At 38.8% G+C, this 144,179-nt stretch overlaps 1 long non-coding RNA gene across 1 annotated transcript; it reads right to left on the bottom strand.

Moving 5' to 3' along the window:
* Positions 1 to 45,889: 45,889 nt before the first annotated feature.
* Positions 45,890 to 78,071, bottom strand: LOC115852540 (uncharacterized). Its single transcript, XR_009565474.1, has 4 exons — positions 77,984 to 78,071; positions 70,785 to 70,875; positions 66,943 to 67,087; positions 45,890 to 46,028 (listed from the first exon to the last, which is right to left on the bottom strand). It is a non-coding gene; the product is annotated as an uncharacterized lncRNA (long non-coding RNA).
* Positions 78,072 to 144,179: the final 66,108 nt, after the last annotated feature.

Here is a 144,179-nt window from a genome sequence, read left to right as displayed (position 1 = left end):
ATGGCCTTGGACTAGCTACACAAATTTTTGGAGTGTCATTCTTCCTTGCTTTTAAATTGGATAATGGTAGTATATTCATCATAGAGTGCCTATGAGGATTAAGCAATATGAATTATAACAAGAATTTAGCATAGTTTCTGGCATAGAATAAGCACTCATTAAAGGTTAATTATACTGCAAGATTCATTTCAGGTCTAAAGTTTGAGATTTTATTTTTCTTATATTTGTTATTGGCTAGTCAGCCTATAGCCATTGTCATCAGAGAAGGAAAATGTTTCAGAGTTGGCAAACATTTGACATCTGTGTCACCACTCTCCTCTCCCATTAACATTTTATCCATTGCTAATTGACAGCCACATTTTCCCCCTTTACGTTTAACAAGTCCGCAGAGTCCTTATAAACTCGGCATTAGAGTCGGCATGCATGATGCAACATATCTGCCACTGTGAATTTAAATTTTATCCTAATAAGAAGTGAGATCAAAAGCTCTGGGACTGGGCTTCCCTGTTGGTGCAGTGGTTGAGAATCCGCCTGCTGATACAGGGGACACGGGTTCGTGCCCCGGTCCGGGAAGATCCCACATGCCGCGGAACGGCTGGGTCCGTGAGCCATGGCCGCTGGGCCTGCGCATCCGGAGCCTGTGCTCCGCAATGGGAGAGGCCACAACAGTGAGAGGTCCGCGTACCACAAAAAAAAAAAAAAAAAAAAAAAGCTCTGGGACTAGTTGCACCATACAGGTAACAGGTTTGGATACAAGAAAGATCTTGATTTCAAAATTGAATTTAGCATTACTCAGAGAGGAGAAGAATGTAAAGTAATATCCAGTTGTATGAAGTCTAGCTGGGGAGCACGTGAGCCATAATAAAGAAAAGAGAATAAGGATAACTGAAGCTGATAAAGAATTTTAATGGCCATGTATCCCCAAATCAGAAGCTAAATTCAATAAAATCAGAGCTGATGAAAACCTATTTGATTTGAGTGGTAAGACATTTTCAGGCAGATCTCTGGATGCTATTTGTGTGCTGTGATGAGTTCAGGAATCCAGGTGGGAGAGGTGCTGCAATTGTCTGCATCTGCAGAAAAGGCAGGTTGAGTTCCATTCTCAAGGAACATATCCAAAAATACAAGGGAAGAAATTGGTTCATGCTTAGGCAGGAGTTGATCAAGGAAAGATTTTTTTTAATAATATGGAAAGAACCCCAGAGACGAAAGTCTCTTTCATAATAGCAGCAGAAAAAGATGGAAAAATCCCAAAGAGAAAACCTGCAGGGGCATAGCCGAGTGACAAGAAGTCAGAGGAAATTAATAAGAGGCCAGACGCAGCCCTCACAAACCAAAGATTCCAAGTGGCAGGAGGAAAAATGGCAAACTTTCTGCAAGTTCAGAATGGTGCAGAGAACCCGTGAAAATTAGGGCAAATGGATCTAAAATGAAAGTTTCAAAGTGAGGAAAATAAATTCCATTTTAGATTAGGACAGGGCTGCAACTGAGGAGTCTGTGAGTCATGGGGAGAGGCTGCCCACATATAGTGGTTTTGCCAGGCCATGCTTTTATCTCTAGTTCCTCTTTTAACCCTCAAATCGTCTTTCCTCTCTGACAATCCCTCATGGATGGCCACCCTGTCCTTCCACGCAACTCACACGGGGGAAAGAAACACAGTGGAACAAAACAGTGGAGCAATAAAACAGCCCACAGTTTGACTCCTAACTCTAGTACTTAATGCTTACACCCACTATTTCCTCACGTGTTTCTCAATAATGACTATCATTATTGAAAAGCAAAATAATTCCACTTTATTGTTCTCATTAGTGAAAAGCAAAGGAATTCCACTCTGCAGTTCTTCTATAGATTGGTGCCCTAAATATTTTATTTGATTGCTTTGTACAGCATTGAAAAAATAAATTGGACAACTTTTATTCCTGGTCATGACAGACTAACAGGATCCAGACTCATCTTCCACCATAAATAACTAGAAAACTGGACAAAATATGTAAACAGCTGCTTTTGGACATTGGACCATAGGCAACAGAGGACTGTGGTCCTTGATAAATAAAGGAAAAAAACCCAGAGGTTAGCCCTAGCTTTTTTCCCAGAGGCAATTTCTGGATCAAAATGCAGAAAGGAAGAACCCAAATAAAGCCCTGCACTCTCTCAGAGTTGAGGAAATGGAGACTGTACATTGGGAAGGCTGAGGGAGCTAAAAATTTCAGGGGAGAGTATCAGAAACAATGGAGACATAAGCAAAAGTGCTTATGAAATCTACATAGGGCTCACTTTGAGCCTTTGGCTGAATACCAATAAGTATTTAGTATGGCTGAATGCCGTAAGTAATGAAATCATGAAATTTGCTTCATGAAATCAAGCAAAGGATAATTTTCAAGGAAAGAACAATTCTGGGGACTTATAAGCTAATGTCCCCAGAGCTCACACAGGACTAGAACTCTTTATGTTTCCGGAAGCCAGAGTGAAAAGACTATATTGAATACATGGGGCTTTCAGTAGAGACTTCAGAACACTCACAACTTACTAGTGGAACTAAAGTAACCCTACACTTACAATAAATAAAACTTAAAATCAAGTCTCAAAAAGATCAAAGTGATCCACAAGTAACTTCACTGCCACCAACAATTTTTAAAGGAAGAGCAAAAAAAGCAGCACTTAACCTTGTAAAGTTCATAAAATTCATTCAATTAAAATTGCAGCTAGACATGCAAGGAAGATAGAAAATGAGTCCTATAAACAGGAAAAAGAATCAATCAATATAAACAGATCTGTCATGACAGAGACGATAGAATTGGCAGAGAAGGATGTCAAACATGCTCAGTGTGCTCAAACATTCAAAGGAAAATATAATGTAACAAGGGTAGAAATAGAAGGTATAAAAAAGAACAAAATGAAATTTGAAATAAAAAATAAAATACATGAAATAAAAATTTTACTGGACAGGATTTATAGCAATTAGACACTATAAAAAATTCAACAAACTTGAAAAAGTAATAATAGAAACCACCCCAAAATTAAGCACATAAAGAAAAAAAAATTTTTTAAAAACCCAAGAAGAACCTCAAAGAAAATATCAAGTGGTCTAACATACATATTATGAGTCCAAGAAAAGGGTGTGTGGGCAGAACAGGAAATATACTTAAAAGAAATAATGGGAGACTTCTCTGGCAGTCTACTGGTTAAGACTCTGTATTCCCAGTGAAGGGGACATGGGTTGGATCCCTGGTTGGGGAGCTAAGATCCCACATGCCATGCTGTGGGGCCAAATAAAATAAAATTTAAAAAAAAGAAAAAGAAATAATGGCCAGAAATTTTCAAAATTTGACAAAAATTGTAAATCTAAAGATCCAAAAAAGAAACAGAATGCAAGAAAAAGAAAAAAACCCAAGATTCATTACAATCGAATTGTTGAAAAACAGAGATAAAGAGAAAATCTTAAAATTGGTCAAAGGAAAAAAGTCAAATAGGTATAGAAGAATAATAAGAAACACCTCAGACTTCATGAAAATTATGTAAACCAGAAGCAACAGCATGATGAATTTAAAGTGTTGAAAGAGGGGGTTTCCCTGGTGGCTCAGTGGTTGAGAATCCGCCTGCCAATGCAGGGGACACAGGTTCGAGCCCTGGTCCGAGAAGATCCCACATGCTGCGGAGCAACTAAGCCTGTGTGCCACAACTACTGGGCCTGTGCTCTAGAGCCCACAAGCCACAACTAATGAGCCTACACACGGCAACTACTGAAGCCCGCGTGCCTAGAGCCTGTGCTCCACAATGAAGAGAAGCCACTGTGATGAGAAGCCCACGCACTGCAAAAAAGAATAGCCCCCGCTTGCCACAACTAGAGAAAGCCTGCGCACAGCAACAAAGACCCAATACAGCCAACAATTAATTAATTAATTTAAAAAAGAAAGAAGCTTCATATGTTTCTGCCATCGCCATAAAAAGAACTTCCCATGGGCAGCTGCTGCCTCATCAAGCTGGACTCCAGAATGAACCCACTTGGATCAGAGCCACCCCAACTGCCCACAGACCATCAGGGAAAATCAAAGCTACTGTGGATGCCACAGCTTGAAGCAGAGTCCTCCAGCCAAGCCCAGCATAGAATAACAGAACTGCCCCATCCTGCCTGTAGAGCCAAAGGGGGCGGGTGGGGAAAGATAAAAATAAAAGTGTTAAAAGAAAAATAACACTGTCATTCTAGAATTTTACACTCAGTGAAAATATCTTCCAAAATTAAAGTGAAAATAAAAACTTTTTTAGACACACAAAAGCTAGCAATTTATTGCTAGCAGGCCTGAACTGTAAGAAATACTAAAGGAGGGTCTTCAGGAAAAGGGAACAGAATACCATATGAAAAATCTGAATTTACAAAAAGGAATGAAGAGAACAGTAAGTGGTAAATATGTTGGAAATATAAAAAATATTTTGTCACTTTAAAAATTCTTTAGGGGATACTAGTTTAAAGTAAAAAAAATAACATGTCATAGGGTTTGTAACGTGTAGAAATAAAATGCATGGCAAAAATAGCACAACTTATGGAAGGGGACAAATAGAAGGTTTTTACATTACATGTGAAGTGGTATAATATTATTTTATATAGACTGTGCTTAGTAAAGATGTAGACTGTAAACCCTAGAGAAACCAGTGAAAAATAAAACAGATTATGGCTAATGAATAAGTCTTGGAGATAAAATGTAGTTATAAAAATGTTCAATAAATCCAAAAGAAAGCAGGAAAAGCAGAGAAATGAACAGAAACAAGTAGGACAAATAGCAACCCAATGACAAGATAATAGATGTAAAATAAACATATTGACAATTACATTAAATAGTTGGTCTTTTCAGACTGGATAAGAAAGCTTTTATGGTCTGAATGTTTGTATCCACCCCAAATTTATATGTTGAAATCCTAATGTCCAATGTGACAGTATTGGTGGGTTGGGCCTTTGGGAGGTGCCTAGGGCATGAGGGTGGAGCCTTCATGAGAGGGATTAGTGCTCTTATAAGAGAGATCCCACAAAATTCCCTAGTCCCTTTCACAATGTGAGGACGCAGAGAGAAGTCTATGACCTGGAAAAGGGCCTTCACCTCACCATGGCAGCACCATGATATTGAAATTCCGAACCTCCAGAACTGTAAGAAATAAATTTCTTTTGTTTATAAGCCACCTAGTCCATAGTATTTTGTTATAGCAGCCTGAACAGACTAAGACAAAAGCAAACCCCAAATATATGCTGTCTAAAAGAAACTGGCTTTAAATATAAAGATACAGATAGTTTAAAAGTGAAAGGAAGGGAAAGATATACAACACAAACACTAATCATGGGATAGAGTGACTAAATTAATATCAACGAAAGTGGACCAAGAAATGTTACCAATGACAAAAGAGACATAACCTAGTAATAAAACACCAATTCATCAAGAAGAAATAACAAACTTAAATGTGTGTGCACTGAAAAACAGAGTTTTAAAATACATGAAACAAAAACTGATAGAAGAAAGGAGGAAATAAAAAATTCACAATTATGGTTCAAATTTCAAAATTCCTTTTACAACTGATAGAACAAACAAACAAAAAAATCAAGAATATAGAAGACTCGAACAACACTATCAATTAACTTGACCAAATTTATAATTAGAACACTCTATCCAATAAAAGCAGAATATATATTCTTTTAAAATACACACATATATTTACTAAGATATTCTATTCTGGGCCATAAAAAATCAGTAAATTTCCAAAGATTGAAATCTTAGAACGTGTATTTTATGACCACACAAAATTAAATTAGATATCAAAAATATATCTTCAAAGTCTTCAAAAATTTGGAAATGAAGTGATATATTTCTAAATAACTTATTGGTAGAGAAGAAATCACAAGAAATATTGAAAATATTTTGAACTGGAGAAAAATTAAATCAAATTTTGTGGTTGCAACTGAAGCAGTGATTAAAGGAAAATGTATATCTTTAAATGCTTACATTTTAAAAGAATTAAATTCTAAAATAAATTATCTAAACTTCTATTTTAAGAAGAAAATAGAAGAAAAATAAGAACAATATAAGTGAAAGGAAGGAAATAATAAAGATAAGATGGAAATCAATAAAATAGAAAATGGATAAATTATAGAGAAAAACCAATAAAATCAAAACTTGGTTCTTTGAAAAGGTTAGTAAAATTAATAAATCTCTAGTTAGGCTGATATTTAATGAGGAGTGGGGGTAATGAGGAATGAAATGGGAGATATCACTACAGAAACTACAGATATGAAAATAATAATCCAGAAATATTTTAAACAATTTTATACCACTAAAAGTTGACATCCTAAATGAAATGGATACATTCTTTGAAAGATACAAATTATAAAGCAAACTTAAGAATAGAAAATTTCAAAAACCCTATATCAATGTAAAAAACTGAATTTAAACTTTAAAACTTTTCTCAAAAGAAAACCCCGACCCCAGCGGATTCACTGGAGAATTCTACGAAACATTTAATGAAAACATAAAACCAATCCTGGGACATTACAAAAGAGAAAAATCTGTAGAACAATATTCTTCATAAACATAGAATCAAAAATTCCTCAGTAAAGTATTAAAATCAAATCTAGATATATCAAAGTAATACACAATAATCAAGTGGGAATGTAAGTTTGGTTTAACATTTGAAAATCAATTAATTCACCGCCATTGTAATTCACCAATGTAATTTCTTTAGGAAAATAAAGAATTTTTGGTTACCTCAATAAATGCAAGAAAAGTATGTGAAAAATTCAGCATCCATTAATAATAAAAAATGATGGAATTAGATACAGAAAGAAACTTCTTTAATTGGAGAGAGAGCATCTACAAAAAACTTTCAGGAGATACTTTACTTAAAGATAAAAGACTGATTGCTTTCTTACTAAGACTGGGAACAAGGCAAGGATATTCACTCTTACAACTTCTATTCAACATGTCCTGGAGGTTCTAGCCAGTGCAATTAGGAAAGGACAAGGAATTACAGGCATACACATTCAAAGAAAGCAGTAAACTTCTATTTTTTCTCAGATACAGAGAAGATCCAAAAGAATTTATTAAAACATTAGTAGAACTAAGTCATTTTAGCAAAATTGCTAAAACACACAAGTCAAAATACTAAAATCAAGTGTTGCTCCATGCTAGAAATAAACAATTAGAATATTAAATTTCAAAATACCATACCATTTGGAATCTCACTGTGAGTATTCATAGCAGTTTTATTTATAATAGTAAAAACAAAGTGAAATAATCCCTATGTCCATGAACAGGTGAATAGACCTTTTAAAATGTGGTATATTCATACAATGGAAAACTACTCAGGAGAAAAAAAATTACAAAACATGTATGAATCTCAAATACACTTATGCTAAAATAAAGAAGCTAGAGACATAACAGTCCTTAGTATTCAATTCAATTATTATGAAACTCTAGAGAAGAAAAATCTAATATATAGTGAACAAAAGTGCATCAGCTGTTTCCTGGGGTTTGGGGGTGAGAAGGATATTGGATGAAAAAGGGAATGATTAAATCTTTTGTCTTGGTAAAATATTCATCTCGATTTTATTAGTGTTACAACATATTTATCAAAACTTATTGAACTGTATACTTTAAATTGTTGTATTTTATCTTATGTAAATGATGTCACAATAAAGTAAGTTAAAAAATAAGTTGAATTTGTCATTCTCTCTCCATTAGGACCTGTCCCTATGACTCCCTACTGCCTCATGCCAAGCCCACTTGCTTCTATGAGAGGGCCAGGAGCAGAGTGGGGCAAAAGGTAAAGTACTGATAGAAGACAAAGTCTAAGGAGGCTCTCACTCTCAGTGTCATGCACAACCCTGTTCTTTTACATAACCCGCCTTGCCCTACAGCCTGGCTTCCATTCTCACTATTCTCTTAAAGATCACCAAAAACAACAGACTTTCTGTGCTTCTACTTAGCATCCATACAGCTTTGAGCAATGTTGACAATCCTAATAACCTTGGGGTCTTTTATGCTTATTAGCTCCCAATTACAGGTATGCTTTGGTTTTCTACATACTCCTCCTTAGCCTGTCCCTCCACTGCTGTGGTGGTAATTATTCTGCTCTTCAAAGGGCTTCTATATCTTCCTTTGAGCTTTGCTTTCTATTCTGAGCTCCAGATCTAAATTTTCTCCAGTCACTGTAGAGTAACACAGGAAGTCTCATATTTACTTTACACTTTTCACCAGATAAATATAAAATCATCAGCTTTGCTCCAAATTACCTTCTGACTTCCCTCCTCAGATGTTCTCCTAGTTACACTACTCCCTTCCATCACCCCATTCAGTCAACTCTGTCTCTTATAAATGTTGCCTCTTTCATTTTTGCTGCTACCATCCACCTCCCCTCAAACTTGCAGTATAACTCAATACCTTTTACAAGTGTTGCCTGAAGACTCCCAGCCGCTCTATGCCTCCCAGTCTCTGTTATTCTAATCCACCCCACCCACTGGTGTCATCTTCCTGTAAATCTAATAATTCATCCTCCTCTCAAAATTCTTAAACGACTCTCCTTCAAGTACTGAGTAACAGATTCCTAGTTTATGTTCAAGGTCCTCCATTCTTCACACCAAACCCCACTTTTTGCTCTTATCTCCCATTACTCCTCTACTCAAATCATCTAAGGGGAAAATTGCACTTTCCCTGAATATACCATCTACTACATGTCTAACCTTTGTTGCTGATGATTGTATTGGTTTGCTAGGGCTGCCATAGCAAAGCACCACAGACTGACTGACTTAAAAAACAGATATTTATTTCCTCACAATTCTGGAGGCTGGAAGTCTGAAATCAAGATTTCAGCAGGATTGGTTTCTTCGAAGATCTTTCTCCTTAGCTTATATATGGCCATCTTCTCCCTGTGTCTTCATATGGTCTTCCCTCTGTGTATGTCTGGGTTCTAACTTTCTCTTATTACAAGGACATTAGTCATATTGGAATAAGGCCCACCCAAGTGACCTTATTTTAACTTAATTAAAGACCCTATCTCCAAATACATTCTGAGGTACTTGGGGTTAGGACTTTAATATACAAATTTTGAGGGAGACACAATTAGCCCAAAACAATGGCTATTGGTTTAGTATGTCTTTGTTCTACATTACAACCCATCCAGTCTCTACCCAGCCTCAAAAACCAGATCAGATATTACCTCTGTCTTGAAGTTTTTCCATATGGGCAAACCAGATAGGCCCACGTACTCTGCTGAGCCCCGGTAACATTCGGTTTGTACATCTGTCAGTATATGAATCATAGTCACTATGCATTAAAGCTACTAGTGAATTTTTCTTCTTCTATAACGTAAGTTCTCTGTAGCAGAGAAGGTGTTATTTTCATTGTGGTAACTCCCTTGACCGCTAGCATTGTTCTGGCACAAATAAACTTTTGTAATTGAATGGGGTACTTCTAGCTAGGTCAGCCTTCACGATAGGAGTTCAGGAGCCCAGAAAGGTTTTTTTCTGGTCTCCCATCTCCTCATGTCCTGATGTACTTCATTGGTTCACTTACGGCATTGATTCTAGATGAAGTACAATATCTTGAGAAGTGTGGTGATATTTTAGGTTTTTAGAGTAGATGTTAATTTTGAGAAAGCATGAAGAATATTGACAGTTGGGGCAGGGAAGAAAGCGACAAAGGAGTATAAACATTTATTAAGGATTTACTGCAGGATAGGTCTTTCAGAAACTTTTTATTCTTTTAATCCTCATGGCAATGCTATGGAGACAGGCTGTAGTTTTTCCACATCTTACAAAAGAGAAATCTGAGGCTCAGAGAAGATAAGTGACATGTAGTTATTGGTAGTTAGTGGCACAACCAGAATTCCAATGCAGGCCCAGCATGTTTCCAATACTTGGCCTCAAACTCTTTCTAAGAAGTCCCACTCAACTGTAGTTTGGGTAAATCTGAGAGTAACATAATACAGTGGTCCCCTACCCCTGGGCCATGGACCGGTGCCAGTCTGTGGCCTGTTAGGAACTGGGCCACACAGCAGGAGGTGAGTGGGAGGCAAGCGAGCAAAGTTTCATCTGTATTTACAGCCGCTCCCCATCGCTCACATTACCGCCTGAACTCCGCCTCCTGTCAGATCAGCAGCGCCATTAGATTCTCATAGGAGTGCAAACCCTACTGTGAACTGTACATGCGAGGGATCTAGGTTGCACGCTCCTTACAAGAATCTAATGCCTGATGATCTGAGGTGGAGCTGAGGCAGTGATGCTAGCGCTGGGGAGTGGCTGCAAATACAGATTATCATTAGCAGAGAGGTTTGACTGCACAGGGACGGTAATAAATCAATTGCTTGCAGACTCATATCAAAACCCTATCAGGGGAAGGGTAAGCTGGGATGAAGTGACAGAGTGGCGTGGACATATATACACTACCAAACGTAAAATAGATAGCTAGTGGGAAGCAGCCTCATAGCACAGGGAGATCAGCTCGGTGCTTTGTGACCACCTACAGGGGTGGGATAGGGAGGGTGGGAGGGAGACGCAAGAGGGAGGGGATATGGGTATATATGTATAGCTGATTCATTTTGTTATACAGCAGAAACTAACACACCATTGTAAAGCAATTATACTCCAATAAAGATGTTAAAAAAAATCAAAACCCTGTCGGTGAGTGGCAAGTGACAATTCAGCAGCATCTGGTGGCAGGCCTTGTAGTGGCAGTGAGTTGATGTATTTCACTTGTACAGCCGCATCTGGTGGCAGCCTTTAAGTCAGAATCCGACAATTATTTTAGTCTGCACGTGGCCTGCCCATTATTTTATTTATCACTTCTGTCCGCACCTCTTTCCCACACTGTGCACTGGTGTCAGTCACAGTTTTGGTAAGCCCATAAGCTAACCCTAGCGAAAATGAGTAAAAAACAAATGTCACTGGAGAGCTTCTTTGAAAAGGGGGAAAGACCCAATGATGAGACAGCAGAAGACTCTAAGACTGCCAACAAAATGAAAGCTGCAGTTAAAAGAAAATATGAAGAGTGCTACTTAAATGATGGGTTTATTGCAACAGGTGATTCACATTCTCCAAGCCTGCTTTGTATAATATGTGGCGACTGGCTACCCATGAAACCTTCAAAACTGCTTCGCCATATGGAGACCAAGCACCCGGCATTAAAAGACAAGGCTTTAGAGTTTTTCAAAAGAAAAAAATGTGAAGATGAAGAACAGAAGCAATTTTTGAAGGCCACCACTTCATCAAATGTGTCTGCACTGAGAGCATCATTCTTAGTGGCTAATCACATTGCTACAGCTAAGAAGTCCTTTACTGTTGGTGAAGAGTTGATCCTGCCTGCTGCTAAGGACATTTGTCGTGAACTTTCAGGAGAGGCTGCAGTTCAAAAGGTGGCACGTGTTCCTCTTTTGGCTAGCACCATAACTGGACAAATTGATGAAATAGCAGAGGATACTGAGGCACAGATTTTAGAGAGGATTAATGAGTCACTGTGGTACGCAATCCAGGTTGAAAAGTCTACTGACGTTGACAGCAAGGCAACAATGCTTGTTTTTGTGCAATATGTTTTTCAGGAGGATGTGCATGAGAATATGTTATGTACACTTTTGTTGCCAACCACCACCACAGCGGAAGAACTATTCAAGTCTTTGAATGATTACGTATCAGGAAAACTGAACTGGTCATTTTGTGTCGGTATATGCACGGACAGAGCAGCTGCCGTGACTGGACGGCTTTCTGGTTTCACTACTCAGGTCAAAGAGGTCGCTTCTGAATGTGAGTCTACACACTGTGTCATCCATAGAGAAACGATGGCTAGTCAAAAGCTGTCAACTGAGCTTAACGTTTTTCAGGATGGGATTAACATTATCAACCACATTAAAGTACATGCCCTTAACTCACGTCTGTTTGTGCAGCTCTCTGAGGAGATGCACGCAGAGCACACGTCTTCTCTTATATGCAGAAGTGAGATGGTTTTCTAAAGGTAGATCACTGGCCAGAGTTTTTGAGTTACAAGAGCTGCTCCAGAGATTTCTTTTAGAAAAACAGTCATCACTGGCAGCACATTTCAGTGACACAGAATGTGTCGCAAAACTTGCTTACTTGCGTGACATATTCAACCTACTCAACGAACTCAATCTATCACTTCAGGGGAGAACGACAACCATGTTCAAGTCATCAGATAATGTGGCTGCATTCAAAGCCAAACTGGAATTATGGGGGTGACGAGTGAACACTGGGATTTTTTGACATGTTTCAAACATTAGCAGAGATTTTGAAAGAGACTGATCTAGGGCCTTCTTTCTCCCAGCTGGTGCATGTTCACCTACCTCAGCTTTCAGAAGAGTTTGAGCATTACTTCCCAACCACACAAGACCCCCGAACTGGGAAGGAATGGATCCATGACCCATTTGTGAGTAATCCAGGTGAATCGACTTTGTCCATGCTAGAAGAGGATCAACTGCTTGAGACCTCAAATGACGGTGGCCTTAAAGGTATGTTTGAGACAATGTCAAATCTCCATACGTTCTGGATTAAAGTCAAGGCGGAATATCCTGAGATTGCTACAAAAGCACTGAGAAGCCTGCTTCCATTTCCAACAGCCTATCTTTGTGAAGCAGGGTTTTCTGCAGTGACAGCAATAAAAACGAGACTACAGAGTAGACTGATCATAAGCAACACACTTTGGGTGTCACTGTCTCCCATCACCCCCAGATGGGACCATCTAGTTGCAGGAAAACAAGCTCAGGGCTCCCACTGATTCTACATTATGGTGAGTTGTATAATTATTTCATTATATATTACAATGTAATAATAATAGAAATAAAGCGAACAATAAATGTAACGTGCTTGAATCATCCCGAAACCATCCCCCTGCCCCGGTCCGTGGAAAAATTGTCTTGCACGAAACCGGTCCCTGGTGCCAAAAAGGGTGGGGACTGCTGACATAGTATATGGTATTTCTAAAGTGACAGGCACTGATCCAAGTGCCTTAGATACAGTCATTCATTTCATTTTTAAAACTTAGGAGGTAGACCCTATATCATCACCATTGTACCTAGGAGAAAACTGAGGCACAAAGATGTTAAGTAACTTGCCCCGGATTAAAGTAATAAAAAGTAGAAGGTCCAGGATTCGGCCTAAGCTGACTAATTCCAGAGCCGCAGCCCTAAACTACTCTGCTGTACCGCGTCTCTTCACAAGTGACCATCTTCCCTTGTATCCCAGGCACCCCTAGATTCACATTCCCACTTGGAATCTCTGCTCATCAGCTGTCTGACGAACAGCCGTCTGGAAGCCAGTCAGACACAGACACACGAGACAGGTCAACCTTTCCCAGTTTATTTCTTTCTCCAACTTTTCATAGTTCAGTAACTACTGAAATAATAGGTACTAGACATTCACTTTTCACCCTTTGGGAAACACGTTTCCCAGTCCACATGCCAGCACACATACCATCCAGGCCAAGCTGGGATGAGAATTAGGGTTTTTTTTCTCTTATGGAAAGTGCGTTTCACACATCTAGTTGCTCTCCATGGGTTGCTTTTTGGTTTTGGCTTTATTTTTACTTTTTGAAAGAGGAACTTGTAAATTGGGAAGTTGTCCAAAAGTGTATCAATTATTTACACATATAGTTGTACGTGCAAATACTGTATTTCTGCAGACATTGTCCCCAGCTGCTGCTAAAATGCAAAAAGACATTTTACTAAATATTTTACCTGTGGCAACTTGCTTCTGTTTGTTGCCTTTGAAGAAGAAAATGGAATTTCACCACGGAGCACTGTGAGGTGTGTTCTGATCATCACATCTCCCCTTCTGATTCTCATGGTAGGCGGAGGACTTTTTCAGACTCCTTAACTCACTTGGCCCCTATGGAGATGGAATAATTGATCTCATGGGTAAATGTGGGAAGAGTGGCTGGCTCAGATGCTGTTCCTCTTTTATGCTGTCTTGAACTGCTTCATGACTAAGAGAGGGAGTTCACCTTAGATGTGTGTGGCCGCTTCATACCGCAGAAGACACTTTCCCCACAAGACTTCAAACTAACTTTGGATTTAATCATTACGTAAGAAGCAGAAGGCTTCTTGGGACGAATGTCTCTCAGGCCTAAGCTATTCCATGAGGGGAATCAGTGTCAGTGGATAGAGCAGCATAAAATAAAAATGCTCACAAGATTTTGTGGAGGCCAAAATACCAAATAGAGTTCACAGAGTGTGTCGAGCTGCCACCATCCAAATTTCTAAACCTTGCTAGAATGTAGGAAGACCTCAAGGGCCCTTCTGTGAGAATGAAGCCAATATGGAGACGAATGCTTTGTCTCTTGTACGTGGTAAACACAGATGCCAAAATTAAGCTCTCGTGGGAACATTTCTGTCAATAGTGTTTAAGTTCATAGACTGTGATTCTGGAACAACTGGCGTCTACTAGGTAATATCCTGGTGAGGCTAAAACTTCTCAGAATCCATTAAGTTCCTGGAGCGTCTTTGCCGATACTAATTGAGGCGATGCAGAGGACCCGTTGTATGTGGATTGCTTTTTTGTTCAAATTTGGAACACAACCATTTGAGAAAATAAAAGAGATAGAGAATGAAAATACAGAAAAAGACTAAATTGGAGTGAGTAGCCAGTTCTAGAAGCCAAGCAGATTTATGACTACTGAATTTCAGAATCCCACAGACCTACCTACTGGGTCTCCCTGATGCTGAGGCCAGCAGTGTCCTCTCTTCCCTCCACTGCAGCCAAGGCAAAAGCATGTTCCTTGCAGGAAGCTCCCCTCGAAGACAGGACAGTGAGCTAGGATACGCATGCTCTGTTATTACTCTTCTCCAGTGTAAAGGTGGAGAAGCCAGAGAAAAATTCCCCTCCTCATGGAAACCAAGAGTGGGAAAATGGTGTTTCCATCTAGCAAAGCCAAAGTCCAATATAGCTCAATTTTCCTATTTCGCATTTTGGATCAATCTGTAAAGCATTCTACTGTAACTTATGCCAAGGAGATCAGTTCTCACACTAGTATTTTGTACTTTTGCAACTGCTGTGGTTGTGCAGTATAGCCATCTAGAATAGCATTAGCCCTTTACAAGTTTGCACCAGGACTGTAGTAAGATAAGGTCTTGCTTTTCCATGGCGGACTTCAACAATACCTACATCATTTTCTATTGTTAATATTTCAGTGTAGACCATTCCAGATTCTCATGTCAGAAAAGGAGAAAAGTACTTCCTCTTATTCTTGGGTTGGGCAACCATCATTTTTAAAATAACCTTCAAATACTGGGATAAGAGGAAGGAATCAAGCACATCTCTTTTGCCTTTTGTCACATGGGGCTCAATCATCTTGTTCTCTTTCTTACTCATATATATCTCCCAGGTTTTTCATGTATATATATATATATCCTTCATTAATCATACATTATTCTACCCTCTCAACTCCACAAAGTCCCTTCTACAACAAGTAGATTTATTCCAGTTTTACATCTTTTTACAACGCTTTATTGGTGAGTAGATAAGATAAAAATAAGCTATATCTTTTTTAAAAATGCAATTGGTATGGCAGGTTTAAAATCAGTGGAGTGTGTCTGTAGAGCTGTAAAACAATGACTCTCATTCCTCTCCATTGGAGTGACGGGTCAGTGACAGATATGACCATTAGTTGATGTCCCATCTGGACACCTCGACCATCACACATGACACCTGCCATAGGCTTTGCTAAGCTGATTTGCCAACATTGAAAAGGTTACCAATCTGATTGCTTAAATTTTATTCCTAAGTCAGTTCTTTTCAGGTATGCCACATCACTGGGGCTTGGGGAGGATTAATGCATGAGAGTTTGAATTTCAGAAAGCATGTCAATTTTTCTCCAGTTATGAAAGACTCTGAAAGGTTTTCTTTTTAAAAAAAAAAAAAAACACTTTTTTTTGCAAAGCATTAACTCTCAGTAAGTGTTTACCTTCAATTTTAACCTGAAACTAAGTTTGAGAAATTCCAGTCCACATGGATTTTGTTTTTACACAACTCATCAAGAAGGCGTACAGAAGACTGTCTCTGATAAAAAATGATGAAATTGCTACTTCAACTCCAAAAAATCCAAAGTGTTTTACTTATTATGACACCGTTAACTGAAAAAGCTCCAATTGGCTGGAAATCCAGTTTAAATATCAGAAATTTCTATACTTTCCAAACCAAGAAAAAAAGAAATAAAAAAAGGAAGGAGGAGAAGAAAGGAAGGAGAGGGAAAAGAAGGGAGGGAGAAGGAGAGGGGAGACAGATTGAGAGAGGTCGGGGAGAAAGAAGGAAAGAAAAAAAGAATGTTGCAGGAGCTTGGGATGGACACGTGCACTACTATGTATAAGACAAATGACCAATGGGGACCTACTGGATAGCACAGGGAACTCTACCCAATATTTTGTGATAACCTATATGAGAAAAGAATCTTAAAAAGATTGAGTATATGCATAACTGAATCACTTTGCTGTACACCTGAAACTAACACAACATTGTAAATCAACTATACTCCAATAACATTAAAATATTAAAAAAAAAAAAAGAGTGTCGCAGAAGCTGCACTGACTTTCTGAACAGCATCCACAAGAAGCAATTAGAATAGGGTAGGAAGGGCACTGAGCTGGAATCCTTGATAAACACCTAGAAGAAATCTCCCAATAAGGGCTCACTCAGGACATCACTGCCAACCATCTCCATGCTTTCCTCTCTACATCACCTCATTCTGTTCTGAACCTGAACTTCTGCCCTGCTTCACCCTGGAAGAAAATGATCCCTGCAGATGAGAACAAATATAAATGATGCTTTCCAGCCTCCACCTGCCTCTTCGTTGCTCTCCAGCCTTTGTTTTTCTTTCAGTGACGCCCTAACACATTCCACAATTCCTTCAAGCCAGACCTGGAGGTCAGACTGGAGAGAAAAGACTCAGTTTTCAATGAGACTTTGGGCTTATCTCGCTTGGCCAGGCTCCTTCCTGCTAGTGTGCTTCACCTGCAGGGGTCCGCCTAGTGTGATGGGAGCAGCTCACTCCTTTTAGCTCCAGAGAGGCCTGAGCTCAAAGCCTAGCTCTTGATTTCATTAGCTGTATGGCCCATACCATGGCCAGTTTTTTTTTCCAAAATGCAATTCTGACTGGGTGCCTGCCCTCCTCAGAGCACCTCAGGGGGTCACTATTGATTTTGTGCACAAAAGCCAAACCTTGCATTGTGTCTTATAGGCTCTGCAGATTCTGGACTCTAACAGCCCCCTTGAGTTTCTCCCCACACCACTCTCCCACTCACACTGAAAACTACAGCCCTCTGACATCTTCCTCAGTATTGTGAGCTCTTTTACTCGACTCTAGAATAGGGGACAACATACTTTTCCTGTAAAGACACAGATTGTCAATATTTTTTCAGGATTTGCAGGCCAAATGGTCTTTGTCACAACTACTCACCTCTGCCATGGTGGTGCCAGTGCAGCCACAGACAATAAATGGACGAACGGGCATGTCTGCGCCAAGAAAACTAGCCTATGGGAGGTTGGGAGCAGTTGGTGCGGATGCAGATTTGACCCATGGGCTGTAGTTGGCTGACCCCAGCTCTATATCTTCATCCGTGTTCTTTATTCCTTCTGCCTGGGACACCTTCCACCTGCCTCGCACATGAGCAACATGTTTTTAACTGGGGCTGCTTCTTCCAAGAATCTTTCCTGATGCCCCACTCTGGGTCACCTGCCCTGTCCCCAAAAGATTCCAGGACAGAAGGAGAAAAACAAATATCGTTTATTAACGCATATATGTGGAACCTAGAAAAATGGTACAGATGAACCTGTTTGCAGGGCAGAAATAGAGACACAGATGTAGAGAACAAACGTATGGACACCAAGGGGGGAAAGTGGCGGGGTGGGGGGTGGTGGTGGGATGAATTGGGTGACTGGGATTGACATATATACACTAATATGTATAAAATAGATAAGTAATAAGAACCTGCTGTATAAAAAATAAATTAAATAAAATTCAAAAACAAAAAAAAAGATTCCAAGACAGCCTGCACTTATCCCACCACTGGCTCACCACTTTATATTATAATCGCTTATTTACATATTTACATCACTCCCTGGACTGTAAGTTCCACAGGGCGGGGATGAAGTTTGCCTTGTTTATTTTATACCCAGTACCCTCACCTAGTAGGTACTCAAAAAATACTAGCTCTTATTGTCATGATCATCACAGTAGGATTAGGTAAAGTGGGTCATTTTGGGTGAGCCTGAAAACCTACAACTCTTCTATCAGAAAAATCAAACCGACAGACTCACCAAGGCAAAGTTTTCCCAAATCAGGGTTGCCTCAGGGTCTGCATGGAAGTGATTTTTGCCAGTTAGTAGGTGCAACGTCCCGAGCCCAAAGTCAGTGGTTCTCAGCCTTCACGTGCATTGGCATCACCTGGGAGAGCTTTAAAAGTTACTGTTTGTTAGATCCTACCTGTGGAGATTCTTCTTTAATTGTTCTGGGGTGCAGTCTAGCATGAGAATCTTTACAATCTCCTCAGGTATATTAGTTCCCTTGGGCTACCATAACAAATTACCGCAAATTGGGTGGCTTAGAGAAACAGAAATTTATTCTCTCAGAATTCTGGAGCCCAGAAGTCTGAAATTAAGTTATTGGAGGCTCTAGGGGAGAATCCTTCCTCGCCTCTTCCAGCTTCCGGTGCCTGTCCACATTCCTTGGCATCTTGGCTTGTCCGCATCCATCCAGTCTCCTCCTCCATCTTCACATCTTCTCCTCTGTGTTTCTGTTCTCCTCTGTATGTCTCTTATAAGGACACTTGACATTGGATTTAGGGTCCCTTGGGTAATCCAACACGATCTCCTCTCAAGACCTCAACTTAATTACATCCGCAAAGATCTTTTTTCCAAATAAGGTCAAATGCACAGGTTCCGGGAATCAAAACATGCACCTATCTTTTGGGGAGCCGATGTTCAACCCCAAACACCAGGGAATTCTGATTTACAGCCTCCCTCTAAGTAACATGCACACGTTTGTAGGTGGGATGTCACGTCTGTGCCGGGGCTTGTGTGGGGATTGATCCCTTCTCCAGCCAAGTGAGAATTATTTTGGAGCATTCCTCACCCTGATGAAAGAGGAACAGAGGGTTAAGGATGGAGGGTGAGGAAATGCCGGACAAGTGAGACAAAGGAGATGCAAAGCATGGATTTCAGAACCAATTTCCCTGTTCTCTGTTCTTCCCCACTCTCTCCATCAGAATTATCTTTCCCTCTTTAGAGGAATCTGTACTATCCAGACTTTTCTCTCTTTTATTTTCTTTCCCTTCCTTGTTTGAAGCATTCCGTCTTAGACTGATTATCTACAATCCTATCATCTCATATTATTTCAAAGACAACCATGCCATGCCCTTCATTTGGTCAGACTTATAGACAAAATTGTGGACAGGTTTTTGTATGTTTCTTTGGGTAACAGAGACATTCATAGCTATGATACAGGAAATTCTGCTCTTCTTTCAGATTAGTTGAGGATAGGAAGTCAGATGTGCCCCTATATTTCAGTGAAACCAGAGCTGTCTCACATTGAGGCTGAATCCTTTAAAAACTAAAAAAGGGAAAGAAGTGAAATGTGTAATCCTCAAGAAATTAGGTTCATGCTCCTTTGTTTGCTGTTTAATTTTCAAGTCATTTTACTTTAGCTCTTATCAGAAATAACTTTGAATATCTAGCAGTGATGATTATATTCTGGAAGGAGGTCATGAGATTGGGGATAGAATGCTCAGTTACCTTTTGATTTTTCCTCTCTGCTATCTTTTGGAAATCAGATATCAGAAGCTCCAATAATTGGCAGTACAAACAGTACATTCATGGCAATCCCCCAGCAACCTCTTTGAAGGGAAATGTCTAGTCCTTATTTATAATAAGATAATAATGTGATTTTGAAAGAGGCAGCATGAGTGTGGATTTTGTTTTGGTTGAAAAAAATAGAAGCTGCATTTTATTTATTTGTTTATTTATTTATTTATTTTTAGGCTGCACTGTGTGGCATGTGGGATCTTAGTTCCCCGACCAGGGATTGAACCCATGCCACCTGCATTGGGAGCTCAGAGTCTTAACCACTGGACCACCAGGGAAGTCCCTGCATTTTTTTTTTTTTTTTAATGGAGGAACGGAAGGCTGTTGGATGCTGTTTAGATAAGAAGTAGCAGGAAGCTTATACTCACTGATGAGCTCTGCTGTCTGGCATGTGAGCTAATTCTCCCTGACTGCTAGCACCAACTCGCCTCTGCCATTTTGTTAGAGAGAAAAGAAAAAAAAAGAAGAAAATACCCATTCTGCCTGTTTTCACTTTATTGTCTCGTTCTTATTCTAATCCTCCAATAAAAAGGGCAAAGTCCTTTATGCTGATTCAAGACTTTTTGCAATTTGGAGAAAAATCCTATTTTTTTCCTCCCAATTTTGATGAGATGTTGAGCAATCCTGGTAGACTAATTTAGGTAACTTTTCAGGTGTTCTTAACTGAAATGAGAATTGCCAAAGAAATGCAAAACATGCCAGCACTTATCGGAAATGCAAATGTGGCATTTGTTCAGCTTAATGTGAATAGCCTGGCCCAGGCAACAACAGAAGAGACAATTAGAATGCAGTCGTGGTTCCCAAAATTCACCCTTTCTTCCTGCTAATATGACATTCTTTCAAAAAGAAAAGAAAGAGAAAGAAAAAGAGGAAATGTTTGTGGCTTTTCTTCAGTACCGGCACAAAAAATGCCAATTTGGTACGGGTTTTATTTAAACTCAGAAAATCTGTTATTGCGCAAGTACTGTCAGAACAAAGTAGCAATAAAGGAATTTTATGTCTGTACTGCCTTCATTATGGCTGGGTTTTAAGAGCAATGGAACTCAGGTCAACCAGCGTTAGGAGCAACTGTGGGTATTATTCGCCACTGAGGACTGTGGCGGAATAACCATGTTTACCGCCCATCAATTTTCAATGATTTTATGCCATCATTTGGGAGATGAATAAAATAACTCTGTAGCAGGCATGCATGTAAATAAATTAAGCATTAAGAACGAGCGAGTTGTAATCATCTTTCTTTGAGAATGTACTAAATAGTTGCAATCAGTGAAATGGACAAGGAATTGCATTAAATTGCAGTTCCAGTTACACAGCATAGCAGCTAAAACAAGACTGGTTTGAGAGGATGTCTGCAGGCAGGGCAGAATGCAGTTGTCTCCTGGGTGTGTTTTAGACTACAAAACCACACTGGGCAAATAAGGCATGGGTCACTTAACCTTCCTAAGTGAAAGTATCTATTATTGATGAACAAACAGCAATGAATGAATTCTTTAGCCATATATTACCATTTCCCTCATTTAAGCATTCAAGCCTTCAAGGCCTGAGAACCATGGCAAATATAAAACCAATTGTCCCCTTGTATCATAATGCCTCTTCCACAATGACCACTTTAATTATTCAGAGGATCCTTTTAAACATTAAGATTGATTAGGAATGAGAGGAGAGGGTTTGATGCAGACATGTGGATTTTATTTTCCTTTTTCTTTTAGAAGGAAAATGGGAACTGTGTATAGGGAAGCATTTTCTTCACTTCTACTGAGGTAATGGTTGGACCTCAAGGATGCAGATTTTCCAACATCTTCTCCAAAGTAAAGAGTAATGGTGCCCTCCAACTTCTCCTGATTTTCAGTTGAATAGAGGTACATTTGGCATCCCTGGATATGTGCTTTAGTCAAGAGATATCTTTAGCCTAACATCTTGATTTGTGATGCACATGAGCCAGTTTTTTTGAGGAAAATCTCAATGCAGAAGAAAAAGTATAGGTTTCAATGGTCACCAGACACTGGTTCAAATCCTGATTCTGCCACTTACAAACTGTTCTTAGGTTAAGTTTCTGACAAACTGTTTGTCTTTAGGTTGAGTTTCTTTGCCTGTCTGAGCCTTTTTTTTTTCTCATGGATAAAATGGACATCTTATGCTCACATCATATTAACCTCCTGGTACTAAGTCTAGTGTAGTGTTTGCACAATTGGTGGAGGCTGAAGCTGTTAGTCTCACAGTTCAGAAGAGTCAAGATTGTTCTTGGAACAGTACAGACGACAGGCAGCTAATGTTTACTGAGCTCCTACCATGGGCCAGGTAATCTGATAGATGCTTTCACATATGTCATCTCATTCATTTCTTATGACACTCAAGGTACTTTGCATAATCTCCATTTTGCTGTGGGACAGAATGAAGCTCAGGGAGTGTGTGGCTTGCTTGAAGACTACTTAACTACTAGAAGCTGGGGTTGGAAATTAGATCCAAGTCTTTTAATTCCAGGTTAAGACCTCTCTCTCCCCATTGTTCCCCCAACCACGTGTGCCAGCAGAGTTAGGAGGTCTAAACTTAAGGTCTAAAAAATAAAGCCTTTATCTATGACTACGTTATTACTATGGTTGACTTGGCAATTTTTTACATTCGTCAGAATTCTTTGTCACAAATAAGTGAAATTTAAATAGTACCAGATTATGAATAAAGGAGAATTTATTGACTCAAGTAATGGAAAGCTTCAGGAGAAGCTGGTTTTAGGCACAGGTGAATTCAGGGACCCAAGCAAGTCCAATGGCCCTTGGTTGTCTTCATTCCTCCTGACTGTTGGCTGCATCTCAGTGGACTCTCCCCTTCCTCTAATAGGTGACAATATGGCTGCCAACATTTCCTTGCAAATAGCTTCACAGTGGAAATAAAGATCCTCTCTTCCCCACAGGAAGAGTTTCCAAAATGAAGTCTTTCCTTGGCAACTTGGGTCACATGCCCACCCCTGAATCCATCAGTCTAAACCAGGACAGCTGGCCAGAACAGGGTCATATATATAAACTTCTGGAATCAGGAGTAAAATTCCGTCAGCCAAAACAGCATAAACAGAGACATGAGAGAGATGTCCCAAGGGAGGTGTCTAGAATTAATGTGAGTGAACCAAGTTATAGTTGCTGTTATGGAAAGAAAACTTAGAACCAAGCCTCTTGTCTATACACTATGTGACTTTGAGCCTATAAGAGTTCAGCCTTTGGTGCAAGACACACCAGATGAATTCTGGCTCTACCATTTTTCAGCTGTGTGACTTTGGGCAGGATACATCATCTCTGTTCCTCGGTTTCCTCATCTATAAAATGGTGCAACTCATAGAGTTTTGGAGGAAGACTAAACAGTTTAAAATATACATATCTATATCTATATATCTATCTACAGCTATAAAATGCTTGGCTATAGTAAGTGCTCATTCATAGCTGCTAGCAATCGTTTTAAAATTATTATGCCTCAGTTTCCTCGAATTTAACACAGGACTTTGCCTTCCTTGATTAACACTCAGGACGAAAGTGAGAACAAACACGTGATGGCACACTGAAAGAATAAGAGACATTCTAAAACAGTTTTGTGTTTATGGCATTGTTAATGAACTTACAGGAGTCAGATGCCCTTCCCTCACGGTACCTCTTTTAAGTAAAAATTGTCTGACCAGACCTTTGCAGTGATGTTGCTGGGATCCTACCATATTTGCCACTTTCCAGTAAGCTCCTCCAGCACGACTTTGCAGATGAGTGCTTGGCTTTTACCCTGAGTGAAAAAAGGGGAACCATTGCCTGTGTTCGGCAGATCAGCTCTCTCCTCTGCTCAAACCTTCCAGTGGCTTCCTATCTTAGAATAAAATGCAAGGTGCTCACCATGGTCAAAGGACCCTATAGAATCTGCCCTCCTAACTTCTTCCTCTCTCATCTCAGTGTTTCACATTCCCCTCTTCTCTCACTGGCTTCATTCACACTGGCCACCTTGATCTTTCTAAAATGTGAACATGGTAGGTATGGTACAGCCTCAGGGCCTTTGCATATACTTTTAACTATTCCTTACCCTCCTTCTCACTTCAGTTAAATATCTGGGCAAATGTCAACCTTGTCTGTGAAGCCTTTTCTAATCCACTTGACACAAAATATACCCCTCAGCCTACCTTACCCTGACACGTTTTCTTTTTTTTAATAAGGTTTTTTTTTTAATTTTTTAAAATTAATTAATTTGGCTGTGTGGAGTCTTAGTTGCGACATGCAGGATCTTCATTGCGGCATGCAGGATCTTTTGCTGTGGCGTGCACAAGCTCAGCAGTTGCAGCACGCGGGCTCTCTACGTGTGCTTCACGGGCTCAGTAGTTGCGGTGCACAGGCTTAGTTGCCCTGCGGCATGTGGGATCTTAGTTCTCCGACCAGGGATCAAACCCGCGTCCCCTGCATTGGAAGGCAGATTCTTAACCACCAGACCACCAGGGAAGTCCCTACCCTGTCATACTTTTTATAAACACTCAGCTTTACTTGCCATTTTAGATATTTATTTATTCATTCATTTATAATGTTTTCCTTAACTGGAAAAAAAACTCCTTAAAGGAAGGATCATTGTTACTGTTGTTCATGGCTCCATCCCCAGTGCCTAGAAGAGTCTGCACATAGTGCTAGAGATTCAATAAATATTTGCAGAATGAATGAATAAATGAGGGATGTAAAAGTATCTGTGCAAAACTTGGAACATAATCAATATTCAATAAATGTTGGTTTAAAAATATATTTTCAGAGAGACCTTCAAGATGGCAGAGGAGTTAGACGTGGAGATCACCTTCCTCCCCACAAGTACATCAGAAACACATCTACATGTGGAACAACCCCTACAGAACACCTACTGAACGCTGGCAGAAGACCTCAGACTTCCCAAAAGGCAAGAAACTCCCCGCATAACTGGGTAGGGAAAAAGAAAAAAGAAAAACAGAGACAAAAGAATAGGGACGGGACCTGCACTTCTGGCAGGGAGTTGGGAAGGAGAAGAAGTTTCCTTACACTAGGAAACCCCTTCACTGGTGGAGATGTGGGGGGGCAGTGGTGGGCGGGGGGGAAGCTTCAGAGCTACAGAGGCAAGCACAGCATCAGGGGTGCGGAGGGCAAAGTGGAGAGATTCCCGCACAGAGGATCGGTGCCGACCAGCACACACCAGCCCGAGAGGCTTGCCTGTTCACCTGCGGGGGCGGGCAGGGGCTGGGAGCTGAGGCTTGGGCTTCGGAGGTCAGATCCCAGGGAGAGGACTGGGGTTGGCTGCGTGAACACAGCCTGCAGGGGGCTAGTGCGCCACAGCTAGCCAGGAGGGAGTCCGGGAAAAAGTCTGGAGCTGCTGAAGAGGCAAGAGACCATTGTTTCGGGGTGTGTGAGGAGAGGGGATTCAGAGCACCGCCTAAACGAGCTCCAGAGACGGATGCGAGCCACGGTTATCAGCGCGGACCCCAGAGACGGGCATGAGACGCTAAGGCTGCTGCTGCCGCCACCAAGAAGCCTGTGTGCGAGCACAGGTCACTATCCACACCTTCCCTCCTGGGAGCCTGTGCAGCCCGCCACTGCCAGGGTCCCGTGATCCAGGGACAAATTCCCCAGGAGAGCGCGCAGCGCACCTCAGGTTGTTGCAACGTCACACCGGCCTCTGCCACCGCAGGCTTGCCCCGCATTCCGTACCCCTCCCTCCCCTGGCCTGAGTGAGCCAGAGCCCCCGAATCAGCTGCTCCTTTAACACGCTCCTGTGTGGGTGGGGAACAGACGTCCTCCGAGGACCTACAGGCAGAGGTGGGGCCAAATCCAAAGCTGAACCCCAGGAGCTGTGCGAACAAAGAAGAGAAAAGGAAATCTCTCCCAGCAGCCTCAGGAGCAGCGGATTAAATCTCCACAATCAACTTGATGTACCCTGCACCTGTGGAATACCTGAATAGACAACAAATCATTCCAAATTGAGGAGGTGGACTTTGGGAGCAACTGTAGACTTGGGGTTTGCTTTCTGTATCTAATTTGTTTCAGGTTTTATATTTATCTTAGTTTAGTATTTAGAGCTTATTAGATTTGTTTATTGATTTGGTTGCTCTCTTCCTTTTTTTTATACAGATATATATATGTTTTTTCTTTTTCTCTTTTTGTGAGTGTGTATGTGTATGCTTCTTTCTGTGATTTTGCCTATATAGCTTTGTTTTACCATTTGTCCCAAGGTTCTGTCTGTCCATTTTTGTTTGTTTGTTTTTTTGTTTTTTTGTTTTTTTGTCTTTAGTATAGTTTTTAGCACTTGCTATCGTTGGTGGATTTGTTTTTTGGTTTGGTTTCTCTCTTTTTTCTTTCTTTTCTTTTTTTTTTTTACTGGTATGCAGGCCTCTCACTGCTGTGGCCTCTCCCACTGCAGAGCACAGGCTCTGGACATGCAGGCCCAACAGCCACAGCCCACGGGCCCAGCCACTCCGCGGCATGCGGGATCCTCCTGGACCAGGGCAAGAACCCACGTCCCCTGCATCGGCAGGTGGACTCTCAACCACTGTGCCATCAGGGGAGCCCCTTTCTTTCTTTTTTAATTACTTTTTATGTTTTTTATTTTTAATAATTTTTTTGAAATTTTTTATTTTAATAAAATTTTTCTTTTATTTTATTATTTTATTTTTTTCTTTCTTTCTTCCTGCTTTCCTCCCTTTTCTTCTGAGCCATGTGGCTGACAGTGTCTTTGTGCTTTGGCTGTGTGTCAAGCCTGTGCCTTGGTGGTGGACATTTGTCCACCAGAGACCTCCTTGCTCTATGTAATATCAAACAGCGAAAGCTCTCCCAGAGATCTCCATCTCAACACTAACACCCACCTCCATTCAACGACCAGCAAGCTACAGTGCTGGACACCCTATGCCAAAAAACTAGCAAGACAAGACCACAACCCCACACATTAGCAGACAGGCTGCCTAAAATCATAATATGGTCACAAACACCACAAAACACACCACTGGATGTGGTCCTGCCCACCAGAAGACAAGATCCAGCCTCATCCACCAGAACACAGGCACCAATCCCCTCCACCAGGAAGCCTACACAACCCACTGAAACAACTTTAGCCACTGGGGGCTGACACCAAAAACAACGGGAACTACAAACCTGCAGTCTGCGAAAAGGAGTAAGTTAAGCTAAATGAGAAGACAGAGGAACACACAGCAGATGAAGGAGCAAGGTAAAAACCCAACAGACCAAACAAATGAAGAGGAAATAGGCAGTGGACCTGAAAAAGGATTCAGAGTAATGATAGTAAAGATGATCCAAAATCTTGGAAATAGAATGGAGAAAATACAAAAAATGTTTAACAAGGACCTAGAAGAACTAAAGAGCAAACAAACAATGATGAACAACACAATAACTGAAATTAAAAATTCTCTAGAAGGAATCAATAGCAGAATACTGAGGCAGAAGAACAGATGAGTGACCTGGAAGATAAAATAGTGGAAATAACTACCAAAGAGCAGAATAAAGAAAAGAGAATGAAAAGAATTGAGGACAGCCTCAGAGACCTCTGGGACAACATTAAAGGCATGAACATTTGAACTATAGGGGTCCCAGAAGAAGAAGAGTAAAAGAAAGGGACTGAGAAAATATTTGAAAAAAATATAGTTGAAAACTTCCCTATCATGGGAAAAGAAATAGTCAATCAAGTCCAGGAAGCACAGGGAGTCCCATACAGGATAAATCCAAGGAGAAACATGCCAAGACACATATTAATCAAACTATCACAAATTAAATACAAAGAAAAAATATTGAAAGCAGCAAGGGAAAAGCAACAAATAACATAAAAGGGAATCCACATAAGGTTAACAGCTGATCATTCAGCAGAAACTCTGCAAGCCAGAAGGGAGTGGCAGGACATATTTAAAGTCATGAAAGGGAAAAACCTACAATGAAAGTTACTCTACCCGGCAAGGATCTCATTCAGATTCGACAGACAAATTGAAAACTTTACAAACAAGCAAAAGCTAAGAGAATTCAGCTCCACCAAGCCAGCTCTACAACAAATGCTAAAGGAACTTCTCTAAGCAGGAAACACAGGAGAAGGAAAAGACCTCCAATAACAAATCTAAAACAATTAAGAAAATGGTAATAGGAATATACATGTCGATAATTACCTTAAATGTAAATGGGTTAAATGCTCAAACCAAAAGACATAGGCTGGCTGAATGGATACAAAAACAAGACCTGTTCATATGCTGTCTACAAGAGACCCACTTCAGACCTAGGGACAAGTGCAGACTGAAAGTGAGGGGATGGAAAAAGATATTCCATGCAAATGCAAATCAAAAGAAAGCTGGAGTAGTAAATATCATATCAGACAAAATAGACTTTAAAATAAAGACTATTACAAAAGACAAAGAAGGACACTACATAATGATCAAGGGATCAACCCAAGAAGAAAATATAACAATTGTAAATATTTATGCACTCAACATAGGAGCACCTCAATACGTAAGGCAAATGCTAACAGCCATAAAAGGGGAAATCAACAGTAACACAATTCTAGTAGGGGACTTTAACACCCTATTTTCACCAATGGACAGATCATCCAAAATGAAAATCAATAAGGAAACACAAGCTTTAAATGATACATTAAACAAGATGGACTTAATTGATATTTATAGGACATTTCCTCCCAAAACAACAGAATACACTTTCTTAAGTGCTCATGGAACATTTTGTAGGATAGATCATATCATGGGTCACAAATCAAGTCTTGGTAAATTTAAGAAAATTGAAATCGTATCAAGTATCTTTTCCGAGTACAATGCTATGAGACTAGATGTCAATTACAGAAAAAAACTGTAAAAAATACAAACACATGGAGGTCAAACAATACACTACTAAATAGCCAAGAGATCACTGAAGAAATCAAAAAATACCTAGCAACAAATGCCAATGGAAACACGATAACCCAAAACCTATGGGATGCAGCAAAAGCAGTTCTAAGAGGGAAGATCCTAGAAATAGAATCCTACCTCAAGAAACAAGAAACATCTCAAATAAACAACCTAGACTTACACCTAAAGCAATTAGACAATGAAGAACAAAAAAAACCCCAAAGTTATCATAAGGAAAGAAATCATAGGACTTCCCTTTTGGCGCAGTGGTTGAGAATCGGCCTGCTAATGCAGGGGACACAGGCTCGAGCCCTGGTCTGGGAGGATCCCACATGTCGTGGAGCAACTAGACCCATGAGCCACAGCTACTGAGCCTGCATGTCTAGAGCCTATGCTCCACAACAAGAGAGGCCGTGATAGTGAGAGGCCTGCACACCACGATGAAGAGTGGCCCATGCTTGCCACAACTAGAGAAAGCCCTCACACAGAAACGAAGACCCAACACAGCAAAAATAAATTAATTAATTAATAAACTCCTATCTCCAACATCTTCTAAAAATAAAAAGAAATCATAAAGATCAGACCAGAAATAAACGAAAAAGAAATGAAGGAAATGATAGCAAAGATCAATAAAACAAAAAGTTCTTTCTTTGAGAAGATAAACAAAATTGATAAACCATTAGCCAGACGCATCAAGAAAAAAGGGAGAAGACTCAAATCAATAGAATTAGAAATGAAAAAGGAAAAGTAACAACTGACACTGCAGAAATAAAAAGGCTCATGAGAGATTACTACAAGCAACGATATGCCAATAAAATGGACAACCTGAAAGAAATGGACAAATTGTTAGAAAAGCACAACCTGCCGAGACTGAACCAGGAAGAAATAGAAAATATAAACAGAACAATCACAAGCACTGAAATTGAGACTGTGATTAAAAATCTTCCAACAGGGCTTCCCTGGTGGCACAGTGGTTGAGGGTCTGCATGCCAATGCAAGGGACACGGGTCCGTGCCCCGGTCTGGGAAGATCCCGCATGCTGCGGAGCGGCTAGGCCCGTGAGCCATGGCCGCTGAGCCTGCTCTTCCAGAGCCTGTGCTCTGCAACGGGAGAGGCCACAACAGTGAGGCCCGCGTACCACAAAAAAAAAACAAAAATAATCTTTCAACAAAAAAAAGCCCAGGACCAGATGGCTCATAGGTGAATTCTATCAAACATTTAGAGAAGAGATAACACCTATCCTTCTCAAACTCTTCCAAAATATAGCAGAGGGAGGAACAGTCTAAAATCATTCTATGAGGCCACCATCTTCCTAATACTAAAGCCAGACAAAGATGTCATAAAAAAGGAAACTACAGGCCAATATCACTGATGAACATAGATGCAAAAATCTTCAACAAAATACTAGCAAACAGAATCCAACAGCACATTAAAAAATCATACTCCAAGATCAAGTGGGGTTTATCCCAAGAATGCAAGGATTCTTCAATATATGCAAATCACTCAACGTCATAAACCATATTAACAAATTGAAGGAGAAAAACCATATGATCATCACAATAGATGCAGAAAAAGCTTTTGACAAAATTCAACACCGATTTATGATAATAAACCCTCCAGAAAGTAGGCATAGAGGGAACTTACCTCAACATAATAAAGGCCATACATGACAAACCCACAGCCAACATCGTTCTCAATGGTGAAAAACTAAAACCATTTCCACCAAGATCAGGAACAGGACAAGGATGTCCACTCTCACCACTATTATTCAGCATAGTTTTGTAAGTTTTAGCCACAGCACTCAGAGAAGAAAAAGAAATAAAAGGAATCCAAATCAGAAAAGAAGAAGTAAAGCTGTCACTGATTGCAGATGACATGATACTATTCATAGAGAATCCTACAGATACTACCAGAAAACTAGGAGAGCTAATCAATGAATTTGGTAAAGTAGCAGGATACAAAATTAATACACAGAAATCTCTTGCATTCCTATACACTAATGATGAGAAATCTGAAAGAGAAATTAAGGAAACACTCCCACTTACCATTGCAACAAGAAGAATAAAATATCTAGGAATAAACCTACCTAAGGAGACAAAAGACCTGTATGCAGAAAACTATAAGACACTGATGAAAAAAATTAAAGATGGTACAAACAGATGGAGAGATATGCCATGTTCTTGGATTGGAAGAATCAACATTGTGGAAATGACTATAGTACCCAAAGCAATCTACAGATTCAATGCAATCCCTATCAAAGTACCAATGGCATTTTTCACAGAACGAGAACAAGAAACTTCACAATTTGTATGGAAATACAAAAGACCCCAAATAGCCAAAGCAATCTTGAGAAAGCAAAATGGAGCTGGAGATATCAGACTCCCTGACTTCAGGCCATACTACAAAGCTACAGTAATCAAGACAGTATGGTACTGGCACAAAAACAGAATTATAGCTCAATGGAACAGTATAGAAAGCCCAGAAAAGACAGCCTCTTCAATAAGTGGTGCTGGGAAAACTGGACAGCTACAAGTAAAAGAAAGAAATTAGAACATTTCCTAAGGCCATACACAAAAGTAAATTCAAAATGGAATAAAGACCTAAATATAAGGCCAGACGCTATAAAACTCTTAGAGGAAAACATCAGCAGAACACTCTGTGACATAAATCACAGGAAGATCCTTTTTGACCCACCTCCTAGAGAAATGGAAATTAAACAAAAATAAAGAAACGGGACCTAATGAAACTTAAAAGCTTTTGCACAGCAAAGGAAAACCTAAACAAGACAAAATGACAACCCTCTAAATGGGAGAAAATATTTGCAAACGAATCGACTGACAAAGGATTAATCTCCAAAATTTACAAGCAGCTCATGCAGCTCAATATCACAAAAACACACAACCCAATCCAAAAATGGGCAGAAGACCTTAATAGACATTTCTCCAAAGACGATATACAGACTGCCAACAAACACATGAAAGGATGCTCAACATCACTAATTATTAGAGAAATGCAAATCAAAACTACAATGAGGGCTTCCCTGGTGGCACAGTGGTTGGAAGTCTGCCTGCCGATGCAGGGGACATGGGTTCGTGCCCCGGTCCGGGAAGATCCCACATGCCGCAGAGCTGCTGGGCCTGTGAGCCATGGCCACTAAGCCTGAGCCTGTGCTCCGCAGCGGGAGAGGCCACAGCAGTGAGAGACCCATGTACCGCAAAAAAACAAACAAACAAAAAAAAACAACTACTATGAGGTATCACCTCACACCAGTCAGAATGGCCATCATCAAAAAATCTACAAACAGTAAATGCTGGAGAGGGTGTGGAGAAAAGGGAACCCTCTTGCACTGTTGGTGGGAATGTAACTTGATACAGCCATTCTGGAGAACAGTATGGAGGTTCCTTAAAAAACTAAAAATAGAACTACCATATGACCCAGCAATCCCACTACTGGGCATATACCCTGAGAAAACCATAAATCAAATAGAGTCATGTACCACAAGTTTCATTGCAGCTCTAGTTACAATAACCAGGACATGGAAGCAACCTAAGTGTCCATCAACAGATGAATGGATAAAGAAGATGTTGCACATATATACAATGGAATATTACTCAGCCATAAAAAGAAATGAAATTGAGTTATTTGTAGTGAGGTGGATGGACCTAGAGTCTGTCAAACAGAGTGAATTAAGTCAGAAACAGGAAAACAAATACCATATGCTAACACATATATATGGAATCTAAAAAAAAAAAAAAGGTTCTTAAGAACGTAGGGGTAGGACAGGAATAGAGACTCAGATGTAGAGAATTGACTTGAGGACATGAGGAGTGGGAAGGGTAAGCTGGGACGAAGTGAGAGTGGCATGGACATATATATACTACCAAATGTAAAATATATTGCTAGTGGGAAGCAGCCACATAGCCCAGGGAGATCAGCTCCGTGCTTTGTGACCACCTAGATGGGTGGGATAGGGAGGGTGGGAGGGAGATGCAAGAGGGAGGAGATATGGGGATATATGTATATGTATAGCTGATTCACTTGTTATAAAGCAGAAACTGCAGAAACTAATACACCATTATAAAGCAATTATACTCCAATAATGATGTTAAAAATATATATATATTTTCAGTTAAAGCTTCAGTGAGATTTTGCTGGTAGTTTTTGAGTTACTGGAGATAGTATCCAGCAATTGCACTCCTAGGTATTTATTCAAGTGATTTGAAAATTATGTCTGTATAAAAATCTGCAAGTGAATAATTTATAGCAACTTTATTCATAACCACCAAAAGTTGGAAGCAACCAGAATGTCTTTCATTAAATAAGTGAATGGATAAACAACCTGTGGCACATCTATACAATAGAATATTAAGCAGAAATAAAAAGAAATGAGCTCTCAATCCACAAAAAGATGTGGATGAAGATCAAATTCATATAGCTAAGTGAAAGAAGCCATTTAAAGGAAGCTATATGTTATATGATTCCAATTATATGGCATCTGGAAAAGGCAAAAATCTAGTAATGGTAAAAAAAAAATCAGTGATTGCCAAGGATTTGGGGGAAAGGGGAGGGAAAGTTAAATAGGTGAAGCATGGGAAATGTTTTAGGGTAGTGAAACTATTCTGTGTGATACTGCAATTGTGGATACATGACATTATGCATTTATCAAAGCCCACTGAATTTTACAGCACAAAAAGTGAGCCTTAATTTTTGTAAATTATTTAAAAAATCATTTTTGGAGATCTAGTAGTCACAGAACGTAAAGCTTACTGTCTTAAAACAATCTGTGTTGCAAATGTTTAAGACAACCTCAATGGAAGGGGTGGGAGAAAAAAGTGGTGCTGACCAAAGTAACTTTGGAAATGAGTGGAATATAAAACTAAAGGCAAAAGAAGTTGTAGATAAACACCATATTCTAGTTGATAAAGTCATATCCCACAAGAATATCAGTTAACAATCCTGATATTTCTCTATGTGTGGACTGGAATTGAACAATTAAGTAAATGGATGGTGGATGGTAGAAGCCAAGTTTATCACTGCTGGAGCGGAAGTTTACAGATATACACAGGGAAGAGGCTAGAGTGATCCATGTTGCAATGAATCAGAATTAGAAACATCAGTATGAACTCATGTTTGGCTTAACATAGATACAGATGGTTCCATATAAAAATAGGTATAGATATGCATGTATTTGCAAATGAATACCACAATACCTTGCTGCATCAGCTGAGTTGTTCTAGAAGCAACAATACCCCCAGTAGCAGTGAGCACACCTAGTAGGCAGATCTTGGTTTCTAAGACCATTCCCCAACAAAAGGAAGAAAAGTACCTTGAAGAAATAGCTGAAATTGCTGAGTCCTGGAATGGGACAGGAACTATACAAGACGAGTCTGGAGTATCTTATAGTGTCAGAAAGTAAGGACCAAAAAATCAAAAACAAACAAACAAGACCCCTCAATGACGAGGGTATGTCCAAGAGACACAGGAACAAACGGAAAGAGCTCCCAGTGGCCAGAGCTGGAACAATGTGAGCAACAGAATAAATAAAGTAGTATTGGGTTATAACCTAATATATGAAATAAATATCCACGAGCCATACTTATGTAAAGTATTGAATAAATAAATAAATGAGGGAGAATAGGCAAGTTTCCCATACAGAAGAATTTCAAATAATTTTAGATATTTCACCTTCTGGAATATGCGGTATAAGTCCCAGATCCCTTAAGTATAGCTGCACACAGTGGAGAAAACTAACAAACACAACCTCAGCCAGGTGATCAAGGTCAACAATCTCAGTGATTAAGTCATGTTGATAAACGTACCCTTGACGTGATGTGATGAAAATAACACTTCTCCTCTGTGGTATTCCTCCCTCAAATACATAACCCTAGTCTAATTATGAGAAAAGCTTCAGACCAATCCCAACAGAAGAATAGTCTACAAAATACCTGACTAGTACTCCTCAAACTGTCAAGGTCATAGAAAAAAGAAAAAAAAAAGCACAGACTGAGAAACTGTCACAGCCAGAAGAGCCTAAGGATACGTGGTAATTAAATGTGCTGTGTCATCCTGGATGGGACCCTGGAACAGAAAAAGAACATTACATAAAAACTAAGGAGATCTGGACTTTAGTTAACAATAATATATATCACTATTGGTTCATTAATTGTAAGAAACACTAATATAAAATGTTAATAATAGGAAAAATTGGGTTCAGGGTATGTGGGAACTCTCTGTACTATATTTGCAATTTTTCTATAAATATAAAACAGTTCTAAAAATGAAGTGGAAAATGTTACTGAAGACAGTCCCTGGGTAAAGAGCACATTGAATAAGGATGTGGAGAACAGAATAAAGAGGTGACAAGGGGGACTACCATCAGTGTCCCAGACTTTAACTGAACTAATTAACAGTTTTATCTACCTTCATTAATACATTTATCCAACACAGATCCATGCACGTCTGCATTTACCAGACCTACGCCAGGAGATGGGGATGCAATGGTGAACCAAGAAGGGGGCATGTCTGCTGTCCTCAGGGATCCAATGCCTAGGGAACCCAAACATTACTAAAACAATCATGAGTAAATGTAAAATTCCAGCTGTAGTTAGTGTAACAAAGGAGAAATACACAGAACAATGAGAACACAAAAAGGGGCATCTGAGTCCATCAGAGAAGCTAAGAAATGTGTCCCTGTCTCAATGTTAAAATCACAGTGGTATTATATGTACCCCTGTGAGAGAGTAGGGAAATACTTGAGCTGTTTGCTGCACAAAATATAACTATTTGAGATGTCTTAGCTTCGTTTCGTTTGTTGCAGTCAGCCTGAACAGATTGACTGCTGTGCAAACAACTTCCATTTTGTTTAGGTTTTGATAATTGTCATTTTGTTATAAGCAACTGCTTCTTGTTTGAAGTGGGAAACTCTGTAAGGAAGAATTCAAAAGATTTTAAGACTACCTGACAGGATTGCTTCGTAATAACAAACAGAGCCATGAGAAATGTTTGAAGTGTGAAAGATTACTTCCTCAGCGTTTTTGTATTTTTGTTGTTTTTTTTTTCCTGGGTGCCCCGCCCTGCAATGATTTCCCCAGATAGATAAGAAATAATTGCTTGTTTCTTGAGGAATAAAAAGAAGGAATATCCTCAGGCTGCTTTCCTCATATTTGGTATGAATATGACTAGTGTCTATTCTAATCCTTGAGGCATTCTTAAGAGCCAGTAGATGAATAAAAAAAAGGCTTTAACCTTTTTCCTTTGCTCATTATGTAAATTCTATTTTTCAGCTTCCTTTTTTTCCCCCTCAAGTCTCAGTGCCAACTCCCCTCCCCTTAATTTTTCTGAATGAGTATTCTTCTCTTTTGTCGTTTTCCAGGATGCAAATTCTTTTGGGGTGGATGGGTATCTATTAAGACTATTAATGTGTTTACAGGTATACCAATTTAGAATGTGGTAAAAGACAAGGAAAAAAAATAAGTAAGCGGTGCCCTCTGGGTAACGCCGTGGAGCTGACGGTCATGGCAAAGTTTTTTCCGAGCATTACGTGGTAATCTGTCTGCACTGTTAGAGTCGGTAGGGTATTCAGCATTCTAATCTCTTATGGGTAACAACTACCCAAGTAAATTAATTACAACTCGAGAAACGAACGTGCGCATCTGACACACAGGCGCCATTTTCCTCCAGGCAGGATGAAACAGCATGAGCATGGACATAAAATAATCATCAGACTCACTGCCAACCTTTGTCCTCATTTTCATTCTTGGTTTATACAGGAGTAACTAAGCAGGTTAGTGTCACAGAACTGGCTGTGGTTATTTTTAGTTTAAACAACAGTGTCTGCCTAAGATGAATGCATGTGCAAGATAGACTTCGCCCCAGAGAGCAGTTCATCTTTCCTTTGGTGTGCCATTTTCCCTTTACTGCCCCTCAAATGGATTCTGAACGTATAGATTACATTATCGCATTAAATAAGGATGCATAAACTTCAAAGCGTTCAGAGTTAAGATGCACCTGGACTTTTAGATTCGGACTTGAAAGCAAGCTCACATTAACTGATGTATGAAGCGGTAATGGAGACACCTAATGTCATTGTCAAATTCCTATGAATAGTTTTTAAATGAGGCAAACCGAATGTAGGACTTAGGGGCTTTTGAATTATCCTCTCGAAACTGATGCTGCAAAGGAAGGGAAAAGAAAGATTTAATATTTTTCTAAAATCATATATTATGTAAGTTCATTAATATCAGTACCCAGAGCTAACCTTATATCTAGCTGTGTCCATTAAGTCATTTAACAAGAAAAATGTGTAACTCAGTTCTTGGCACATAGAAACAATGCTTTACATAAATTGTTATTTTTGTTTATTGCTTTATTCCTTCAACAAACATTCACTGGACTTCCTGTATATCCAGGCACCATGCAATTAGGTGAGTTCGCGAGGATACCTCTAGCCACCAGGCTGTGAGCTGAAATGACATGTCTTATTTCTGAGCCAAAGGTTGTAATTGCTGGTGCAAGACTCCCCAGAGCTCTCTTCCTCTGCTGGGGTTACTGAGAGAAACACATGTCTCAAATGGGTGAGATACAATATGGGGGAGAGTGCCAGCCTGGGTTCCTGAGTGTGGCCCTCTAACCCATAGTGGACATGTAGTATGAGTGGAAAACCAACTTTTGTTGTATTAAGCCACAGGGTTTGGGGATTGATTTGTTATTGTAGCATAACCTAGTTGATCCTGACTAATAGCGTAGTTCACTACTTAACTAGTAATCATGATGATAAGTGTTGCCATTATTAAGTTTATAACAAAAATCCTATGCGGTAGCTATTATTGTTCGTACTTGAGGAGACTGAAGCTCAGAAGGTCAAATAACTTACTCAAAGTCACATAGTTTATAAGAAGCAGAGAAAGACACTGAGCCAAAAGCCCATGTCCATGAATATGTCTCCCACACTCTATCATAATTAGGGGCTACCCATAAGAATAAAGATCTTTTACAATATGAGGAAGATATTTACTGATTCATTCATGTAGTTCAAACCAGAGTAGAAGGAACTATGGTAAGACTTCCCTTGATACTCAGTGCCCTTTGGTTGCCCACCTCTATAGCTCTCATCATAGTCACTATTCCTTGTTGACCTCAATACAGAACTAATCTAAGTGAATATGAAAAGCCAGTTTATGGTGTTGAATAAAGTTAATGCGTCACCTTCACGAAGTAACAGTTCGTTCTTAGTAAAGGCCTTTAGAAGTATAATGTAAATGAACAGGTGGTGGTGGGATTTCCACTACAGCAACAAAATAGCAAAGGAGAAATTTCTGAGCCAGTTTCTTGCATTAGAGTCATCAACTTTGCCTAAGGATGAACAATCTGTCATCGGTATTAGTGCCTCCCAAGAATATGCTCATTCTTCCCAATAGGCAGGGTCTTATCAGGGGCACGCTGAGAACTCTTGAGATATGGGAGGATACAGCAGGACTAAAGTGTTTGGTGGAGGAAGGAAGGGTAGGTACGCTACTACCAGCATTTCCAGAACCATTGTTCCTCACAGTTGTTTTTCTGGGAAGTAAGCCTTACCCAAAACATGACAGTAATTCTGTAAATAAAGTGGTGAATCCCCCTAAGATGATCCAGACGTGAATCTGTACTACGTACTGTAGCACAGTACTACTTACTCAGTAGATTAACTCTGGGGAAATAGTTAAACCTAAGTTCTCTCATCTGCACATTGGTTTTAATAAATAATATCATATATAATATTATTATTATATATATTATATCATCATATAATAGCATATGTCATCAAGTTATCATAAATTTTAATAAGATCATGGTTCTCCCATTTTTTGTATGATCTTGGGCAAGTAACTTTAAATTGTCTGAGTCCTATTTTCTCCGTGTCAACTCTATGTTAGAGGCCTTGTTCAAATAATCACCAAGATCCTTCTAGCTCTGGTGTTATAGATCTATGCATATGAAAGCGTTAATTGGGAAGTGTTAGAGAAAAGTAAATTTGATTACCTTATGATTGATAACGTTTGTACTGTACTATTTTGAATGCAGCAGTTCTCGGGAACAAGGCTTCTCTAAGACATGAAAAAGCATGGTCCTTGATAGCTTCCATATGGGACTATTGTCAGTGGCAGAGATTTGTCTCTGTAAAGGCCATTGGTCAGAAGCATAGAGCCCTCTGCTCCTCCTGCTTGAAATTGATGACCTTCTGCTCTAACCACCAGCAGGGAGACATCATATGTTTCCTGTTCTGATTTACACACAGGAGCTTCTAGCAGCACGTTTGAAATTAATGAACCCACACCCTCCAGAAGTCAGAAGCAGCAGAATCATCAATTTCTCATTGATTTCAAGGTTGAGGAATGAAGGCTCTGCCCTCTCACCTCCTCTCCTCTCCTCTCCTTGGAGGATGCATGGAGTACTACAAAGAAAACATGGTTTCCAAAGGGTCAAAAAATGCTTCTGGAAGTCACTTCATGTTATCATCCCTTTACAATGATGATAAACCACTTATTAAGAGTTGACTGTATACTTAACCCTGAGCTCTGTTGCTTGCCTATATTTTCTTATTTAATCCTCACAACAACTCCACGATGTAAATGTTACTCTTATGCCCAGGACACTGAGGCTAGGAAAATAACTGGGAAGTCAGTTATAACTTATATCTGTTTGACTCCAAAGCTAGTAACTCTCAATTTTTTGGTATCAGGACTGCTTTACATTCTTAAAAATTATTAAGGGCTCCCAAAAGCTTTTGCTTGTGTGTGTCCTATCTATTAATATTTACTGCTTTAGAAATTCAAGCTGTGAAAAACTTAAAACAATAGAAAACACAAGCAAACATTTCATTAGTCACTAGGGCAATGATGTGATCACCTTATTTAACCTCTGGAAAACTCCATTATACACCCAAAAGAAGAAGACTGGAGGAGGCAGATAACATTGCAGTATAATGTGAGAATAATTTTAACCTGTGAACTCCCTGAAAAACTTTTGAGGTCAGTAGAGGTCCCAAAACCATCCTCAGAGAGCTGCTGTTATAACTTTCACATTCTACATTCTGTGCTAACATGACTTATATGTCTAACATAATGGTAAAACTGACATAAATGTCTCCTACAAATCAGACAGAGGTCTACAATTCTCAAATGCCTCATCTCCATAGTTAGGAATTCATACCCTCTGTCCCTTTTGAATATGAGGGTTAGTCTTTTTTTGACTCTTCAAATGGTTATTGTGAAAGGTCTATACAAATGAAAGGTGATATTATTATTACTCATTATTCATAATTCTCCCCTGCTCCTGCTTTACTCATAACCTGAAATCAAAATGTTATCTGATAACATTTCATCATCTCACCCCATGAAAGAGATATTGTTGGAAGTAGTTCATTTTTACCTTCAAGAAATATTTATCCAATGCCTACTATGCGCCAGTCACTAAGGCAGATTTACAACAACGAATGTAACTCAGTCCCTGTGTCCAAGAAGCTTAGAGTCTGACATGATAGGAAAGAATATACAAATCAAAATGTAATTTACAGTACATAGAAATATCAGGGATAACTGGAAAAATCACCAGAGAAAAGTTCTGTGAAAATCAAGCTCTTCGGCTCAAAATGTCTCAGGGCTGAAACACACCCTCTATTCATCCAGGCAACAATGCCTCTTGCTTCTTATCAGGGATGCAATTGGTCAAGGACACTAAATGGCTTCACAAAGTAACTTTTCAAGCTTTCCTTTTGGGCCAAGGTCTGGGCCTAGGAGCATCAGGCAGCCCCGCGCGAGGGCTGGGAACAGCATGTCCCAAAGGTTCCAGGTTCTGGCCCTTCCTTCCAGGACACAATGTCAAACACACAAAAGCTCCTGTCATGTTACATTTTACATTTTGAAATATGCAAGCATGTTTTAAATACTCTTAAGGCATTTATTTCTGTGTTTTGTTGTTGTTGTTGTTGTTGTTGTTGTTTTTGAAATGAGGTGTGTCCAGTTTTTAAATCTAACAACTACTTTTGGGGACTTGCCCACATCTCTGGGATGTGAATGGGGGTTATGTTCCGTTTTACTGTCTTTTAAGTTTACATTTAACGTGTTTCTCTTCTCTGCTCCCCTTGCCCACTGGGGCCTCTCCTTTGGCTCCTTAAAGTTTGCTGCTTAGAGTGGAAGTTCAGCAGGCAGGTGATCATGCTGCAAGTTCTTTCTGGACCTCTGGCAAAGGGAGTGATCAGTGAAGGAAGGCCACTGCTATCTTGGGATCTGCAAGGCTGGGTGTTTTCGGTACCTGCTGTCCACAGCCCTCCACTGTTATCGGAATACTTTGCCAGTGCACTAATCTCTTTGGAGATAAAAATGTTAACGTGTTACTAAATGTTAATTTTCTTTTGCAGAAAATACAGTACCATGTCTGAGTTAATTATTAATATTTAAAATATTTCATCCCTTAACTCCCTCATTTGCTTTGCCCACGGTCTATTCAGTTCCTTTGTTCTGCAGAATTCTGCAAAATGTGTGTTATCCACTACTGAGATTGTTCTGCCCTGATGTATTTATTTGTTTCTGGGGGTAGCTTGTCCTAAAATGTGTGTAGCAAGCAGGTGTTTTAGGATAAAATTGTTGTCTGGTGCATGCTTTGTGTGGAATTCAGAGGAAAACCCAGATTCAGTGATGAACGATGCCAAAAAATGCAAGTAAGTAGCCATTGTTCAAATAACAGTGGTGCCGTTTCTCCTTTGTGGCCTTTTAGACTTTGTGGCCCTAAAATTCCATTTTATTGAGAACCCATTTTCTACCTGGTCTGTCCTGACAGGGTTTTTTGCTACTTTAAACGGTCTCTAAATAAAATTCTGTATTTCAAGAAAAAAAAAAAAAAGGTAATTTACAAAAACAATATGATAAGTTCGGAATAGGGGACCACATGGTAACAGCACCTCATTCATCTCTCAAAGACCAGAGGTGATTAAGAAATACACTAGTAATTTTACTGCTGTATTTCAAAGGGCCCGTTTTTAAATTTAACTCCATTATCCAACTCCATGTCACTTTCAACATTGACTTCTAGTTTTCTCTCCTCTATTTAAATGTTGAAGGTTTCTTTTTTTATATTCAGACTCATTGCTTTGCATTTTCAAAGTCAAGTCTCACTGTTATTCCTTCTCTAGGTCCTATTGTATCATTTCCCTGATATCCTTGGTATTCATAATATCTCCCAAATGATTACCATCTGTGAATTTCATCAGTGTGCTGTCTGTTCCCTATTCTGCCTTATGAATGAAGATGTTAAATAAGAACAGACATTGTAGGGCAGCTGCTTCCTACAGCACCCCACCAGAGTGCTCTCAGCGTTTAGGACACCATCTCACTGGCATTCATTATATTTTGTTTATAGTTTTTCAGGTAGCTTTGACTCCCAAGTGGTAAGGATGATGTTCAAATGAATTCAGTTTTGTGAATAAAATTTGAGGTAAGATGTGGCATACTTTCTGTTGAGTTCTGGGTTCTCGAAAGCAGTTACCTGACTTCCTCCCCTCCTGACCTCTGGCCCAAAATGACTCTAGTATTTGCTGATAGACTTAAAAATCTGCATGTGGAGAGTACTTTATCTCAGTGTACAGGATGATGAAATGGAAGTAGGTGTCATATTTTGATGTGAGGTGAGAAACCATGATGTGGGATTTGCAAGAGAAGTAATTAAAAATCAGTTAAGAGATTCTTAACCCAGTACCACAACAGGTTAGATTATTGGAGATTACAGTGTGACTTTTGGAGTCATTTGGTCCCATCCATTTACTAAGGTATAGGAGGGGTATTTCCCTCTTCACCTCAAGCCAGCAGAGAGAGAATTTAAAATAACTCAGAGAGTTCGATAACTATGCTCTGAAGTTTGGGGGATATTATATATTGATATTTTTCACCAACACAGAAACATCTAATGGTAAGAAGGAGTCACTGTCCTCGGCAAACTGCTTTCCTAGAATTATCTGAATTAATCTGAGCAAAAACTATGGAACCATGTATGGGATATGCACAAGAGAAACCCACTTGGGATCATTGTTATCTTGTCCAAAACTCATAAAAAGGAATTTTGCAGAGAGAAGCTAAAGGCATCACTCAGTTTTTATTGATGACTAGTGAGATATAAGTGTTCATCCAGAATAGAAATGAATTCATCTAGGTCAATGAGCTAGTACTGGATATGGGGTAGGAATAGTGCAGCTTGGAAGAGCCCATGTGTATCAGTTAGCTTTTGCTGCATAAGAAAATACCCTCAAACTTAGTGTCTCCTAACCATTTGTTTAGCTTGTGATTCCTTAGGTCACCAGTGTAAGTGGGGAGTCAGCAAAGCATGCTTTGCAATTTTAGGCTGGCTCACTCATGTGTCTATGGTTAGTAATGGGTCTGTTGGGGGCTCACTGATTTACTGTAGCCTCAACTGAGATAGCTAGTCTCTGCTCCACACCGTCTCAACCTCCAACAGGCTGTTTCAGTGGCATCATCGGTGGTTTCCAAAAGAGAGTGAAGAAATGCAGGACTTCTGGAGGCCTAGACTTATAACTGAAATATCTTCAATTCCTTCACATTCTGTTGTTCATGGCAAGTGACAAGGCCAACCCAGACTTGGTGGGTAGGGAACCAGATTCCACCTCTTATTGAAAGGACTTGAGTCCTTTCCTGAATCTTTCTTTGTGTAACATGAACATAAGCTCAGAGGTGCAGCAGTCAACTCCTGACCATGAGGTTACAAGCATATTGAGAAAGATCTCATTCTAAGGATAGCAGAGGGGGAGAAAAAAAAAGGATCCTTCATGCTTAATGACATCATTGAGTCACCAACCTGCCCCGCACTGCCTACTCCTGTTGTCTTATTGCATGAGACAAACTAACCCCTTTCCTGTTTAAGCTACTGTTTGTTGAGGTTTTTGTTACTTGCAGGCAAACACATTCCTAACTGATACAATAGCAAATTTTTATATAAGATGAGCTAAACTGAGCTGCACGAATAAAGAGGGATAAAATTAAGAGAAGAGTCATAAAAAAATGGATTGAGTTATATGAGAAATCATCAAAGCAGGTCGACTTTTTCTGGTCAGAAAAGAAAATACAGAACTTGGAGAGTGAGTTTAGCAAAATTGTGTGAATCGTTAGTGTGCAAAGGATTATGAGTAAGCTTTGTTTTTTATAGAAGGAAAGAAGCAAGACCCAAGATTATACTGTAAGATTGTTAGATGGATAAATTCATCTCTGAAGAGAACAGTGTAAACACTGGGATTCTGTTTGAGCAGAATTGGCTCTGAATCTCCATTTCTAGAAATTTTTAAGAAGGTAACGTATATTTCCTATCTAAACTTAGATATATTTTTGTCCCAAAGAAAAATAAATTAAGTAACCCCTTTTCAGTATTTTTCAGCCTTATATTTCTTCAAAAAAAGTCTTAGTTATACATAGAAGAAATAGATAAATATGTGAGGCAAAACCTGGTACCTTCAATAACTGGAGGTAAGGCATTCTAAGGATATGCCTTAGAATGCTGTCCTGGTGACCTATGCTTCTATTTTCTACATTCATAGTCAGAATCTTGACTTCTTGACTCTCCATGCCTCACATTTAGTTTTATTCAATAAAAGAATCTCATTTTCTTGCAGAGATTCTTGGTGTCTCTATACAACTCCTTCATGATAGAAAAGTGATTTATTTTACAACAAATAGTCATGGACCTTATAATTGTCTTTTTAAATCTTGTTTAACTTTATCATACAGCACATCTATCAGTTGCTTGAATCTATTGCCATCATTTTCTTCATTTGCTCCACTTTCTATGTATCACCTGAGGAGCCACCATCCTTTAGAGTTTAAGCTTTTAGCCCAAGATACCCAGGTTTAGTTATTGCAAATAGTGTATTCATAATATAGGTGACTGTTTCAGTCCTTGGAATGTTTCCTTTGGTTGTAACTTGTGGCATGCCAAAAACAAAACAAACAAAAGCCTTATTAAGATAGAATTCTATGTGGAGGTTATTTATTCTGGTTTATCCCGACTTTGACACCAAAATCAGGACTATAACAGTTATGTAGTGCCCATACAGATCAGGTACCTGCCTGGAAGGTTTACAAAAACAAAGCAGAGTGACTTCCCTGGTAGTTAAGAATCCGCCTGCCAATGCAGGGGACACGGGTTTGATCCCTGGTCCAGGAAGATCCCACATGCTGCAGAGCATGTAAGCCCGTGCACCACAACTACTGAACCTGTGCTCTAGAGCCCGCGAGCCACAACTACTGAGCCTGCGTGCCACAACTACTGAAGCCCACGCGCCTAGAGCCCGTACTCTGCAACAAGAGAAGCCACCACAATGAGAAGCCTGCGCACCACAACGAAGAGTAGCCCCCGCTGACTACAACTAGAGAAAGCCCATGCACAGCAACGAAGACCAAACACAGCCAAAAATAAATAAATTTATTTAAAAAAAAACAAAGCAGAATTTGAGAATGACTGGAATCTAGACTATAGGATAAAAAAATATATGTCTTAAAACACATTCTTATATTTAAAAATTATGAATAAGATACTTTGAATTCTGACAGAAAAATCAAATTTCTCCTCAGTTAGGAACTTCAAGATCCATGGGGATACTTCAACACCCTTTTGGATTTTTCTTGCAATCTGTTCCATGCCATTCCCACCAGTTGGCATTTTCAGAGAAGTGTCTATACCTTGCTTTAGGACCCTAATTATTAAATATGACTTACCTCTAGTCTTTGATAACGCCTTTTCTCAAAGGATAATCTCCAAATACTGTCATCATCAATTAACTTTTATGGAGGGCTTAGCTTTCCATATTTCCTAAGCACTCAGGAAAATGTTGGCTGGTGCCAGAGGTGGATTTACTATGAAGCTAATGAGGTCAAACTTTGGAACCCTTCAATTGCACAGGCCCCTTCCAAGGCTCTGGGAGAGGACCCTATAAATGTGTAAAATTTGTACGAATAAGATAATCTAACCACAATTACTTAAGGCTACTGTTTCTTTCCATTCCCATCTCCACTCTGTCCTACTTCCCTTCAAGTCAGATAGCGATGTGGCTGTAGGTATTTGGGGATCCAGCTAAGGGGAGATTGAACTGCTCATACCTTAATTTGCATGGCATATACTTACGAGGCTCACAGCCCCTTCAGAGTATAGTTGAGATACTGCTAACCTTCCTGGTGATGACATGTCTCCCAGGCACTCTCCTGCTCTTCACTAGCTGCCTCACTCGGCTTCATGGCACCAGGGTGCAGGGGCAGAGGTCAGAGCATCATGTGAGCGTGTCCGATGGCAGGTAGCATGGAACATGTGTGGGTCCTGGAGGAGAAACATGGTTTGAAACATGTGGAGAAGGAAGCAGGCCTGTGGAAAATCTTCCAAAATTATATTTCCAAATTATTGTCAATTGAAGAAGCAATCAGAGAATATGTAGCCCAAAGTATCATAGAGATATAATAGGCAGTTAAATAAAAACTTTGTTAGTTTTTGTAATGTTCGTGGTATTTGACAGCTTTTAAAAATGTATCATTTGTTGTGATTTCTATTCTTATTCTAAATAAATATTTATTCTAGTAATTAAGTTGTCCTTTATAATTTTGTATTCTTTTTCTTAAAGTGGGCTTCATAAATTGTAAAAGCTTCAGGCTCCCATAAACTTAAATCCATCTCTGACTGAAGTCCCGCTCTCTCTCTCTCTCTCTCTCTCTCTCTATATATATATATATATATATTTATATATATATATGTGTGAGTGTATATATATATGTGTGTATATATATGTGTGAGACAGATCTCTCTCACACACCCACACACATACACACGCACAAAAACACATAGAGTTTAGCGCACTTGACTTGAATTTTTGTTCTTTACAACATTGCTTTTTGTTCGTTTGTTAAATCAGACTTCTTGGTAGTGTGATGGAGAAGGATATTTTAAATCTCTTTCTTTCTGGGGGAATAGTCCCTTATCCAGGATTGGTGGAGGTCTGAGCTGATAAGATGCTTTCCCATTAGGCTTCTCTGTGAGGTTCCTTTTCTAGCAAGAGGTTAGAATGTTTAACCACTTCGCCTGCATGATCAAGTTCGTGACCTTCCCAGTGATGGCTGTCTGTGTGTCACCATGGTCATCTTCTTCTTCCTCCTGCTCCTCCTTTAATAAACCCTATAATTTACCTTTTATTTTGTCCAAGAGAAAGAGATAAGGAAAATAAATGCACCAGGAAGAGTACTTTCAGCCCACAAGAAGTCAAGCTGCATTCCAGGTAGGGCTGCTCTTCCTGAGGTACCAGAGGATGGCACAGGGCAAAGCAGTTGTGGACCCTCTGAATAGGATTAGGAGGATGTTGAGGCCAAACTGCAAGTGGTTGGTTCGGTGGGAGGAGGAGGTTCTAGTACTGGGGAAGAATCCACATAGATATAAAGTTTCAGGAAGTCTAAGAACAGAACCAGGAAGTTCAGAGACTCATCTAAAGTCTAAATGAGAGATTGAAAGAGTCAAGTGACCAGGGGATGGAGAATGAGTCCATTGGAAACACTCAGAGATGTGGGCTCAGTTTATGCCCTAGATCAGAACCAAAATGGAGGTGGTATCAGGGATGCAAAACTACAGTCAGAGGTATGTGGGCCGTGAATGACATCCAGGGCCAGGTTGGCAGCCAGTGCCCCAGCTGCTCCAAACCCTGTGCTCCTTACTTTGAAGGACTGGACCTGGCTGTTGGCTGGAAATCACAGTGATAAGAGTCTTCTTTCCCTGGAGAACAGTGTGGACTCCAAGAGACAAAATTCGCTGTGGAGTTCATGACATCACCTTCAAGCAATGATTCCAATTACAAATATGCACAGATATGACTCACTTCATACTTTAATGGCAGGTGTCATTTTTAGAAGAAGATGAAGGATTCCAGGGTTCAGAGTACAGTCCCTCCCATAGCAAAGTCCTTCAACCCAATGATTCTCTCCATTAATGAATAGCAACATCTTCTCTTTACCTCGAAAGTACTTATTAAAATCATTTATTGTTATTAGTGAGGTGAATTTTTACAAAATAATTCATTGTATTAACACTGTTAGTCTGCTTTAGAGGTTTTTACATTCTTCTTTTTCATTTAATGAACATAGCATACATCCTAGATGTTAGAGTTGCTATTATTAGGAAGAAAAGTAGCATCATTTAATTTTACTTACATATTTTATTTGTCCAACTGAGTGCTATTATGTCCCAGAATAATGAAGGATATTCATAACTTTCTCCATTCTCAAAATAAACCAAGGACTTAAAGTTTTCCCCAGGTACCTCTAGCCTTGAATTTTCAAGTATTATTCCTCCTTACACATTCCTCCATTTTTTTGTCAGACCTTCCAACTTTAAATATTGCTTCAAACCCCTGAGGGTTTTATAAGCTTAACCACAGGCAGCATTTAAATGGACTTCACTTATAATTAATTAGTTGAATGTGTTTAACTATTACTCATTGTCCAAATAAATGTAAAATAAAGTGCCTCTACTTAAATGTACAAAATAGCCGTCTATAAAATCATAAGCAATAAAGTCACAGAGTTGGATTTGTTCTATTTCTTTGGCTGAAATAAAAATAGAACGTCAGCTGCTTAATAACATTTTCTTATACTAAAGGAAGATATAGCACTTTTGATTGCCTATCAACTTTAATATTTGCTGATATGGAAAAGCGCTAGTCTCTGCTAAATATGGAGAAGGCTTGACCTACTTTATTTGATTTTAACATCTTGCATTTTAAAATGTAGGATCAAGGACTGTAGATTTTTATCATCTTTCCTTAGCTTTCTCTAAAATAAAGGCAATACAGGGAAATTTTGGAAGGTAAAAAGATGCGGGACTCTTGAGGCCAATTTAATAGAAAGGATTATTTTAAATAAATTTAAAAGTGACATGTTGAGACTTGTGCAAGGAGGCACAGAATTTTCTTCAAATAGTATAAAAAATCAGTTATATTCACAATGAATGCTTGGCTTAGAAAGACTTTATAAGCCTGTCCCTCTCATTTGCTTGTCTCTCACAAATCTGTCAGATACCGAGGGGCATGAGATATTGGGAATTGTTCTTTGGGTTTAATGGGAGAGAGGGCTGTGTTTGTCTGGAGGGAAAAGCCTACTGTTATGTGTCAAGTTTGGGGCCTGCTGATAGAGCACTCAACAGACACGATTTACTGTGCAAATCAACCAAATCTAGAACAGAGAAGAGAAAGGCAGTGATATTACCTTCAACAGACACAGTTGGATGACAACACAAGGCAGGAAAGGTTTGCAGCTATCAGTAACCTGGGCAAGAAGTTACCTGAGAAACTTCGACAGCAGATAAGAGATGGCAAGAGCTGTAGAGGGAAAGAGGTGTCTGGGGCAAGCGTTGAGCCTACATGATCCCCAGAGTACTTACATAAATAGATATCTGGGGGTGGGAGTTGATTAAGAAGGGAGTTGGTGTTTTTGCAATCATAGAGGGCTGAAGGGTCAGAGAAATATGGTTTAATAGCTGATGTTACCTATTTCTACTGTCCATTATAACATGAACTGGGATAACATGGTTCCAAACAGAATTTTCGAAGAAATGATGGAATTCCAAACACTGTTTCCCTATAATTTACAGTGTCTGGACTACTGGGCTCTAATCTGTTAATCAACTACTAAAGAGTCTTTAAAATTTTCTGATTTGTGCCTGAATGGTTATGGCATTCATATAAAAATATATTATGCCCACTTGTTTGGGTTTGAGTGCCCCCCAGAACAGATCCTGACATAAGGATTTTGGAGCATGACCTCTTCAACCCCCTCCACTTTTGATAATTACTGCAAATGGATTGCTGGAGAGGTATCACAGTGTAAGAGTTACAGGCAAAATCTCTCAAGCCAAACTACTGGGTTTATGGTCTGACGCTGCCACTTACTAACCATATGGCCTTTCAGTAGTCCCTCCTGTCTGTGACTTGACATTCTTTTCAAAAAATGTTGATGCTACTAGGAGTCAACTCTTAGCGTTGTTGCAAGTATAAAGTAAATTAAAACAAATATTGTGCTTAGAATGGGGCCAGGTGCATGACAATTACCCACTAAATATTAGTTCCTTTTATCATGGATTTTTTTCACACAGCTTCAAAAATCCTTCTCAAAACAGTTCCAGGAAGCCACTGTCAATGAATAAGGGTTCACATAAGAGATGAAATCAATTTGTCTAGTCTCCATCCTCTATAAAGTGAGAAGACAATGATACAAGTAGAGACCTGTGTTTCTGTGTCCATATAGCTTTAAAGACTTGTGAAATCACAGAATCTCAGGGGAGAAAAGGACCATAATAGTCAGCCACTGTAGCCTCTGTGCTGCTCTGGAAATGTCTTCTGTAGTATGCCCTAGCGCACATGCATGTGGGCCTCTGCTTGCTACTCAATGCTCATCAAATTATTTAATTTTAACTTTAGACATTGTCTTAGTTCCAGCTGCTATAACAAAATAACATGACTGGGTGGCTTAAACAACAGAAATTTATTTCTCACAGTTCTGGAGGCTGGGAAGTCCAAGATCAAGGTTCTGGCTCATTCAGTTTCTGGTGAGGGTTCTCTTCCTGGCTTACAGATAGCTGCTTTCCTGCTGTGATCTCACATGGTCCTTCCTTGGTGTGTGCACATGAAGAGAGAGAGATTTCTTTCTCTTTTTTTAAAAGGTCTCTAACTCAATAGGATTACCCTAATGATCTCATTTAACCTGAATTACCTCTTAAAAGCCCTATATTCAAATACAGTCGCATTGGGAGTTAGGACTTCAACATATAGATTTTGGGGGAACACCATTTAGTCCATAGCAAACATTTTTAGTCTTACTGAACTGAATTTAGCCTCACTATAAGTCACAATTTTGTTACCAAGGGCAACAAAGGAAATGAGACGTCCTCCACATGACATACGTATAAGAATTCAAAACACTTAAAGTGTCCTCTCTAGTTTGTCTTGTCTTCAAGTTAAATGTCCCCAGTTCTTTCAATAATTTTTCACCTAGACTTCTCACCATCCCATGAACACTATATCCTTTGTTAATTTCTATTGCTTAAAAATGGCATCTACAATTGAAAACAATGTTTCCAATGTGATCTGATCAATATAAAATGCAAAGGAGGGCTTCCCTGGTGGCGCAGTGGTTAAGAATCCACCTGCCAATGCAGGGGACATGGGTTCAAGCCCTGGTCCGGGAAGATCCCACACGCCACGGAGTGGCTAAGCCCGTGCACCACAGCTACTGAGCCTGCGCTCTAGAGCCCGCGAGCCACAACTACTGATCCCGCGTGCCACGGCTACTGGGCCCATGCTCTGCAACAGGAGAGGCCACCGCAATGAGAAGCCCGCGCACAGCAACGAAGACCTGACACAGCCAATAAATAAATAAGTAAAATAAATTTATTTTTAAAAATGCAAAGGAATTAGTATCTTCTCTGTTGTTATAACTATTCTTGCTTTGTCACAGGCTGACGTTGCATTCAATATGTTAGTCATTGGATGACAGTTTATAGGCAATTAGCTTATTCTAGCATTTTAGGTACTTAGTAAGCACTGGTTGAATTGAACTGAAGTCCACTCTGAAGGGGTTTTTTGTTATCTTAAATTTTATTTTTTCTGAATCATCTCCTGTCTAAAGGGTTCACACAAGACTAGAAACTGGGCCATTTTGGCGTTCTCTTGATATTTTTGAATTTACATTAAGAACAGTAAAAAAGGTCTGGACCAGTATGGAGAAAAGTTGCAATGGATCAATATAGAAAGTGCCTGCACAGAAGAAAAACTGATAATATTTTTTTCATCTCTTTCCAGAACAAGAGAGAGAGTGAACAAAGGACTAAGCTTCTGTTGCGTGTCTTCAATAATTGCTTTAACATGTGACTTACATTTAAGCAATAAAGGACATTAACTAAGGGTTTAATATATGTCAGCTACTGTGCCAGACACTTCCGTATTATCTCGTTAATCCCCTCTACAGACCTGTGAGGTAGGTCTTATTAACCTCACTTTACAGAAAAGTTATGGAGCTTGCCTAACTTTACATGCTAAAGATAGTCCTTGTATAGGAGGCCAAATCCCACGTACTTTCCACCACACCTGAGCTAGTGAAACTGGGGTGTGCTGTGGATACTGGTACCACAGCTAATATATGGCATATCATCCTGGGACATTAATATTCCTGCTGGCAGGTATATTAGTATATATTAGGGTTGCCATAACAAATACCACAGACTGGGTGGCATAAACAACAGAAATTTATTGAGTCCTGGAAGCTAGAAGTCCAAGATCAAGAGATGGGCAGAGTTGGTTTCTTCTGAAGCTTCTCTCCTTGGCTTGTAGATAGCCATCTTCTTCAAATATCTTCATATGTACTTCCTTCTGTTTGTAACTGGGTCTTAATCGCCTCTTCTCATAAGGACATCAGTCATATTGGATTAGAACTTGCCCCAATTACCTCACTTAAACTTATTTACCTCTTTAAAGACCTTTTCTCCTAATACAGTCACATTCTGAGGTACTGGGGGGTTAGAACTTCAACGTGAATTTCGAGGGAACTCAATTCAGCTCATAATAGCAAGTAATCAAAAGCATATTAAAAAGTAGGTGAAATATAATGCACAGTGGCCTGGACTCGAAAGTTTGATTGCTTTGGTTGGATCCTGATTCTTTCATTAACCATCTGAATGACCTTGGGCAAGTTATTTACCTGTCTGTATCTCAGTCTCCTAATCTTTAAGATGGAGATTTAATAGTATGTTTATAGGTTTTTATAAGGATTAATTGAATATATATATTTATATATTGCATTAAGTCCTGAATATTTATTAACTCTTATTAAATTATTGAATAAAGTAAAATGCAAAATTCTTTTAAAGTTAAAACATATTGTAGAATTTTTTCACTTACAGAATGCTGATTCAATCACATATATCCATTCATTGTCCTCTTCTAATGGGGTCGAGTGGAGAAAAAGTCTGAGAAACAGTTTCTGCTACCATGGATTTACCCTTCATGCTAGGCAGACTTCTAAGATGCTTCATGCTAGGCAGACTTCTAAGATGCTTCTTGATGCTTTCCACCAGTGGTATTCAGGCCTGATAAAAGCCCTCCCTGTAAGTGTAGGCTGGACCTAATTAATCACTTATAATGAATAAAATACAGCAGAAGTGTTGGAATGGCACTTCCAAAGTTAGGTTATAGAAATCTGTGACTTCCATCTTGCTTGCTTGTCCTCTTTTCTGGATCTTTTTGCCTGCTTTCTTTGATGGGGCAAGTCGTAGTGTTCGGCGTTACCCTATGCATAGGCCCACATGGCAAGGAACTTAGCATAGCTTCTGGCCCACAGACTTTGAGGAACTGAGGCCCCTCAGTTCAAGACCATATAAAAAACTGAATCCTGTCAACAACAACATGATTAAGTTTGGAACTGAATTCTTCCCCAAGCAAACTCTTTCCTTTAAAGGCTTGGATGACTGAAGCCCCAATTGGCACCTGGATTACAACTTGTGAGAGACCCTGCGGCAGAAGACCCAGCTAAGCTGTGCCCAGGTCCCCAACCTACAGAAACTATGAGGAAAATAAATACTGTTGATCCAAGCCACTAAATTTTGGGATAATTTGTTATGCAGCAATAGGTAACTAATACACTCTTCTGAAAGTGAAGAATGTTGTGAAAGAAGATGGAGCCATCAAGATTCAAGTGGAAAACAAGATGCACGCAAACACAGCAGAAGGACATAAAGAGGGCTAGAAAGGAGCTGTCCTCCGAAGATCACAACTGTTTTCTAACACTCACTCTGCTCAAGTGGTTTTTCCCCATCAGCATCTCTAGAATCAACCCTCAATTGGATAGCTTGCAAATACCCTTGCTTTGCACCAGTTGCATTTCAAAGCACTTAAATTGCTCAACCTGCTCCAATACATTTACTCCTACTGTTTTCATCATTCACGATGCCCTCAGCTTTTATAATCTAGGAGATGACCTAAAGATCAGAGTTAATTTAATTTAAAATCAATGAACTAGAGAAGAAAGCCCCTGCCTCCAGCATCGACATTGAACTGCAGGCTTCTGCAAACTCAGGGGCAAAGACACATAACAGCATATGCCATGTTGTTATTTCTAGCCAGGTGCCTACAGTCACACAATCACAAAATTCTACCTAAAAAGATTTTGAAAATTGGTCCCCACCTGATTTAATACTACTTATAGGAGACTTTTGTTTGATCAAATGAATTGCAAACCACTTCCTGGATTCATTTTTGAGTCTTAAATCCCAGTGAGTAACTAAAACCAATATTAATGAATCCTACATCCTTGATATATTGGACAAAGTCGCTCATGACTGAGATAATCAAAGGGCTTAGATTTCTGAGCAATGGTTATTATAAAATATTTGTGTTTTTAACTGAGTTCTATTTGCAAAGTTACTAACTCCTACTGCAAGAAGAAGGCTCTGTGATGCAAAGCCTGGGGGTATCTAGTTCACATGTAATTGTTTTATCCTCAAAGTCTGATTTCTGGTTTTCAGGGGTCTGCAGTGAGATGGCTTCATAGCTAATTGTTTTCTATTCGTCCACTCCTTCATTTGTTTATCCATTCAGCAAACACTTACTGCATATCTCTTCTATGCCAAGCACAATGCTAGATCTTAGGGATTAAAAATGAATAACACAGTCCCTCAGTCAAATAAACTAAGTTTTGCTATTGTAATAAACAAGCTCAAAATCATCTCTATGGCTTATCCCAACAAGTTTATTTCTTGCTTACACCAAGCCTACAAAGCCCACCTGATACCTCCATGGCAGCCTGGGTTTCTGTGTTTGCTGAGACAAGGGACAACCAGAATGGAAATCCTGGTAGCAGTAATTAAATGCTTCCATCAGAAAGAGACAAGAGCTCTTCTGTTTGCATGGTCAGGTCTGCCCCCAAGTAGAAGTGCAACCGCCAGAACAGTTTCATTAAGAGGAGAAAGAGAAATAGAAAATAAGATAGTTTTCCACACACTGACTTTGATCCCTGACACTCTCCATCCAGTTCAGTTTTGTTAGCCTGTACAGACATGTCATGGGCACTTGTATGACTTTTTTTAAAACATTTTTATTGGAGTATAATTGCTTTACATTGTTGTATTAGTTGCTGCTGTATAACAAAGTGAATCAGCTATATGTATACATATACCCCACATCCCCTCCCTCTTGTGTCTCCCTCCCACCCTCCCTATCCCACCCCTCTAGGTGGTCACAAAGCACCGAGCTGATCTCCCTGTGCTATGCAGCTGCTTCCCACTAGCTATCTGTTGTACATTTGGTAGTGTATATATGTCCATGCCACTCTCTCGCTTCATCCCAGCTTACCCTTCCCCCTCCCCAGGTCCTCAAGTCTATTCTCTACGTCTGTGTCCTTATTCCTGTTCTGCTCCTAGGTTGATCAGAACCTTTTTTTTTTTTTAATTACATATATATGTTAGCATTCGGTATTTGTTTTTCTCTTTCTTACTTCACTCTGTATGACAGACTATAAGTCCACCCACCTCATTACAAATAACTCAATTTCATTCCTTTTTATGGCTGAGTAATATTCCATTGTATATATGTGCCACATCTTCTTTATCCATTCATCTGTCGATGGACACTTAGGTTGTTTCCATGTCCTGGCTATTGTAAATAGTGCTGCAATGAACCTTGTGGTACATGATTCTTTTTGAATGGTATATGCCCAGTAGTGGGATTGCTGGGTCGTATGGTAGTTCTATTTTTAGTTTTTTACGGAACCTCCATACTGTTCTCTATATTGGCTGTATCAATTTACATACCCACCAACAGTGCAAGAGGGTTCCCTTTTCTCCACACCCTCTCCAGCATTTGTTGTTTGTAGATTTTTTGATAATGGCCATTCTGACCAGTATGAGGTGATACCTCATTGTAGTTTTGATTTGCATTTCTCTAATGATTAGTGATGTTGAGCATCCTTTCATGTGTTTGTTGGCAATCTGTATATCTTCTTTGGAGAAATATCTATTTAGAACTTCTGCCCATTTTTGTATTGAGTTGTTTGTTTTTTTTGATATGAGCTACATGGGCTGCTTGTATATTTTAGAGATTAATCCTTTGTCAGTTGTTTCATTTGCAAATATTTTCTCCCATTCTGAGAGTTGTCTTTTCATCTTCTTTAAGGTTTCTTTTGCTATGCGAAAGCTTTTAAGTTTCATTAGGTCCCATTTGTTTATTTTTGTTTTTATTTCAACTTTTGTAGGAGGTGGGTCAAAGGATCTTGCTGTGATTGATGTCACAGAGTGTTCTGCCTGTGATTTCCTCTAAGAGTTTTACAGGGTTTGGCCTTACATTTAGGTCTTTAATCCATTTTGAGTTTATTTTTGTGTATGGTGTTAGGGAGTGTTCTAATTTCATTCTTTTACATGTAGCTGTCCAGTTTTCGCAGCACCACTTACTGAAGGGACTGTCTTTTCTCCATTGTATATTTTTGCTTCCTTTATCAAATATAAGGTGACCATATGTGTGTGGGTTTATCTCTGGGCTTTCTATCCTGTTCCATTGATCTATATTTCTATTTTTGTGCCAGTACTATACTGTCTTCATTATTGTAGCTTTGTAGTATAGGCTGAAGCCTGGGAGCCTGATTTCTCCAGCTCTGTTTTTCTGTCTCAAGATTGCTTTGGCTATTCAGGATCTTTTGTGTTTCCATATAAATTGTGAAATGTTTTGTTCTCATTCTGTGAAAAATGCCATTGGTAGTTTGATAGGGATTGCATTGAATCTGTAGATTGCTTTGGGTAGTAGAGTCATTTTCACAATGTTGATTCTTCCAATCCAAGAACATGGTATATCTCTCCATCTGTTTGTATAGTTTTTAATTTCTTTCATCAGTGTCTTATAGTTTTCTGCATACAGGTCTTTTGTCTCCATAGGCAGTTTTATTCTTAGGTATTTTATTCTTTTTGTTGCAATGGTAAATGGGAGAGTTTCCTTAATTTCTCTTTCAGATTTTTCATCAGTAGTGTAGAGGAATGCAAAAGATTTCTGGACATTACTTTTTTATCCTGTTACTTCACCAAATTCATTAATTAGCTCTAGTACTTTTCTGGTAGCATCTTTAGTATTTTATATGTATAGTATAATGTCATCTGCAAGCAGTGACAGCTTTACTTCTTCTTTTCTGATTTGGATTCGTTTTATTTCTGTTTCCTCTCTGATTGCCACAGCTAAAGCTTCCAAAACTATGTTGAATAATAGTGGTGAGAGTGGGCAACCTTGTGTTCTTCCTGATCTTAGTGAAAATGGTTTCAGTTTTTCACCATTGAGAATGATGCTGGCTGTGGGTTTTTCATACATGGCCTATATTATGTTGAGGTAGTTTCCCTCTATGCCTCCTTTTGGAGAGTTTTTATCATACATGGGTGTTGAATTTTGTTGAAAGATTTTTCTGCATCTGTTGAGATTATCATATGGTTTTTATCCTTCAGATTGTTACTATGGATTCTGTTTGCTAGTATTTTGTTAAGGATTTTTGCATCTATGTTCATCTTTGATATTGACCTGTAGTTTTTTTTTTTTTTTTTTTAACACCTTTGTCTGGGTTTCCATCTGGTCCTGGACTTTTGTTTTTTGGAAGATTTCTAATCACAGTTTCAATTTCAGGGCTTGTGATTGGTTTGTTCATATTTTCTATTTCTTCCTGGTTCAGTCTTGCAAGGTTGTGCTTTTCTAAAAATTGGTCCATTTCTTCCAGGTGGTCCATTTTATTGGCATATAGCTGCTTGTAGTAATCGCTCATGATCCTTTGTATTTTTCAGTGTCAGTTGTTACTTCTTTTTCATTTCTAATTCTGTTGATTTGAGTCTTCTCCCTTTTTTTCTTGATGAGTCTGGCTAATGGTTTATCCACTTTGTTTATCTTCTCAAAGAACCAGCTTTTTGTTTAATTGATATTTGCTATCATTTCCTACATTTCTTTTTCATTGATTTCTGATCTGATCTTTATGATTTCTTTCCTTCTGCTAATTTTGGGTTTTTTTGTTCTTCTATCTCTAATTGCTTTAGGTGTACGTTTAGGTTATTTATTTGAGATTTTTCCTGTTTCTTGAGGTAGGATAGTATTGCTGTAAACTTCCCTCTTAGAAATCTTTTGCTGCATCCCATAGGTTTTTGGACCAAAGTGTTTTCATTGTCGTTTGTTTGTAGGTATTTTTTGATTTCCTCTTTGATTCCTTCAGTGATCTCTTGGTTATTTAGTAGCATATTGCTTAGCTTCCATGTGTTTGTATTTTTTACAGTTTTTCTTTTCCTGTAATTGGTATCTAATCTCATAGCATTGTGGTTGGAAAAGATACTTGATATGATTTCTGTATCTTCTCATTTTGCTTAACTTAGTGTGTTTGGGGTCTCCTTTTCTCAGGCTGCAGGTTCGTAGGTCCCGTTGTTTTTGGTGTCTGCCTCCAGTGGCTAAGGTTGTTTCAGTGCATTGTGTAGGCTTCCTGGTAGAGGAGACTGGTGCTTTTGTTCTGGTGGATTCGGCTGGATCTTGTCCTGGTGGGCAGGAGCACGTACGGTGGTGTGTTTTCGGGTGTCTGTGACCTTATTATGATTTTAGGCAGCCTCTCTGCTAATGGGTGGGGCTGTTTTCCTGTCTTCCTAGTTGTCCGGCATGGGGTGTCCAGCACTGGAGCTTGCTGGTCGTTGAGTGGACCTGGGTCTTAGTGTTGAGACAGAGATCTCTGGGAGAGCTCTGGCCGATTGTTATTATGTGTGGTCAGCAAGTCTCTGGTGGTCAAGTGTCCTGAACTCAGCTCTCCCACCTCAGAGCCTCAGGCCTGACCCCTTGCCAGAGCACCAAGGCCCTGTCTGTCATGTGGCTCAGAAGAAAAGAGAGAAAAAAGAGAAAGAAAGAAAAATAAAATAAAGTCATTAGAATAAAAAATTTTTAAATATTATTAAAATTTAAAAAGTAATAAAAAAAAAGAAGAGAGCAACCAAATCAATAAATAAATGCACCAATGATAACAAGTGCTAAAAATTAAGGTATGATAACCAAAATAAATCAGAAACTAGTCAGTCACACACAGCAAACCTCAAGTCTACAGTTGCTTCCAAAGTCCACTGTCTCAATTTTGGGATGATTCATTGTCTATTCAGGTATTTCACAGATGCAGGGTACATCCTAGTGTGGGTTTCCTAGTGTGTGGAGATTTAATCTGCTACTCCTGAGGCTGCACGGAAAAATTTCCCTTTCTCTTCTTTGTTTGCACAGCTTCTGGGGTTCAGCTCTTATTTGGCCTCACCTCTGCATGCAGGTTCCCCTCTGAGTCTGTTCTTTGCCCAGACAGGAGGGGGTTAAAGGAGTGGCTGATTAGGGGCTCTGGCTCACTCAGGCTGGGGGGATGGAGGGGTATGGAATGTGGCGTGAGCCTGTGGCGTCAGAGGCCAGTGTGATGTTGTAACAGCCTGAGACATGCCACATGTTCTCCCAGAGAAGTTGTCCCTGGATCATGGGTAGTGGTGAGCTGCACAGCCTCCTGGGAGGGAAGGTGTGGATAGTGACCTGTGCTTGCACACAGGCTTCTTGGTGGCTGCAGCAGCAGCCTTAGTGTTTCATGCCTGTCTCTGGTGTCCGCGCTGATAGCCACAGCTCGCGCCCATCTCTGGAGCTCATTTAGGTGGTGCTCTGAGTCCCCTCTCCTCGTGCACCCTGAAACAATAGTCTCTTGACTCTCAGGCAGTACCAGACTTTTTCCTGGACTCCCTCCTGGCTAGCTGTGACACACCAGCCCACTTCAGGCTGTGTTAATGCAGTCAACCCCAGTCCTCTCCCTGGGATCTGACGTCTGAAGCCCGAGCCTCAGCTCCCAGCCCCCACCCACTCCGGTGGGTGAGCAGAGAAGCCTCTTAGGCTGGTGAGTTCTGGCTGGCACCAATCCTCTGTGCAGGAATCTCTCCACTTTTCCCTCTGTACCCCTGTTGCTGCGCTCTCCTCCGTGGCTTCGAAGCTTCCCGCTCCCGCCTCTCCCTGTCTCTACCAGTGAAGGGGGCTTCCTAGTGTGTGGAAACTTTTCCTCCTTCACAGCTCCCTCCCAGACATGCAGGTCCCATCCCTATTCCTTTGTGTCTGTTTTTTCTTTTTTCTTTTGCCCTACCCAGGTACATGGGGAGTTTCTTGCATTTTGGGAAGTCTGAGGTCTTCTGCTAGCATTCAGTAGGTGTTCTGTAGGAGTTGTTCCACATGTAGATGTATTTCTGGGGAGGAAGGTGATTGTGTCTTACTCCTCTGCCATCTTGAAGGTCTCCTCTCTGAGACTTCCAAGTTCTCAGTTCAGCAGCATGGACTGGCGCTCTGTGAACTGTAGTTCCATGGGATGTACTCCTTTTATGATTTTTGTCAGGCCTTCAAAATATTAAACATATCTTGGAGACCCCCCCATTATAGTTCTCATGGACAATTAAAGGAACAGGGACTCCCCTTTAGAAATGACTCATCTCCCTTCCTCTGAAAATATTGTGGTTCTTCCCTCTCTTCCCCTCTGTCCCAGGTAGGAAAGCCTGGTCACTCCTTGAAAGTGGAGAAATGAACAAGAGGACATAGTTCAGACCAAGCTAGACTTTGAGAATTACATTAAATTCTCCATCATTTATTTATCTATGTAATCATTTGACCAAACTATGTAATAAGCATCTGTACTATATGCTGTGTGCTAGGAATTAGATAGTTATCAAAATAGACATGATTCAAACAATATATTGATGGAGATTGTCAAGAAATGAGCAACTACAATGCAGTGTAGTAAAAGCTTTGCTAGAAAAGTGCAGAGACCTCTGGGGACACAATGGGGCACCCAATGGATAAGGGTAGGCCCTTGGAGGAAATAATGCCCAAGCAAATGTCTAAGATCGGCAGAGGAATAAGTTAGGTGAAAAGAGCGGTGGGGGGAATGAGTGATTGTTCCACAAGAACAAATGCCAGGAGGAGAGAGAGAGGGAGAAGAAGAGGAAGACAGAAAACAGAGAGGAGAAAGCAGATGAAGTTTTTGACATAATCAGGGAACTATCCAGAGCATAGATTCAAGGTGGGGGAGTTTTGAGAGACAAGACTAGAGCCATGAGAAGGAGTCAGGTTTCACAGGACTTTGTAAGCCATGAATAAGAGTTTGGACTTTTTCCTAAGAGCAATGGGATACCACTGAAAGGTTTCAAATAGAAGAAAGTGATATGACAGGTACTTCATATTTGAAGTAACAACTGCCTACTTTACAAAAAGCCTAGCAGTTTTTATGCTGGCAAAAGACCCAACACAATCCAATGCTTGTTTACAGCAGTCCTGGTCTTCGGCTGGTTTCCTTAGTAGGGAGATTTATGTAGAGTGAATTGGGGATTTGTGTCTTTGGTATGATTAGGAACACCAGGAGAGCCTCTAACACAAAACTATACTTTCCACTCTCTGCCATCAACACCGAAACCCCACTCTATTCACTTTTGTTTTTTTCATTTACCTGTTCATCAAATATGCACCAAGCCCCTGCTATGGGAATGGAATAGAGCTTGTGCAGTAAAGAAAAGAAGACAAGGACGGGGCTCTTGCTTTCAAAAGGCTAAAAGGTCTAGCAGGGGAGATAAGACAAACTGAATAGTATTGAAACAGAGCAGGACCCTATGGTCTTTACCTCCCCATATCCTCAGCCTGCCTTTTGTCTGTGAAAAAATTTTAGCCAAACAATAAATTTAATCAGAGAAGTGAGAAAATGCAGAAACAAAGGAAACCAGTCAACAGAGACCAAATAATAAGAGTTTAGTCATTAAGCAAAGTCAAGGGCCTTTAGTTCCTCCTCAAGGGCTATAGATAATATTCTGAGCCATATCCTGTGAGCTGTCTTATAGATACTAAAACCCCCAAAAGGTGGAAGAAGTTAACTACATGATGACCAGCCTGTAGCCATGACATAAGCTGCCACAGTTTCGAGAACTGGCCTCATGGAAATGGGAACAAACTGATCCTGGAACTGAAGATTAACTGTACTTAAAATAATCAAAATGACGCTGGTCAGACCACAGTATGATCCATTTCAAGATGACTGGCAGAGCTGACTGTGCTGTTTCTACATGTAGCCCCCTCCCTCCGTCTATAAAAGCTTTTGTCCACTGGTTGGGGAGGGGGGAGTCGGCCTTTGGACAGGAGTCTGCCCTCTCCCCCACCCCCAACCACTGCCCCCAGTTGCCAGCATCTGAAATAAAGCAAAGTTTCCTTTCCACCAACTTACCTCTTTATTGGCTTTTGAGTGGCGAGCAGCCAGACCCCCATTTTTGGTAACAGTATCATGTGTGGGAGGAGAACAGAGCTATAAGAATCCAGAGGAAGAAATGAGCCTTTCAGACTGGGGACCCCAGGGAAGGCTTTGTGTAAAAAATACCACCATGGCTGGGCCTTCAAAGATGAATATGAAAAGCTTTTGCACAGCAAAGGAAACCATTAACAAAAGGAAAAGACAATCTACCGAATGGGAGAAAATATTTGCAAGGGATACAACTGATAAGGGATTAATATCCAACATGTAAAAATAGCTCATACAACTCAGCATCAAAAAACAAAAAACCCAATTAAAAAATGGGCAGAAGAACAAAACAGACATTTTTCCAAAGAGGAAATGCAGATGGCCAACAGGCATAAGAAAAGATGCTCAACATCACTAATCACCAGAAAAATGCAAATCAAAACCACAATGAGATATCACCTCACACCTCATAGTCAGAACGGCTATCATCAAAAAGAACACAAATAACTAATGTTGGCAAGGATATGGAGAAAAGGGGAGACTTGTACAGTGTTGGTGGGAATATAAATTGGTGCAGCCACTGAGGAAAACAGTATGGTGATTTTTCAAAAATCTAAAAATAGAACTACCATATGACACAGCAATTCCACTCCTGGGTATACATCCGAAAAAAACAAAAAAACAAATTCAAAAAGATACATGCACTCCAATGTTCATAGCAGCAGTATTTACAAATGCCAAGATATGGAAGCAACCTAAGTGTCCATCAACAGATGAATGGATAAAGAAGATGTGGTGTATACATACAATGGAATACTACTCAGCCATAAAAAAGAACAAAATTTTGTCATTTGCAGCAACATGGATGGACTTGGAGGGCATTATACTAAGTGAAATAAGTCAGTGAGAGAAATACAAATACTGCATGATATCACTTATATGTGGAATCTAAAAAATACAACAAAGTAGTGAATATAACAAAAAAGCAGACTCACAGATATAGAGAACAAACTAGTGGTTACCAGTGGAGAGGGGGGAAAGGGGTAAAATAGGGATGGGGAGGTGGGAGATACAAACTATTGGGTGTAAGAGAGGCTCAAGGATGTGTTGTACAACATGGGCAATATAGCCAACATTTTAAAATAACTGTAAATGGAAAGTAACCTTTCAAAATTCTATAAAAACTTTTTAAAAGTTGCATGATTTCCTCAGTGCTGAGCCACGTTTTCATCAGAAGTCTTTCAGCTCTCCAAGAGAAAAATTTAATGCAAATGAGCATAAACAAAAAGAGAGCATTATAGGCTCCCACACTGGGAAGTCCAGAGGTGCTGCTGACTTCAAGCCTAGCTGGATCTAGGGACTCAAGGTTATAATCAGAGCTCAACCTTTCTTTCTCCATTCTTATGACGGGTCCTCTCTGGCAGGCAAGATGGCTCTCAGCAAACCCAGTATATTCATTCCACAGGGCTGCTCTAACAAATCACCACAAACTGTGTCTTAAAACAACAGAAATTTGTTTTCTCACAGTTCAGGTCTGAAGTCTGAAATCAAGGTGTCAGCAGGGTTGATTCCTTCTAGGGGCACTAAGGAAAAATCCATTCCATGCCTGTCTCCTATCTTCTTGCATTTGCCAGAAATCCTTGGCACTTTTTTTTTTTTTTTTTTTTGCTTTTAGATGCATTCTACAAATCTCTGTCTCCACCTCACATCCCTGTCCTCTCTGTGTTTCTCCTCTGTGCCTCTTTATTTAAAATCTTCCTCTTCTTTCTCTTGTAAGGACACCAGTCACTGGATTTAGCACCCACGCTAAATCTAGAATGATCTTTCTTGAGATCCTAAACTCAATTATATCTACAAAGAGTTCATTCCAAACAAGTCATAGTTTGAGTTTCCAGGTGGACATAAATTTTAAGGGGACACTGTTAAACTCACTACACCCAGCAAAGTCATCTTTCCCACTATCTATGGTACAAAGTCCCCCTCCAGTGGACCCAGATGGGATCATGTGCCTGATCTGTGGTGAAGGAATTGGCTGTTGAGTTTAGTCCCACCAGAGCCACATGGAGTGAGTTCTCAAGGGAAAAAAAATGTTCTGCTCTCAGAACAGGAGAAGACACATCAATGACAGGATCCTGGAACAAGCTCCTGGCAGAGCTTTCTGAGGGAGGATATGGAAAGGTCTTTGGAATCATTATGCTTCAGAAGTGAATGGACTGCAGAGGTTAGTGTAGTGGCTTCCATTCCCTATTACAGATGAGGAACCAGAAGCACAGGACAAGAATGATTGAAGACCCCTGGACCTAACAGTCAGTGAGGGACATTCTGTTTGAGGACATTCTGTTTGAGGACACCTGCATTTCGGGAGCAAGAGGCACCCGGAGAATGGGACAAATCAGATGGGGAGAGGCCAGTACAGGAGACATGGATGGATCTTCAAAACACATTTTACAATAATTCCTACAGCTATCCCTGCCTTAGTCTACTTAAGCACTTTACCTATGGAGCTCAAAATTAGACCACTGGTTTTCAGAGGCAACTCTGAAGTCCTGTGTTGATGTCATGTTTCCATCCATCTTCAGTGAAATTAGAAAATTAAGATAATGTGGAAATTTTTAAGCTAAATTAATTCAATTTTTTTTTAAATCATTTATTTATTTATTTACTACGTGTTTGGCCGCACCGGGTCGGATCTTAGTTGCGGCACATGGGATCTTTAGTTGCAGTATGTGAACTCATAGTTGTAGCATGTGGGATCTAGTCTCCTGACCAGGGATTGAACCTGGGCCCCCTGCATTGGGAGCATTGAGCCCTAGCCACTGGACCATCAGGGAAGTCCCGTAAATTAATTCAATTTAAATGGCTACATGATGGTCCCAAAATTCTATCCTTTCTACTTTTTTGGTATTTGTTAAGCTGTTTTTAAAAATTAAACCATGGTCAGAGTAGAAAGTAATTATTATTTTGTGTCATTTAGTCTTGTGCCTGTATTTGGCAAATGAAAACGTTGGCAACCCCAGGGTAGGTTTCCATATTTCTGGACAGGGAGGGGATTTTACCGGCTCATGAAATCCAAAGGTCTTGGATACCTAATCTTGGCCAACTGCTTCATCTCATTAGGTAGCTCCAGAGCTGAGAAACCCCAGGGAAAAATCACAGAGGACTTCCCTGAACATTCATTTTCTAAAAAGGAAGGTAGCCTGGATTTTGAATTGATTTTTATTGTGTTTGGAATGTTTTAAGAAAGCTCTCTTTCGCTCAGGATGAGATGGAGTTTGTTAGCAGCATTTTTAGTTGCTAAGGGATGTGCCGGGCATCCCTTAGTGAAGCAGGCATGTGGTACTTCCTAAAATCCTGTAGCTTAGAGACCGTACCACCATCACTGCAAGTGTTCAAAAACTATAAGACCCACTTGTTGGTCAAAGCAGCTGAGCTGGTTGAAAGCCTCTGATTTATATGAAAACATTTACCCGTGCTTTTTCAAACAGGAAAATTAGCAGGGCATTCTTCAGAGTAATTGACCTGTGAATTTGAATTTGATTTGTTTATCCACAACAGCCATCACACCAAGTTAGCAATAAGCATGTTTCAGTCGAACTTCACGGTTGGTGACCCCTGAGTTGTACATTATCCATCATGCTACAGGCACTCCTGGCCCACTTTATCCAAGCCACTCTTGTTAGAATAACTGTTTGGAAGTAGGAGGGCCATTGTGAAAGCTTATTTAAGGAGCTAGTTAGACATAAAACAATTCTTTCCTGGAATTTAGAAGGGTGAGTTATCTTTGCCTAACCAGGAGGCAAAGAGATACTCAAGAGTGGCATATTGGTCATCCACTGGGGTAACCAGAGAGATCTGAATTTTCATTAGGTGGTCCTATTGTATCTACTCTCCACCTCTCCCAGCTTCCTTTAGGTTTGTTCAGTTCCTGAAGGATGAAGGAGATAAATAATGCTAAAAAGCCAGCAAAGAAAAGAAATAAGAGTAATCTAGTACGTGATCAATGCCTCACCGTCCAGACCCTAAAATAGAGAAAATAGTAAACATCCCTTACCCACTTCTTTTTTTTTTTTGGTCAACATCTTTATTGGAGTATAATTGCTCTACAACGGTGCATTAGCTTCTGCTGTATAAGAAAGTAAATCAGCCGTGCATATACACATACCCCCATACCCCCACCCTCTTGCGTCTCCCTCCCACCCTCCCTATCCCACCCCTCTAGGTGGTCACAAAGCACCAAGCTGATCTCCCTGTGTTATGCAGCTGCTTCCCACCATCCATCCATTCTACATTTCCTTACCCACTTTTTATTCACTCACTGGTGTGTTCATTGTTTGGTTGGTACATTCATTCATCAATCCATTAAAAATCAAAATTTTATTAGTAACTATTACATGCAAGATATTCTTGTCTTAGGACATTGGATAGAGAGGTAATTAGAATGGACTTAAAGTAAAGGAGCTTTTAGTAAACTCATTTTAGCCTAGTGTTGAGGAGATTGTTGGTGTCCTGAGGGTCCTTGGGTATCCTGTTGGCCTCAAAAGTGCCGACCAGGTTTCAGGCTTCTATTTCAGAAGAAGTGAAGCAGTCCAACTGACTGATTAGGGCTTTCTCCAGGTCTAATATTTTAAGGGAGAGAAACACATCATTGATGAGTTCTTCCCAGGGAAGGAAAGCAGACAAGGACTCAAGGCATAAGCCTGTCCAGGAAGAATGCATGTGTGTCTCCTGGAACTTAAACCCAAGGGAAATCTTGCTGGGAAAGAAGGGAAAAGAGACAAGTCACTAACCACCCTGAGTTGCCATTAATAAAATTTGTACTTATTGATATTAAGAATCATTATTGATTATTGGATATTAATAAACAATCCTAGCACAGGTTTAGTGCCTACTCATGACCATCACTGGGCTGGAGCCACAGACAGACAAAACATAGTTCTTACCCTACAGGAGCGTCTTATATAGTCATGGATGCATATTGGTGAAGAAAAAGGAGACAGTCTTGGTTTCAATTGAGCTTTGCGAAACACAAGAGGGAAGATAAAATCTTTTCATCCTTCTGGCATCTCATTGGAGGGATGGTTCTATCTGTAATTGAAAACAATAATAGCAACATATATTGCATATGTACTGTGTGCCAGGTACTATTCTAAGTGCTTTGAATACAAAGTGGGCAATCTGCAACCCAGAAAAGGGTCCTCACCAGAACCTGACCGTGCTGGCACCCTGACCTCGGAATTCAGCCTCCAAAACTATGAGAAACAAATTTGTTATATATAAGCCACCTATGGTACTTTGTTATAGCAGCTTAAACAGACTAAGACAGTGATCAAGGAAGGTCTCACCAAGGAAGTGACATCTGAGCAGCTAAATGAAGTAAAGGTGTGAACCACGTGGACACGTAGAGGAAGAGTGATCCAGGAGGGGGAAGGGCAAACACAAACCTGTGTCTGTTCACTTCGAGAACACAGGCTTTATATGTCATGTTGAGCATAAAAAGACGAGTCAGATTTGGACCCTGAACTCAAGGAGTTAATAGTCAAATAGGGGGAAATGGGTAAGTTTAAAAATGTAAACGATTAGATTGATTGACCTCACAATGCACCTGACAATGAGGCTTAGGGCACTGTGAGGGATGAAGACAGGACAGGGATGATCAGGGACGACCTCAGTTTGGAATCAAACCTTTACTTCCTAGGGTTAAAAATATAGCAGTCTGATCATCACATGCAGTAAACAAAATCATGGTTGTGATTGTTTCCTTTTACCTTTTCCACAATAAAACTTGCCAAGAGTAGCGGGTTATACCTAGATCTGCATGTTTGTGTGATGACCTGTAGCATCTTCTCATTGATACGGTGATAAATCTGAAATCCATCAAGAAACAATGGACAAAGAAGCTTTGCTTCACAAATGTTAACCTTAAAATCTAACGTCCCGTTGCTGCAAATAAAGGGATATTTGCTAAGAATTTCCAGCTAAAGCCACCAGTCAAACTCACTTGCCCTTCCTGGCTTTCTCCTTTTCTCTCTCATGCACTGAAGAATGATTTATCTTTTAACTTAGCCTTAATTCACAATTTCACAATTAATTAAACATCAGCCTAATCATTATACCCACAAAACATTTAAACTGATGTTGGGAGAATAATGGGGAAATGAATAATGCTTTGAAGGTCCATTTCAAATTAGTTATTTGATTAATGAATATTCCACAAGGGCATTTGGGAGATGACCTCTGTTGATGACTTAAAAAAAGACATGTCTGTTTAGATAATGAGAAGACAAAGCGAGCTTGAGTTATCTCTGAGTGTACGTTGTGTAGAATTACAAGGATTAATCCATATAAAATGTTACTTTTCCTGTGGCTTGCTGGAGATAACATAGAGTTGTAAGATCAATAAATAAAGTTTGGCATTTCAAAGATGCTGCTTGATGATAAACTGTGCAGTGCGCACCTCAGACTGCCAGCCGTGGTGGCTCTGAGCACGAGACGCCCACCGGAGGTTTATGAAAGAAAGCTGGGCTTGTTCCTGATAAGGCTTGCAGTGGGGCAGGCTGTTTGCCTCATAAGCTCTCCATAATCTCTCCTAACACCTGACCTTTCGATTTCTTAGATGTAGAAGAAGAAAATTGGTTGTCACCTGCTTCCTGTATATTCAAACAAATAAGAAACAGCTTACCTTGTTTTGTAGTTTAGAAGGAACCTTTTCCCAGCAGTTTCGTGATCAAAAGCGCATATTGCAAAAGGGAATCAAATATAGGTCAAAGACGCTGACTGCAGCGCATGATAAGAGTAAGACTGAGAAGGAGGTGTTTCAATCACAACCAGACTGCCTTCTTTATGGAGAAATACATATCACAGACTTGACGTTGTAATCTCAGACAGTTAGGTTACTTTTCCTCCTTAATTATGCTAAATCTTAGAACAGTCCAAGCTGAATCAAAAATGGGGGTCATCAGAGTCCCCAAAGGATTGGAGTTGTTTGAACATGAAGCAAATGCTAGAGAAGGTTTAATTGCTATGGCCAACAACATAGTACTTCCTTCCCTCCTGAGCTGTTTTTTACTTTAAAGCGTGGAAGTAACCCTCTAAAAGCAGGATTTACATTCATTCAATAGGTAACTAATAATCCAGTGCTAAATAATTTCTTGGGAGCAAGTTGAGAACTTGAACTCTTGTGGACCCCAGGGGACCTTTGGATGCCCGTCAGAGGGAGTATAAGGCAGGGCCTCTAACTGCTACACACAAGAAGTTGGTAGGAGACCAGCTGTTGGTGCCCACCTCCTTCCCAACGTATAATGGATGAGTTAACATTTTCTAAAACCATCTGTTGAGCAACTCTGAATGAGTTTAACTCTAAGGTAAGAAAGATGGACTACTCTTTTAGAAACAGGAGACAGGATATGGTTCAGTCTTCAAGGCTCTAGACTGAAATAATAGAAATTTTAGAAACTAGATCCTGGATCTAGTGGTGGCATTGACACTGATTAACTGTTCAGCTTCATGCAAGTCACTTCATTTCCTTCCTCTAAAAATGGAAGAGCACAAGGTCCTACTGCATAGCACAGAGAACTATATTCAGTATCCTGTGATAAACCATAAAGAATGTATATATATATATATATATATATACACAACTGAATCACATTGCTGTACAGCAGAAATTAACACAACACTGTAAATCAACTATACTTCAATTTTAAAAGATAATAATAATTTAAAAAATTAAAATGGAAGCGCTTTGATCAGCTTAAAGTTTCCATTCAGCTCAAAATCTCTCTTCTTCTATTCCTTTGCATGGGTGAAAAAAATCAAGAAGTGTGGCAGTGAGATTTTTTGTAGTTGTTGTCACATGACCATGAGGGAGAAGAATTTATTAGCCTTTTGGGCAGTTGTTCTTTAGAACTGAGTCTTCAATTTTTGCTTTGCAGATGTCCTTTAACATAAATCACCCAGCAGGAAGTTATTTATTACACTCTGCATTTATCTGCACTCATTTCCAAAAAGTACTTGAGAGCCAGGTTTCTCATATCACTTGTAGTATTGCATGATGATTTTGGCATCTTTTGGCATACAATCCTTTTGGATTTGAGATATTCTAGCTCAGGTAGTATTTCTAAAGGTAATTGTCAAGGGAAAATCCTTGCTTTAATTTGGTCTTGAAAAGATTTCCTTATGCTGACTATTTTCAAGATAACCTTCCTCCAGGAGATCATTTAAAAGTCAAATGACAAGACTGGCTTGAATTTTCCCTTTTCAAGTCCAGAAAGATTTTCTTGAAATATTTGGCATCTTACTCTTTGACAAAGCAGCATTTGGGGACTGCCCGGGATGTCAAGCACTTTTTGGTTTCTTATCCTTTGCTCTCTATTCTCACAAATGGAGACATCCTTGCCATTGGGATCAGTTCATACCTAGGGCAGGGGGGATTTGAGTAAATCTTTTACCTTTCCCTGAGCCTTGTATTGTGTTTTCCTCAATACTCCTTTAGCTTGACCTTTGAGCTCCACTCCAATGACTGATTTTCTACTATTGTGCCTTCATCTTTGTATCTCCTCTAGAGCCTCAATACCTGAGAGCAATGGTCACCTAGTCTTTGAACTGGTGCTCAGTGACTGGCTCTGTGATATTCCCTGAAATTTTTCCCTGATGCCACCCACTTGCCTAGCTTTATCAGTCAATATTAGACCTTGTTCTGGTTCATTAAGAGGCTACAACTCTTTAAGAGTGCTCTCAGGGACATCCACCCACAGGGTTCCAGGGACCAAGGTTTTGTACTTACGACATTGGCTGTTCCTTGAATTCATTTCTTGATCCTAGTCCAACCAGAAGTGATAACGCAGCTTTAACATCCTATGTGATTCCATCTTCACCTGTATGCATTACAATTTTAACAATGTACAACACTATCTTTAGTCAACTAACATAAAAATGTTCCTTATTAATAATTGATCAATGTGCAAATTCCTTTAGTTATTTTTGTTAATAACAAATCCCATCCTCCAGAGTCTACACAGGGACCTGGATTTCACAATACCAGATGTGCCTGGACTGTGACAATCCCAGATTGGACTCATAAATACAATTGCTTTACTGATGAGTTAACCATCATGATATCCTGGTCCTTCTGCTTCCCTCCATCAGCAAGCTCGTTCTGTTATAGATGTCTGATTTCCTGTTTTAAATCCTCCTCTTTCCAGCCCCAGGACAGCCAACTATACTCTGCTTATCCACATGCAAATAAAGACAAGAAACCTGACTGAATAACAGATTGACATAGGACAGCTCTGTTAACAGAAAATGTCCTATTATTCAGAACCTGTAATGCCACCAGTGTCTTTCCAGTTTTCCATTTGCTCCTATTCTTTGCCATCTTTCCCCTTTCATTGTGGGTGCCACCTTCTCATTAGTATCCCAGCAGGAAAGAGTCTTCACAGAGAAAGTTGCTGAAGCTGTCCTTGGTGGAAACCTGTTCCCCTGCTTGCATTTTCATGGCTGAAACCCATGGTTATATTTGCTACCTACCCTTTATCACCTGGGCTTTCATGAAAGAAAAGGAATTTGAGGAGCAAGTGTAGTAAGAATCTAAAAAGACCAGAAAGTGTACTTAAGGACTGGATCTCCAGCAGAGCAGAGGTGTCTGGGAGAGTAGGTGCAGTCTTTATTCAGAAAGGGACCCAATTCAGAGGGCTTGTAAGTGCAGAGAAATCACACAGCTGATAATCATCAGACATGATTTTTCCATTGAACTGCCATTGTGGAGTCACATTTTAAGACACTAAACTTATTTTCCCCACTCCGTGAAAGTTCAAAATCAGGGCTATTGTGAGTATACCATACCTTTAAAGTTGGTAGGAGGGAGAGAATTTCCCCTCTTTCCTAAAGCAAAAGACGTTTTTACACATACAGATAGAATACATGGATAGGATCCTGGCATATGGCAGATGTTAAATTTGGCCTTAAGAGTAACACCTCACAAGAAAAAGAGAAGTGAGGGAAGCCTTGCTGTACAGTGTCTTCAGTGCAAACTTGCAAGTCAAATGCTATGGCTGACTATGGGGCAGAAATCTGAGTTAGTATTATTTTGGACTCATTTCTCCTGGACAATCAGGACTCTTGTACCCCTTGGGGCTTGGATGTAGAGAGGATGAGACAGTCTCTAGCATTTCCCTAGGATCCTTGATTGCTGGTATTGTGATGTAAGAGGGCGCTACTGAGCCATTCTTAGCAAGAATTTTTTCCCCGGACAAATTCTAGGATTTGAAGGCATAAGTGGCAGTGGAGATGGAGCCAGAGGTGCACAGATACAGTGATCTATACTCTATCTTTGTGAGTTATCTTTAAGACACCATTTATGGTTTTTTGCTTTGTTTTGTTTTTTGTTTTTGAGGAACTGTGGCTCTCCCATACCAGGAAGGGAATGTAGGTAACTTTTTCCATTATGGTGCCACTGGAAGGACTGATTGGGGCAAATTTCATCACAAAGAACAAAAACTTTGCTAAATTAATTAAGAATACAGAAGGAGCTCATGGTACCCATTTGTAGGAGGTTTAGCAAAGTTTTATACTGGCCGGCCCTGGAAACATGGAGCCTCAAGACTGAAGGACTTTCTGCAACTGTTTTTTCTCTTCTTCCCCATGGCCCAATACGACCTTAGTTTGCCCATATTCCCATAGAGATAATCCAATTCACTCTGTTCAATTTGGGGAGTGTTTCCAACATCTTCCCCTGGTCTAAACAGGACTGGCCAGGAAGGGACTCTTCTATGCCTAATCCCTAGCATGCTAATGAAAACATGGTGAGCACCCAATCAATATATGTTTATCGAATTAATGAATGAATGAGTCAAACAACCTTTAAATGAATTAGAGAAATATCACTGCAAAACCTCTTTACCCAAAATATCAGGGAAGCAACGATCTCATGGAAAACAAAAAGTGACTTGAATGAGGAATAGACACAAATGTTCACTGTACAAGGACGTCTGCTTTATATTCTGGATGGTGTCACAGGAGGAGGGAGGGAGGCACAACAGAAAAAAAATAGCTATATGTGCCCAAGGACATCAGGGATGGGCTTATTTCTCAGAGAGAGGAATATGGGACGCCAAGATCCCCAAATCTGCCTAATACACTGGCTTCATGTTTCAACCTTCTCAGAAGAATCATGTCTTAAAAGAAGATTTCCAGGAGAGGGACCACAAAAGATAAAGGTGTAAAGCTTTATGAGCGTCGAAAACATTTTGCACAGTTAGACTCCAAAACTCTCCATAGAGATGCCCCCTGATAAAGACTCCTTCTTTGACCAAATTTAAGTCAGGATCCTCTAGGCCCTCTTTGACTAAGCTTCAACTCTGGCCTGCCTCTAGCAAGAATTCTGTTAGGCCAGTTTAGCAATAATCCCTCACCCTTGGTATTACCTCTTGGTAATTTTCTGTCTACTGACCCTCTCACTTTCCTATAAATCTCTGGCTGTCCTTGCTGTATTTGGAGTTGAGTTCAGTCTTTCTCCCCTGTTGCAATAGTCTTGACCCCTATTGCAATAGCTTTGAATAAAGCCTTCCTTGTCATTTTTTAAAAAGTGTCGGAATGGGGTGTCCCTGGTGGCGCAGTGGTTGAGAGTCCACCTGCCAATGCAGGGGACACAGGTTCGTGCCCTGGTCCGGGAAGATCCCACATGCTGCGGAGCGGCTGGGCCTGTGAGCCATGGCCGCTGAGCCTGCACGAGGCCACAACGGTGAGAGGCCCGTGTACCGCAAAAAAAAAAAAAAAGTGTTGGAATAATTTATCTTTTATACCCCTTTTTCCACTCACTAGCTATTCTTCCCCCGCTCCAGGCTACGTTCCCTGGTCTCTCTGGGGAAGAAGGAGAAATGTCTGCCACTTCCCGTAGCACCATCTAGAATATAAGATAGAGATCCTCACATCACTGAATTTTTTGTGTTTATTCCTCATTCAAGTAAATTTTGGTTTTCTTTGAGACAATGTTTTTCTTCTCTGGTATTTCTGGTAAAGAGATTTGGCAATGATATTTCTCTAATTCACTTAAAGATTATTTGATTCATTCATTCATTCAACAAAAATATATCGAGGGCCCACCACTTGTTCATCTTTAGACCAGGTACTAGGTAAAGAATCCTTAAAACTCATAGTCACGTCTTTTGTTTTGTTTTCAATTTTTTTTTTTTTTTTTTTTTTTTTGCGGTACGCGGGCCTCTCACTGTTGTGGCCTCTCCCGTTGTGGAGCACAGGCTCCAGATGCGCAGGCTCAGCGGCCATGGCTCACGGGCCCAGCCGCTCCACGGCATGTGGGATCTTCTCGGACTGGGGCACGAACCCGTGTTCCCTGCATCGGCAGGCGGACTCTCAACCACTGCGCCACCAGGGAAGCCCTGTTTTCAATTATTTTTTAACTGTTTTCTAAAACATAAAAGAATTCATTGGTAAAAATGGAATGCCCTCAAGCACGTACCATCTCACTCCCCTCTCCCAAATTCTAATCTCCCAGGGAGGTTCTTACAGATTTTTCTCCAAGCCCAATATAAAAACACAGGTTCAAGAGACCCAACCGGACCCAACTTGCCATTTACAATTGATATCTCATGGCTGTTCCATCTTCATTTCCTTCAACAAAAGTTTTAAAATAATTTTGATGTCAAGGGAGTCAACTCTCATATGCAGTGTCTAGAACACTGTACATGACCCACAAACATCTGCTGAATAAATAATCTTCCACACAAACGCCTTGGTTAATGCAAGATCACCTGTTGCTCCCATGGAAACTTCTATATGTACTTTGCCACCAACGACAGTTTCTTTATCTGATCTACTATCATATAATATTTTACCCTTGTATGTATACTGCCCACGTTATTTGGTTGCTCTAGTCTTATATGTATATATTGTCTCCCAAGTAGAATAAAAACTTCTTGAGAGTTCAATGGTAAAGCTCACATTATTAAAAGACAGCAACGTGCCAGTCTTTGGACGAGGTGCTGGGGATACGGTAACAGCTAGTATTTATGGCACTTACTACCAGACACATACTTCATTAAGCACTTAAAGTAGAATTAACTCTTTGAATCTCCATTACAGCTATGAGGCGGGTACTACGTATTATTAGCAACACTTCACCTATGAAGAAACCGAGGCACAAAGAGGTTAAATAACTTGCCTAAGGCTGCGCGGTAAGAGGTAGAGCCAGGTTTCTAGCCCAAACAGTCCAAATCCAGACTCCATGCAGCTTCTGAGATCTCTGTTTTATGGTCTGACTCATAACTCTCAGTTAATTAAATTGAATATATGGGAAGATAAAATTTTTCTACTATTCACTCAATCTTAAGAGAACTGTGTTGGAGAAAATAGGTTGGCAAGTTTGACACCTTTTTAGCTGGTGTGCGTGAAGAGATGCCTGCTGTTCTGGAAATAACTTCAGCATGACACTGTGTTTTGCCAGCCTTCCAGCTAACTTTAAATCATGTGGGTCACAACTAAAAATGCTCTGTCCTTTTTCTTGTTGGGATTTTGAATTTACAGAGCTTACATAAGTAGATGTTGTTAAGAAAGGATGAGCGATGATTTGATTCGGGTATATTTGCTCAGGAAGAAAGTGCAATCGAGAATTAGCCCTGAAGGGAAGGACTTCTGATATCAGTTTTTCATTTTTCAGAGAATCCACTGTGCCTCTAAGCAAGTCATTTTACTTCTATCTGTCTGTTTACCCTTTTCTAAAATGTGTGAGATAATCCCTATGCCTTCTGGAAGCAGATAAAGATGCTAGCTTATTTAAGTATCAGAAGAAAACGGGACGAAAAATTCTATGATTACATGTTTTTGTTATACTAAACAACAGCAGATCCATAAAAAGTTTAAGTGCCTTGACGTGCAGGTAGCACACCCACAAAATTAAGCCCCATTATGGCAACATTTTGAAGGAAGGGCTGCTTAACTGCTTATACCCACCCACTCTGGGTCCCAGAAGTTTAACTGAAATAGGCTTTGAGAGTCTATTCTAGAGGAATCAATATAAAATACCATCAGGAGGGGCTTTAACTCTAGACTTCAGGAAGACAAAAGAAACGGTTCAGAATAATGTGAATACACACTATAAAAAGACTAGGACGTCATGATACATACATAACAAATGATAAATTCTATGTCCATTAAATTCTGAGATAAATTACCAATTTGTCCTCACTTAGAAACTGATGACAACCCTTAACCAATGAGGTCAAAAGAAAAGTTTCATCCATTAAGTCTTCTTTATTCAGACTCTCCTGGTTTCCTGTGTATGTTTCTCACAATCCGTGCTGAGGTTGGTAGTACCTTTATATTAATTTTCATTTCTTTTTGCAGATAACTCTCAGTCTCTGCAAATGTTTTGGCATAAAGTTCACTCTAAGTGTTCGTTATCAATTGACAGGTATTTTGACACTTTCCAATAGACTCCTCAAGATGCCTGTAGCCACAATTTGCTAAACCCAGACTGGTGTATCTAACCCACTCTGCTTTACATGCTCTCTACTGTGCTGTGTGATGAACAGACACATTGAGTCACCCAGATGGGGCGAAGCCGAAGAAGACAAATGCTTCTTTCAGCACCCTGAAAATCTCACTACCCAACATAGCCCTGAACCTGCAAACAAAAGCAAAACCAAACACCTCTATATCTAATATCGTCATGCTTTAAGTCTTTATTGCCTTAACATCAAGTGCCGAGTGGCATCTTGACTTTCTTTTGGATAATGAAATACAAAACCTATCGTGTATGTGAGAAAGTGATGAAGTAAAGGGGGCAATGGGGAACTAACTTCAGGAAGTGAAAGAGAAAAGGTGTGTGCTGCATGTCATATCTGGTTTTGCATTAGGATGGTGGTGAGATGGCTTTCCTTTGTTCCTTCCTTCTGAGGAAGGTACATATTTTGTATGTGTCTCTAATGCAGGGAGTTAGATATCTTTGTTTACCTCTACCTCAGTCCAGGGGCCCTATCTTTTCACAGTTATCAGGAGTTATTTGGAATATGAGAGTAAGAGAATAATTCTACATTTGAAATTCTGTGGAGTAAGAGGGATGGATTAATTAGGAAGAAACTCAAGTGCAGTGACAACATAGCTTTCAGCCCAGGCTATACTATATTTCTAAGTCTACCAGGTATGCAACCATACTTTGTAAATGAGGAAGGGTTGTCTAAATGCAAGGCAGCTTTTTGTTGTAAGAAGAGTCTGGGTACTTGCACACCCTTTGGCACTTAAATATATTGGCAGCAGCCAATTAAGCTCAGCATAAACACAGAGCTAGAATAGGTTTTCTTCCGATCGGTGTGCACTTCAAGCCCCTTTCCCATTTGACTTGGACCATTCTTTCTAATCTACTTTTCAGTGGAGCTGAGATTCGTTTACCAGGCAGGCCCTCCTTGTGATCTTACCTGAGAAGACACACTTAATGAACTGCATACACGGTGACAAGATTTGTGGGCAGATATTTGGACAATTAGTTCTGTGTTGTTTGTGATGTGGTGAGGACAAGACAGTCCTGGAATCTGGTCCAAGCTCTTTATCACAATTCATCATTGCATTCTTCCCACAGGAGGGAGGCCATCCATGCTGTCTTGGCAAAAGGTGTGTTCTTGATCCCACCTTCTTTTTCTTTTTTCTTCCTTTTTTGCAGTACGCGGGGCTCTCACTGTTGTGGCCTCTCCCGTTGCAGAGCACAGGCTCCGGACGCACAAGCTCAGCGGCCATGGCTCACGGGCCCAGCCGCTCCGCGGTATGTGGGATCCTTCTGGACCGGGGCACGAACCCGTGTCCCCTGCATCAGCAGGCGGACTCTCAACCACTGCGCCACCAGGGAAGGCCCCCACCTTCTTTTTCAATATTCCACGGAACAATGAAGGGTCGCTTCAAGTAAATACTTAAGCAAGTGGGGTTGAAACTGGAGTTTTTCAATTTGATATGGCATTAGACATAGGAGGATTCCCTCACCTCTTTTCAGGCAACTGGTGTGTCATGAATGGCTCAAGGCTCCCCATTACTGACTGGAGGTGGAGAAACAGAGCCGTCTTCAGACTTGGATTTAGCTCCTCTGCTTGCCAGCTGTGTGAACATGGACAGGTTACTTAGACTTTTATAACTTCAGTTACCTTATCTACCAAACAGTGATAGTATGCACTTCAGAGGGTAGTATGAGTATGGGCTTTACCTGCAGGTGTTCCTTCAGCAGAGGTTTCTTAAAAGTCCCAGCTTACTTTAAATCATTGTAAAAGTAATCTCTTTGAAGACTTCTAGCAGAGAGGTAGCACTGCTTGGTGATCAGCCCTCACTTTGGCCAGCAAGGTGCCAGACACCAATACATACAATGAAAAGATCCAAGAAAGAAGAGTGGATCTTATGCCCCAGAGAGGCTGCAATGGTACAGGCTTGGAAGATGGCAGATGTACTGTGGCCCCCAGGACCCATGCCAATGATTCAGGTGTACGTGTGCACTTCACACGCTCCACCAAACATCCCCCAATGTCTGTGGCTCCAAGCCTATAAACCAGGGCCTGTACTCACCCATCTGGATTTCACCTGAGGTATGAGGATTTTATGAGTGCTATGGTCTGAACATTTGTGTCCCCCAAAATTCATATGTTGAAATTCTAACCTCCAAAGTGATGGCATTAGGAGGTGTGACCTTTGGGAGGTGCTTAGGTCATGAGGGTGGAGCCCTCACAAATGGGATTAGTGCCTTATAAAAGAGGCTTCAGAGAGATCCTTGCCCCTTCCATCATGGGAGGACATGGTGAGAAGGCTACGAAGTCTATAAACCAGGAAGAAGGTTCTCATGATCTTGGACTTCCCAGCCTCCAGAACTGTGAGGAATAAAGGTTGTTTATAAGCCACCCAGTTTATGTTATTTCTGTTATAGCATCCTGAACCAACTAAAACACTTCAATAAACCCAGCACATAGCGGGTGTTCAAGAAATCCTAGTCTCCTTCTCATCCCCTCCCTTGTTAAAATGCACTTGGCTATCCTGTTAATACAGTCATGCTACTTGCATGAATAAACATTGTTTGAGTGTTTGGTGGTTTTCCTTAGACCCAATATTTTACTTACCCAAAGTAGACACTTTTTATCCATTCTGTGTATGGGCTTAAATAGTACATTAAACAAATAAGGAATAGTCATTTATCCTATACTTTATTGTAATGAAATTTTGTTTTAAATCAGTGAGTGAAATTATAGGCATATAAAGGCTTTACACACAATAAAAATAAGTTAGACTTGCTACCAATAATTTCATCCTGAAAACCAAACATTTCACTTAGTCCTCATTGTGTGGCATGCTCATTTAGTGAAGCTGCTTGGAAGTTATTTTTAAACGCAGTCACTTCAGTCATCATGTCTCACATACTGTCTAGAAGATGCAATGTTTCATTATCAAATGGAAACATTATGTACTGTGCCATATGAGTCATTAAAGAAACAGCAAGATATGTTTTCACTCCCAAACAATAAAGCTTGTTACTATTATTGATGATGTCCTTATAGAACCTCTTAACTGAGAAGCTCAAATGACATTCTAATTGAACTACATAAAATTCCAATAATGCAGATATTCTAAAAGATTTTAGTATCCACAGTCCATGCTTTCATTTATTTAACAAACATTTATTGAGCATTTACTATGTGCTAGATACAGAGCTCAGCCCTGAAGACTCAGAAATGAATAAGGCCAAGACAAAGCCTTATGTGAATCAGTTGGTATGGAGACAAATTTAATTAGAAACTATTTTAAAGTCTGGTTTACTTTAACCTGCAGAGTAATCTCTGTACACTGAAGAACCTCCTATTTAGCATAATTAAAAACAGAACCTCTTGGGATGCAGATTTCAAAATAAAAAAGCAAAGATGATTTCTGAAAACCATGTCATTTGGAAGAAACTGAGAGATCATTAAAAAATCTTCCTATATTCTGTTTAAGGGTATTTTTGGTTTAAGGTATGAGTGAGAGAAACTTGGAGCACATCTCAAATTGGATTTTTTTTTTTTTTTTTTTTGGTTATCTTAAAAGATTTGAAGAAAACTGTGCTTTAGAAAACAAAGACCAGAATGAGGTTTATATTTGGACCAGTGATTCACACTATATATGTTTGTCATTTTTCCATCAATTTCAGATAAGAAAAAGGGAATATTGATATAGTCAAATACCTAAAAAGACTATTACTAAGACAATTAATCTATTTTTTCTGATAAGTGTGAAAGTACTTAGGTTCTTATTGTTAGAGAGAGAATTTCTTTAAAATTTTTGATTCCATGTAGCTCTGAAACCCCAAAGTACTAGAAATATATATACATATAAATATGTGTGTGCAGGTGAATTTCCCAAGGACTTTCAGATTTTATCATTAAAACACAATTCATACCACTATCAAAGATTGCTCTATGAATCTGTAAGCCCAAATTAAGGAAACGTTGAAACAATAATCAATAAAATCAATACATGTTTTTTAATAAATTTTCTATTGTTTTCCAATTGTGTACTTTAAAATGTTCCTGTGACATGTGCACAACACTTCAAAATGTTAATTAATTTATTTTAAAGTAATATATCTTACTTTATAATACTTACTGTATTAGAGTTCTAATTTGTAATGAAAAGATAATAAATGAATAGAAAATTACATTCCATAATGTGTCCTCAATGTTAATCACACCTTTGGGAAACCCAACAACATGGATCTTGAGAACAAAGCCGAGGCATTATTGTCTATGCAATGGACATTTACCCAAAGTTCAGACTTAGTACCAGGGAGAAAATGAACCTTCTTGTAGCCATCTCAATCAACAGAAATATTTTATATAGTCACTTACCATTTAATGAAGGTCTACTATGTACAGGCATTGCCCTGGGTGCTGGAGATTCAACAATAACTAACACACACTCTCCTCCGGGAGTTCATTGTTTGTCAGTGAAGACACTCAAAGCACAATATGACAGAGACCAATGGAATTTTTTGTGAGACTGTACCACCACTTCCCTATCCAGACAGGGAGCATTGGGACATTCTCTTCCTGGAATGCCCATTCCTTCCTTTTCTGAACTAGCTAATGCCAATCATGCTTCAGATATCAGTTTAAACAATACTTTTCCAGAGACACTTTCTCTGAGACCCTGCAGCCAAGGGTAGGTCCATCTGTTTTACACTTCCATAGCACCCTGTACTTTCTTTCTTTCTTCTTCCTTTTTGAAATTCACAGCACCTTATGATTATTTGTTTGATGCCTGTCTTTCTGCTAGCATATCTGCTCCACAAAGATAGAGCTTATGTGTCTTCTGTTCACAGCTGTCCCCCACATCTAGAACAGAGATTTCCATATCATATGCCCTTGGAAGAGAGCATCAGAGGAAAGCTGAGCAATTGTACACTTTCTGAATCATGTGAACTCACCCATTTTTATCAGACTCCAGGACTTCACTCTCAACCTGCTGTCTGATCTCTGTCTGTTAGCTTTTCGCTACCTAAAAACTGATCCTAGACTGCTTGCCTGTAGGAGCCATCCAAACGGTTCTCTTCACTTCTAAGAAGCACTCAGAATGTAAACTATTCTTCCCAGTTTGGACCCAAGCTCCTCCCAAGTTTCTCTTTAGAACGGTTGACTTCCCTGTTGTTACCGCATGTTTGCATCACATGATCCCCTAGAGGCCTAGGTTGAGTTCCAGTTGAATATTTCTAGTCAAAATTGATGGGTTTGTCAAGTTACGGTGCAGACAACAAGCCTGGCAAGCATAGATCACAAAGAAACATTGCACATCGAAGGCTTTGTGTATGAAATTTGGTATCTTTTAAAATTTAGGTTTAAATATTAATGAAATTTGTATTTGTACAAATTAGATGAGAAAACAAGGTGAGAAAAGTGCTTCTTAGATTCTCACGAGACAAATCAAGCAAGAATGTGTGCTTCCTTCCACAACAGAACATGTTTTGAAATTCCCCCTTCATACATATTTAAATTTGAAGTCTAGCAGCAGTTATTTCTTTACAAGGATGACCAGATTTATACAAAAGAAAGAAACAAAATACATTGGCAATCCAACCAATTTCTTGGTCCACTGGAAAATTACCAAAACATCACAATTTCACCAAAATGGCACAACCAGGACAATGCATTTAGGAAGTGCACACATAAGCTCTATAATGATATATTTGCATAAAGGGGTATATATTAAAACATGATTTGTAATATAAATTCCTTTTATTTACTCTCATTTATTTTTGAAAGTATCTACAGGGTATACATTTCAAGTTATTTATAATAACCCCTGCCCTTAAAGAGTTAAATGAGATTTTGCCTGAGGAAAAATTTTACTGCTAACTCCTTATTTACAGTTAGATTTAGGTCAATATTGCTCAAAGAGCAAAGCTAATTAATGGGGAAGTTAGATTGGTTCTTAAGATACTTCCTATTCTAGTCCTTACTTGAAAGTAAAGATACAATTTAATATCCAAAATAAGTGAATTAGCTTGAATCCTACAGCTTCTTAAAATAAGTTATCTTGTCACCTTTCTTTGAAATCATGAAATACTAAAAATTCAAAAGGAAAGGTTAAAGAGTTGTGATACGTTTGTTTTCAAATATCAAATGAGGACACAATTATTCTCACCTCAACTCCGTAAGAAAACAAAGAGCATGCATGCTTACCATGAGACAGTGAAAAAGAAAAGACATCTTCCCAAGAGTGACTAAAATACTAGAAAAGATTATCAAAGGAGACCCAGAAATCACTTTTGTTATTTTTTAACATCATCATATCCTTTCTTCAGAATACAAATGTTGTACAGCTATATAAAATGCAAACATTATGGAACTAATACAAAAAGTGAATATCACTCCCAAAGGTAACTCTCTGAAAAGTTTGGTGCTCTTCTCTAATTTATTATTATTTTTAAATGAGATTATATTACATAATTGCTCTGCAACTTGATTTTTATACTTATCAATTATCTTAATCATCTTTTCATATCATCAATATTATTTTCTCTCTCTTTTATTCTATTCTTTCCTTTTTTAATGGCTGCATATAAGTAATCCATTAAAAGAATTTTCTCATATTTTTAACAATTTTCATAGAGATAAACTTTTCTGTTATTTCCATCTTGAGGTTAGTACAAAAAATACTGCAACGAATATTCTATTATGTATTTATATGTAAAATGTGGAAGCATTTCTGTAGGAAAAAATTTCTAGAAAGGTTGATTCTTTTAAAAATTAATAGATACTCAATATTGTTTTCTGAAAGTTTGTGCCTGTTTCTACATACCCTTACAAGTATGGGTACCATCAGTTTTTAAGTATTTTTAAGTATTCCGCAAATTTGATAAGACCAACATTCTCTTATTTTTGGTTTCATTTGTATTTCTTTGAATCCTGAGTAATTTGCACCGAAACCACTTATTCTTTTTCTGTTACAGTATCCCATCCCTCCCTTATCCACAGGGGACACTTTCTAAGACCCCCCCCCCCCCCCGCCCAACCAGTGGATGACTGAAACTGCAGATGTTACTGAATCCTATATACACTATGTTTCTTTTCCACACATACACACCTATGATAAAGGTTAATTTATAAATTAGGCACAGTAAGAGATTAACAATACTAACTAATAATAAAATAGAACAATTATAGAGCAATTATGTGAATGTGGTGTCTCTCTCTCTCTCTCTTTCTCTCTCTCTCTCTCAAAATACATCGTTGTACTGTACTCACTTTTCTTATTTCTTGTGATGAGGTGCAATTCACATGCCAGGCAGGACACAGCAGGATGGTGCATGATCCCATCTCACTACTCAGAATTTAAAACTTATGAAAAAACAAAAAACAAAAAACAAACTTATGAATTGTTTCTTTCTGGAATTTTCCACTTAATATTTTCAGACTGCAGTTGAATGTGAGTAACTGAAACTGGAAAGTGACACCACAAATAAGGGGAAACTACCGCATTTTTTCCTTTCTTTTCTTTTGGTTTGTTTGTCTTTTTCTTATTGATTTTTAGGAGCTCTTTATATACCATGGACAAAACACTTCTTCCATTAAATATTTTGTTCTTATTTTCTAACAGTATTAATTATATTTAACTTGGTTAAACTGAGCCACTTAAGGTTTACTGGTTCGAAGTCAGTGGGACAAGAGAGCTTGTATTCATAATTTTTTTCCTTTTTGGCTACTGATAGATATATCCATGCCTTCTAAGTCTGAGAGTAAATAAATAGATTTTCAGACATGAACTCTCCCTAAAAATACTTACCACTAACTAACTCATTTTTAGGAAGCTACCAAAAATGTTCCACAAACTCTCTCATGTGTGTCTCTTCCTATAAGGGCATTAATCGCACCATGAGTGCCCCACCCTCATGACCTAATTACCTCTCAAAGGCACCATCTCAAATACCATCATGTTGGGGGTTAAGGTTTCAACATGTGAATTTTGCAGGCACACAAACATACAATCCATAACACTGAGCTTTTCAAAGGTTTTTATTGTTCTTTTCATTTTCTTCTTTATTTTTTATTTTCTACTACCTGGGTTGAAATCTCAGCTTCATTATTTACTAACTATGCAACTTCAGAAAAAATTTTTACCTCTTTATGCTCTCATTTTGCCATTTCTTCACCTGGAAAATGGAGGTTATTCTATTTCCCTCATAGGATTGTGATTAGAATTAAATGTCTGTAATGTTATTAGCAGAGGTCTGTATTGCTATAGATGTAAATATATAGATAATATACTAGTAAACAGAGTCAAGTAATATAGCAAACAAATAATTCACTACAAACAAGTAGGGTTTATTTCCTGATGTAAGCAGACTTCATTACTAGAAACTTAGGTCTATAATGTGAATACAGTCACCATTACTTGGAGATAATAATAGTACCTACCTAATAGAGTTGGTATAAGGATTAAATGAAAAATTTTTATTGAAGTATAGTTGATTTACAATATTGTGTTAGTTTCAGGTGTACAGCAAAGTGATCCAGTTACATATATATCTATTTTTTCAGATTATTTTCCATTATAGAGTCTTACAAAATATTCAGTGTACTTCCCTGTCCTTTACAGTTAATCCTTGTTTCTCATCTATTTTTTGTATATAAGTTTGTATTTATTAGTCCCATACTCCTAATTTATCTCCCCACCCTTTCCCCTTTGGTAACCATAAATGAAATATTTTATGTAATGCTTAGCTCAGTAGCTGGTAAGTATTAACTTTGAATATATTTTGGCCATTTTTATTCTTAACATTATTATTATAGATTATAGGTAAGATAGTATATGATCATCCAGAGAAATTTTGATATTTTGATAAATCTAACAACTCTTCTTGATTTAAATATATGAATTCTTATAGGTAAGGTGTTGAAAGAAATTTCTTTAATAAGAGAAAGAATAGCTGTGTAAAGATAGCTGGCAAATATCATATCCAACAATGAAACATTAGCAGAATTATCATTAATCACATCACCAAGGATACTTTCTATCATAGCTATAATTTAACATAATTCTAGGAACTGTAGCTAATGCAGTAAGTCAAGAAAAGTATGAGACACAAATACCTAAAACGAGTGAAATAATTTATTATTTACTTATGATACATATTTCTACCCAGAAAACCCCAGAGAGTCAACTTGTAAGCAAATTTAAGAAGGTGGCTGCTGACAAAATAAATAGACAAATTAATAGCTTTTCTTCTCTACCAGCAATAACCAGTTAGAAATCAGAATAGAATAAGAGTTCTTATCCACAGAGCAAGGAAAAACCCTAGCAATGAACTGAACAAGTGATGTGCACAGCCTATGTGAAACAAAGAATAGGATGCCACTGAGATTCTAAAAATATGTTTAAATAAAGAAGAAAATGCTATCTGCTTGGATGGATATAATGTTCTTTATGAAGATATTAATTTTATACAAATAAATCAATAACTTCAATGAAATTCTAGAGAACTTCTGAAGAAATTATATACCAAATAAAATCATAATTAAAAGATATTATATTACATGGGGAAATTTTCTCAATACAATGTGAAGTGAGGGAAGTAGAATAGAAAACTATATGCACTATATGTATTGCTGCTGTAAAGCTGACCTTGAATGACATAGGTTTGAACTGCATGGGTCCACTTATATGCTGATTTTTTTAAACAGTAAATACTACAGTTCTATACAACCCGTAGTTGGTTGAATCCATGGATGTGGAACCATGCATGTGAAGGGCCGACTGTAAGTTATACCTGGATTTTCAACTCATTGGAGGGTCAGCGTCCCTAACTCCCCCATTGTTCAAGGATCAACTGTAGTTTTATTTATAAAAATAAATAAAATATTAATTTAATTAAATTATTTAAATAAATATATTTTTATTATTAAATTACATTTTTTAATTAAAATTAAATTTAATTATACATTTAAAATACAGGAGCAATACATATAAAATATCTAAAAACATACTGCAAAATTTTAACACTGGGATGGGAGGGTGAGGACAGGGATGACTGGCAATATTTTCCTGTATTTTTTCCATTTTACACAGTGAGAATGTATTACTTTCTGTATTTTTATAAAAGGTATATACTACAGAAGTAAAATCTAATAAAATGAATTTATCAGTGTGAACTAAGTTGATGGTGCCATTTGTTTTCTGTCATTCACACTTGGGCCCTGCAAAAACATCATTATCCACACTGTTTTTGTGCAATGGATAATATATTTAATAATTAACTCTCCACAGTATGTGGAAATTATGCTTCAGTACTAAGTTTTATTTCACATAATAGATTTCAGTAATGTGTTTCAGCACACAGTATAATTAGTTAATGGGGTTATAGTCATAAAGACTTGGTCCAACATAGAATTATGTTCCCTTTAAGACCTCTTCCTCCTGAAATTATGCACTTTGCTGTGCCTGGATCACACATATATACACACACTTAATTTTTCATTTAGATGATCATAATTTGTGGCTTTCAGAGAGTGCTTTCTATTTTAATTTCTATTTTTACCTTGTGGTGGAAAAATGTCAATAGATTGAAAATCAGGTGAGGTTTAGAAATATTAGGAAAATTTACTAATAAACCTCATTAATACATCATTAAATATTGTGTGTTTGGAGTGAAGTAAAAGAGAAAAGTTCTTGTCTAGAAAAAAATATAATACATTAATTTTTTAAAATGCACTTTTAGGGCTTCCCTGGTAGCACAGTGGTTGAGAATCCGCCTGCCAATGCAGGGGACAAGGGTTCTATCCCTGGTCCAGGAAGTTCCCACATGCCGTGGAGCAACTAAGCCCATGTGCTACAACTAAAAGCCTGTGCTCTAAAGCCTGTGAGCCACAACTACTGAGCCCACGTACTGCAACTACTGAAGCCCGTGAGCCTAGAGCCCGTGTTCTGCAGCAAGAGAAGCCACCGCAGTAAGAAGACTGCGCACCTCAACAAAGAGTAGCCCCTGCTCGCTGCAACTAGAGAAAGCCCGCACGTAGCAGCGAAGACCCAACGTAGCCAAAAATAAATAAATAAAATTAATAAAAAAATTTTTTAAATGAGAAAGAATATGTTAAAAAATAATAAAATAGGGCTTCCCTGGTGGCGCAGTGGTTGAGAGTCTGCCTGCTGATGCAGGGGATACGGGATCTTGCCCCGGTCCGGGAAGATCCCACATGCCGCGGAGCGGCTGGGCCCGTGAGCCATGGCCACTGAGCCTGCGCGTGCGGAGCCTGTGCTCCGCAAGGGGAGAGGCCACAACAGTGAGAGGCCCTCGTACCGCAAAAAAAAAAAAAAAAAAATAATAATAATAATAATAAAATAAAATATACTTTTACACATTCTAACGTAAAACATTTTATTCATATAAATGTTATTTTATATAATAGTATTTTTATAGAGGATTCATAAAAAATTTTTCAACAGGCCAAAAAAAAAAAAAAAAGCTAATTACTATTATTTCAGTGAATGTTTTCTTTTGTAATACAAGGCATTAAGAGGCCGTCTCCTGGTAGAAAAATGAATATGAACTCTTGTTGGTCATTGATACAAAAACTGTCTTTATAAGTTGATGTAATAGAATGCTCAAATTTGGAAGTCAGGTAGACCATATCAAAATAAGCTTATTTCTCTCTTAGTACTTCGTGTTACACTTTCATACATACTATTGTTAAGTATTTCATAATAGTTTAAGTTTGACATTATTATTGTAATGGTTTTATCAGTATGATATAGGTCGATGATGACATTTGTTTTCTGTCATTCACATTTGGGCCCGGAAACATGTCATTATCAACACTGTTACAGAAAAAAAAACTTTAATGCAAAGCTATTAATTTGCCAAATAACAAAGAAAATCGTAGAATTGAGGACAAATGCTCTGCTAATTAAAATGTACAGTACTTTTATTCTTCATAGTATAATATATGACTGTCCATAATATTTCTTCTGAAATTATCAATACTTAGTTATATTACATTTTGATGCATTTCCATTCACCAAACTCAAATGTCATGTAATTTACATGGAAGGGGAAAGTTTGTCTTTCTCCTTTGCAAGTGAGAAAGATACCCAGTCTTCTGAAAACTGGGCATTACATTTAGTCCCTTCCCTTGCAATTCACATTCAAGCCTTTGGTGTAAGTCCTGTCAATTCTGCTTTAAAGTTATTGCACATCAATTATTTCTCTCCATCTCCATTGACCCCACTCCAAGTCAAACCCAAATCCCTCCACCTGGACCACTACAGCATCTCCTAACTGATCTTTCCCCTCCACTTTTTTCTTTTTGTTTTAGCTTACAAACAACAGAAATTTATTTCTTACGGTTTTAGAGGCTGGAAATCCAAGATCAAGGCACCAGCAGATTCAGTGTCTGGTGAGAACCCTTTTCCTGGTTCATATATGTTCATCTTCTTGCTGTAACCTCACATGGTGGAAGAGATCTCCCTTGATATTCAGGACATTCTCTGCAAAGTAGAGTAATCATGTCAAGCTTAAATTCATTTGTACCATTCCCCCACACCTGCAAAAGACCACAGTAGCTTCCTAGTGCTCTTAGAATAAAATAATCACATCCTAATTCTTTACCCTGTTTGCAGGGCTCCGCATGCATGGATGACACTTGAACTAGCTCTTCAACCTCCACTTGTGCCATAAATACCTCACTCTCCACTCTGGCCACATGATCTTCTGCTGGCACTCTCTGGAGAGAGCTCTTAGCTGTCTCCAGACAATTTTACTAGATTCTTCTTTTATCTGGGTTATTCTTCAAATGACCAACTTCTTATCCAAGTCTCATCTTAAATGCTACTTACTTAAAGAGTATTTCCTTAAGCATTAAATCTAAGTAGGGCCCTGTCTTTTTAATATGATAGTATACTTCATTTGAATTTAATTTTATGACTGCACTATATTTACATAATTTTAAAAGTCAATTATTTTTACAGGGCTCAAAACAAAAGCTATTTTTCTCTATCTCATATCTTACCTCCCTTCAATTTCCTCTTCAGAGAAGCAGACATTTAAAACTCATTCAGTAGCTTCTCCTGCTGTTTTCCTGCATATATTTTTTGTTTTATTATATAAATTTCAGGCATACAGCATTATAATTTGACTTCTGTAAACACTACAGAATGATCACCACCAAAAGTCTACTTATCATCCATCACCATACAGTTGACTGCCTTCACCCATTTTGCCCATCCCCAACCCACTTCCTGTCTGGTAACTGCTAATCTGATCTCTGTATCTATGAGTTTGTTTTCATTTAATTTTGTTTGTTTGCTTTTTTTTTTAAGATTTCACATATGATTAATATTATGCAGTACTTGTCTTCTCCATCTGACTTATTTTACTTATAACACCTTCAAGGTCCATCCATGTTGTCACAAGTGTCAAGATTTTATTCTTTGTTACAGCTGAGTAGTATTCCATTGTGTGTATATATATCACGTTTTCTTTATCCATTCATTCACTGATGAACACTTAGGTTGTTTCCATATTGTAGCTATTGTAACTAATACTGCAATTAACATAAGGGTGCATATATCTTTTTGAATTAGTGTTTTCATGTTTTTTGGAATAAATATCTAGAAGTAGAATAGCTGGGTAATATGGTAATTCTATTTTTAATTTTTTGCAGAATCTCCATACTGTTTTCCCTAGTGACTATACCAATATACAGTCCCATCAATCGTGTATGAGGTTTACCTTTTCTCTACATCCTCTCCAACATTTGTTATTTCTTGTCTTTTTGATAATAGGCATTCTAACAAGTGTGACATTATATCTCAGTGTGATTTTGTTTACATTTCCTTAATAACTAGTGATGTTAAACATATTTTCATGTGCCTGTTGGCCATCTACGTGTTTTCTTTAGAAAATGTCTATTCAGATCCACCACCCATTTTCTAGTCAGGTTGTTTTTGTTGTTGTTGTTCAGTTCTATGAGTTATTTATATTTGGATATTAACCCCTTATCAAATATATGACTTGCAAATATCTTCTCCCATTAAGTAGGTTGCCTTTTCATTTTGATGATGGTTTCTGTTGCTATGAAGAAGTTTTTAGTCTGATGTAGTCCCAGTTTTTCATTTTTACTTTTGTTTTCCTTGCCTTTGGAGTAAGATCCACAAAAACATCACTAAGACTGATGTCAGTGATGTTACCACCTATGTTTTCTTCTAGGAATTTTATGGTTTCATGTCTTACATTCAAGTCTTTAATCCATTTTGAGTTAATTTTTTGTATGGTGTAAGACAGTGGTCTAGTTTCATTATTTTGCATGTGGCTGTCAAGTTTTCCCAACTTATTGAAGAGACTGTCCTTCCTCTGTTGTATGTTCTTTGCTCCTTTGTTGTAAATTAATTGTTGACATGTGTGGGGGTTTATTTCTGGGCTCTCAATTCTGTTCCATCGATCTGTCTTTTTTTGTGCCAGTACCATACTGTTTTGATTACGATAGCTTTGTATTATAGTTTGAAATCAGGGAGCATGATAATTCCAGTTTTCTTCTTCTTTCTCAAGATTATTTTGGCTATTTGGGATCTTCCATGGTTCCATAAAAATTTTAGAAATATTTGTTCTAGTTCTGTGAAATATGCCATTGAAATTTTGATAGGGATTGCATGGAATCTATAGATTGCTTTGAGTAGTATGGACATTTTAGCAATATTAATTCTTCCAATCCATGAATATGAAATATCTTTTCATTTGTTTTTGTTTTCTTCAATTTTTTTCATCAGTTTCTTATAGGTTTCAGTGTACAGGTCTTTCACCTCTTCTGTTAAATTTATTCCCAGGTATTTTGTCCTTTTTGATGCAATTGTAAATGGGATTGTTCTCTTAATTTCTCTTTCTGATGGTTCACTATTGGTGTAGAGAAATGTCACAGATTTCTTTATACTGATTTTGTATCCTACAACTTTACTGAATTCTAAATTACTAATTACTGTTATTTGTTCTACCAGTTTTGGTGTGGAGTCTTTAGGGTTTTCTATATATAGTATTATGTCATCTGCAAATAGCGACAATTTTACTCCTTCTTTTCCAATTTGAATTCCATTTATTTCTTTTTCCTGTATGATTGCTATGGCTAGGACTTCCAATACTATGTTAAATGAAAATGGAAAAAGTGAGCATCCTTGTCTTGTTTCTGATCTCAGAGGAAAAGCTTTCAGCTTTTTACCAGTAAGTATGATGCTAGTTGTGGATTTGTCATATATAGCCTTTATTACATTGAGGTCCATTCCTTCTACACACACTTTGTTGAGAGCTTTTATCATAAATGGATGTTGAATTTTGCCAAATGCATTTCCTGCATCAGCTGAGATAATTGTATGGTTTTTATCCTTCATTTTGTTAATGTGATGTATCATGTTGATTGATTTGCAGATGTTGAACCACACTTACATCCTTGGAAAAAATTCCACTTGATCATAATGTATGATTTTCTTTAATGTATTGTTGGAATTGGTTTGCTAATATTTTGTTGTGAATTTTTCATCTATATTCACCAAGGATTTTGACCTCTAATTTTCTTTTTTTGTGGTATACTTGTCTGGTTTGTTGGACAGGAAATGCATGTTTTGGTATCAGTGTAATGCTGGCTTTGTAAAATGTGTTTGGAAGGTTTCCCTACTCTTCAATTTTGGGGATGATTTTGAAAAGGATACATACTGAATGTCTTTGAATGTTTTGTAGAATTCACCAGTGAAGCTGTCTGGTCCAGGGCTTTTGTTCATTTGGAGATTTTTTAATGCTGCTTTAATTTCCTTACCAGTAGTCAGTCTATTCAAAATTTCTATCTATTCATGATTCAGTCTTGGATGTTTGTATGTTTCTAGAAATTTATCCATTTTTCTCTAGGTTGTCCAACTTGTTGGCATATAATTTTATGTACTAGCCTCTTATGATCTTTGTATTTCTATAATATAAATAGTAACTTCTTTTCATTTCTGATTTTATTTACTTGATTTTATTTACTTGAGTCTTCTCCCTTTTTTTCTTGGTTAGTCTACTTAAAGGTTTGTCAATTTTGTATATCTTTTCAAAGAACTAGCTCTTAGTTTCATTGATTTTTTTCTGTTTTTTTTTGTTGTTGTTAGTATCTATTTCATTTATTTCCACTGTAATCCTTATTATTTCCATCCTTCTACTAATTTGGGGATTCATTTGCTCTTTTTTGTAGTTCCTTTCGGTATAAAGTTAGACTGTTTATCTTGGTTTTCTCTTACTTTTTGAGGAAGGACTGTATTACTATGAACTTCCCTCTTAGAACCAGTTTTGCTATATCCCATAGATTTTTGTATGTTGTATTTCTGTTTTCACTTGTCTCTAAATATTTTTTGATTTCTCCTTCATTTCTTTGATGAACCATTAGTTGTTCAGTAGCATGTCGTTTAATCTCCACGTTTTTGTGGCTTTCCCTATTTTTTTCTAGTGATTGAGTTCTAGTTTCATATCATTGTGATTGGGGAAGATGCTTGATAGTATTTCAATCTTCTTTAATTTACTGAGATTTGTTTTGTGACCTAACATGTTATCTCTCTGGGAGAATATTCCATCTGCACTTGAGAAGAATATGTATTCTGCTACTTTTGGAAGGAATGTTCTGTACATATTCTAAAGTCCATCTGGCCTAACGTGTTGTTTAAGTCTAATGTTTCCTTATAGGTTTTCTGTCTGGATGATCTATCCATTCATGAAAGTGGGATGTTAGACAATTACTATTATTGTATTGCATTAAATTTCTCCCTTTAAGTCTGTTAATATTTGCTTTATATATCTTGATGCTCTTCCCATTCTTTTATTCTTTACCAAAACACCCTATGGATTTATTTCTCAAACACAACACAATCAGTAATACTGTTATGCATTTGTTTGCTCATTTGTTATCTCTCCTTCACCACTAGAATGTAGGCTCAGCAAGAGCAGGACCCTTATATGTCTCATTCATCATTGTATACCCTGTTCCTGGCACAGTTCTTGGAGCATGGTGGGCTCTCAATAAAAATTGAGTGAATGTATAGTTTTTGCATGATAAACACATTAAGGCTGTATAAAAATTTAGACACTCACTCTTTCAAATATTTCTAACTTCTCATGTAAATTTCAGTAATACAAAAAGCAAATTATGAGCCATAAGACAGGCTAGTATTCCATTATTCTCTAAGACCAGACTTTTGAAAATTGGCTTATGAAATATTCAAAGGAAAGCAAAATTTTATTCAATCTAATTCAGAAAGAAATCTGACTTTAGTTTAATTGCTGTAATTGTAGTGAATGTCACTTTAAAATATATCTTGGTAAATGGATATTGTTAACAATAATATAATGTTTTCTTTTGATAATTAGTTTCTTGAAGCCTGTGTTTAGGAAATCTTTTCATTTTCTAATTAGTTTTCTTTTTTTGTTTGTTGTTGGATTTTTTTCCTGAATAGTTAATTACATTTCACAGTACTTAGGGTAGACAATTCACAATCTCTTTTATCCGACTCTAGGTTTAACTTTTCATTTGGAGTTTTGTCATCCTATGCTGACTTCTGCTTTGGGTTGCTTCAAACGATGATTTAAAAAGAAAAATCTAGGTAGCACACTATGTAAACTCTAATCAAGAAAATATACCACGTTGCAAGTTAAATAAATACTTTAGTCTCAGACATGGGCATTTATCCTGCTCCTACTGTATGGATGATTCTAGCAAAAAGTAAAAATAATACAAATGGTTGTAGGAAAATAACATGTGTTATATCCTGCTATTTTTTAATAGGCATCTTCAAAGAGATAACCCCCTAAGAAGAGCTTATCTAATCTGAACTAAAAACATAAAGGAATTTCTTATAAATGGACTGACTTGCCTTGAAGTTGACATGTCAGGATTAATTATTAAAATAACATTTTATTTATGGAATTTTGTAAGTTAAATTACTCCAAAGCATGTAAAAAGAAAAAAATGATATTAGCCAGGCAGTTTGCCACAATTAAAAAAAACTACTAAATTGCACACAGCATCTCTCTGCCACATCTTTCTTTTACACCATTATTCAAAAACCTGGGAGTAGGGCTTTGTTCACCAGCCAGCAGTAAATATATTGGTTATAATGTCAATGAACTTTAAAACAAGCTCACCAAAACGGAACTCATTATTCTCCGAGGCACATCACTATTGGCATATGGTACATTCATGCCATGATTTTTCATTGTACAAGTGGGTTATATTTCTCAGAATGATTCTATTTTTTTTTAATGCTTAAACTGGCATTCATTTTTATTTACTGCAGATCTGAGAAGCTTTGTGTGGAGAAATACATCTTTAAGTAAATATAAATTTTGTCCTTGGTGACAGGCTAATACATATTACACCAGGGAATTTGGTAGAGATTGATTTCTGTTTGTGGGTAAGAATAATACTGGCATGTTTATTCTTCTATAAAGTTCATGAGGGAAGGAGATAAAGAAAAGATAGATTTTTGGAGTGGTTCTAATTACAAACAGATTACAGAATTGATATCCTATGACAGTAATGGAGAAGAATATGCTTCAATTATGCATTGATGTAGAATGGTGGATTATGGACCTGTGACCTGGTGAATAAATCGGAGGCAAGAGTGATTTGCAGGGAGAAGCTTAGTGTTGAGTTTCCCTAGGTGAGGCACATCCTGAAATCAAGGCAATCGTCTGAATAATTCTCTGCCAGACTTGGGACCTGGGGTTGATCAGAATCAGCAGATCATCTCAATAATATCAAAAGAGAAGCATATTTTGCTCCATAGGGAATAAATACTTCTGTAAGACAATAACAGCTTGAAAATCACATTTTTAGTCATAGGAAATACATAAAACATAAAAATATCGTTTCTCTTTCTCATCTTGGAGCCAAGTCATCAACAAATGTATGGTTTTGTCTTTTTTCCATTCTATGTACAATGTTATAAAGATTCAAAATGAACATAATCAAGGTGCATCAGGCATAAAAGTAAGACTATAAGGGAAGAGGTAAACAGTAACACAAACAAATGTACATTTTGGCTATATTTAGTTCCTAACATTTGGATACCAAGCACTGTTTTTCCCAGAAGGGATGTTAACTTGCCAAACTCTCATTCGGTGGAACGCTACGTAGAGCTTATCTTTTCTTCCCTTACATTTTAAAAGGTTATCTGTTTCCCTCTTTTGAAATTACTTATTACATAAATCACTTCAAATCTTTTCTTGTCCCCTTTTCCTCAAATGACCCTAATGTCATCCCCAAGGGACAGACAGATGCAATTTAGTACCCCAAATCTCTACTTTAATTTATTTTATTATTATTACTAATACCTAACATTTCTCATTAGGTCCCTGACTTTACTCAGTGATCCTGTATTAGGCTCAACACGGGAGGCTTGGCATTTGCTCCACATTTCTGTTTTCTTTTCCATCTTTTTTTTGGCCTTTTTGTGTTATGAGCAATTTAGCAAAACAAAATATGAAAACTAGAACTAAAATTTGTGAAATAAATTCTTAATTTCACAAGTAGGCCTTTGCCTGTCTCCCTAAGAAAGTAAATAAGTAATAAATGAAGACATAAGTTAGGAAGAAAAGGTTAAAATGAGATGATGGCTGCATTTGAGAATAAAGGTCAGCTATTAGTTTGTAGCGGCAACTTGCACACAATGACTGTTGTTTCCACAGTTCCCTTCCTGGGGAAGGCGCATGCCTCGATGGCTGTTCTGAACTAAGCACATTGTCTGAACACTGCAAACATTAAAAACTTCAATACCTGCAATTTCTCATGGATGGTAAATCTAGTAAATTTAATTCTCTTAAGTTCAACAATTACATTTTAGTAGATCTATATATGTCTCCCTAAAAAAGTAAATAAGTAATAAATGAAGTGATAAATAAGTAATAAATAAATGAAACCTATACTAAGGTAATGATAACTATATGAGCTAATATCTGTTGCACTTACCCATGCAGCAGGTCTATTTTATATTCATTATCTCATTTGATTTTCTTAACCACCCTATGAAGTGGGTTGAATGAGTGGGACTTTTTGGGTATAATCATAAGCATTTTCATTTGTCTCCCAATGTTTCTTTAAAATTTGTACAGTGAGAAAGTTCTTTCCACCCCACCTGGAAACATGGTCAGGCTCCATAATTTCTTTGACTTCTCTTAAGGAAGCAAAACTCCTATAGTCACTTTAAGCCATAAAATATAATCTCAATTTTAGTATATAATTTATGAGGCATATTTAAGGTAAAAGCTACTTCTTCCTGAGCCCTCAATGTCCCATGGTTCACATTAAACATTCCTACCCAGGCCTACTTGCTCAGCTATGCAGGCCCACAGGACGAATTCTATGAAGATTTCCACACCTGGAAACACTCATGCCTTCTTTTAAAAAATAGCTTAGATCAAACGTTTATTAAATACAAAAGAATTTTATAAGGTATGTATAAGATGGAAAGAATAATAGCACAATGAACCCCTAAGTACACAATATCCAGTTTAAGAAATAGAACACTTTGTGTGCCCTTTGTATTACGTAGCTGTAGTTCATTCATTTCCTCTATAATATTTCATTGTATGAACTTACTATGATTTATCCATTTTATTGGGTACTATGGATTGACATTGTGCTTTTAAGTTGCATTTCCTTAACTACTGATGGGATTGAATATCTTTTCATATGTTTATTCTTCATTCATACCACCTCCTCTGTCATTTGCATATATTTTCTATTGTTTGTCCTTCTCTTACTGATTTTTAGGAGTTCTCTCTCATATGTATATATATCCTGACCCCTAGTCCATTGACTGGTATAGCAGTTAATATTTTCTGCCAGTGCATAGTTTGTCTTTTCATTTTCTTCATGAGCATTTTTGATGAAGAGAAGTTCTTAAACTTAATGCAACGAACATATCAATAATTTCCTTTATGCTTTCCATTTTTAAAGTCTTGTTTAAGAATTCTTCTTAATCACAAAATTTTACAGTGTATTATCCATCTGGAATTGATTTTTGTATATGGTATGATATGAAACTCCATGTCTTTTTTATCCCTATGAATGATCCTCCCAGCACCATTAATTGCATTAGATTTCCATGTATCTGTGAGTCTGCTTGAGGAATTCTACATTCTGCCCCACTGATCAGTTTGTCTATCCTTGCAGTAATGACCCGCTATCTTAATTACTAAAATTTTATAATAAGTATTGACATTTTGTGTGCCGCACTCCTGCATAGTTTTTCTCCATCAGGCGTACTGTGGCTATTATTGGCTTGCTGCCCTTCCATATAGATTTTAGAATCAGCGTGTCACAATTCACGTACACAATGCAACACAACAAAACAAGGATTATGATGACCTTAACTCCATAGATTAAGTCAGTGAGCACTGACATCTTCACCATGGCTTGGTGATATGTCTCAATATCAATAGGACAATTCCTTCTTTCTTAACTACGGTTTTCAATGTTGCCTTGATTGTTTGGGGACATTTGTTTTTCCATACAAACTTTAGACTAAGTTTACCGAGTTCTTCAAAACATCCAAATGAGATTTTAGAGATTGCATATGTGTGAATTAATCTGGAGAAGAATTTACTTTTCCATAAGGGATAGAACCACCAAAAAGCATAAAATGTCTCTTCATTTATTCAGAACATCTCTCTCTTTTATTCAAGTTTTAAGATATTCTCCATAGAAGTCTTGCGTGTTCCATTTAAGTTAAAATTCTTTGTACATGTTGCTGTTGTGGATGGTTTTTACTTTAATTAAATTTTCTGGTTGCTTATTGCTTTTGTAGAAACTGCTATTAATTTTTGTACTTTGGTCTTGTATTTAGCTATCTTGCTAAACTCTTATTAGGTCTAACAGTTTGTCAGGTTTTATTATTTTTTTAAAAAAATCTTTCCTTCCAATCCTCATTTCTCTAATTTCTTTTTCTTTCCTCACAACACTGACCTGGACCTTCAGTACTATGTTAAACAGTAACAGGGGTATTGGTCCCATATCACACACTCCTAGTCCTGTTATAATCCTTCACTAGGCTTCAAGTGCAGGAGAAGGAGTAGGGATACCCACAGACCAGCAGCAGGTCTTGAGGTTATATAGTTTGCAACAGTGGGAGCTGTGACAAACACCTGCATCATTTAATTCCAAAGACCTTGATCTTTGCACTGTATTTACAAAAAACACTAGAATTTAACTTACTTTGATAAATATGTATTGATCACCTGTTAGCACTAAATAAATATACCGAGTCACTGAGGTTTCTGCATAAAATTTGTATTATAATTTCATGAGAAACACACACACACACACACATATATATATATATATATATATATATATATATATAATATACTACTCAATCCAAAAAAATTTTAAAAACAAACCCTTGGAATTTTCTCAGCAAGGAGATGCCTCAAACAGATTCATTCACCAGAAGATTGAACAAGAACACTGTCATTTTTCAAAGCATTAAATTATCCAAGTGAAATCATAACATCAGTTTTATAAAAGGAATATTTTACTCTTCACTTGAATAGTAGGCCTTAAAAGCTAAAAGTTAGTCATTTCAAGTTTGCCCTTCTTTCACAGTGGTATTTGATTATTCATAATGAGAAGCCAGTGCCTTTGAAAGTAGACTATAAGAGGAAATAGATCTTTTTTTTTCATTTTCCTAGTGACTGCACAAATGCAGGACCTCATTAATCAAGATGACTCCATTGAAAAGCTGACATTGGACACATCACCATGCAGTTGTCATTTTTGGCCCCCTGTGATCTATTTCAGTTTCACACACTTGCAAAACAAGTTTTATCCCCTTGCACCCAATCAAGAATCTAACTGATTGTCTTCGAGTATTTGAAAATTATTATAGGAGGGAAATGCATTCAATGAACGTTTATTAAGCACCAACGAGGCTCTATGTGGCAGGCAAGGCTCTCAGCGTACAGAGAAAGATGTAATCATCTCCTCACATGTCTCCAAAGCCGGAGGAGAGATACAAAGTAAGCAGAGACTTCCGATAGCAAAGAATAAGAGCTGTAATCAAGGTCTGTTGTAGTGTTTTGAACGTACAGATGGATAATGTACTAGGTGTCTATTACTACATAGTATTACTACAAATTTAACAGCTTAAAAATGATACATGTTTATTTTCACCCAGTGGGTCAGGTCCTAGCTGGGTCCTCTCTAAGTTCTTACAAGGCTACAAATAAGATGTCACCTGAGGCTGTGGTCTCATCTGAAGTTTGACAGGGGAAAAATCCTCTTCCAAGTTCACATGATTGTTGAGAGCCCTCAGTTCTTCGTAGGCTGTAGTAATAGTGGTCCCAGTCTCTTGCCAGGTAACATTGGAGGATGTCCTCCAGTTTCTTGCCATGTGGCACTCTCCATCATTGCAGCTTGCTTTTTCAAAGTTAGGTTAGCAAGGAAGAGAGAGACTCAGCAAGATGGGAACTACAAATGTGCATAACATAATTAAGTACAAAATAATAACACATTCTGTCTACAAGCAAGTCACAGGTTCTGCCTATACTCAAGGGAAAGGATCCCACTGGGGCATGAGGACAATACAATGGTTCTGTCTGACTCAGATATTTACTCTGGCCCTAGGTGCTAACTGAGTCCTGAAAACATGGATGGATGCTCCAGACAGAATTCATCTCATAGCATAAGAGAGCAAAGACTAGTCAGAAACTTCAAGTAGTCTTTGGGACTGTTATATGGTGGGAAGGGGGTGATCATGGGCTGAAAATGGATGCTAATCATAGTAACCAACTTTTCAGAGCACTTACCATGGTCAAGTTTTTTTCAGAGGAATTTACATGTGTTGTTTCCCATTAATCTTTACAACCCTTAGTCTGCTTGGACAGCCATAATAAAACACCATAGACTGGAGGTTTAAACAACAGACATTTACTTCTCACCATTCTGGAAGCCGAGAAGTTCAAGATCAAGGTACCTGCTGACTCAGTTCCTGAGAGAGCTCTCTTTCTGGCTTGCAGATGGTCAGCTTCTCACTATGTCCTCACTTGGTCTTTCCTCAGTGTGTTCCCATTGGTGGGGAGCTGGGGAGAGAAAGGAAGATTTTCCTTTTCTTATAAAGTGAGCAATCCCGTCATTAGAGTCCCATCTTCATGACCTAATCCAACATTAATTACCTCCCAAAGGCCCCACCTCCAAATCACCATGTTGGGGGTTAGGGTTTTAATATAGGAATTTGGGGGAGAGACAAACATTGTGTCCATAAAAAATTCCATGATGTTACTTTTATTAATATCCCCATTTTTCAGATGAGGAAGTAGAAGTGGAAAGAAGTTTAGAAATGTTTCCCCAGACAGGCAAAGAGAGACCAGGTTATAAAGAACTTCGTATTCCTTATCAAGGAATTTTAATTTTATCCTGAAGATACTGAGGGAATATTTAAGCTAAGGAAGAATATAAGCAGTTATATTTATTGGAAATTCTGTGTGTGTGTGTGTGTGTGTGTGTGTGTGTGTGTGTGTGTGTGTGTTCAGTGATTAGGGTCAGGGCATAGTGCAATAGTCTAGACAAGAGATGCTGAGGAGCTAATCTGTGGCAGAAGAAGTAAGAATGGAGGAGCGGGACTAACATTAAGATATATTTAGGAGGTAGAATCTACAGTGCTAAGGCACTATTTGAATGTAAGCATTGAAGGGATCAGGGATGATCAGGGATGATTCCCAGGGTTCTGATTGGGTAACTGAGTGAATAATGGTGCCACTCACAAAGGGAGGTTAACAGGTGGTGGAATGGGTTTGTAGGGAAGAGGAGACAGCTGCAAGTTCAATTAAGGGAACTTCAGTGAATTCAATTTTCGTTAAAGCAGGAGGTAAGGTCGTCAGCTAATGTATGGTGCCTGAGGGCATGGCTGAGAGTGGAGGAGGTCTGAAACATTGCTGTGATGGATGCAATCTGAAATTAATAGAAGGTGAAAAAATCATGGCTCTATACTCAGGCCCAAAGGAGGTTGGAGAACATGAATTTGTGGTGGAGCCTAGCATTGGGCTCATTGTCTCATTGGGTGTCTTTTGTTCTGCCACCAGGGAAAAGAAAATGAATAGTGACAGTTGTTCAAGGATGGAGATTGGCAAGAGGGAGCGTCAGGAGGATAAGGGAGCATTTGTACTGTGAGCACGGCACCATGGCTGGGTGGAAGGCAAATAGAGCCAGAATAGAGAAGGGACTACAAGAACTGGCAGAGCACTGGGTGTCAATGGAAAGTTCACTGTCTTCCAACTACAGAGAACAAAATCCAAAGCGCTGATCAATACCCATAAGGTCCTACACGATCTTGCCCCTGGCTACCTCTCCAAAAGTCCCAAGCTATATCTTCACTAGTGTAATGGGCATAGTCCTGTTGCGTGATGTTGGCAACTGCTGCGTCTTCTGCCCAGATCACTCTTTCCCAAGTAGTCTACATGGCCCCCTTGAACTTCATTCAGTTTTCTCTTTTCTTCTTGACTTCTTAGAGTGGACTTCCTTGATCCCTTATCTAAAATAGCACCTATTTTCACTATCCATCCCCTTACAGAAATTTACTTTTTATTCTTAGTAATTATCGTTATTAGACACTATGTTATATACTGTCTCTTTATTTTCTGTCTCATCTACTAGACTATAAGTGCCAAGAGGACAAAGACTTTACATTATCTTTAAGTAATTGTTGCATATATTTCAAAAACCAAATGATTTTAATGCACAATGTAAAGTCTTGCAGTCCCCTATTCATTCAGTTACTCTTCTAGAAGACAGCCACATGTATTGAATTCTTGTGTATTTCTCCAGGCTCCCCATGCAAATATAAGCAAACACAAATGCATGTTCTTAGCTTTCTTCTTCTTTTCTTGCAGAAAAGGGCACATATTAAACACACAACCGGGCTTGCTCTTCTGTTGCAGACCTTTCCCAGCAGTGCATAGCAAAAGTCTTCATTTTACTTTTGTTTTAGAGATTTAGAGTCTTTGGATTCTTTGATTTACAGCCACCTAGTGTTTCATTATATAACTATACCACGGTTTATTGGACATATGGGAGTTTTCTATTTCTCCTATTTAATAACTAGGTAACATTGTACATACATTATTTTATCTGTGTGTAAATATAGCTCTAGATTAAATTCCCCAAGGTGGTTCAATGTCTACATACATTTATAATTTTTATAGATATCAAATTCTCCCCACCCCATAGGGATTGTGCCAATTTATACTCCCACCAGCCATGTGTAAAAATGGTGTTTCCCCACAGTCTTGCCAACAGTGAATTTTTTGCCAATCTGAAAGATGAAAAATGGTATCTTGGTGTATTGTTTTGTTTGCATTTCTCTGACTATGAGTAAAGTAGAGCTTCCTTTCTTATGTAAAGGTCTTTTATGCATTTATATGCATTGTTCTTTTCTATGAACATGAAGTAAAACATGGTACTGTGAGTTGTTCTGGGCAGAATGTGCATCCTTACGTCTGCCAAAGGATAAGGATAAAAATGATGCTGTGACTCTGACTATCTGGTACTCTTCTTCCAAGATGAATGTCTGGGCATTCAGACCTGACTGCTTAGGTCTAACCACACTCCTTGGCCTCCCATTATTTTTCATTCTATCTTTGACTCAGCTAACCTAGGGTTATCAGCTCCTCTGGCCTTGGATCCACTTATTCATCAATGTCTTCTCTCCTTCTGCTTATTGTTGTTCAGATTTAGTCCCTCTCATCAACTCCTTCTTGGACTCAATGTTCTACAACCTGCTCTCGGACTCAGGGTTCTATAAACTGCCCCCTTCCTGCCTTTGTCCCCAGAGAGTTAGGTGTTGAATACAGAAAATAAATGTTCTTTTCTCTCTTGCTCTTGTCTTTCAGCAGTAAGTGAAATCATTTGTAATTACCAAAGCCACGTGCTGGTAAATTCCTCTCTCTCAAAAATGTGGACAGCTGTCATGGAAAATGACTTCCTAAACTCATATGACTCTTTAAGAAATCAGAGGATGACAATCACTAAAATGAAAGTGTGTCTTTCAAGTCTTTGGGGGGAAACATATGATCTGTTTTTGAACCTCTGTATGGTGTCACTGGGTGGCTTGGTAGGTTTTTCTTTTGTTTGCTCTGTGTATTATGAAAAACGATCCTATTACTGCAAATTCAATTGAATTTAGCAAGAATTTATTGAGCACCTAGTAATGTTCTTAGCATTGTGCTAGAGGTTGTGGGGAAAATAAATGAAGTGTATGATATACCCTTGCCCTCGAGGAGTGTAGGATTTTAAGAAGAAACAATATGTATGCAAATAATCCAATTAGCTTGGAAACCCACAGAGTGCAAACATGGAAAAGTAGGGAATAAAATAAGTCATCTGGATATAAATTATGCTCCAGACACACTGGAGCATTCATCTACTCTGGACAAGTCAAACTTGTTCCTTCTTTAGGACTTCTGTCCGGAAAGCTCTATCTCTAAGCCATGGAATAGCTAGCTTCTATTTCTGATCACTCAAGACTCAATAAGGTCTTCTGTTTTTGTTTTTTTGTTTTTTTTGGCTGCGTTGGGTCTTCGTTGCTGCACGTGGGCTTTCTCCAGTTGCGGCAAGCAGGGGCTACTCTTCGCTGTGGTGCGCTGGCTTCTCATTGCGCTGGCTTCCCTTGTTGCAGAGCACAGGCTCTAGGTGCGTGGGCTTCAGTAGTTGTGGATTGCGGGCTCTAGAGCACAGGCTCAGTAGTTATGGCACACGGGCTTAGTTGCTCCGCGGCACGTGGGGTCTTCCTGGACCAGGGATCAAACCCATGTCCCCTGCATTGGCAGGCAGATTCTTAAGGACTACACCACCAGGGAAGTCCCAAGGCCCTCTGTATTAACCAGTCTAAATTATCCAGCCCTCTCCAGCACCAATAACACTTTCTCTTTTTTATTTTCTCCATACCATTCCAGTCTCTGAAATTGTTTTATTTATTTGTTTACTTGCCCAGTGCCTTCCTTCTCCCACCAAATGTAAGTTCCAGGAATGCAGGCACTTTGGTTTATTCCCTTCTATATTCCCAAGGACTATGCCAGTGCCCTGTACATGGTAGTGGCTCAGTAAATCCTTGAATTAATGAAACAGATGTACAAAATGGATGGGACTGACACTAAGAGAGATGAGAAGAAATCAAAGTCTGCTGGTGTTGCTGGGTGTGGCTTCCTGGATGTGGCGGCAAGTTGGGTAGTATTTGAAGAATTATGGCATTTGCACTGAAAAAAAAAGAAGGATCCTGACTCAATTATCCAGTTAGCTGGTAGATGTCTTGATGGAGAGAAGATTTAACAGGCTTTTAGATTTATTTGTCTTCTCACCATAGAGATGTGTCAAAACCAGCAAGATCCGCTCCCAAGGGGTACAGCTGTGGTTTTCAAAGCACTGTACACTGAAGAGTTTCCTGAATTGTGAAGGAAGAAGGGCTCCTGTTGCCACTGATAATCCATAAAAACCCATCAGGATGCTTGATTTTTGCCAATGACAGAATCTCCTTTGGTGTTCAAAAGTATACTTAATATTATTAGAGGACATTATTCCAAAAACAAACAAACAAACAAAAACTACAAGACTCGAAACAAGGAGTATGAGGGAAGTTAAATTTCATGTCTCAGGGGATTAATGTGGCGATGAGTTTAAGTATATTTTTTGGAACTTATTTTCAAAGACAGGGTCAAGCTCTATAGCCCAAGAAATAACCTAGAGACACTGCTGTTCTCCTTTTCTTTCCCAATCCAGTCAGTCACCAACTCTCATTAAATCTACCTTCTTATAACCTCTTCACTCCATGTTTTTCCCAATGCTACTTCCTTTGTGTAATTCTCCGTAGCTCTTACTTGGGCTGGCTGCCATAGCCTCCTAACAGAATCCCATGCCCTCATCTTGACTTTCCACATTGTAGTCAAATAAGTTCTAAGAAGCAAATCTGGCCACATCACACCCCTATTTAAATGAGTTAAGGTTAAGGTCCTCCTGTTATCTCATGGATAAATTCCAAACTCCAAATCATGATATTCAAGCCTATTCATGATTTATCACTTTTTCTCTCCCCCTAGACTTATCCCTCAATATTCTCCTAAAACTTTCCCCATCCTCAGTCACCTGTACTCTACATTAGAGACATATGGAACTGCTTGTTGGTCCCTAGACTAGCAGCACTATTTCTTGTTTCTGAACATACATTCTTTTACCCTATTGACCCTGCATCACCATTCCACTTCTGCTCTTACCTAAGCAACATTTCCATGTCTCAGTGATGCCTCTCCAATCTTGGATGCCTAGTACTCTGGGAAGCTTTTCTAGACAGTCCCCCTACTATGCAACCAATATCATCTATTCACAGTGCCTCCATCCTCTACTTCCCACTGTTGTACTTATACTCTATCTTAATACCCTGATTCTCCCAACAGCCTGGGAGAGCCTTAAGATCAGCATATGCCTTATTCATCTTTGTATCCATAGCATCTTACATAAGTCTGGCATGGTTCCAATGGGTACCCAACACACATTTGTTAACTTCCAAAATAAGATACCCATTGCAAAAGACAAGAAGAAGCAAAGACTAGAAAAGTCATGTTTGCCAGAAGATAGCAATTGCAATCTTATAGTATCAGTCAAGAAAATGCAGGTGGGGTGGGGAGGGTGGGATTGGATATAAAAGTCTATGAGTTCAGTGCTGTGAAGGAACTGAAGACGCAGCCAAGAATGATTTTAAGTTCTTATTTTCCCAGCAAGGCAGCAGCTGGTGCCTGGCAGAAGGGGAAGAGTGCTGCCATGTCACTGAACAGCAGTCTTAGAGTAGCCACTGAGCCAGCAGCCTAAACATTCTTCCCTGGGCCAAAACGGGGCTGCAGGGAAAAGGTGGCAGCACAGCAAGCGTCAGCTGGAGAAAGCAGCAGAGGCCATGGTGGCATACCAGCAGGGGAACTGCTTCTCCAGATGAACCCAGTTAATTAAGACTAATAGGGCACAAGGCCAGCCTGAAGGGCTAAATACCCAAATTTTAGTTTATGAAGTCTCCCATGCAAAGAACCTCAACAACACCCTTTCTTTGCTTCCCGCCACCTATATCCTACACGCCATCAAACCTTGATCATAATATCTGATAAATGTCTTCACACATTGCTTCCATCCAATGTTCTTTGCCACAACTTTTACTCAGACCTTAAGACATTTAATCTAGACTCTCCTTAGCAGCCTACTAACAGATTTCTGTGTACAAAAATCATCAGTCTAAACTCCATATTCTTGGATTTTATTTGTCTACAGAAATTGAGCAATGTCATGTCACCTCCATTCTACCTACTTAAGGAAGGTGCCTTTAGTTGTTTTCACCTATTAAAAACCACCCTGAGTGGTGGATTCCTCCTAAGAAGCTAAGAGGTGACAGATGATATGATATTAGAATGGCCCCCAGATGCCATAGTCTAATGAGAATTCTGTTAATCCATTAGCTCCTTAAGATAATAGCATGTGTTATCAATGGTTCCTGCTATAGGACAGTGACAGGCAGTGACTCTCTTCTTAGTGACTAGAGTCCCTTCTCAAAAAATCTGCTTCCCTGACCATTTCTGTGGGTAATTTTATACTTCCAGTCTTCAACTTCCTCTGCTTTTTTTTTTTTTTGCGGTACACGGGCCTCTCACTGTTGTGGCCTCTCCCGTTGCAGAGCACAGGCTCCGGACGTGCAGGCTCAGCAGCCATGGCTCATGGGCCTAGCCGCTCCACGGCATGTGGGATCTTCCCAGACCGGGGCACGAACCCGTGTCCCTTGCATTGGCAGGCAGACTCTCAACCACTGCGCCACCAGGGAAGCCCTCCTCTGTTTTTATCTGACTGCACTTCCACTCCAGCGAATGACTTCAGTTTTCTATTGGGATAGCAGCTTAGTTGCTTAAGGACAAGTTCTCTTTAATCTTTTGGTCCTCCCCTGCTAAAGTTTGAAAACTTTGTTTTTTTGGTTTTTGTTTAGTTATCAGAAGTTTGGTCAACACCTAACCCTTTCAAAACTCCTTTATGAAACCTGGTTTCTTCAGACCCCAGGAACTACTGTCCATGTCTGCTTTTAGGTCCCCACTTCAACATTATTCAACTTATTTATTCTTCTCCCATGAACTTTTCAGGATGGTCTTTTGATCTATGGAAACTAGGATGGTGACTGACACGTAGTAGCTCCTTAGTATTTAATAAGTTATAAAGAAACTGATATAGTGCCCATCGCATCACAGTTTTCACTAAGTGGTGTCTCTTAGGTATATGAATAAATGCATGAACAAATGAATGAATAAACAAACATAGATGTTGGATGTTTTCATCACAGGATAAAATGCATAAACTGCTAGAATTTCCAAGGGAGACCTGGTGGGTGGTACATTTTAAAATCAGTAGTAGGAGCTACTTTTTTTTTTTTAATTTTACTTATTTATTCTTGGCTGTGTTGGGTCTTCACTGCTATGAGCGGGCTTTCTCTAGTTGTGGCAAGCAGGGGTTACTCTTTGTTGAGGTGCGTAGGCTTCTCATTGCGGTGGCTTCTCTTGTTGCGGAGCATGGGCTGTAGGTGCGTGGACTTCAGTAGTTGTGGCTCGCGGGTTCAGTAGTTGTGGCTCACTAGCTCTAGAGCACAGACTCAGTAGTTGTGGCACACAGGCTTAGTTGCTCTGTGGCATGTGAGATCTTCCCGGTCCAGTGATTGAACCCGTGTCCCCTGAATTGGCAGGTGGATTCTTAACCACTGTGCCACCAGGGAAGCAAGGAACTAGTTCTTTTTGATGTCTAAAGGAAAAGAGAAAATGATCAGTCGACTTGAAAAGCAAATACTTTGCATAATTATTTTATTAATATTATGAGTGATGCTGGGCCCATTTGTTGTAAAGTGACAACCATTTCACAGAAATTGCTTGGGGCCAGTTTGGGGATGAAAAGTGCTTCTTTTCAATGTGTGCTTTCATGTGCCATCCACAGGGGCAAGGGAGAGACAAAGAGCTAACTTGGATCCTGTTTAGAAGAATCAGTCCGTTATTACATACTCCAGCCTCTTTCCCCGAAAGCCTTGAGGCACGGGACTGACTACACAAAGAGTACATGACCATAATGTATAATCAACAACTGGCCCAAAGTTAAAATGCTTCCAAAGGATGAATCTATGAAAGCCACAGGAAGACGCAGTCACAGTGCCCAGCTCATGAGGCCCCAAGAAATGGGGAAAAGGCAAACATTTCGGTGAAGGCAAAGACAACTGCAGCCCTAATGAACCTCAGAGAATCTTGCCTTTGCCTTTCTAGCACCTTCACTCTGACTCTCAGGGTCTTGCCTTGAGAATTCACTTTATTTTTTACTCTTTACTTAATTTGGCTACCTGACTCTCAACTTTGCAATTCCCATCATGACCTCTGACTCTAGCCCCCAGCCAATTCCTGTCTAACACCATGGTCTTTGCTCTTAGAACTCAGACACCGGGTTCAGCTCTCTAGCTTTTGCCCGTTTCAGGACATCAGCTCTCCCACACTCCTCTTTCCCCCACTTAGACTTCATCTGAAACTTGACACCAAAGGCAAGTAATTTCAGCATTTTCTTCCTCTCAACTCCTGATGGTTTACTATCTGTCAAAAAATAATAATAATTCTTTAGATCTGAGAAAGCAGAATTCTACTGAGAAGAGGGAAATCACTAGAGCCCAGAATAGGTCAAAGAATGTGCGAAAGGAAGTAAGAGATAGAAAAATAATGTTTCCGTTAATTAATTTATACCCTACTTTTCTCTAAAATAAAGTTAAAGGCATTTTGAGATACAAAAATTTATAACAAGGTTAGAAAAACCGGCAAAGAAAAGACCAGTTAGAACTCTTGGATCAAGTTATCAATTTGAGTGATGTTCAAAATGTACAATCATAAAACCTGATACATTTGCCAGAGGTTAAGCACAAATCTGGCCTTCAGCTTATCCTATACAATCTTTTATTCTACTTTTATGACTTTACTCTACATAATAAAAATTTGCTATTTTATTATATTGTCACCATAATAAAATTGTTGAAAGTCCCATCGTGTTCCATTTTATGGTATCACTGGCACGAATCTCACTTTTTCTTCCGTTTTTCATTTTCTTCATCATCCATGGGATAATACGAAAGAGAGTGACTGGAATAATCTTGGGCTATTGGTAATAAGGCAATGTCCAGTTGAAGTCTGACTCAAAGAAACTTTCACCAAGACTATGTGAATCCCAATACCAGAGTCTTCTACCATCTCTTTTCTGCTCCTTTTTTCCATTGCTATGGAAACCCATGTAATTAAGTGGAGGAAAGGTCCCAGAAACTATCTTGTTCTGGTACCTTAGATGGTTCTTTGTGATTCCAAGATTTACAGTGCCACCAATTATGTTCAGCTTTGTGTTTTGAACATCTCAAATTACATATAGTTCATATATATATATCTGCGGGAATGTTTATCTATGAGAAAAAAAATAAGAATGGAAAAATAGCTGAGACTGCAGAAAGCATGAAACCAGGAGCAGAAAAATATTATAAAAATCTAGGCATCTGACACTACTCTGCCTTGAGGAGATACTGCCAGGTTCCTATAGATGCTGGCACTGGGGAGAATGGTGTGGCTGTTACTGAGTTTCCGAATGATGATTGAAATTCCTCAGAATTTCAGTGTACTACCATTCCCTGAACATTCTTCTGTGGTTAGAGATGCTGGTGATCCCCAAATTCCTGCCCTTATAAATACATCTATATATACATCTTTACTCATGAAATGTTTTCCACATTATGGTATTTTCTTTGAGAGAGATTCTTAGTGGAATGAAGAGCTTCAGCTCCACATTCAGATTTCCTCTTCTTAATCTTATCTCCACCATTCATTAGCTGTGGGGCTGTAGACAAGTTACTTTACTTCTCTCTGTCACAAATTTCCTCTTTTTCAAAATTAGGATAATGCTAGCAGCCAATGCTATGGGGTAAGTTATGAAATGTAGTTAATATAATATCTAGAAAGGGCCTAGAAATGTAACTGATACATAATAAATGCTCAATAAACACTGTATATAATTTCCTCCGGTGGAAGTTAAACTATGTTTTTTCAGTTATCTGTGAACCCCCAAGCACACATGCTAAGGCTTCGTCTTATTTGTACCTTCAGATCACAGAACAGTGCTCGCTGTATAGCAGGTACTCAAATAAGCTCCATGAGGGCAGGGACCTTCTGTGCTGTTGACTGCTGAATATCCAGAGCCTGTAACAGTACCTGACACCCAATGGCACACAGTACACTTTTGCTGAATGTATAACTCTTTGCAGAACTAAATGTAAGTCATTTGAAACTCGTGAGGACCTGAGCAGGAAATAGTTCCTCATTTTTGCTGTTGTGGCTTGGAATGCTTGGAGTATGAGACTGGAGACAAGTTAAGTGTTCAGTGTCTGCGTGTGTGGCAGGGGCAGGGAGGAAGGAAGGGAACTTTGTATAAGCAGGGAGTGCAAGCTGGGGACTCAAGGAAGAGGCAGAACATGCCCAGAACAGAAGGCTGCAGGATTGCACTGGGAAGTGAAGTGGGAGCCCAGGAGACCCCAAACTCCTGGGAATGGGGTGGGTGTGGAGAGAAGAGGGCAGGAGGAAAAAGGCAGGTAGAGTTGCCAGAAAAGCAGACTTTGCTTCTTTCCACTAAGACAGCCAAAAGAAAGGAATAAAGTTCTTCTCCAGAACAGTTGCTGACACGGTCAAGCTGTGAAAATGATTAATTAGGTAGTTTTCATTAAATTGAGGGACCACGGCACAGTGGAAAGAATAAGATGCCAGGGTTGGTTAGAGCCAACAGACTTGATGTACGGTTCGGTCTGTGCCACTCACCAGTACGTGACTCAACACCGAACCTCAAGTTTCCTGATCCTCAGAAAAGGCCAATACAGCGTCACTTACGGGGTTGTGGTGAGGGTTAAAACTTCCCCGAGACAGGGCGCTTGAAGCTTCTCTGTTTAGCGCCTGGCACCTAGTGGGTCCTTAATAAACGGTAACTAGTTGTGTTGAAATTAATCACAGTAATCAGGCCTCACAATAAAAACTGACATAGGGCTTATCAAACGAATTCTCTCCACCGCATGAAAGAAACATGAGAACAAGCCCAAATTAGCTTCCTATTTTCCAGCAGCAAGCAGAGGAGACTGCTGAAGGTCACAGCAGCCATCTCGTAGAGAAAGAAAATGACATGGAACACTGGGTCCCTGCTCATCGGCAATGAATGCCCACCCAATTAAGCAGATTAAACATTCACTCCGTGTGATGAGAAAGCCCCATGCAGCTGAGCTAGGCCGCCTTCTCTGCTTCCTAGTCCAGAGTCTCTGTTAAATCACCCTTCCTTTCCCTTCCACAGTCACGAAATAATTGGCACTTGTTTAATGCCAAATCTACATTTGTTTTGCATGGGAACAAAATTTGCTTGCAAACAGCTCTGTGTGTGAGCAAATGGGCGTTTGTGCTGGTAAATAAAATAGACATGCAGTTTTCTAGTTTGCAGATGTATTATTCAACAAAACAAGCAGAAATGGCCTTTAGTTTTCAGTTATTCCTAAGTACTTAGGAACAAATTGTAGCAGAAAAGCCCTTTTTATTTTTGTCATTTATGCCTGTTCCTGAGGTTTGCACATTTGTCCTAGATGCATATGTTATCAGAACTGACTAGAATTTCAAAACTTTTAGATTACATCTCTTTGATGAAGCAATTTAGAGATTTAACAAATATTTGCTGAGCACCTACTATGTGCTGGTTTGTAGGGATTCAGAGATGAAGTCACAGTGCCTGCCTTTGGGGGATCTTGCAAGTCACAGAGACTGATCTGTAAATGGAATAGGACAATAAAATAAAAGAATTACCCTGAGAGAGTGCTATGTGACAAGTTAGGGAGCAAAAAAACCAGAATCATTATTTCTGCCTGCACAGTTGGAAGAGATGGTATTTGATTTTAGCAGTGAAAGCAAAGAAAGAAATGGGTTTCCCAGGCTAAGGGAAAAGCATGGGGAGTTGTGAGAATCCAGGATTTTGGAGGGCGTTTAGTGAGGGGGATTTCATGTGTCTGGAAATGGGTAGTGGGAGGATATGAAGCTGCATTTTGAAGGGCCTTGAAAGCTGTGTCAAGAATTTGGACTTTATCAGTGCTTCTGTAACTTCAATATGCATGTGGATTACCTGGGGATTTTGTTAAAATGGTCATTTAATTCTGTAGATTTGGGATGGAGCTGGAGATGCTGCATTTTTTACAAGCCCCTAAGAAGTGGAATGTTGGTAAATATTTAACAGCTGGCTCTGGGGCCAGGGATCAGAAGGGCATTTTCCAATTCCCATGGTATAATTACTCCCACCATGGCCTATTTCAAGCTGTCAGCATCATGCCAGTGAAGGTGATGTTGGTAAGAGATGTGTACAATTGGCTTTTTGAAGCCTGTGCAAGCTGGCAATAGGACACCATGTCCCCAAGGTGTTGCCCAACCTTGCTGGCCCAAGGATCCCTCTTTGAATAGGAAGACTCTAGTACACTGGTTCTCAGCCTTGGCTGCCATGGGAATTACTGTGGGATTTTTTGAAGCTCAGGAAGGAGAAATACAGAAAACAAGCTCCTCCAAGCCCCAATTCACATATTCAGCAAGTATTTTAAGACACAGTGGCAAAATGGTCAGAGTAGCTTTATATTTTCCCCTGTTCCTTTTTGTTCCCTTTTGTGTTTCCACTTTCTCACTCCAAGTGCGTAGAGCCCTTATCCAGTGCTCATTTTGCTGACAAATATTGTTTTTTCTTCTTCTTCTAAGAGCCCATAAATTCTATTTTCCTTAAACTTTTTTTTCTGTTTCCAGTCCTCTTAAGGAAAAAGAAAACCTTTATTTCTCCACTTCAGACTCTGGCTGGATATTGGTCAGGTATGGAACAATCAACTCTGTTTCAGTAGGTATTATTATAATATAAGCATTATAAGGCCAACAGAGCAGGAGATGATTGTCATTGAAAAGATATTTTATTATACTCACAGATCCCAAAAGAGGGAGTACACACCACGCTATGGAAGGCCATATGAGAAAGGCCTCGTGTCGGTTATAAGGCAGAGAGGCGGGCACGATGAGCGTGAGCTTTTATTGTGGGAATGAAAAGACAAGGCACAGTAAGCAGGTTTAGGATTGGCTAGTTTGAATATTTTCAATGGGTTCTGGAGCATGGCGGCTGTTCCTGGTTATCTGGTACCTTCCTCTGGGGTGATTAGGGCCGGTAGACAGTGGCTCAGAGACTAAGAGCCCAAAAAGGAAGGCAGTTGGGGGCGTGGACTCCGGATTGTTTGGTTTATATTTGAAAAGCACGTCCCCAGGAGAATTTCTCTGGAGGAGGAGGTGGGGGGTTGACCAGGAAGTCAGGAGGTCAAGGCAAACTGACACAGGCTTATTATCAGGTTGTCCAGAATAAGGCATGTCCAACATATGCCTGCAGGACAGATGTTAAAGCATCAAGTTTACAGACACTAGAAACACAGTTACTACAAACTCAGAGTGAGATATACTTTACTTACAACCCCTTTACCTTGAATTTTAAGAGTAGATACATTTTAACACCAATGACTCTCTAGAGTCTTTAATATGGTATTATCAGCTTTTATCCTATTATTCAATTCAACAAAACTCTGAGTACCTGCTACTTGCCAGAGGGAGCCATGAGTGCTGAAGCTGGGGAAGGAGACGTGCCAGGAACAGGGAGTGATGGAGGAAGAATGAATATAACACAGTTTTGGCCACCCTACTCCTTGCTACCTAATGGGAGAGACCAACATGCAAACAGCTACCTGGAAAGCAAGGCAGAATAAATTGAGGCTTACAGAATCTAGAAGAAGAAGATATAACAGGTAATCCCTATGGGATGCTGACTGTCTCAGCTCATCTTTGACAAGAACTGTGTGGAAGACAATTAAAAGTGGAAATCACTCACACTCCCCAGAAATGCAAATTTTCTGTGGTGTTGATCGAAAGGAGGATAATTTTCTCAGTATATCAGCCCTCCAAGTAGTATGCAGGGTGTTTTTGTTCTGAAAATTAAAGAGTTTAACTTGTAATTTTGTCTAGAGTGAAGGCTACTTCTTCAGCTTAAGAGTCAGCTGCTGGAATGTTGGAGGACAGTTTGGATCCGTTAGAATATGTTGGCAGAAAATAACAGAAAAACTGCCTCGTGGTAGTTTAACCCATAAAGATATGCATTGGTCCAAAGGTGAGTGGTCCCAGCGTTGATTTGGTATTTGTGGCAGATGGAAAAATGGGTATAATTCTTTGTAGCTCCTTCCAAGAGACTGAGCCTTTACCACCTCTTGAGTCTGGATTGCCTTGTCGCCTTCTTGAACTAATAGAATGCAGCAGAAGAATTGTTGGACAAGTTTTGAGACTAGGCTTCAGGAGACTTTATGCACTTCCACTTTTACTCTTGTACTCCAACTAACCATAATATTCCTGGACTAACTTACAGGAGGTGAGAGACTATGTGAGTAGAAACGGGCCATTCTAGCTGTGTACTCTCCCCACCTCTGCCTACCAACCAACTCTCAACTGACCTGGCAGCTGACCATGGATGCACGAATCAGACCAGCTGAGTCCTGAAGACCCACCCAGCTCAGCCAGCCCAAACTGCCACCTATAGAATCTTGAGCTAAATAAATGGTTATTGTTTTAAGCAATATTTTTGGAGTAACAAGAGCTAGCAGATACAGCACCTTCATGATGTCACCAGGAAGCAGGTTCTTTCTGCTTTTCTCTCCTGCCATCAACTGTGTGTCATTAGCAGTAGCTCCATCATGGCTAAAGGATGGCCACTGAAACTTGAAGCGTCACATTCTTATACTATAGTGCCACAAGATAAAGGAAGGAAAAGAGGAAAAAAAAAAAAGCCTCTCTTACTGGTCCAGCATTTTACCAGCAGCATAAGCTCTCTCAGACAGCTCCTAGCTGATTTCACTCTGTGTCTCACTGGCTGTGACAGATTCACACAGCCTCCCTAGACAATCCCTGGCAAATGAGATAGTGTATATAAAGTCATTACATATTTATATGATGTTTGGATCAATTATGATTATTTTATTTTTTCTGTTTTTGCCTCTCCTTGCCTCTGGCAATAGAGGACAGGATCAAGTTTTCTGGACAGGGAGAAGGGTATTTTATGTGACAAGCAATCCAGCAGAGAACATCCAGCTCATAAGACCATTAATTTGTTTGGTATCTTTAAAGTTATCATTCTGGTAAAAGAAAATCTATACAATCACAACAAAGTTACTTATTTTCTTATAGTAATATCCCTGAGAAGCAGATAATCTGAAAAAGGCAAAAATGTCGTGTTATTAAAGGAACAACTTATAATTGGGATTCCAATAACTTGCAACTGAGGTGTAGTTATTTTCTGTAAGAAGCTATCAAAACAAGTTTTCTATCACCTGTGGAGCATAATCAAATACTTGGGAGGCAAAGGAAACTCGCAAGCGCATACACTTTATCTTGTTTGGGTTGAAATGAATATTCCCCTACTGAATGCTTTTAGACAATCTGCCACCCTACTGTGAAATATAGGCACAACCAGTAGATTGCATTTATAATACGAAATATAAAGTAATTTGACTGTGATTAAAAAACAAATAAAACAAGGAGTTCAACTCTTGAGAGGACTTGAGAGGCTGTGATGATATGTCTTTAATACTTGGATTGCATGTAGGAAAAATTAAACTTGTTCTGTGCCCAATGCTTGGTGCTTTTTTTAAGGAAGGATGGAGAAAGGTAAAGAGGGAAAAAGGGAAGGAGGGAGAAAAAAAGAAAATACAAATATGAATAACTGAAGAAAGTGTGGGTCTGGAAGTCAAAACAAAGTTTCAAGAACACAAATCTGGGCTCCTCATAAGGAACAACTCATAATGAAATTCAAGTCTTGGCCTCAGTGGGAACAGGTTGCCTGGGGAAGTCAAGGGATGCATGCCACTTGAAGTGTTCAAGGAAAAGGTACATGGTCACTTGTTAGGAGTGTTGTAAGTAATTCTCATGTAATAGATGAGGTTTGGATAAAGTGATATTTAATATCCTTTCTAACTCTGAGATGATCTGAGTTACAACATATACAATATTGATTAACTTAGTTACCAGGGCCAGACCTAGTCAAAACTATGGATGAGCTGACAGCATTTCCCCCCCCAAATTCCTACTTCTTCCTTTCTCTAAATCAGTCACTTTATTTCAGTGTCCCCTTTCTTCTCTGTACCAGTTCTCCCTGTCCCCTATCCCATAGCAATACAGTCACAATCGGTCTCCAAAGCAAGCAAGAAGAGCAACCTAATTAACTCACTGTATTTTTGTGCTATAGACACAACCCAGTGATTTTCCCCACCAGATAAATTCCCATTCTCAAAGGACCATAGAGGAAATGCAATGCTTAGAGCAAAGGTATAAGAGAATCACTGAGGATGGTGTTCCAGACATCAACCTTCCAGACATATGGCTCTGCTTGCAAAAGATACCTCCTTTCTACCCCTCAAGGCGTGTGGTTGACTACCCACACTTGAAGTCTGCCCTGTCAAAAACTGAAGACTCTTTGGCAGTCATACAGAAGCTGCTGCTGCTGAGAACTTTGACTTTCGTTGTACAAATGGCATTAATAGCATAATTACCCCTACCTTGTTTCAGGTAAACAATTATGACTCCAGTATCTATTGGTATAGGTAATTGGGGCTTGATTTATACTTGCTGACATAATTAATAAAGTATAAAAATTCGCAGACAAGAGTGATCCATATGCCACCCAGCTTCTTGGAAAAGGAGCGTTTATTCAGATTCTTTGTAGATCTGCCCTAACCATACATAAATAGTAACATTTTCCCAGATACTTACGACCATGTGTGAGAAGAATACACATTCGCTCAGGAACATGTAAATGAAACCCACCCCAGTGTCTTAGCCAAATCTCATCATCTCTTGCCTGGATGCCTAAAGTAAACGCCTAACTGCTGTCTCATTCTTCTGCAATCCAGTCCCTCAGTGCCTCCACTCACCTCACTAGAACACATCGGATCACGTCACTTTCTGCCTACAAACCTCCAATGTCACCCTATGGCCAGAAGAATCAAGTCCAGACCCCCTAGCCTGCTGCACATAAAGGTATCATAGAAATACTATTTTCCTGACAAGTCCCAATTGTAAAATATCCTCCCTATTGTTATTATAATTTCCCAGAAATGTCAACAACTACCAGTTGGACTCTTATTCCTGCAGCAGCACAGAAAAAACTTTTGTTAAGCCGTGGGTCCCTAATATTTTTAGGAAGTTTGATCACAGTGATGAAAACAGAATAAAAGCCCTTTCTCATTTCCTGCCAATACCACTTCTTTCACCTACATATATACCAAATAGTGGAGGCATTCTTCACTCCTCTGCTAAAAATAAATTAATTAATGATGATGATGATGATGATAATAATGATAAAGGTCTCTTTGCTTTTATCATTAGAGTAAAATCCAGAAATGCCAACATCCCACAGGGTCTTGCATGATCTACTTCCTTTTCATTCTCCGCCTAGCCTGACTTCCAACCACACTCATCTTTCAGTTCCTCAAACCCTCCACATTTTTCTCTGCTCCCGACCTCTCCCCAAACACCTTCTCCCTAATATAGGTCAGGCTATTTCTAACTCATCCTTTGGAACTCAGGCTAAATACCGCTTCCTCAGAGCTGTCTTCTCTACAGCTCATTTAGATGTCCTGCAGGTTTCCTTGAAAGCACTTATTACCATTTAAAATTCTAATGGAATTTGTCAGATCATTTGTGCTTACCTCCTCCTGTATGAGGACAAGTTTCAAGTCTATACCCAATTCATAATCCCTAAGAGGAACCTATATATATATATATATATATTTTTTAACATCTTTATTGGAGTATAATTGCTTTACAATGGTGTGTTTCTGCTTTATAACAAAGTGAATGAGCTATACATATACATATATCCCCAAATCTCCCCCCTCTATATTTTTGAATGAAAAATGATTAGATGCTGAAGAATGAACTGTAATTCAAAGCCAGAACTGTGAACACCCCACCATTTTTTTTTCATTGCTTGATTTAGATATGCTTCAGTCTTTTTTAAAATTGGATATATACCACAAAAACTCTCTTAAAACTGAGGAGTTTTAAGAAATTTCCTGGGGAAATCGTTGAGGCTTCCATGCCTAAACAAGCCTAATTACTTAATATAACTTAACTAAGATTTCCATAAAATGTCATCCATTAAATCACTCTATAAATAGGTTCAATAATAATGATATTTTTGAAATCAATTTGTGTAGCTATGTATAAACAGAGTACAAATAGTTTATATTTTAGATATGTTAGGGTTGAGCATTTAAATATATCATATGGCAAACCCCAGATATATCCTTAGAGTTGTACAGAAATTTCATTACAATATAGCTGTATTCCTTGTTTTAGTTCTCTAATGAATAGAATTGGGATGGAGGAAAGTTGAATAACTGGCACTCAAACTTCAAGCTATGGTGCTGAGATTATAATACCTACCTTACAGTGTTATGGGAATTAATTAAAATAATATTGGAAATGCCTACAAAATGCTGTTGCTTAGCAGGCATGTACTAAATAGCAGCTACTATTATTATTTATCATGTTGTTATTATCACCATGCCTCTTAAAACCATATGTGAACAGTGTTATTATGGAGCTAATAATCGAAGAGCAATGAATTATTTTCTGCGATGGTCATTTTTGTGCAATTGCAAAAACTTGAAAAGCTCCCCATTGCCAGTGACTCCCCATTGCCAATTGGATAAACTCCCAGTTTTCTAGCAGGACTTTCCAAATCCTTTACAAACAATGGTCAAAGAACATGAAAACAGAAGAGAAAACACAAAAGGTCAATAAACATTGAATTTATATTTGGCATCACCGGTATCCAAAGAAATATAAATTAAAACAATGGTATGCTATGTTTCACTATCAAATTAACAAAGCTAATTTTTGATAATTTTGTGATAACATTTACAGTGGGTAAAGATACAATAAAAGAGAGACATTTACATTATCTCTTGCAGAAGAATAATTCATTAAAATAATTTTGAAAAAATTAATAATGTGTATCAGGACCCTTAAAACTATTCTTATTTTTTACCCAATGGTTCCACTTTTGACAATAATAATTGTTAATATTTGAGCCAACTACTGTGCTAAGTGCCTCATTTACATTTTCTGATGAATAAAGCCTAGGAAAATAATCCAAAAGTTAGAAAAAATATTTATGCAAAAAATGGTCTTTACAGAACTGTTTATAATGTCAAAAACTTTTTAAAAAAATCCATCAGCCAAGGAACAGTTTCATTCATTGTAGTAGATTACAATGCAACTATTGAAACTACGATTATGAAGAAGGGGTAATATAGAATTATGTATTAGTTATAATGTTATTTGGAAAAAAAACAATATATAGAATTGTGTGCAAGATTTGATTTCAACAAAAAAAATTCTTTAAAGCATGGGAGAAAGCCTGGAAATAAACACAACACATCAAAATATTAGCAATGATTTCTACCACATGATGAGATTATGAATGATTTAAAATTTTTTTCCCTTTATACTTTTCTAAATTTTCTATTTTTACAGTAAGTTTGTATCAATATTTTTGCGATTAGAAAAAAAAACCATAAAATTCCCTAACCAAATCCAATACACCTTTCAACAATAGCTTTCATCATTCATTCCAGACCACTGTTTTAGATTCATCTTATGCCAAGCCTCCACACTCACCCATTCTGAACCTGATATAGATGCTCTGCTTTTATATCCCACCGTGCCTTCCCAAGTATAAAATTGCCTTTATGGTGTTCCCTTTTTCTTCCATGACTCATCCTTTGAACCCCTCCATTTCCTCCATGACTCATCCTTTGAACCCCTACCCCCAAATGTCTTCTTCTCAAATAAACCTTCCTCTCAGGTAGTAAAGCTAGGCTCTTCCTGTGAGAGCTTAGTGCTCCTTAAACACACCTCCAGCATAGCACTCGTCACTCCATGTTATGCTACAATTTGTTAACTTGTCCACCTCAAAACAGTCAGCAATCTTTTCCTGGCTCCCTAGCACCCAGCACAGTGCCAGGCATGTTTGCTGGACAGATAGACAGATGGGCAGGTGGATGAATGGTTAGAAGGACATATGGAGAATAATGTTATATTAAGCTCAAAGCCACTCCGCAGCACAGACACTGACTGGAGAGAGTCACAAAGGTCTTTGAAAGAAGAATAAGGGAGGTACAAAGCATCTAATACTACTTGGTTAAATATATCAGTACCAATTTTGGCAAAGTAAAAGGAAATTAAGACAAATTCCTTCCATTAAAAAAATAGGATACTTTTTTAAAAAGTCATGGAAAAAGAACATAACCCCCAAGTTTTTGTATTTATGAGTTTGAGTTGCAGGTTTCATTTCATACGTTGGCTTTTGGGATAGGATTCACAGCTTTGCTCTAAGTTTTTAATGTGAGTTTTGAAGCTGTTTAAGGGGCTTCAAGCAGAGGCCGGTCTTGAAATAACTTCGGACCAGAAGACTGGGAGATAAAGCATTTCTTTGAGTGTGATGCAGACAGCGATACTTTTCATAATATCCAAATATTATTTTTCATCAAACCTGTAGAAAATTTTCAACCTGCCCTAATTTTTACCAATGAATCTAACAGACCTGGATTAAACTGCAGGGAAGATAAGAACATAAATTTCATTCCTTTCATTTCTTGTAATATTAGGGTTTGTATTCTTTCCAGCTGTAATAACCTCTAGACTTCAACAAAACTGAAAACCTTTGAATAGCCTTTCACAACCTTTCAGTGGAGTAATGAAGTTTTAAGTGCTCACCGGGGATTTTTCAGTTCAGAAAAATCTAAGCAGCAGTAGATATTAAAATCGAACGTTTACTTCAACCCTTTTACAGCCTAATGGGTTTTTCTGACCATGTAATTTTTAAAAGGTTGGGTTTCATTTATTAATATAGTGTACCCATGCTGGAAACCTTTATTCTTTAAGGTCTCTGATGAGAGTCTTACGGTTAAACCTTGGTTGAAAGCCAGAGGGATCAGCGGGGACAAGGAAAACAGAAACCTACAAGAGGACTTGCGAGGGCTGCCCCAAGCAGGTTGTTTTGGGTTTAGAAAATGGGGAAAAGTCTTCTCTTTATGACTTAAACACCACAGGAAGTGAAAAACAAATGCAGGATGGAGAGCCCCTGTGTTCACATAATTATGAGTGTGTGCGTCACTGGAGTTCACACAGTTACTCACAACCAAAAGGTCTGCCTAGGAAATCCAGCTATTCGCTAAACTGATGGGAGGGTACTGTTCTCTGGAGCTGCTCTACCAGGGACCAGTGGGAGGATGTTTGGAAACCAAGGAGAAACTGCAGGGTGAGCAACAGGCAGGCCCACACTTAAGCAGAGAGGATGGGATTTGGAAAGATTCCATTTTACACACTGTATGCTGAAACCAGTATGCAGAGAAAGCCTGCATGAGCTCCAACCAAGTGGTAATAAAAAAACAAATGCCACTTCTCATATGCATAATGCCTCCATGCAGTTGACGGAGATTTGCAAGATATGTACACTAGAGCGGAAAGGGGCAGGATTTATTTCCATTGACTAGGATGTAGTAAAGCTACTCTCAGGTTTATATATTATCCAGTGTGCTCTTTTAAATTATAAAATAAAAGTGCCACTTGAGGATGTAATTGAAAATAATATTGTAAAGTAAAGGAGCTTGGGGGTCATAAGAACAGATAGTTTGGCGTGTTTTTCATCTTCACATTTCACAAATAGATGGTTTTGTTCTCGTATGTATATGTGGCTCCCAAATTGGAATCTTGCCTTAATAGATAAGGCAATTTCAGAAAACATAGAGAGTGTACTGAATTATCCCTGTAACAGTTTTATAATGGTATCAGCATTCATCATAACTACCACATGAGAGGTACTTATGGTTTTTCAGAGACATGAAAAAATTCAGATAGGCAAAAGCAAAGCCAAAATCTCTTATAATTGCAATGGCCATAGGCAAAAAATCAGTATTTGGGATATAACTTTTCAGTAGATTCTATTTAACATTATGTCCTGAAGATTTTTTTTATATATCCCCTTCTATATTAATTACATAACACTGCTTTGATTGTTCTGCTGTAAAATTTTGATAAGGGCCCAAATAAGAATCATTAGAAACCGTGCCTCATTCTTGCAAAAGCTTTTATTTGAATGATTAACCCCGACATCTCAATCAAGATCTTGTCCTGTTTCTCTAGCTGCCTTGGTGGATCCCCATTTTGGGCTACCATAAACCGTATGGTATAATCAGTTCTTCCAAACATCTGTCACATAGGTGCCTGTGGAGCCACTCCAATCATTTACGCTATCATGCCCAGTTTATTGTCATTAACCTACTAATCTCCTGTATCTTTTCTCTCCTACTTTCAAATATTACCCCTTGATGCCTGATTGATAACTAATTCATTTCATCATTGAGTCACTCAGTAAGTATGTATTGTATGCTGACTACGTACCAGGCAATGTGCTTGACACTGGGGATGTGAAACAAAATTGCATCCTTCTTTACTCAATGAAGTTACCAGTCTACTGGGAAATAAGAATACTAACCCAACAATTACAAAATGATCATCAGAATCAGTAGGAACTTAGAACAAGAAACACCTTGGCCTTTCTGAAAGACTCAGGAAAGATTTCATCTTTCAAAAATATTAATATTTTTATGTCACATCCACATGAAGAGAATTCTTAACTGCCTTCTACAGCGTAAAGTGCAAAGCCCTCAGTTTGGCTTCATGACTCTATAAAATCAAACCCCCTCCAATCTGTCTAATCCTGCCTCTCATTTCTCTGTACACACTCTTCACTCCAGCTAACTCACTTCCCATCTATAACTGTTGTTGATCATGCTCTTTCCTCACCCAGAATACCTTCCCCAATCCTTTCTGATTCTCCAATCCTAACTACTTATCCAGGCCCATTTCTTTCATTCAGACTCCCTGACATGCCAACTAATATTGATCTTCCTCTGCTTTGGCCTTCCAAAGCAATTATTATAATGTTTCCCGTTTTAGTAAATATTGTGTGTGTGTGTCCTACATCCCTAAATAATAGATTGTTGGATCCTGGAGAAATGATTTCTTTATATCCTCAGTACATGGCACAGCATTATGTATGTCATATAATCTAAAAAAATGCTGTGTTACCAGAAGAGTGAATAAGTAATTGCACAAACTGTTTAACTATATACCATATAACTATGGTATATAGCTCTTCATTATTCATTTAGTTCATTTAGTATTATATCAAATGATATGATACTTCCCAACTACTTAGAGAGACTCAGGTAGACTCACAGTCAAGGAGCATAACTTGAATTCACTGAGCATTTGAAAAATATAAAATGAGTGCCTACTGTGAAGTGTCAGTCACCACACTAAGTATTAGGTAGTCACTGGTAGGCAAGACTGCCATGATGCCTGCCCTCCCTGGGCATACAACAGTCTTTGATGTGATAAATGCTCCATCCAGAGAGACATGCGATGTGAAGGGAATGCATGGTGCTGAGCAGAATCTAACATAATCTAGGAGGTCAGCAAAAGCTTCCCAGAGGCAATGAAAAAAATAATAAATTAAATATGTCCTGAAGGATAATAAGAATCAACAAAGTAAAGAGACAATGGTAGAGGAAACAGCAAGCACAAAGGCTGGTGGGCAAAATGAGTGTGTCATATCTGAGGACCTAGAAAATATCCAATACAGCTAGAACACAAAATGAGAGGAACGAAAGATGGAGCTAAGGAGGTAGGTGAAGATGAGATCATGCTAAAAACCTTGGAATTGACCCTAAGGGTGTTGGGAGCCTTTTAAGGATTTTAACGAAAGCGGATCGTATGAGATCTGTCTCTAGAATGTTCATTAGGCAAGGTGGAGGATGGAATGGAGGAGACCAAGGAAGGAGTCAAGGAGATTAGTTGAGAGGCTGTTGCTTTAGTCCAGGAGGAAGCTGATGATAGGCTAAAGTTGACTACTGTAGATGACATTGAATTGGAAGTTAAAGAACTATGTAGGCGAAAGAATGGAGAGGATGCGGTATCAGGACCTAAAAATCACATAGTTATTGGACTTGGAAAACACAGTGGTTCTGGAATCAGGTAGACATCGTTCAAGTTTTGGTTTTTGTTCTCCGGGTGACTTGGGCTGAGTTATTTTGCCCTTTCTAGACCAGTTTCCTTGTTTATAAGATGGTGATTATAGCTGGCTCATGGAAGCTGAAACAAGGGTGACTTCAGTAAGAGAATATAGACAAACCTACTTCACACAGGGTTTAGTGCATAGGAAATGCTCAGAATTGTTAGTCCTTTTTCTTTCTTTTCTCCTCCACATGTGAGAAAACTATGTCATCAGGAAAGGTACCCGTTCTCTAGCAAAATCTTACCTTGATACAGCCTTTTATTGGAAATCTTTCTAGGGTGACTATTTTGCTCTGTTCTATGTTGCATGATGGCAGGGGCTTATGAACAATTAAACAGGTCAAGTGTTATTGACAAATACATTGGTATATGGCAGGAGAGAAGAATGGAAGAGATGGAGGAAAGCTCAGAGAGAGGGAAATGGAAAAATAGGGAAATTAAAAGAAAAAGCATGAGTTTAGAGGGTGCATAGAATTTATCACCTGGATGCTTTCTTCACTTCTATCATAAATTTATACAAGAAGAGGATTTGCTTTGGGGAAGATTGAAAATTTGCAAGGGTGCAAGCTTCTAGCAGCATGCAAAGAAAAATATTCTTTTAGTGCAACTGTTTTATGGCCTAACCCAGATGGAGCATATGTTTACATTTGAAGGATTATTTCCAGCATTTATTTATCACTCTAGTAAAAATGTTAATTCCACATACATTTTCCAGTTTTACGTTTCAGATCAGTAATTTAAACCTTGTGGCAAAATGGTGAAATTACCAGAGTGACTTCATTAATCTTTTATTCCAGTGATTAACTGCAGCTTTCTTTTGGTGATTTTCACTGGACTCTTTGTCACTCTCTTCTTACTCTCTGTCCTGTGTAGCTTTGAACTTTCCTGACTATATTGGTTGTTCCAGTGTCCCTTTCTTTGGGGAATGTTTAGATCTCTAGCTTTCCATAAAAAGCCACTTCAGCCCATAAAGTTCAAGCATGCCCATGATTTAGAATCAGAGTGTTCCTCTCCCCTATACCTGGTGGACACATGACCCAAGCTGGTTCAAATAGAGTCTTCCTCAGGAGCTTGACCAGAGCCATAAGGAAAGAGGTGCTCATTTCTATGGGATTGGAAGTTGAAAGGACAAGTCAACCACAGGAAGAGTTTCCTGCCTGAAACTGAAGCCAATAGGGGAGAAAGGAAAGCTTAGAACTAGAGAGAACAAGACAAGCCTTGCTGATATTCTCTGAGTACCTGGATCCAGACACACCTGAATCCATCAATCTCTCCTATGGTTGAGTTATATGAACCATAAGGTCCCTTGCTTTTCGCTGAGGCTTCTTTGTGTTGGCTTTTCCATCACAACTAAAACAACCTGACCCCACTTTCATATTCAGTAATACCTAAATGCTTATATATTGATAAAAATACTTGCTAAGAGACATCTAGAACTGTTTTACTAGAATTCTATCTAGATCAACCCTTTAGCCCAGTTTTATATTAAATCTTTCTCAGAAATGTCAATTTGACAGAACTTCTAATAAAGATGCTTTCACTCAACATAAGCAATTACAAAATAATATTTGTTACTTTATAGATTCAGGACGTTTAAGAAGCTGTGAAGCTTATTGGAAAGAAAACACACTTTGAAGACAGACCTGGAGTAATATCCTACATCGGCCACCTAATAGTTGTATGATTTTTCACATGTATTAATAGCTATGCTGAGCCTCAAACTTCTCATAAATAAAGGGGGAGTGATAACGTATCAACACTTTGGGGAAGATTAAATGAAATTACATTTATAAAGTACTAACTTCACAACAGGGATATACTTAGAGTGTATTATGCTAAGTGAAATAAGTCAGACAGAGAAAGACAAATACAGGATGATTTCACTTATATGTGGAATCTAAAAAACACAACAAACCAGTGAATATAACAAAAAAGAAACAGACTCCCAGATATAGAGGACAAACTAGTGGTTACCAGTGGGGAGAGGGAGAGGAGGAGAGGCAAGATAAGGGTAGGCGGTTAAGAGGTACAAACTACTATGTATAAAATAAATAAGCTTCAAGGATATATTGAATAACACAGGGAATATAGCCAACATTTTATAAGTATAAATGGAATAGAACCTTTAAAATTTTTGAATCTCTATGCTGAAACCGACAAAATATTGTACATCAGCTATGCCTCAATTAAAAAAAAAAAAGTACTGACTCCTAGAGGGAAAAGAAAAGGGTTTTGTTCACTGTTACATTCCTAGGCCCTAGAACAGTGTCTGGCACACCATCAAACAGAAATATCTGGTACCTCGCGAGTGTTCATTATATGATAACTAGGATGATGGTGTAATAATGATGATGATGATGTACCCGTGGGCTAGCAAACTGAGTCACTCACGGGAAAGAAAGTGAGCTGGTAACCTCATAGGAAAGCTGTTGAAGCTATTCCCCTATCCAAAGCGGACTCCTGACATTATGGAAGCTGACAAATAAGTGGCTTACTAGAATACTTCTTTATAACCCAGAACGTAAATGAAGGCCATACTTTTTTTCATTAATATTAATGAGTAATAGTGAGCATGCACTGAGTACTATGCTAGGTGCTAGCAATGTGATGAAGAGTAGCAACAGTAGCATTAAGAGTAACGACTAAGTTTTCTGAGTATTCTCTTTGTGCCAGGTACTCCTCTGAGCACTTTACATGTTTTAGCTCACTCATTCTCACAAAAGCTCTATGTCATTGGTGCTACTAATATCATCACAAGTCTACAAATAAGGAAACTGGGGCATAGAGCATTTAGATAACTTGTCCAAGGGTAGACAACTGAATCTGAACCCTGTTGCTCTGGTTCTAGGACCCACAGTCTGCTACATTTTCAGATCTTCTTTTTTAAAAAATTTTTAATTGAAGTATAGTGGATTTACAATATTATATTAGTTTCAGGTGTATAACAGTGATTCAAAAGTTTTATAGATTGTATTCCATTTAAAGTTATTACAAAATATTGGCTGTATTCCCTGTGCTATACAATACAGCCTTGTAGCTTATGTATTTTATGCATAGTAATTTTCACCTCTTAATCCCCTACCCATATCTTGCCCCTCTCCCCTCACTCTCCCCATTGGTAACCCCTAGTTTGTTCTCTATAATATTCAGATCTTCTTAAAGAGCAACCAGAATGTGAGGACCAGAGTGTGTGGTCTAATAGTAGACATGAGGTGGCTAGTGTGCAACGGAACGGTGTTCTCTTTGTCCTAAAGAATGAATAAAACATGGAAAAGTATATCCGAACTCAAATTGAGTTTTCTCAGCTCAAAGACAAGGCCAGATCTAGAAACAATGTGAAGGTGTTTTCAAGATCGTCTTCTCCTCCCTGCAAGGCCTTTCCAACCAGCTCTGGCTTCCTTGGACATAAAGGTCTAGGAATTATTCTTCCTTCCTCCCTTTTTCCTTATCCCTATCACATGTCTTTCTGTTACTGAATACTTATTCCTTGAATAGTTTTTACTTAATTCTTGTGAGAGAGATTGGAGACACAAATTCACACAGGTGTTGAGGATTAATCATCATTCCATGGTCTTTCCCTAAAGTAATGAATCTTATTTCTTCCCACTTAAACTACTAAAGAGTTCTCTAACTGTTCTTCCAGACTTCAGTCTCTGCTCCTTTATTTTGGACACAGCCGAAAGGCTAAGCTTTTCCAATGCTGCTTTGAGTGACTTTCCTATTCCAAAATCTATGGCTGCCCACTTACAATAGAAAACAATTCAAATTCCTTAAACCAGAATTTGATACTCTCAACATCTGCGTCAGCCTACCTTTCGGATGTGTTTTCTGCCATGACTTCACACCTGTTTTACTGTTTCTTATGCACATCCACGTGCTCCAGCCTCCTCACTGTTTCCTATACTCTTCCCGAAACCTGGAGTCTTCTTCTCATCTTTTTCACTCATTTCACCCATTTACATTTTTTGAGCCTTTGCTTCAGGCCACTCATATTCTAGGCCCTGGGAATACAGCATTAATCAAGTGGGACAAGATATCTACTTCCATGGAGCTTTTATTCTAATGAGTGAAAAGAGTACATAAATAAACACAACAATTTCACAGAGTGATAAGTGCTCTGAAGACAATAAAACAGAGTGATGTGATAGAAAGTGAGTGGGATGTGTCATTTCACTGAGTGTTCAGGGAAAGGTATTTCTGAGTGGTTGATGTGTGATCTCAAACTAAATATCCAGAAGGAGCCCAGCCATGTGAAGATCAGAGAGTTCCAGGGAGAGAGCTCAGCAAGTACCCCCAATATTCAAATATTATCCACTTTCGAAGGCCTAGTTCAGATGCAGCCTCAGCCTCAAACTTTTTCTTATCTTCCCACCTGAATTTCAGCCCATAATACTTTTTCTTTGCAGTGCTTACTACTTTATATCTTGGATGTTAGCTATTTATGCACAAGTCTTTCTACCCTATTAGAATTTCCAATTCTTCAAAATCTGCTCTTCTTTTTATCACCTCCTGTACTTAATGCAATATTAATCCAGACACTCAAACATTTCGTGAATAAGAGAATAAAGGAAGGAAGGAATGAGCAAAGGAAAAATGGTGGAATTTTATTTCACTTGTGGAAGGAATGCAGAAGACAGACAGTAGGGATACAGAGTCTTGGAGTGCCTCAAAAAGTGCCACAAAATCTGCGAACGAGACTGGTTCTTCTAATAGGAGAATAGAATCCTCCAATTTCATTTGGCCCATTTTGGAGGAAGTTCGAAATAAATTTTGTGTTTCCGACGAGTGTTTTAAGCTTCTGTCTTTCACAGGGTATGTTGAGTTGTTCTGATGGGGGCAGACTCCAAAGCCATAGGGAAATTCTCCAAAGATCCAACAGTCTGGATCCTGGGCATACTTGAATGAATTTAATCGTATACAGCTGGAGGTAACTGTAGCACCAGTTTCTTAGTAAAGTTGGTATTCATCGAAAGTGACAAGCCTGACAACTTCATTAACGGCATTGACATTAAGCAACACTGACTGTGTCTTACAGTTAAATAGGAAAGGAAAACTTACAATTTTGGTACATTTTAATCAAACTCCACTGGTAGTCCGTGTCAGATCTGTCCTTGTCATTTTGTGCTCTGTTTTTTCAGCGTGCTCTTCCTTCAAGTGTTGCTGGGGAGATGCTCTTCTCCCAGCCCTCTCTCTGCATAGTAACCAAGGGAGGTTGAGGAGGAGATGCTGCATAGTGTTCACAATAGATTAGCTGTGAGCTCTCTCTCTCTCTGGCATGCTACCTACCACTCAGTGTCCAACAGACAGTTGCTAACTTTCATCTATCTGTAGAATGCTCACAGCCAGGAAAAGATGCCTTAACACAGTGTTTATTACCTTTCTAGAACCACTTCTGCCTTCAGATATTCTCCTGTAGGCTGAAATGCCTTTGTTCTTGACTGAGAAGGAATCCTGAATAGAGAATTAGTTTCACTTCCCCAATTAACCTAAGAGAATAAATGTGGAGAAATATAGCAGGAAATATTCTATAAGATGGAGGAATGACACACTTAGTGTGTCATGTTTTAGCAACAAATGCAGTTCAAAGTTAAAAAAATAGTTGAATTTGATTCAAATGTCTGGTTGAAATCACATCTTTTTAAAGTGGTGCGAATATGTCTTTTAAAATACTATAATGGATTTTTTAGTGTTTCCATTTCCTATATTTACTTTATGTTTATGACAATATCACATTTAGTAAGAAATCACCATTTTGACATCTTTCTTTTGAAATGTCTTTATTTTGTACATTTATTTCTTGTCAATGTTTTGAATAACTTATCTCTTTGAATGAGTTCTCTAGGCTTGTGCTTGTGTGGTATTTAACAAGTAGCTCTTAAAGGGATGTTGTAAAATAATTTGACAACCAGACCTAATTTTTAAAGTTGCCCAGTAAGATTTGTATGGAGTTTTAAGTTTTATTCTTCCTTGATTATATCTCTGTAGCAACCCAACATTTTTTTTCCCTCAACACAGCAGTAACCTCTGACATTGAGCCCTGTCTGCCAAATCATATGCCCAAAATTGGTAGTAATGAATCCAGTTCTCAGGTGGAGTTGAGCTGTCACCTAATTTCCCTGAGACGGTGTCAGAGGGATAATGCCAATGTGTCCACAGTGACATAGTTGGGTCTGCACTCTTGGGATATGACACAATTTTAAGAATGTCCATGTCAAAAGGACAGTGTTTGGCCTCCATCAGGGAAAGACATGCTCCTATATAAAATATAAATTGTATGTTCAAATAAAACACATGGGAAGAAAATGTCTGTGTGAAATCTTTTTATGCCTTTGTGCATTTTTCCTCTTACCCTCTGAAGAGTTCCCACAGGGCCAGCACTAAGTTTCTCTTCATTAGAACCCAGATTTCAATTTAAATTTTAATTAGAATAGATGACTAGAATATTTACCATTCTTTGTAGTGTCTGCATGAAGCTAATCAGCATCTAGAAGCATGTCCTATGTTTTCATAAAAAGATTAGGATCTTATTCCACAAAGATTTACTGCTATCCATAAAATTATTTTATATCCACCATACCACTATTTTTGTTGGATGAATCATTCTTGGAAGAAAAATATTGTTTTTCCATTTATATAGTCACAAAACCCAGCAGAAAACTTGATTTTACATATGCCCAAAACTTTCATTTTTATAAGATCATAGCTTTATTAACACACATCCCATAAATCCCTGGACTTTCCCCCAGTATTTCAAGTGTAATTCTGAATATTGTAATAATTTCTGCAAACTAAAAGGAAATGTTAGCAAGCACCCAATACATGCTATTCTATAACCCAAACTGGTTCCATGATAATAAATACAGATCTGAGTGATCATGTTTAATGACTATGAAATCAACACTTACATTTTTGCACCTTACAGTTTACAGAATAATAGCACTTATTCATTCATTCATGTAACAAGTAACTACTGACCTACCCTGGGTCAGGGACTGTTCTAGATTGGGAGGGTGGGAGGCAGATTCAGCAATAAATAGGACTGGCAAGGCCTGACCACACACTGCTTACATTTTCTCAACTCATTAGGAATACTACTATCTGTATTTTACAGGCTGAAAGAGTTCAGGCTCAGAGGAGCTACGTGACTAGCCTAACATCATCACATAGCTGATGAGTGGCCAAGCTGTGACTTAACACCTATCGCATCTTCCCTCCAAGGTCAATGTATTAGATAACAGTAAAAATAGGTAAGAAATTCAAGGTTCTCTTTAAGACAGTTCTTTTCTCCTCTATGAGGTCTATAGAACAAATCTATCTTAAAATCACAACAAATACCAACAACAACTCAAGTGGAAAAGAAAATTAAAATAAAACATGGTTATTCTCTGGCACAACTAATGCTTCACTCCCTCTTAGCTAGTTTCATTCCTTCCAAAATGAAAATACCTTGGTCATTTCTTTTTATTAGAAAGATTATGCAGGCTGTTTGTTATGGACTGAATGTGTCCCTCAAAATTCATATGTTGAAGCCCTAACCCACAATGTGATAATATTTGGAGGTGTGGGCTTTGGGAGGAAGTTTGGTTTGGATGAGGTCATGAGAATGGACCCCCATGATGAGCTTAGTACCTTTATAAGAAGAGGAAGAGAGACCAGAGTTCACTCTCTCTCTCTTTCTCTCCCTCCCTCTCTCCTCCATGTGATGACATAATAATAAGGCAGCCATCGCCAAGCCAGGAAGAGGGCCCTCACCAAGAACCAAGTCTGCTGGCACCTTGATCTCGGACTTCTTAACCTCCAGAACTGTGAGAAATAAATGTCTGCTGTTTAAGTCACTCAGACTGTAGTATTTTGTTTTAGCAGCCCAAGTTGGCTAATACATTTATAAAAGAGAAATCAAAATACTGAAAAGAATGATGAAAAAGTAAAAATAATACAGTTTCACCATCCAGAGATAACCATTATTGCTCTATGTCAGTACATATATATCCATATATTTATTATAATTGTTAAAATATGATCAAACTGTATATGTTGTTCTATAATCCAAATGCATTCCATGTTAATAAATATAGATCCAGGGCTTCCCTGGTGGCGCAGTGGTTTAGAGTCCGCCTGCCGATGCAGGGGACACGGGTTAGTGCCCCGGTCCGGGAAGATTCCCACATGCTGCTGAGCAGCTAGGCCCGTGAGCCATGGCCGCTGAGCCTGCGCGTCTGGAGCCTGTGCTCTGCAACGGGAGAGGCCACAACAGTGAGAGGCCCGTGTACCGCAATAAATAAATAAATATAGATCCAGGTGCTCATTTTTAATGACTCTATAGCATTCCATTCTGAGTTTATATCATAATGTATTGAACCAATCTCCTTTTAATGGACATTCAACAGTTTCCGTTTTAACTAAAAAACAGCTAAAATTAACACCCTTTCATAAAGATCTTTACATACTTGCCTATCTGTTGCTATTGTATAAATTCTTAGGGGTGAAATTGATTGGGTATAATGGTGGACACATTTTAATAATCATACATGTCTCAGTTTATAGCTTCTACCAACAGGGTATGAGGCACCCATCCCTCATGCTCTTACCTTTTTAATCTTTGACAATCTGATAAGCAGGGGAAAATATTATCTCAGTGTAGTTCTTTTTATGTTTCCTTTTCTTCCTGATAATAAATTAATATTTATACATTATAGAGAATTGAGAAAAGTATATAAAATCATCAAAAATAAAACTCATTCAATAATGGTACATCCAAGAGGTAAACATTATCAACATTCTGCTATAGCTCTTTACATTACATTATTTTTCAATGTTATAACTTTTTAAAATAAAATTGGGATTATACTGTAAACCTGCTTTTGTTTTCTTCCTTTTTCAAAGTAAACCTTTTAATTGAAAAAATTATGTATACAGAGAAAGATTAACAAATCATAATTGATTAATTTTTGCCAAGTAAACACATCTATGTAACCATCATCCAGGTCAAAACCAGAAACATTACCAGACCCTTCCCCCACCCGCTGGAAGTCTCCCTTGAACTCCCTATCAGTTAAACAATCCCCTCAAAAGTACCCACTGTTCTTACTTCTATTACCATAGATTAATTCTGTCTGGTTGTGTGAAATCATATATTGTGTTCTTTCATTTCTGTTTTTTCACCCGACAAATATATCCACATTGTTGCATGTAGCTAGTGGTAGTCTATTCATTTTAATTGTTATATTGCTATATTATTACATTATTATACCACTATTTATCTCTTCTACTGGTGATGGACATTTGGGTTGCTTCCAATTTAGGTTATTATAAATAATATCAATACTACTGTGACATTCCTTCCTAAAGTCCCCTCCATCTTCCTTTTCTGGACCACCTGATTTCCAAGGCCTACTGTACAAGGACTATCCTGGGAATTCCATGTGTCCCTGTCCCCTGGGCTGAATTCTTACCTGGATTCCACAGCTTCCTCATTCTTGATTTAATCTCTTATTTTTATGGGTACATTTCCAGTAGCTTCCTGAAAAAGATGGATATGAAATATATTTTTTGAGAACTTACAGGTTGGAAATCATCTTCTCTTTGAATTATAATAGTGTTGCTCCACTTTTTCTAGCCTACTGTGTTGCTAGTGTGAAGTCCAACTTCATTCTCACTCCTGATCCTCTTAATGTCCAGTGTTGGGAAACTCTATGATAATGTGCCATCCTGTATATTTTATCCCATTCTCTGAAATGGGCATTCAGTTGGCTCTTTCAATGATTATACTCATGCTTTTCAATTCCTGGAAAATTTCATCATTATTTCCTTTATAATTTCTTTCCCTCAGTTTCCCTCATTCTAGCACTACTGACAAAAAAAATTGAAACTACCAATTTGCACTTTGTGTTAACTCTTGGGAGACCTCTTGAACCTTGATTCATCTTTCTTTTTCTTCTTGGAAGATTTTCTTAACTTTTCTGTTGATTTTTAAAAATGTTGTGCTAATTTATTTTTAATGTCCAAGAGCTTTTAAAGCCCAAGGTTTTCTATTCTTTTAAATAGGCTCTTGTTTTTATTTATTTAAGGAAATCATTTGCTGTTTTTTATTTGTTTTTTTATTTTGCTATGTGTTTTATTTCCTTTACTTCCCCTTTTAATCTGCTTCTTTGTTTTGATCTCTTTATGTAATTAGAGAATTTCCTCAAAAATCTGCGGATTTTTGGCTATCTGGTCATATTTTAAAATGAAGCACTAAAAAGCTATATATTCATAGGCCAGTTTGATAGTTAGTAGATTTCACTGTAAAGTTACTGGGAATGGTACTGGGTGACCCTCTAATGTCAAGGTCCATAGGTTTTCATTCTTGGGAGATTCTGTTTCCCCAAAGAGGACTCCTTCATTATCTTTCCTGAAGTGTATAATCCTTATAACCAAGATTCTGAAGCAGAGCTTTGAAAGATGCTGCTCTTCTCACCATTGTGTGCATGTGTGTATATAACTCCAGGACTCACAGGAGTTATTCCACTTCCCTAGTGATACTGGGCAAGTCATTAAGCTTTCTGAACTTCAGTTTTCTTATCAATAAAATGAAATGACAATTCCTATTTCATAGGGTGTTATGAGAATTAAAGCAGATATTATACATATAATATTGAACATATTGGCTGTATATATTCCAGTGAACGTTCTAGCAGTTATCATTCTAATTGTTAGTATTATTATTATTATCATTATAATCAACTGCACAATAGCAAGAATCTTCTCGGATTTAATCTTACATCTCTTTGGAAAACAACTTGCTATAATGGTAGAAATGGGAAAGAGTAAGAATTAAAATCATATTGTTCAGGTTATATCACTATTTATCTTACAAAGGCTCATTCAAGTCAGCATAGACACATTTGATAAAATGAGTGGAACCACTACATCAGTTATTCGTAAAACCAGTAGTTTGCAAACATTTTCTATAAATGGCCAGATAGTAAATATCTTAGGATTTATGGGACGAACTCTCTCTGTCACATTTTATGCCACAGTACCATAAAGGCAGCCATGGACAACTCATAAACAAATGGACATGGCTGTGTTCCTAATAAAACTTTATTTAAAAAATAGGTGGTGGCCCAACTTGGTTTGAAGGCTATAACTTACAGACCCTGCTTAAGAAAAATATCTTTTGTTGAAACTACTATAGCTGGGTTAATTAACACTATTTCTATAACTAACAAGCTCAAATTCTCAATGATGTAACACAATCAGTGTATATTTCTTATACAGAATCTTGTGGGCAGCCTTCCAATGGTGCTTTGGGGATTCTGTCTCCTTCTCTCTTGTGGCAATCCCACCTTTAAGGGTTCCTTGGAGACCCTTGCTGGATCCTTTTCATCCAGCCAGTCCTTGAGTAAAAAGAGAGAATGAAGAGGATCATGTGGAACTTCTCATGGCCAGGCCACACTTGAACCCACATATTAGGGGCCAGAACTAACTACAAAAGAGGCTGAGAAATATAACTTCCTGTAAAAGAGCCCAGTAAAGAAATGAGGATTGATGAGCATCTAGCCAAGAGCTACCAAAAAAACAAAAGAGAGAGAGAGAGTTACAAGTAAAAAAAAAAAAAAAAAAAAAAAAAAGCCATTCAGCTTTTGCAGAATATTTTCCCTCCAAAAAATCTGGATCATCTTTCAGGGTTAGTTAGCTACATAATTTGTTGGACAGAGTATACAATGAAAATGTGAGGCCCCTTGAACAAAAACCAGGTAAAAAGCTTTTGCCTTCCTTCTGTCACTTCTGTAGAGCTGTCACAGTATCTTCTTAATTTGTATTTAACCTCTCATTCTCTTGGTCATGGGGATACTTACAAGGCAAGGGTGCTCATAGGCACCCAGGGCCCACCCATAATTAGCACATGGGACCCTCTGGACCCTGACTCTCCCTGTATATGCAACGAAGCCCCCCAGTGCCACCCCCAAGGTAGAGGGTCAGCAGCCAGGACCCAGTTTGGGGCAGATGAGCCTGTTGTAAGCCAAGACTCCAAGACCCAGCTCCTGCTCTGTTGTCATCAAGCTTCACTTACAAAACACAAATTCAAAGATAAAATTATTAAGAATTTCAAGATGGCAACCACAGAGCATTAAATGCCAAGAGTGGGGGCCCCATCTAAGGGTGGGGTTGTATACAACTGCACTGGCCACATCTCATGAGGCCAGCCCTACTGTCCTTTCAGCTTGATCACTTGCTGAAGGGGAAAGGCCTAGAAGTCCCCACTTCAAGAAGTTTACTAAGAAGTCAAACTCAGAGCCTCTACCTGCTCCTGCCCAGCTTTTTCCAACCTTGTTCTCCAGAAAAAACATTACATCAAGCTGCTGTAGAAACTTGACTAAGATTGAATTGGCCTTTAACAAGACAACCTTTAGCTCTGGATTGTCTAAATTATTGTATGGAGGGACTTCCTTGGCGGTCCAGTGGTTAAGACTTCGCCTTCCAATGCAGGGGGTGCGGGTTCGATCCTTGCTCGGGGAGCTAAGATCTCACATGCCTCGTGGCCAAAAAACCAAAAAAACATAAAAACAAAAGTAATATTGTAACAAATTCAATAAAGACTTTAAAAATGGTCCTCATCAAACAAATCTTTGAAAAAAAAATAAATTATTGTATGGTAAGGAAATGCTAATGGACTCAGCACTCCAACATTAAATCATTCTACTATTTTTCATATATAACATTTATTCCTATTTTAAAAGTCATGCAGGTGAACTTCAGGAAGTTAACGACCCATTCATTATTTATTCCATGCTAATAACACTGTGAAAGACTCCATAGAGTCAGGGTGGAGAGTTCTGACTGACTGATATCCAATCCTATTTCCTGGATTAGCTTCATGGCCTTATGCAAGATGTTGCATTTCTATGAGCCCCCGTTTCATCATCTGTAATACTGGTTTGATAATATCCACCTCACAGTACTGTAGTGAGGATGACAAGGAGATAACGTGTACAGATCCTGGCACATAGTAAGCATTCAAAACATGGAAACCATTATTGCTATATGAATTGGTGATAATGCCAGTCATTATTCGGAGGTGGGGGGAAAAAGTCTTCCAACACAACCCCTAAACTGCAAGATTATGAGTTTAGAGGGAGAATGAGTTCTAAACAAAAACTGCAAAGCCAGGCAGTAAATACAAAAAGCCACAATAACAGGACATAACATGTGTGTTATAAGAGTATTAATGGTGCTGTAGGGGTTTCTCATTTAGATTGGAGACACTTGTCAGAGTCTTTCCAGGCTATTCTTGAGTCTGCTGGCTCTAAAGGTAAACACTTTTACATAATTTTCGGGGGGGGGGGGTCGGGGACACAATTTAAATGCAATGCCATTTAGTGGCTCAGGAATTTACAATGGGTCAATTATTTATGTGCGTGAAAGTAAACAATGTGATGCATGTACCCACAGTAAATAATAAAATCAGGAAATGTAAATAATAAAAATCAGGAAATGTAAGTGATTTCTGGATATTGCCTTTAGTGCTGCAATTCAGCCAGCATTCATTATACGCTATAAGCTCAATGGGGAAGAGGAAGCATCCTCATAAAATAAACATTTGTCTGAAAATTTTCCAGTTGAAGGAGAGGCTGGCTCTTAGCTCAGCTACCTCCACTGCACATGATGACTGGACATTAGTGAATCACACAGCCTGGGTCAGCCTAAAATTGTCTTATAATGAAACTGAGATATAATGGGAAGTTGTGCTATTTTTGTATTTCCAAAGAAGGAGGCCTCTCATACAGCTGTGCTCCTGTGTTGAAAAGTGACCCTCAAAACAAACAAGAAAATGATATAGGACAATCTAAGCTCTAAGATTAAAGGAGGTAACAAGACAATCTTGTTTATGCTTCATAAAAGGATGTTCTCACAACAGAAATACCTCTATGGTTACTGGTAATAAGAAAAGATCAAATTAATCAGCTTTCCCTGAACTCTGGTGATCCTACACATAATTCTAAGTATGGGAGCCCTACTTACCTCATCAGGTTGATTATATTTTTGACTTCAAAAATATCTAACTATTCTTAGAGAGTCCATGTATAGAGATACAGAAGTCTGCTCAGTTCTATAATGTCCTAGCAGAGTACTGGAATTGCATTTAAATGTGGACAATTAGAATGAACAAAAATTGCAAATCTCTTAGTGAATCACAAGGCCTGTTTTATGTTTGAGGATACTGTTACATAAGATATTTGTATCTGACCATGCAGTATATATGGTCTATAATATATATAGACCATGCAGTCTATTGTCCCTAGAAACATGTCTAAACCTGCTAGTTTCTCAGCAAGAATAGAGGCCATTATATTTTAAATGTGTATGCCAACATTGTATTTGTAAATGTCAGAAATTCACTTCTATGACTGTATTAGTTCCTTATGGCTGTTATAACAAATTAGCACAAACTTACTGGCTTCAAACAACACAACTTTATTAACCTACAGTTCTGGAGGACAGAAGTCTAAAAATAGGTCCACAGGCCTACATTCCTTCTGGAGGCTCTCAGGGAGAATGCCTTTCCTTGCTTTTTCCAGCTTATGGAGGCCACCTGCATTCTTTGGCTCATGGTCCCTTTCCTGCATCTTCAAAGCCAGCAGTGTAGCATCTTCTCTCTTCTCTGACCACTAGCCTCCCTCTTATAAGGACCCTTGTGATTACATCAGGCTTACCAGCATAATCCGGGATAATCTCTCCTCCACAAGATCTTTCATTTAATTACATCTGCAAAATTTCTTTCACTTTGTAAGGTGACAGATTCGCTGGTTCTGGGGATTAGGAGGGAGACATCTTTGGGGGTCCATTATTCATCCTACCACCATGTCTGTCATCACTGCAACTCTTTTTTCCACTTCATATGCAAATGCTCATATGATTTTATATATCAGCATATAAACAAGTTCAACTTTCTTCCATGGCTTAAATAAATAAATAGACCCTCTCTTGATGCCAAATCTCCCTCTACCTACCCTTCCTTATCTTTCTTCCCATTCATAGTCAAGTAATTGGGCACACTAACTACACTATCTCCAAGACATGTTTCTTTTTTCCAGTCTTAAAATCTTAATCTGCTGCTGCCTAACACCTGCCCCCACCACTCCATCATCATTTGGCAAAAGTCAAAAATGACATTTCCATTGTCAAAATCCTATCCTTATTTAACTTCTCAGTAGCATTCCGTACTATTGATGCATCTTTTATTCTTCAAACTCCCTCTTCCCTTGGATCTTGTGATAGACATTTGTTGCTTTGTCACCCAGAATTTTATTTTGGTATGGGCCCTTGGTTTTCCTCTAGGGAACACTCCTCTTTCCCTCACTTTCAGTGGTGTTACATTTATCCCCAGTAACTGGACTGGGTATGTGACTTAGGCCTAACCAATCAGCGCATCATCTGTCCTTGGTCACAGTGATTGGTTCAGGAACAGGCAAATGGCCCAATCCAAGTCAGTGAGGTTCTATCCCAGGACTTTTATTGGGACAACTGAGAGAGACTTTTTCCAACAGGACTATAGAAGTTGGCAGCCAGTTTGACACTGACCAGAGTCTGTGAATGAAGCCAATATGGAGGAGAAACGTAGAAAAGAGAGAAGAAAAACCATGTTGTGTTTATTTCATCTCTTGATTTAATCTAGGCTGAATTCTACCTCTGGGCACTTTGATTATGTGATCTAGTATATTCCTTTCATCTGCTTAAACCAACTTGAGCAGCTTTTTGGCCACTTTCAACAGAAAGAGCTTCACTTGACATGGTTGCCACCATGGCATCCTTGCCTCTCTGTTCTCTCCTCCTCAAGACTTTTTGGTCCTCCCTTTTTTCTGCTCTCCCTTAAACATTGAGGTCTCTGGTTCTGACCTTGTCCCTCACATTTTCGCCCCTACATTCTCTTCCAAATCAATGTTCACATTGTCAGTTACCACCTGGATGCTCATGATGCCCGCATGTATATCTACAACTAAGACCCCTCCTGAATTCCACTTCCATTTAACCAATGATGCCTCCTAGATATTCCACAGGCAACTTACATTTAATGTATCCAAAGCAAACACATCCTCTTCCTCCCTACCACCACCCTTACCCAATCAATTCCCTCTTCTGTATTCTCTATCTTAGTAACCACCTCTTAAGGGTTGAAATGTGTCCTCCCAAAAGATAAATAGACCCTCTCTTGATGCCAAATCTCCCTGACCCCCAGTACCCCAGAATACACAATTCCGTTATCCTCTGCTAGGAATCATACAATGATTGCTTATTGTTTTCAGGATAAAATATAAGCTTCTCAAAATAAACACAAGATCCCGCATTATCTCACCTCCATCAGTCTAGCCTTCCCTCCTGCCACTTTTCACCTTGAACTCCACAACTCCCGATCACCACATCTTGTAGCTCCATAATATTCTTTTCTTTCTCATGGCTCTGTGTTTTGTGCTCACTGCTGTCTCTGTAGGACTGTCCCTCCAGCTGATATACCAAACTGTTACTCCATCCTCAAATCTCAACTTAGTGACTATCTCCTTGGAGATAGTCACTCTCAGAAGCCTTAAATATTTTTTCTTCAGTCCCATCATTTTTGGTGCTTCCTCCATCATAGCACTTATAGTACTGCCCTGGAGATGTTGGTTTGCATGTCTGGGTTTTCTCAGGAATGTGAGCTCTCTGAGGGGAGCAACTCTGTCATCAATTTTGTACACTTTACATCTATCACAAAGATAAGGCCAAGCAGGGGTTCAGTAAATATCTGTTGATGCCACACATGAATTAATTAAAAATTAATTAAGTAAATTAACTAAACTAGAATTGTAAGAAATTGCTGCAAACAATTCAATATATCAGAGTTTGGCTTTCATTATATTGAAGAGAAGGGATGGGAATGATCATTTATTGTGTTAATGCTTATCATTCACATTCATTCCTTCATTTACCAAACATTATTGCATACATAGGATGTCAGACCCTGTGTCCACCACTGAAGACATGAAGACAAATATGACAGACCACTGCCCACAAGGAGCTCACAATCACAACTACAAACAAATGAGTGTTATCCAGGGCTATAAATACATAAACAAGAGCCAGTAGAGGATCCTTTTGAGGCAATGGTTATGGAGCAGGGCCTTGGTGGAGTGGAGTAGTGGGAAAAGGGTAGGGAAGCGTAATTTAATCCTCACATCACCTTACTGCAGATATTATCTACAATTTACAGGTAGAAAAAACCCACCCGAAGTAATTAAATAGGAATTCTGATCTTTCCTCTCTTCAAAGAAAATGAAAAGGATTTAATTTGCAACCTAGAGACTGAACTGCTCCGGAGCCTGAGGGGAGGGTGGACTTTCTGAGGCTGCTGGCTCTGAAGGGGCCCCAGCAGCAGAAGCTGCCACAGACCTGGGGACCGCAGGCCAGAAGCAAGAAGAACTACAATCCTGCAGCCTGTGAAACAAAAGCCACATTCACAAAAAGATACACAAGATGAAAAGGCAGAGGGCTATGTACCAGATGAAGGAACAAGATAAAACCCCAGAAAAACAACTAAATGAAGTGGAGATAGGCAACCTTCCAGAAAAATAATTCAGAATAATGAGAGTGAAAATGATCCAGGACCTCAGAAAAAGAATGGAGGCAAAGATCGGGAAGATGCCAAGAAATGATTAACAAAGACCTAGAAGAATTAAAGAACAAACAAACAGAGATGAACAATACAATAACTGAAATGAAAACTACACTAGAAGGAATCAATAGCAGAATAACTGAGGCAGAAGAACAGATAAGTAACCTGGAAGACAGAATGGTGGAATTCACAGCTGCAGAACAGAATAAAGAAAAAAGAATGAAAAGAAATGAAGACAGCCTAAGAGACCTCTGGGACAACATTAAACACAACATTCGCATTATAGGGGACCCAGAAGGAGAAGAGAGAGAGAGAACCCAAGAAAATATTTGAAGAGATTATAGTCAAAAACTTCCCTAACACGGGAAAGGATAAAACCACGCAAGTCCAGGAAGCACAGCAAGTCCCATACAGGATAAACCCAAGGAGAAACATGCTGAGGCACATAGCAATCAAATTGGCAAAAATTAAAGACAAAGAAAAATTGAGAGCAGCAAGGGAAAAACAACAAATAATACACAAGGGAACTCCCATAAGGTTAACAGCTGATTTATCAGCAGAAGCTCTACAAGCCAGAAGGGAGTGGCATGATATACTTAAAGTGATGAAAGGGAAGAACCCACAACCAAGATTACTCTACTGGGCAAGGATCTCATTCAGATTTGATGGAGAAATCGAAAGCTATACAGACAAGCAAAAGCTAAGAGAATTCAGCACCAACAAACCATCTCTACAACAAATGCTAAAGGAACGTCCCTAAGTGGGAAACACAAGAGAAGAAAAGGACCTACAAAAACAAATCCAAAACAATTAAGAAAATGGTCATAGGAACATACATATCGATAATTACCTTAAACGTGAATGGATTAAATGCTCCAACCAAAAGACACAGGCTTGCTGAATGGATACAAAAACAAGACCCATATATATATGCTGTCTACAAGAGACCCACTTCAGACCTAGGGACACATACAGACTGAAAGTGAGGGGATGGAAAAAGATATTCCATGCAAATGGAAATCAAAAGAAAGCTGGAGTGGCAATATTCATATCAGACAAAATAGACTTTAAAATAAAGAATGTTACAAGAGACAAGGAAGGACATTGCATAATGATCAAGGGATCAATCTAAGAAGAAGATATAACAATTATAAATATATATGCACCCAACATAGGAGCACCTCAATACATAAGGCAACTGCTAACAGTTATAAAAGAGGAAATTGACAGTAACACAATAATAGTGGGGGACATTAACACCTCACTTACACCAATGGACAGATCATCCAAAATGAAAATAAATAAGGAAACAGAAGCTTTAAATGACACAACAGACCAGATAGATTTAATTGACATTTATAGGACATTCCATCAAAAAATGGCAGATTACACTTTGCTCTCAAGTGCGCACAGAACATTCTCCAGGATAGATCACATCTTGGCTCACAAATCAAGCCTCAATAAATTTAGGAAAATTGAAATCATATCATGCATCTTTTCTGACCACAACGCTATGAGATTAGAAATGAATTACAGGGGAAAAAACGCAAAAAAACACAAACACATGGAGGCTAAACAATACGTTACCAAATAACCAAGAGATCACTGAAAAAAACAAAGAGGAAATCAAAAAATACCTAGAGACAAATGAAAATGAAAACACAACGATCCAAAACCTATGGGATGCAGCAAAAGCAGTTCTAAGAGGGAAGTTTATAGCTATACCAGCCTACCTCAAGAAACAAGAAACATCTCAAATA

This window comes from Globicephala melas, chromosome 10, assembly GCF_963455315.2.
Source record: "Globicephala melas chromosome 10, mGloMel1.2, whole genome shotgun sequence".
NCBI classification, from domain to species: domain Eukaryota; kingdom Metazoa; phylum Chordata; class Mammalia; order Artiodactyla; family Delphinidae; genus Globicephala; species Globicephala melas.
This window is presented reverse-complemented; position numbering and strand designations above follow the sequence as displayed.